At 39.3% G+C, this 144,179-nt stretch overlaps 1 protein-coding gene and 1 pseudogene across 3 annotated transcripts; one reads left to right on the forward strand and one right to left on the reverse strand.

The window, feature by feature from the left end:
* Positions 1–6,942: 6,942 nt before the first annotated feature.
* Positions 6,943–111,303, reverse strand: St18 (ST18 C2H2C-type zinc finger transcription factor). Of its 3 annotated transcripts, XM_074068531.1 has the most exons (21): positions 111,165–111,299; positions 103,647–103,701; positions 101,341–101,371; positions 67,021–67,211; positions 60,024–60,815; positions 55,497–55,631; positions 53,974–54,064; positions 52,867–52,971; positions 50,653–50,843; positions 48,132–48,343; positions 39,663–39,908; positions 33,121–33,236; positions 28,043–28,105; positions 27,242–27,310; positions 24,951–25,013; positions 24,764–24,844; positions 23,548–23,769; positions 20,635–20,723; positions 13,139–13,242; positions 11,510–11,653; positions 6,943–9,411 (listed from the first exon to the last, which is right to left on the reverse strand). In XM_074068531.1, exons 2-21 carry the CDS (start codon positions 103,699–103,701, stop codon positions 9,271–9,273), a joined length of 3,141 nt encoding a protein of 1,046 aa, XP_073924632.1. In that variant the 5' UTR covers positions 111,165–111,299; the 3' UTR covers positions 6,943–9,270. The 3 variants fall into 3 exon arrangements, with proteins under 3 accessions (XP_073924632.1, XP_073924631.1, XP_073924630.1); XM_074068530.1 differs by lacking the exon at positions 103,647–103,701 and having other exon boundaries at positions 60,024–60,812; positions 111,165–111,303; XM_074068529.1 differs by lacking the exon at positions 103,647–103,701 and having other exon boundaries at positions 111,165–111,303.
* LOC109703431 (small ribosomal subunit protein eS12-like) lies at positions 91,249–91,643 on the forward strand (annotated as a pseudogene).
* Positions 111,304–144,179: the final 32,876 nt, after the last annotated feature.

A 144,179-nucleotide genomic window follows, 5' to 3' on the forward strand; every position in this document is an offset into this window, starting at 1 on the left:
GGCTGGCTGTGGCTGCTTCCCACTCTTCAGAAGCCACAGATTAGATGATTAGCTAAGTTTCAGCATTTTTCTTCACCTGGACAAAAAGTCATGGACAGTGTCTTAGCTCATGAGAAGTTACAATTCTACTTCTTGAAATGTTTCGTTGAACTTGGCATCCTTCTTAATCTCAGTGCATCCCCTTTATCCAGGCCCCCATCTTGAGTCTTTGCAACATCCTCCTGATGATCTTCCCGACTTACTCTCCTCCTCACTTGGACTGCTACCGCCTGGGGATCCCTTATCTGAAGTGCTCCAGATCAGGAATGTTTTGGATTTTGCAATTTGGGGGATTTTGGAATGTTTGCATCTATGTAATATCTTGGGGATAAACCCCAAATCTATACACAAATTCTTTATGTTTCTTATACACTTTCTGCACAGAGCCTCCATGTAACTTTATGCAATATCTTTAATTTGTGAACAAAACAGTTTCGTGATTTGGAGTTCCACTGGCAGTTTTGGATTTTGGAGATTTTCAGCTTTTGGATTTTCAGATTTGCACACTGAACTTGTATTTTTCTCACTCAAGGATCAGACTCTGTAATGTGGTGGGAGAAGCATGATATCAGGTCTTAGACAGACCTGAGTTTGAATTCTAGCTGTTCCATTTGCAACCTTGGACAAGGCACTGACCTTGGCTGAGCCTCAAGGAAGGCCTAAATAAAATGAAAACAGGAATAATTGCCTCGTGGAGAAACTAAATTCACAGGCCTGCAGCACTTTGCCATACTTGGATTATGTGAGACATCGCTCCTTTGTCTCCCACAGTCCTCTGTGCGTTGACCTTGCAGTGCATATGTAGAGGCTGGACGGACAGATAATGGACTTACTCCTGTCACACCACGTCCCATGTCCAGGATCTCCTTCCTGCTGACTCTGGCTTACCTGGGCCTCACACCTTCCCCAAGGTGGTTCTCAGCCCTCAGAATTCTCAACTCAGCAGGAAAAGCTCTGCATATTTATCCCAGAGAGGGGAACCACCTCTCTACACAGCTGTCTAAGTTAGCATGACTTCACCATGCAGTGCATAATCCTCAGACTTTACTAGTCCAGCAAATTCTGCCCAGGAAGATAACAGGAGCTTCTCAAAAATCTACTTACATGCACATCATCAGCTACCAGTGAAGAGTGTCAAATAGCTGTTTACGTTTCAAGATGCCCTTAAAACGCACCTCATCCTGTGACAACCAATTGTAAACCATCTATCATGAACCTCAAGTAATTCTGCCATGGAAACACCTGTCCAAAACCAGAACCCCTGACTGAAGGTAAGCCATGCTTGTCTTCCCCTTCTAGAAGCTTCCAAGACTGGTAAGTTTGTGTGTTCCTTACTGTGGCAGCAATACACTCAGTTTCCTATCATTAAAATATTGCTGCTAGCCGGACACTGGTGGCTCACGCCTATAATCCTAGCTACTGAGGAGGCAGAGATCAGGAGGGTTGTGGTTAGAAGCCAGCCTTGGGCAAATAGTTCTTGTGACCCTATCTTGAAAATACTCATCACAAAAAGGGTTGGTGGAGTGGCTCAGGGTATAGACCCTGAGTTCAAGCACCAGTACCACAAAAAAGAAAAAAAAATTGCTGTTGTGGAGAAGTAACTCAAGTGGTAGAGTGACTGCCTAGAAAACATGAGGCTGAGTTCAAAACCCAGTACCACCACAAAAAAAAAAAAAGAGAAAAATTACTGCTGCTTAAAGAAAAAGGCTTCTCCTAGTATTGTTTTGCTTTTCTCCTTCCTTCCTTCCTTCCATTCCACTTATCCATCTACATAACCAAATTCTGGTCACTGTAATATTTGGAATAATTTTTTTAGTATCTAACTATATGCAATCCTGAATTAGAAGTTTAGAAAACCTAAACTTCTATAAGTATAGTATAAACATATACTAAAATGAGAAGATTTTCAGGTTGCACTGGCATGTTTGATACATTTGTGGATTTTATAGTGTGATTAGAAAGTTTGCCTTTTGATCTGAACATAAAGAAATTATCATCATTCCCAGATGACTGCTGTTTGAGAATTCCCTCTTCAAAAAAAAAAGAGAGAGACAGAAAGAGAAAGAGAGAGAGAGAGAGAGAGAGAGAGAGAGAGGAGAAAGAAAGCTTAATGACTTTCAAGCTGTAGAAAAGTAAAACATGGGATATGTTCCTGGTCATATGGCTTCTTGCTAAATGGTTAACAGCACAGTTCAACAGAAATTAAGTGAGAGACAAATAGAATTTTACATTTTCTAACAGTTGTACTGACTGCTAGAAATAAACAAAGAGAAAAGGAGAACTTCATTTTAAAGTGACAATGTATTCAACCCAATGTATCTGACATATTTTTATTTCAAACTGTGGTGCTAGATATAACTGAGTGACCCTGTTGGGACAGTGGGGAAGGCTAGAGTGGAGAGGACCAGACAAGGGTTCATTCTGATGGGAGGAGCGTTGGTGCAGAGTTGAGAAGAGAATCTGGTATCTTAGTTGTGCACAAGTTACACAGTCCATTTGAGAATCCTTTAAAAATATGTCATGATTATGATAATTCATAAATCACAGAATTGTTGCAGAATTAAGTAACATATGGAAAGCACTTGGGAAATTCCCGGTGAGCATAAAGGCATAATAAATATTATCACACACTTACTCACACACATGCCTTTAAAAAAAATTTCAGAGTCCTTTGTAGTACCTGTGGACACTTTGTTTTTTCCAGAGCCATGACTTAGAGTCTGACATTTCTCTTAAGGAATTTGTGTTTGTATTTACTTTGATTTTTTTTTTTTGGTGGTACTAGGGTTTGAACTCAGGGCCTTGCACTTGCTAGATAGGAGCTCTAACACTTGAGTCACTCCACTAACCTCGACTTGGTTTTCTTATGATACCAAGACCAATAACTTTTCCAATCTTTGTTTCTTCTCTTTCCCTTTCTCTCCTGCCTCCCTCTCTTCCTCCTAATTCTCTTGCTTATAGTTGTGCTAAGATCCAGGTGATTCTCTGGAGATGAAAAGGGAATGTACCATTTTTCTTTGGTACCAGAACTATTCAAGAACATTGCTGAAATCATTCACAGTTAAACTTTTGCTGATTTTGATGATTAAAAATGCAATGTGTAAGTACTTGTATATTGAAAGAATGTGCATATAAATTGGAGATATATTTAGGGGACAGTCTAAGCATTCCTTGGATCTCCTACAGAATACAACCAGAATAATCTGTTGGTAAAATAAAGCTGAGTTTACCTTGGCAGAGTTAATGGAAGCATCTTGGGTGGGGGCAATGTAGGATTTTTATGTGACTTGAAGGAGTTTGGTTCGAGCATGAGGGTGTAATTAGAATTTGGCAAGTTCATGACACAACAATTTAGGAGACAGGACCAGGGGTCTCCAGAGCAAATAATCAGTTGATGGCCTGTTGTTCTGGGAAAAGCCATTTATTGGAGACAATGTCAAGTAATTCTAGTTTTAGGTAGTCCAGATAAATGAATTGCTAGGGAGTTCCTGGAAAAAATAATGAAGATATTTTCAATTTTCCTTTCTGGGCAAGAATTTCCTGGAACAGTGAACTCATGTTAGCCGAGCCAATCTGGGGTCACACTTGTCCATGAAGACAGCAAACCAGAACCTGTGTGCACAGCCAGCTGTGGAGATAATGGATTTTCTGGTCTTTTCTGGTTTTCAGGTGGCTGATGAGGAGTAAAACTCAAAAGTTCTCTTTCATTTTTTTTTGGAATTCAAGTAATTTGGTTTTGGGATCAATATTTATAAACATTTTGATATTTAAAAGTGATTCTTTAAAAGCACTATTAGAATGGCATATCTCTAAAGTGCCATTTGTAGTTCAAAATAACTAGCTCATAAATCCCAAGGATTTCATTTAAAACTGAACAGATAAGGAAAATGACTACTTTATATACGATAATACATATCTGAGCAGAAAATTCTAGTAAAACATACAGCAGTTATTTCTTAAGAGCAGGGAACTTTACATTCTCTTTATGTTTTGAAATATTTAATAGCTGGTAAAGGTCAGTGCAAAGTGTTCTTTAATTTGTCAAGGACCAATCCAAAACTGTCAAGTATGCACAATGCAGCTAATGACAGAACAAAATAATCATGCTGTTTTGCTCTAGAATATAACAGAAAAATTAGTATTTACATTTTCTTTATTTTGTGACTGTTATTACAACCAGTATTAAGATTTTTCACTCCCAATTCATCAAGTAAATTATTAAGGCATCACATTTTTACAGTATGTCTTTATAAGAAAAATGCATCATAATCATGTGGTCTAAATGGAAATGATGCTTTTTTTTGAACAACATTTCCTGAAGTGGCAATCCTGACTGTCCCTTGCCCAGTGACTCCATGAACTGAGGCGGGTTGGGACACCGGCTAGGGGAGAAGGTCAGCTGCAGGCGGGTGTGAAGGCTGACAGAAGGACGGGGACTCATCTCCAGGTTAGGGTTAAGCTGAATCCTGACCCTGGCACTTGTCTCTGTGCAGTGGCTTTATTCTTTGCATCCCTTGGTTTCCTATCAGTACAGCACTGATCACAGTGATTCACTGTGGGATGGCTTTAGGATTAGGAGAGAGAATTCAGGGAGGCACTTGATGACAGTTGGTAGGTATACACCAACTTTGCTCTAGCAGGGTCTCAGCACAGATCTTCATCTTACCCAATTCTCACTTTCTTTCTTCCAGATGAGACAACATGTGGCAGAATCTAGACAGACCCCACTGGCGAGAGGAACTCAGCTAGAAATCTACTGTGGGCTCACTTATTTCTACAAGTTGTGGCCAGTGAGTCCTGCTATTGTCCTAATGACAGTAAAACTATGCATAATCATATCATTTTCTTAAAAACAGAGGAAAGAGGCTATGGTTTGCTTTTCAATCCAGTGCACCTAAAGCCGAATCCTTGGCTGTGCTTCTTCCTGGTTTTAGATCTTGGGCAAGTTTCTGAGTTTCCTGAACACCAGTTTCCTCGTCAGTTTCACTGTATATGGTGATGCTGCCTCCACAAACCGGAGGCTCCCTGAGATGAAATGCACAAAGCCTCACTGATCGTGTCTGACATTGTGGATAGTTATTAGCCAATTAAATCTGTTTCCTTTATAATTCTCGGCTGAATAATGAGAGAAAATAGCAGGGGACTGGTCCCAGATTACAGTAAAATGGATGTTTATATAGGAAGAGACAGAGAAAACATTAGTTTGCATGAACATTACTAAAATATTTATGTGCCAGGAAAGTCAATTCTAAAACTTTTTCTAATGGGGCAAATCAAAGAATCATTTACCCCTTTCTTTTCATTGAGAACTTTGGCTCCAGTAGGAGCATTTTAGTCTATGCTTCAGGATTTTTTGTGTGATGGTGTTAGATGCCTGAAAATGATGACAGAAAAGCTTGTTACTAATTTTCATTTCCTACAATAGCCCAAATGTACAGCTATGAACACAATTTTGTTACTGCAATTGTAAGAGCTATTAACTGTATCGCTGCAACAAATCTTGTCCAATGGAGATGTGATCCCGTTATTCTCTGATTTTTGTCCTTGCAGGGCAGTGCTGGGGATTGAACTTGGGGCCTAGGGCATGCAGGCAAGCACTGTGTTGCTGAGCTCCACCCTGTTCCTGAGTTTAACTTGTTCTTTGTCATATTAAAGTCTGCTAGTAGAAATTGGAACTCTGAAGCATGGCGGTTTGTACTGGGACCCCCTCTTCCACTTACCTGGGCTTTGCCCCTCTCTTCTCACTTCTCACCAATTTTTTGCTGTCTTAAAAATATTCAACTGGTTGCTTGATGATTTGTCTCACCAGCGTGCCTTTGTACACACAGTTCCTGCTGGCTTTTCTCAAGCTGTTCAAACTAATCTGGAGCTTGTACTTTTCCCAGGAAATTGAAGTTTGTTAGGCAATCGTCACTGATTCCAGAGGAGCCTGTGCACATCCCAGTCAATACCCTATCTCCCATTAGGCTGAACTTACACGAAATTAGGAAGAGGGCCTGGTGTCATTGTGTTTTGCGAAACATCAGTATGTGACTGGATGACTTCCTCATCCTGCCTTTCTTATTTGCAACAGGACTGATACCCTTAGGATAGGATGGTGACATTACTCACTGATACACTGTCCCCATCAGGGCAGGATGCAAAACACCCAGGAAAGGGGGAAGCTAAGATGTGATTCTCGTGCATGGTCCACTCATATCACATGAGCACCATGTGCCCATCAACATGAAAGCATATCATGCATTCACTGTTGCATGACAACCCCTGTTAGACAAAGGTCTGCCCAAGGTCAGCCCTGACCTTCATCCCTCTGGGGACCCAGACTTTCCTTCAGTCAATTTGACTTCATTACATGGATTACATGGATTGTACCGTATTACGTATAAGTGCCAGTGAGTCCTAGAAATGTGTAACTCTGTGAAGAAACTGGAAAATTCAATTAGGCTGACTACTTGACATTAGGTAAAAAACACAAGCTTAATAGGAATTGTCGAGAATTGGCTACTATTTTCCCTTAGAGTTCAAGTAGCTTGTATGAATACAGAGATGCATGGGACCTAAAACAGTTTGGGAATTGGGGGTGGGCCTCCTCTTGTGCTGCTCAGTAGATGAGGGTGAAGTTTCTTCCAGTGCTAGCAAAGGTGTTCCTTGTGTTAAGCAGACCCCGTTCTGGAGCTATATGCCACACCAAGGCAGGGACAAGTCATCAGTTAGCCAAGAGTCCTGTCCACGTGGGATGAAAAAATAACCCAAGCAGACCAGTTGTGGAAACAAAAACACACCAGAACTGCTTGCAAGCTCCAGGGTGGTCACTACCTCACCAGGGATGCTTCTGAAACCGTGTGTTTTGTGGGTTGGTGACACCAGACTCTTTATAGTAGCCTCAGAGATCCACAGCAAAACTCTTTATCAATTTTTATTTCCTACCATACACCAAAGGTACAGCACTGAACACAATTTTGTTGCTTTGATGTAAGAAATATTAATTGTTTGGAGAAACAGTATACAAACAAACTACTTCAAATTAAAAAATGCATACATCATTGCCTTTTTGTTTACAAAAGATCCAATTTACAGTATTGGTCATTAACATAGTTGAAAAGCAAAAAAATTCAGTGCACATTACAAAACACATCAAGTATAAAGGAGGCAAATAAATACAAACATAGTTCACAAAACATCCCACTCAAACTATGCAAACACAAATAAATTAACCCGAAGTCATAGTAAATTATAGTAATAAATACATAGCTTGGTAAGAGATTTCTTTTTAAATTAAATAAAATATATAACAAACTCGTTAAAATATTTAGCAAATTAAACTTTTGTCTTTATAATAAGTGAGCTCATTTGTATGTATCTGTGAAGTTCTGTATAGCAAAATGTTTTCAGGTACATAGCTTCAATAGAAAATTTTGTATGGTGTCCCATTTTTAGTAGACAGCACATATGGTAGCTTTTTTTCTTTTAAATTGATTTTTAAATAAACACCATTCCTACCTAAGAACAAACATCTCGTTTTCACTAAACTAAGATTCAAGAGTTCAAATGAACCCCAAGCCAAAGGTAAGCCCCACTGGGTGTATGATGATGGCCACAGTCTCATGGAGTGGAACACCGTTGAGTATTACTTGTGCGGTGACAGTGACAACAGTGGAACATATCAAGCCTGTGAGTGCCTTCACATTCAATCTACATACCCATGAGGCTAATCAAAAATAAACACTTTTGTTATAGCACAGAAAATTAAGCCCACACTAAGTTCATGTGTACATTTACACCGAGGCACGTCTGCACATGAAATGTGTGTGCACACCAAAAGGCAGTTTAGCTGGTTGTCTATACCTTTTCTTTAAAAAAAATAAATATAAAAAAACTTTTGAAACAATGCTTAACTACTTTACAATCCCTGAAATAGACATTGCCTTGACTACAGCAACTACTAAACTCTGATCCATTCAGAAATTCAAGGCTGGGGGCTCAATTTTATGTGTGGATGGGTGTGTGTGAGTGTGTGTATGTGCAAGTGTGCCTGTGTGTGCGAGTGCATGTGTATACTTTGTGCCACTTGCAGTTCAATAGCAAGATTTTTCTTTTATCAAATGGAATGTTGTCTTGTTTAAGGAGGGTGAGACCAGTGTCACCAGTATTCAAGTAATCACTCAGATTGCAGTAATTTTTTTTATGTCTTACTCTTTTTCCATTCCTTCCCAGTCAACCCATTAAGATAAATGCTATTTCAGGGGATATGGTATCTACAAAATTTCCTATTTGGATGTGTTTGTGTTCGCTAAGTACAAATCTACACCAATATTGTCACTTGTATATTGTACCAACATATGGCAGGAAAGCCTGGCTGGTCACATCAAGTCTTATTTCTCATCTTGGGATAAGAGTTGCCAACTATCTGATATGACTTGAAAAACAAACAGACAAATTTGCATCACTAAAAAAGCTTATGTTTCTTCAAAACATTTCAAATAAATAATTCATATTAACTAAAACCGTACAGCCAAGTTGAATACTTTGCTGATTGCTCTATTTAATTATTGCTAACAAATTCTGAGCAGGCTGTTTTCCAGCATCCTGTGCTTCTGTGAGTGTGGATTTCCCACTAGTGGGCGCCATTTATCTTTTTATTCCTTCCACGCAGCTCACCCTAACGCAAATTCATTTATAAATACAAAAACCAGTGGAAGAGGGGAAAGAGAAGTGTGCAATAAAACTCAAACGTGACCACAGTGCAGTCCTCGGACAAGGGTCTCCCTCACACTCTTGTTTGCTCAGTTAAACCCAGCAAGATAGGTGATTTGAGAATAGCATTTCTATTTAAATTCTATTAGAAAATAAATTAATAAACACACTTGTAAAAATATGGCAGACCTCAAAATGCAGTTAAAAGATAAAAAACTCTTTGATTAGTAATAAATAAAATATAAAAATGTCACATTTATTTTTACATATACTTTACAAAAGAAAGAGTGCAATGAAGAAATAAAAGAAAAACATATGAAAATAAATAAGATCTAATAATTGACTGCATTGCTTTTAATCCAAAGAGTCTATCATAGTTTTTCTTTTCTTTTTATGTCAGCTGGGGAAAAAAAAAATTAGTGCAACGTTGCATTTGTGAAAGCGGCACGGCAACTCCGCGCCTGAGCGTGCGCGAGCCCTGGCAGCCCCACCTGGAGCTGACTGCAGCTGGTAACCTGTGAGCCCGCAGCCGCGCCCCTACACATGGATCCCCTTCACTGCCTGTTTGATACTTTCCAGAAGAGCTTTGCATTCCGGGGAATAGTCTCGTTCCAGATTGCTGTACATGTCTGTGAGTGTATTTACATATGCTTCAAAATTCTGCTCACTGATAGGTCCCTAAATGAAGAGAAAACATAGTGAAACCGAGCACAGTGGTTCAGGCTGAGGCCAAAGGAGGATCAGGTGACCATGAAGAATGTCCCCGAGTCAGGAGTCTGGGAGGAAAGACTAGGAATTTAGAGAAATTTGAGTGGGTGTTGGGAGTCATCTGTTCTCATTTTAATTCATGGGGCTAGTGCAACTTGATTGTGCAGTACTGGAGTTCAATCTGGAGCCATATCAGGTGCACATCTGGCAGCTGAGCTGAACTTGTTCAAAACATATGCCTCTCTGTCTCTTAGGAGCCTTACTTACTTCACAAGGTGCCTGGAAGGAAGGACTTTACATAGGTCTAACTGCAGTTTGTGCACAGGATGTTATTGTCATTGCTGTTATTTAGAAGCCAGCTTTTATTTTATTTTATTTTTTTTTCATTTTTCTTTTATTATTCATATGTGCATACAAGGCTTGGTTTATTTCTCCCCCCTGCCCCCACCCCCTCCCTTACCACCCACTCCACCCCCTCCCGCTCCCCCCCTCAATACCCAGCAGAAACTATTTTGCCCTTATCTCTAATTTTGTTGTAGAGAGAGTATAAGCAATAATAGGAAGGAACAAGGGGTTTTGCTGGTTGAGATAAGGATAGCTATACAGGGCATTGACTCACATTGATTTCCTGTGCGTGGGTGTTACCTTCTAGGTTAATTCTTTTTGATCTAACCTTTTCTCTAGTTCCTGGTCCCCTTTTCCTATTGGCCTCAGTTGCTTTAAGGTATCTGCTTTAGTTTCTCTGCATTAAGGGCAACAAATGCTAGAGAAGCCAGCTTTTAAATCTGAAGTTTGGTTGTGCTCAGCAAAGTACTGAGCTGGGCAATTAGTATTGCCCATTGTCACAGTATTGTGACCTTCTGTTCCCTTTTAGTTTTTGCCTTTGCTGTGCTATGAGGTTCTTGGAGAATCATGTAACTGGACAAAGATCCAGGTGGCAGAGTGGATAAAGGCCACACCACGAAGCCAGGCCCACCCGACTCATGTTTGCATTGGAACTTTGATAAAGAGATGGAAGGTCTGCGCCACGACTCCTCCAACTAGAACAGGAATGGCCACGCTTGGTCTTTGGGGTTAATGTGAACATTTCATGTGATCAGTCCTAGGAGGCCCCACAGGTCTGCCTCAGAGAGTAAGCATCCAAGGTAAATGGTATCTTGTGTAGTGTCTATCTTTTTTATGGCACTGGTGAAGAAGAAAATATTAAGGAATATACATTGGAAGTAGGACTTAGACAAATGTTAATAAATAATATCATAATATCCAATAAGTAACTTAATGCTAGCCATATGTAATAATTTATTTTCCTTTGTGCTCATTATAATATTAGTGTTTTTTTTCTTGTCAAGAAACACAGTTGGAATTGGCTAAGATGAGGCTCCATGCTAAGAGGTTGGGTAAGTTGAGGAACTTATTGTTTTAAGCAAACCCAATTATGTTTTTTTTTTTAAATTGCATTTCTGCTTCCTTAAATAATTCTAAATATAAAACTGGCAACTTTATTCTAAGAATGTAGGCTCCAAGGAAAAACATTCAACAATGCAGCCTCTTCTCTAAAGATTTATTTATACTTATGAAAATGTAAAATAAACTAATATTTTATGATTTCTAAGTAGTTGCATACCTAAAACACTTGTTTAGATTTTGGAAATAAGGATGCCTTGTGCACGTTTGTTCTTTTTATTCTGTATGAAAATAATTCATTGGAAATTAAAGTTTTTATAGTTTTTGAATGGGGTGATACGGTAAGGACTAAGTTTCATATATTGTAAGCCATAGGATCTTCTACTTAGAAATATATTTTCAGTGAGAGTTTTGGACTCCAACTTTCATATTACACTATAAAATAAGCTTCAGATAAAACTATATCTTACATGACCTTGGCCTTTAAGGATATCCTTGGCCCAGCTGGGGAGATGGCTATGAGTGGGAATGTAATGAAACTGTGGTGACAAGGCTATTGACAGGTCCTTCACAGCTAGGTCCTGCTCCCTGGCAGTCCTGAGTATCTGCATGATGACAATGCAAACACTTGTGATGGGCACCATGGTTCTGGGCTTTGACTTACCATCTGTGGCAGCTGGATGTCAGCGAGGCTTGAAATGAGAGCTTGGCTCAGACCTGCCAGCTCTTTCAGCAGACTTTCATTGTTCTGCTCTATGAGTTTGTTCTCCTCTTCTATTGTCTTCAGGTTGCTCTCCATGGATGTGATCTAAAATGGAAATTACGAGGGAATATGAGTACAGTTTGAAGGCCTACAAAAAGCCTCTGTCTGGGGCAATGCATGGTCTGAGCATAAATGCCAAGGGATGCAGATCCACAATTTCTTCAACTCAAATTGCAGCCCCAGGGTATTGTTCTAAGTGCTGGAATCACATTGGCAGATCTGCATCTTGAGCTCACACTTCTCCAGGAACTGCAGGTCTAGCCTCTCCATGTGACTGTGTTGGCTATCTCAAATACAATGTGGCCCCACAGCAACTCTTTGACATTTCTTCCATTTGTTTGCCATCCAGAGACTGCTCCTTTCCAGCTGATGGCAACCTGAACATTACTCAGGCATCAAGGTGTGCCATGGCTCTCTCTCACACTCTAAATCTACTGGGCACTCCTTTAAAATAAACAGGATGGGACCCCTGCCTACCACCAGCATGACAGTGTCACCTTCTTATAGATGGCCCGGTGGCTACTTTTGCTGCATGTGGTCTCTTCCTGACCCTGCCTCATTGTGGCCACCAGAACGAGTCAAATGCGAGTCAGAATGTAAGTCACATCTAACTGTTTTCTCTTAGCTCTAATCCCTGCAATGGTTCTGGATTCGTTCAGAATAAAACCAACATGGTCTAGGCAGCCCCGTGTGAAAGGCCCTCTGCCACTTCTGGGACCCTTCCTCTGTGATGTGTCCCTGCCCCATTTGCTCATCTGCAGGCACACTCCCTCTTTCCCACTGCTCAGGACTGCTTAGAGAGCAGTGGGCTAAAGCCCTTCATTTTAGGAGAGGAGAAAAGGGAATGGAAGAAGATGGAAAGGAAGGGGAGGGGAGCAGAGGGATGGAAAGGAAGCAGAAGATGCTCTGCTTCATCTCAGTCTTTTCCTTCTAACTTGTTGCAATAGAATTTTTATGAGTGTTTTAAAAATCCTGGGCTGAACTTTTGATTTCCATTTGTATAAATTAAACCAGGGGATGGGCAGGCATTATGGAGAATGCAGAGTTGAGGGGTCACTTGGATGTTTTGGCTAAAAATATATACAAGATAATGTCCAATAAGATTTGTTTCTAACACAGACCGCAGACTGACACATACAGGAGTGTTCTAGAAATATTACATTAAAAAGTGATTTTTTTGAATTTTGAATAAAACTAAGCCCTCAATCTTCTTGGTATGACTCTTCCTAAAGCACCGTGTGCTTGGCAGGACTCTAACTGTAGAGCATCTGCTTTCTGTGTTCTTGAAGGCTTGCATGCAACCAGCACGGAAACGGGAGCAGCTCTACCTGTAGCTACCAAGTCAATAATGACCCGTGTGGTTCACACATTCAGGACTTTACAATAAGTGAGACTGAGAAATGTTTGGTGCACTCCCTTTTAAGATATCAGAATAACTTCATATGCAAGGTTTAGTAAGTTCAGGATTTTGTTTCCACTAAAGATTATGATTATTTCAGAGAGAAAGCCAATTAGTTTTCTCTTCTTTACCTGAGTCTGAAGTTTCATCATATCTGCTTCAATTTTAAGGTTGGATTCATTCAGTTCCTTTATTTCTTCATCCAAATGCCTAATTTCTTCATCACCTTCTATTCCTGTGAAGAATCAGACTGTCTTAGTTCAAATTGAAAATATCAGAAAGTGGCAACTGAGATTCATTTTGTTTTTAACTTGTGGCTTGACCATTGAAAATGAGAATTTAGTTTGAAGTGTTTTTACCTAAACCACACATTAGCAGGATTTTGAAAAAAGTGGGTAGTAAGAGTTATGACATTTAATTTTTTTGTAAGAAAGAAAGGAGGGAGTGGAAAAGTACCACTATTTAACATAGCTCAGTTACATCACCATAAAACTGCTGCACATGTCCCTAACTGTCCTCATTTCCAGCTCCTTGCACCCTGTGGGGCACGTCCTATTCCACCCTTTTATATATAAAAGCACTGGGCTTCAGACTGGTTAAATGAGACCTCAGGAATCACTGACAGAAATTAAATAACCTGTCTAACCCAAATCCAGAGACGGAGATAGATGAGGACATCCAAGCTGGTGCATTTGCTTGTGCACCTGCTGCAAAGACGGTATCTGTTCAGTTGAGCTGGACCTGTGACCTATTGCAGGAACAGCTGGCAGGTGAACTGGAGTTCAGAGACACACAGTAGAGTTCTCTTCGTGTATCAGGTGAGGAGCACATGTAATTTGGGGGAAAGAACATGGCTTTGAGACTTGTTTTTGTTTTTGAATTTGGGAACCTTACTGAGCTTCTTTGGGTTTCAGTTTCCTGTCTGCAAAACAAGCATAATATCTATGTTGTGACAATGAACAAAATAAAATGTAGAGTGCAGAGCACACAGTGAGGTTTCCATGAATGTTTGCTACTTCCCACTATTATTTTGTTGAAGGAGTATGAATGCATTTAAACATTTGAAGAAACTGGGAAAGGGAGTTAATATGAAAGCTACCACAAGCAGAATCAGAGGTAATCTCAAAAGTCCAGAAGAATGAATATAAACCAGAGTTGACAACAAAGAGAAATAAAGGCAGACTTCTGCAGATGGGTTTAATAAGGTCAAGTTCAAGAGTACAGATGGGGGAGATTTGAATTCACAATTTATTTGAAAAAGATCTAGGTGCTTATACTTTCCTGGGTTGACTTCCTTGGAATCTTTATGGCTTGAATGTGTCTCAAAAGTTCAAGTGTGGGAAATTTAATTTCCAACATCATATTTAATGGTGTTTGGAGGTGGGCTCTTCGGAAGGTAGTTTGAATTAAATGAGCTCTTAAAGATGGAGGCTCTCTGGTGGCTTGAGATGAGGTCATGAGGGTTGGGTGCCCATGATGGCATTTATAAACTTCATAAGAAGAGGAAGAGACCTGCCTGGCATGCTTGCTCTGTGTCACATGTGGTGTCCTCTGCCATGTCACGATGCAGCATGAGGCCCTCACCAGATGTTGAGCAGAGCAGGTCCCAACCTCCAGAACTGTGAGCCAAACTGACTTCTATTCTTTATAAATCACCCAGTCTCAGGTATTTTGTTATAGCAACAGAAAATGGAGTCAGATAACTACTGAAGGTGAATGATCACATACTCTATGACCCAGCAATTCTGTTCCTAAGTACTTGTGTAAGAAAGACAGGTGCATACATACAGCAGGATGTGTGTACAAGAGGTACATAGCAGCACTGTTCACAAAACCCCATCTGGAAACAAGCCACATGCCCCTCACCCAAACAGTGTGTATGATTCCTAACACTATAATATCAAGAGGGGAAAAGTAAGTCCTGAAAGTTCACATACAATGTGATAAAACAGGTGGATACTTTGTAGGTATTTAATGTTTTTTAAAAGTATCTACATGAAAGTGGGCCTTGTATGGACCAATGAAGAGAGTGTTTCTCAGGACTGAACTCATTCTGGGCTCTGAGATTTAATAAAAAAGGAAAACAAACCAACAACTAAGATGCAGGCACTTTAGTACTCAGCTATTAACAAGCGAGTAAACAGATAGATACCTGGGGCTACGCTAATGTCACTATAGTGTCTCAGACCCAGGGCTTCTTCTGTACAGGTCAGTTGTATTTAGAGAATGAGTGCATTTGTGATTACCGCAGCCTACTGGCTGTGTGCTGGGAGAACAGTCTTGTCTCAGGCAACCAGTAGGTAGAAGTTAGAGAAGAAAGGATTGAGACATTTCAAATACATAGGTATTCGGAGTGCTGTCATCCTTGAAATTTTTCTGATCTGAGTAAATGAAAGTTTCTATTGCTTTATTTCTTTGACATATTGTTTTCCTTTCTGTTTTTTGCAATAAAATTCTACTTCATGGATGGTACTTTCTTACATAGCATCTAGTGAGGCAGACAAAAATGAAGCAAAATAAAACAAGGAACACTTGTGAGTATGAAGATCTCTGAAGGAAACAGGTGGGGTGCCATGAGGACTGTCACGGGAGAAGACTCATGCACCTGAGACCATAAAGCTAAGAGAAAGGCAGGAGAAGGAGCAGCTAGCAAGCAGCCAGATGAGCATCCCAGGTGAGGGAAACAGAACAAGCTCAGGTGCGGGTGGGAATGAAGTAGGTGCTTCTGGAAAACATGAGGTGAGTGGGGGCAGGAGGCATGGGGAATTCATTCCTAGTGCAATGGAGCCAGGAAAGGAGTCTGTGTGATCTAGTTGACTTTCAAAGACTTAACTTGGAATTTGAGTAGAGAATGGATTAAGAGGAGACAAAGTAGACACTGGAAGCCAGTCAGGAGATTATCGCTGGAGTTCTGGCTAGGCTTTGCCTGGCCATGGAAGTGGGGGCAAGGAGGGAGCTGGACCAAGATATAATTTGTAGGAAGAGTTTGCAAGACTAGTGGTGGACTGGAGTAGGGAGGGGAGAAGGAAGGAGTCTAGGGTGGCTGCTTATTTTGCTGGAGTAGAGCTTTCTCTGGGATGCAGGCGATGGGGGTGGGGAGGCAGCAACTTGAAGTAGAAGAGCTAAAAGGAGATTATGAGACACCAGCCCATTCTTCTTTCTCTCTTTGCTTCTTGGCCACAGCACTCTATCATGCACTCCTCATAGTAGGTGCTACCTTGTGGAGAGTGGATTATGAGAAGCCTATGAGAACTGGACATAAGCAAGGCGAGATGCAGCTCAACAGCTTTTCCTAATTGTAGGCCAAGATTGACACAGCCCTCGTCACAGAAGAGGAAAATGCAGAACAGCTGCTTCTCCTAAGTTGTTTATGGTCAGAGAAGCAGGAACGCAGGAACTCTTGCTACAGTATCACGCCCCTCCCTCCCTGAGAACCGCTGCTCCCCCTGTTTACCACTGGGTATAAAAGACTCACTGAAGAAGGACGCAAGGCTTTTGCTTTTTGCTTTGGGGGCCTTTTGCTTTGGGGCTTTTGCTTGAGGCTTTTGAGCAAAAGCCCAAAACAGAAAAGACTTTAAAAATATGGTTTTAAGGAAAGACTTTAGAAGCAAGGTTTTAAAAAACTGTAAAGTAGTAAGGCCTTAAGAATAAAGATAGAGAAAAGAAGCAATGAGGGTTGGGTGTCTCCACCCGAGCACCCAACACACCTGATCCCACTTTCTGTCTGTCTATCCTGTGTCTTTTCTGAATCTTCAGTTGCCCCCAGTTAAGCCCAGTTAGGGTCGGTAATAACCAGGAATGAGAGAAAGCTCATTCCAACAAGGGAGCGAGAAAAAACTCGCTCCAAGAAGAGAGCAAGAAAAAGTTCACTCCACTGCCTCATGACAGGCCCACAGCAATGGGCCAACTGATCACGGACTGGAACCTCCAATACTGTGAGTCAAAATAAATCTATTTTCTTTATAAGTTGATTATCTCAGACATTTTGTTTAGTAATGGAAAGTTGACTGAGCAACCAAACCATTTAATCAAGACAGTGCTCCAAAACACAGATTCTTGGAGCTTATGGAGAAGGCAATGACCATGGGATAGGGCCTCATAGGACCTAGTATGTAATAGGCTCCCCATAAATTCTCAGTAAATTCATAAATGAGAGAACTAATGTTTTTATTATGATTTCTGAGGTTTGGGGAGATATTTTAGATATAGGATCATGTTTAGTAGTTTTTTTTCCTGTTAATACATCACCTTACCTTACTTCCAACAAGACACTCCTCCTCTCAATGTACACAATGTATAAAAGCCTTATTTCTATTTTAGTGGAGTGTTTTACCACTGAATGAAACTGAGGGAGACCCCAGATTTTGAATTCTACTCTGCAATTCCAAATAGTAACTTGTTTGACACATGAGGTGAAACCCTTATTACCTAATTTCTCAGACAGGAAACCAAGAACTGAGATTCAAACATAGGGTCTTTGGTCTCAAAATACTTTCCCTTAACCACCCTACAATGGCTCCTTATCCATGATTTTGCTTTGTATGACTTCAGTTACCTGTGGGCGACTGAGCTGCAGCCTGGACATAGCAAATAGTAACGTCGAGAAATAATTTTCAAATTTCAAAGAACTTTTATTAGAGTAGCTTGTATAATTGTTCTGGTTTATAATTATGTGTTCTTATTCTCTTACTAAGCCTAATTTATAAATAGGAGCCGACATGGTTTATATGGAGCCCAGTACTCTCTGCCATTTTAGATATCAACTAGGGCCCTGGAGACAAGGGGTACAGGGTGCCTGTAATTGACCTTCGTTCATGGATTCTTATGTGTTTTGGAAAGCCCAGAAAAGTGTGTGCTGATGTTCCTTTTCAGACATACTTGCAGGAGAATGCTAGGCTAGCTAGGTGTTGCTGCTGATCAAGGAAACCAGGCAAACATCCCTCTGTATATTTTTACTTAACCATCCAATGATGCTGGACTTTAAAAAAAAATAGATCCACATATTAAAAAGATAGAAACTATATTTTCTTTTCATTTAATAATTCTAATTTTTATTAATCTGTGCCTAATTTGTGCAACTAGTGGTGGTGTAGTTTATGATAACATTTTCTTTATGTTCCATACAATTATACAAGGGATTTCTACACCTGTATGTAGCAAGTGTTCCCAACTTATAAGTGGGTTTTAAGTGGTTGTCTTTTTCATAATATACAAACAAAATAATCCTATTATATTTCAAACAAATTTCGTTATATTTATTGAGTGAACATTTATCTTTATATTGGGTTTTCAGGCTAAAATTTTACTTTATTTAGGGGGAAGTAAATTAATGTAAATTTGATGACTTTTGTTACTAAAGGAGTGAGGAGGGTTAATATCCATAAAGAACTGATGAATTACAATATTTAGAACATGCTATTGCCACCTGAGAAAAGCTAGAAGGATCTACTAAACATGAGAGTATATACATAGATATAGATGCATCCTAATTTTTATTTGTTCCCACAAAGCACAGAATGACAGGGATTCTTTCTTCTGCAAATGGCCTAATGTTGTTATCACAGACTAACTGTAATCTTTAAGAAAATTAGTGTGGCAAGGACAGAGAACTGAGGACCAATTCTGATAAATGTAAACATTTTTTGGTACAGACCTTCCATATGGGAACTGGTTTGGAAGTAATAGCCCTGGAAACATTATTTAGCTCAACTAATTGTGAAAATGATTTGTACCTAGTTTAATTTAACATTGTAGACTAAGATCAAAGTCATATGCACTTTGTATTTTATTGCAATTTGATTTTTCTCTTCTGTTTTTATGGCTCCCTCATAATCTGTTTTGTTCTTATCATTGCTAGCAGCAGCCTTGTGATTTGTATTTAGATAATGGGTGTAGCTGGTGTTCTCCTGATGAGGTCACCTAGGCAGTATTCCTTCATGCACTCAGGTCATCAGAGGTGTGCTCTAATGTGCCCATGCTGTTGCTTCTTAACAAGCTGAGTCAGATATGAGATCCATGTTTACCCAGTGTCAAATGGCTTGGCTAGCACATATTTTGATATTCTTAAGTTTGTCCTATTTTGCTTTCTTATCTTTGGTTTTCCTTTGTCTCATTGTTTGAATTAACTTTTAAGTAGCTTTGCACTCTTTACCCTTTAGAGGCTGTTTGAATTAAGGTGATGTACAAATAAGTGCACATTAAATTGTCCCAGTTTTCCTGAAGAGTGGGGATTATTTCTGAGTCACAGCCAATGCCCTGAGGAGAGCTCTGAGTGTTGGAAAGAATGGAGGGGCAGACCCGTCATGTATTAATATCCAGGTATTCCACCCCTCCTGTGTGTGCTGACCTCCCACAGCAATTAGCAGTGATCACCTAGCAGCTGTAAGTAAAGCAGGTGAGGGTCACCCTCCTGGGATGGGATCTGGGGAGGCTGGACAGTGCTCTCCTCCTCAAACACTGCACACCACACCTCTTATTTTACAACTCATGCTCACATTAAAAGGAGAGAGCAAGGGGTTGCCAATGTGGCTCAAGTGGTAGAGTAATGCTTGCATAGCAAGTGCAAGGCCCTGAGTTCAACCCTTAGTACTGCCAAAAAAATAAAAATAAAATGAAGAGTGAGCAAAGCTTTCAGAGAAATAAAGTGACAACAGTTGAAAGTCCTCAGTTTGGACTGGGGTGTAGTTCAAGAGATGCAGTGTATGTGTCACATGCAAGAGGCCTTGGGTGCCAGCCCCAGAAACTCTTCCCCTTCAAAAAAGGAAAAAGACTCCAGCACAGCTCTAATCACATGCTGAAGACATCATCAAATAAAATCTCCAAAACACAAGATTTGCTTTGCCTTGTGTCCCTCAGCTGCGTTAGAAAGATATTCAATGGAAAACAAAGCAGGCCAGAGAGTGTGCTGATTAGAAATTTTAGAAAAGTACTCAAGAACCAAAGAAAAGCAGGAGGGTGGAAGTATAGAGTTCAGAACTACTATGTAACTTTGATAAAGGATTGACACTAGAAAATGTGTACAGAGATGTGGACAGAGATGCTAAAGTCAACCGCAAAAACATTCTTTGGATTATACAACACAACACTTAACAGTTCAGATATAGATGGCAGAAATTATGTTTCCTGGAATTTGATGGGAGATTTGTACTGGGAACACACCCACAGGAGAGGAACTGTCACTGTGAAGTCTGAAGGACACAATTTCTGCCTGTGTGTTTCAGTCATCTTTATGCCATTTCTTAGCTTTTTCTGCTTTGAAAATCCTTATTAAAAAGTAAGGGAGAAACCAAGAGACTGTTTCTCAGGTAAACTTACAGTTTTAGCTCAAATTTGAGGAAACTCTTCTTTTTTAAAGCTGTTGATCATTTTTTATTTTACTTTTTCCTTCTGGAAGTGAGAATTAATGAGTCAAAAGTATGGAAATTTTTTAAGGATACAAACTACTAATTGCTTTCCAGAAAACAGATATCAGACTTCAGTATGTGATGGCATACATTTCCCTACATTTTAAAAATAGTTTTATTATATGACACTCTTTTTAAAGATTAAGAGTTCCTTGTGTACAATGCATTCTGACATGCGGAATCCAGGGGCCACTGTCTGGACTTCACATCAGTTGTTGACTTACCCCCGGTCGCTTTGAGCTTGATGGTCATTAACTCCTCGGAAACCTTGCCCTTCCTGATAGCTTGTGCATTGAGAGGACATCCAGACAAGCTACAAAAATAGAATGTATAGTAATGTGTGAAGGACGTATCATTTCTTACAGAAATTGAAAAGTTTTATTCACTAATATTGATGGTTTTGCCTGCTCACAAATTTATCACACCCCCTAGTCTCTTTGTAGAAAATAACCAATAAATATCTATTAAAGCAAAATCAAAAGTCCTCAATGGAAATGTTTGTGGTTTTTTTTCTTAAACCAAAGTAAAATAGTCACTCTGTTACAGAATCACAGTTTACTTCATTTTGTTACAGTGCTTCTCATCAGCATTCGTGGTGGTGACTTTATTTCCCATAAACATGAAATTGTACATATAGGATATGAGTAAGGACTAACTAGTGAAAATTACATGAAAAATAAAACAGACTCTTGCCCTTCCTATTTTTATACAAAGTATGGTCTGAGCTTTAGAGAATGACTCAGGTTAATAAAAGCCAAGAACAGCTGGTGGAGTGGCTCAAGCAGTGAGTGCCTGCCCAGCAAGCATGAGGTCCTGGGTTCAAACCTCAGTGCTGCCAAAGAAAGAAAGAAAGAAAGAAAGAAAGAAATGTCAAAAACAATTCCCCACTCTTCCTATGGGAAATTCAGTCTGGTTATAGGAAAGTTTCTATTTTTCTCTTTCACTATTAAAACATTTTCTATTTAAAAAATATCTACCCTGAGAGAAGAATAAAAGGAGCGTGTGCAAGTGTATTTAGCCACAGTCAGGGTGAGGTGGTCTATTATCCTGTGGTGGTGTTTGTAACCCGGCCCATTGAACAGTTGCACTCTTCAGCGGGCTTCTTTGCTTTAATGTAATCTTCTTTATTTAAATTGTACCAATATGATAATGAAAACATTGAACAAAACCTGTTTTCCATTATTTTATGATCAGATAATTTTGTTGTTCCAAGCAGCCATTAATTCTTCTGCAGTTTTGTTGTATCTTTGTAAAAACATGTTTTAGATCAAAATAAAAACGATCATAATCAGCCATTTAAAATATTTTCCCCACAGAAATGTGGTTACAATTCATCTACAAAACAATCATTTCAACCTGAAGTTTGCAATGCTGTGTAAAGTAGAAGAAAATATTTCTGGAGCACAGTTTTTAATAAACAAATAAATGTGAATTATTGTATTTTTTAAGAATAGCAAATTATTCCACATTAAGGATCTATAACATATGAAAAGTAATAATACATAACCATAACACATAGCAATAGGTAATATTATGAAATGATAAGGTTGTGTGATTTGCTCAGATTTGATAAGCACTAGATTATTTTACACAGGAAAAAAAAAACAAGCTCAGAATCTGAGCTTTCTGTTTGGAAGTTTCTCACTGTCAATATGGCAGGTCTATAATTCCAGATACTTGGGAGGCATAGGAAGAAGAATTGCAGTCTGAGGTTGTTCCCAAACAAAAATGCAAGAGTATATCTGAAAAATAACTAAACTAAAAAAGGGCTGAGGATGTGGGCCAAATGGTACAGCATCTATCTAGCAAATGCAAAGCCCTGAGTTCAAAACCCAGTACTGTCAAAAAAAATCATTATCCACAATTACACGATTCTGAACCAAAGTATATCGTCAAGTTATGAAAGCGAGGCTTTGGTTTCACAAATGCCACTTCATATTCTTGTATCTTCTAATATAATTATATCTTCCAGGATGTAAAAAAAATCTTAAATTTTAAAAAGTATTTCAGAAGTCCTTTATGCTTTTGAAGATGGAGCTTGGCAGGCCTGTGGTAACCTTCAGGGTTTGGGCTTCATAAGGTAAAAAAAAAAGTGCCTTAAGTAGTTTCATTCAAATTTGCAATCCAACTAACACCTATCACAGCAATGTAAAGCTTTATTTTTATTTGTCTTCTTAAACAAAAGTGGCAGTGACACAATTTATGGCACACTTGATTCGTGACTGCTGTTCCCGAATATGAAATAATGATCCAAACACAGATTAAAACAGTGTGCTATAGTGGACGTGAGCCTACATTTGAAAGCCAACAAAAACTTGAAAAGTTCAAGTTTAAGCAATTCCTAGAAGGCTTCATTTTCTGATGCCATCAATCTATATCCATAGAACTGGACAATGTGTCCAAATGCTCTAACACTGCTTACTGTGCACCCTGCTTACAAACAGAGCACCCAGGGCTCCCTAAAGCTGTACTGGGTTTCAAATCAGCACCAATCCCATAGCCCATGAGGCTAGAAGACAACTCAACCATTGAAGAAATAGTTGGTGAAACTCGTAGCTCTTCTTTAGATAGAATATGAACCACAAGGCCCAATAAAGGATTTGGTTGAAATGCATGACACTTAGCGATAAAGGAATTATGTCAGTGTGAAACTATAAAAGGGTTTCCTAAATCTCCCTTCCTCCTGCTGTATCCTTAGCAGTTGCTGTGCTGTTTTCTTTCTGGCTGCTGAGGGTGAGTCATATCTTCCCAGTAGCAAGGAAGGGGGATGACACAAATATGTAATGTGAAGCTTTAAAATTGCATAATATAATAGAGTAGATATCACCACTTGGAACTGAAGTGAACCATTAAAAGACTGAACCATTTAAAAAGAGCATAAGCAATATTTGAGAATATAATAACCCAATGCACAGTTTCTAGAGCATTTGAAAACTGTGTAGTGAATTTTTGGAAATAAAGAAAATAACAGTTTTCATTCTTTAGAGTAATCAGATATCTTTTTAACAAGACTCAATGTTATGACATCTAAAGTGTTATAATTTATGACATTTAAGAGGGTTTACCCTCCTCCCCAAAGCAACCCAGGTGACAATCAATCACAACAACAAAACAAGAAGTCAGAGAACAAAAGTTACCTTCTGTGGGTGACAAAAACATTGTTTACGTGGCCCAGTCCATTGCAGCCTGGCAAGGGACAATGGGGTAGTTCTTGCTTGTTGAGTTTCCAGGTGAGAGGGGCCCCATTGAGAGGATTCTCTTTCTGTCTCTTGGCAGCCAAGGGACAGCCGGATGCTGTGCGATGTGATGTATATTTACCTGATATGTGACCTTGGCCATCACACCCTATTACAGGACATCTAGAGAGACACAGCTGACATTACTAGCTGGAGAAAAGGCAGTAACAGTTGCATACTACCCAGGAGGCAAAACATGGAATTATAATTTTAAAAGGTGAGTAGCAAGGCAACATTTGTGATCATAGTGGCCTGTGGGCTCTGCGATGAGCCATTTTCATCTCTTTTAACATTCACCGCAAACTCATCAGCTATCCCATTTTGAAGGTGGGGAAAATGAGGCTCACAACAAAAGCTTAGCTCACTCACCACCCATTTTACAGGGAGTAGCGCCAAAGAGCTGGCGCTGTGACTCAAGTGGTAGAGTGCCTGCCTAGCAAGCATGAGGCCCTGAGTTCCAACCCCGGTGCCACCAAAAAAAAAAAAGAAAAGAAAAAGGAAGTAGACTCACTGCATTCCCACACTTCATAGTTCGAGAGCCAACCTACCTAAGCACTAACTTATATTGTTTCTGGGAAAAATTCCAGGGTATAAAATGCTAACCACCTCGATTAATGCTACCATACCACATCACTCATGGTACTGGAATTTTGGTTTGCAAATATGTAACTACTGTATTTAGAAATGTTGAAGTGAAAACAATGTATATTTCTATCAAAACTGCACCGATCACTCCAGATTTGATGGCATAGTTCTTAGGGGAGGACATTCAGTTTAGATAGTTTCCCTGTGTAATATTGAAGTCTTGGAGGAAAAGGCTGCAGTATTTGTCATTCTGTAGCACTCCCACAATGCTGCTTTTCTTTGGGACACCTGACAAAATGACTAACCTCCCCTCTTTATTCATCTGCATTGTCAAAGAAATGTGAAAGCACAGCTATGAATGGAAATTTTCTAGAGCCTCTAGCCAAGCTGACTCCTGCTTCAGGAGTCCTGGTGCTCACTGGGGTACACCTTCTGGGAACTCAGTGGATGATTTACTGCATCCCAACTGAGGCTCCTCCCACTTAGCTAACAAAATACAAGCTGAGCTTGGATGCTCAACTGTTGCACTTACTTAAGTTCAGGGTCTTCTTTTTCTTCCTTGGTAGGGGTCATTTTGATGCCACCTTTCCTTGCACGAGGGCAGCCAGATAAACTAAATTGTGCAACCAACAAATAAAAAAAAAACCACAAAACCATGTGATCTCACTGGGTCTGCCTCTGACCCGCTGGGTCCCATGTCAGAAGCAGGATCAGCTTACCTTCTGTGGGAAGCATAGTTTCCAGTCACATGACCCGAACCATCACAACCTGGAGTCGGACACCTGGAAAACACAGGAGTTTGGTCCACTAAGTCAGGAGAGGCAGGGAATGATGGCATATTCAAATAGAGTTAAACAGAATGAGCTGCTTTGGGTGTGGTCCTTTTTGGTTAAGAATCCATTTTTATTTTTAAATTAAGATCAGTCCACAAGTGATTCTTGGTAGACAATATTTCAGTCATTATTTTTTATTCATTCATTTTTCTTCACTTTTAACCACACATTGGAAGGAACTTGAGAGTCAGCCTACAAGTTATTCCTGGGATTCCGTTTATGCCATGCAAAGCTCTTATTTTTCATGTAAGAAGAACAGTTTCCCATGTTGTTTTTATGAGTCATTTATTTTCTCTGATATGCTATCCAACCATGATAACCCATTAATTTCAGATATGTGAACTACAGAGTCTTGGGATATTAATATGATTATCAGAGAATTTGAATTATTTGTACTGGAGTGTCCTGCCTCATGACCTAAGTTTACAGATTTTTGGGAAAATCCACCAATAACTGTTATCAACAATCAATCATTAAATTTGGGATGACAAGGGTAAAAAAAGAAAGGGGAATCCATTTCTACATGTAATGCTGATTAGGAATAAGGTTCAAAATACTCTGAATACTAAAATGTATACAGATTTTCATCTTTTTGTTGCTTTAAAAAAACCAAAACAGATGGAAGTAGAGAGGCCATCACCAAAATATTTACATTATTGGAAGTTCTTTGCAGATTATCTTCATTTATTATTTCACATTTAGGCTACCCGTGGTTTGTGTCTCCACTCTGTATGAGTTCCATTTGAGAAAAGCAATAATCAAAAGAAAACTATTATTCCTTGTCTTAAACTTTATCCCAATGAACTTTTATGGAGTGTTGCTATGTCAAATCCTGAGACACAAAATAGGGAACATTCCTTTTTGCCCCAAATGAAATAAAATATCAGCACACATCTCTTCCAGTTAACTACAGAAACATGCATTAAACCTTTAATCAACTATTTAAAGGCATAAGTTTGCTCTGTAGTAAAAGAGGTTTGCATACTTCTCATTTTCTATTAACATTTCTTAGTGAACTAGTGTGTTACCAGAATCCTGCAACTATTGTGCCACATCACCTTTGCTGGAGATCCTCCTTGAATATCTAAGCAAGAGGTCCATGATATGTGTTTTCATTGGGTGGAAAAACTATATCACACATACATGGCTGCACAAAAACAAGTAAATATTGAATATTTCAGTAAAACCTCTCAATCTGTATGCTTTCAATGTATTATTGACTTTAAAAAATGTTTACACAAAGTACTTAAGAGAACTCAAAGCTCTAATTAAGATGTAACAATGTAGAAGTTTGTAGCAACTGAGCGAGAGATTCTGGCATGCCTTACTTCTCAATCTGCTAATCTCCTGTTAACATTCTTACATTTTGGTCTAGAAAAATGGCTGTAAAAAATGATTTCTAGAATCTATCCTGAAACAAAAAATTGTACTTAACACTTTAAATATGAAAAACATTGTATATTTCATAGTTCTCTTTACTAGTTTTGGTTCTTTCTTTCTTTCTTTCTTTTAACTCTGGACCTCCTGCTTGCTAGGCAGGCGCTCAACCACTTGAGCCACAGTTCCGGTCCCTAGTTCTTGTTCTAAAACTCCAAATTTTTATATTGGTTCATTATCAAAGTTATAATATGTATCAAATTAAAATTTTTTATTCTATATGTCATATAACAAGGTATGAAAATAAGCAAATGAGAAACTTGGAATAAAAGAAGAGTAGGAAAAAGAAAATCAATAAGTAAATGTCTCTATATATGTGACTTTGAGAATTTTATAAACAGGTAGAAATGAGCCAAAACTGATTAGTACCCAAGAGTGAAAGGCAGGTATGATTTCCAACCCACAAGGTAAACCATTATGTAATTTTCTTTAAAATTGGTGATGGAAGTGCTTTGCCACATCTTCATAAGGCCGATTTAGTAAATAAACTCTGAAATTAACAGCAGAAAATACTGTGTTCTACAATTACATAATCCCTTTAAAAATTATTATAAAATACAAGGCCCCCAAAGCAAGCAAATTAACTCAAGCAAATTATAGTGGTTCGGTTTCAGCTATTCCAAAATTTTTGGTGAAAGAATGCTGTTTTATCATTTAGTTAGGCATGATTCTCTTCTCCTTGCTTAAGGAGGGTTGCACCAGAGTGGATTAGGACATGGAGGTGGAGCCTCCACACTTACTTCAGCTCCTGAGAGTTGGCAGCCATGAGGGACTTAAGCGTCTTATCTGCTAAAGGACATCCAGAAACACTAAAGAGGGAGGAGAAAGAAAGACAAATACAACTCTGACATGGACACATTTCACTCAAATGAAGCCTGAGTTTTTGACATATATTAAATAACTGGTGACTAGGAACTGGGAAAAAGATAACTGGGTTTACCACTGACAAGTCTAGGCTGATAGGTACTTCAGTTATTTCTTGTAAACTCAGATTTGCTTCTTATCAAATGAAAGGCTTTGATCCAATGACACTCCCCAATTCTAGAATTCTGTAATAAAGTGGTTAATGACAGAGTCTGCTCCCACTGTAGCACTAGGTGATGAAGGCTTAAATGTTTAAACCAATGCCCAAAGGGAAAGCAAATCAAATTAGAAGACAGTAGACAGAAGACTCAACACAGCCCTTTGCACTGTTCAGTCTCACTAATGCCTCAACTTGTTATTTGCCCAGGACCAAAGATGTCACTTTCACTGGGTGAATGGTCCACTCCAGTCACACTGTTATCTTCAGTTAAGCTAGGTAGGACCACAGTCTGACAGGAACCTGTCTTTTGTCTGTAACCTGGACTAAGAAGACTGTTTTTGACCAGTAATCATGATTTCTATATGCTGTAGTTTTATTGCTGAAAAACACAACAAATCCCAAACCTAACTAACTCACTCTCCATTTCCTGGTCCAGGTGTCTTGCTAGAATGGGCACAGATAGGTTTTGACACAGCAAGGTGATGAAACCCTGACTGACAATGAGGTCACTAGGTACCTGCGGTGAGATGCATAGTTCCCTGTGACATGGCCACTTCCATCGCATCCTGGTGTTGGACAGCTGGGTCAATAGAAAATTACATCACTAGAGTCAAGCACATTTCACAGATTCATTTGTTTGATAGCTTACAAAGTAGCTACTCTTTTCAAGATAAGTTAACACTGTTAAGACATGCAGAAGCTAGTACATTAAGGATTACATAGGTTTTTTTATATAAAAACCAGTAGACTAGCTAAAAGTAAAGTAAGAAACATAAACATGCCAAATTACTTCCTTAGTTATCCTATCCAATTCTCTGATTCAAATGATGTAGGAAAGCGATACTAACATGTTTGTCCAAGTGGTGTTACCAGTCAACAACCAATGCTGCTCTATTTCTTTGAAAATATAAATTTATAAAATAAACATTGTAAATTCATGCTCTATTGTGATAGCAAATCTTAGCAATATTGGTACTAATATGTGATAGATTACAATAAAGAATTTCTCTAGATTTTTAAGACCAAGGCAACCTGATAACTTCATAATCATCTTAAAAACCATCAACAGAAAGAGAAGAAAATCTTTGACTGAAATATAAACTGTTATTTTAGGTGAAAAACTTGCTGACAGTACAGAAATAAGCAAGAAGTTTATTTAGTACAGTTCACATGCAATTTTACCCAAAGCTGGAACCCAACAAAGGCAACCCCTAACTCCCATTCAGCCTAAGAACAGACTCCCAGGCCATCTGTCAGAGGCGCTCGGCAGATCTGTATGTCCATACTTCATTTCACCTCAGAAACTTGTCAAGTCTGGGCCTCTTATGTGTGTTTTACAAATAATGCAAGAAGGTAGTAATCCTTGGAAGTTTTTCTTTCATGGTTAGAGATTCCTTGGTGTCAATCATTTAGTTTCCACTGATGTGATTGATAAGACACTCATTTGGAGTGAGCGGATTGGCCCCAGCCTGCTCAGTGCTATTTGTGTCAAGAGTCAAAGGGAAATCAGTTAGGTCATCCATAGTGCATCTGATTGTCCCTGACATCCTACCCAAAAGGAGGCCTTATCTACTTATGTAGAACACAGACTCTAACCTTGTCAAGGTTAAATTTTGGGATAGAGTAACAACATCCTGATATTTCTGAATTGTCACTTTCTAAAAATACTTTCTTTTCCACTTTCCAATTATTTTCCAGGAACGTAAAGAAAACCTAAGCATAGACCTCTCAAAGTGACGCTGATTTTCAGAGCTTGATCTAAACTGAGTCATCTAGTCCTTCCCCCATCCCTTTTCCTGGATGGAACATCAGAAATAAAGTATAGATGTTAAATATTTATAACAAAGTAAAGAAGGAATTAACAGTGATTACATTTGGCCTGAGTTACCTTGCTAGTGCCATTCACCCATTAAATAGAGAAAAATATTCTCTGAACATTATATAGCTGTAATATTGAGAGGTGAGAGGGCTGTTTCAATTGTGTGGGAATTGCCACCTTGAAAATACACCACCACCTGGTGTTCCAAAAAAGCAATGCATGCGTTTTATTTTATTTTCATTTTTGTTTTGTTTATTAGTTGGTACTGGGGTTTGAACTCAGGGCCTTAGGCTTGCTAGGCAGCTGCTCTACCTCTGGAGCCACTCCACCAGCTCTTTCTTTCCATTTTCAATCACTCTCACTAACATTGCCAAAAAAGGCAAAGAAGGTGTAATAATTTTTAAACAATTATCTGTAAATTGCCTATGAACTTTAATAACATATAAATCTAGTCAGGTGACAAATTTTAAGTTTGGTGGTATAGAAAGATCAAAAAATAAAGAAGGAATTAATGACAACGTTATTGTGAGAAAAGTTTCTAGTTAGGATTCTGATAGCTAGATTTAATTCCAAGTCTACAGAAAAAAAAAGTCTTACATAATAACATGTGCCAATACCAAGTGGGAGGTATATTTTGGGTAGGTTTACAGAGGAAAATGTCAAAATGAAAGGAAGGAAAGTAGCTGATTCCCTCAGCAAATGGCCCTTAAGCCCTATACAAACTATAGGGGAGTTGACAAAATTAAAAAATTCTCTTCTGATCAGTTTTTGGTAAGCAATTAATGTATAATTATCTGTTAGAAACACACTGTGAAATGTAATAAGGATGATAGGGACATTTGTACAAAATAGCTAACAAAGATACATATACATCAGTGATAGCCATCAAAACACTCATTCTGTCTGTGTCACGTGTGATCTGTAGAATCTCTCTGAGAGAGTTAACTTCCTAGGAAATCCTGATTACACAAAAACAAATTGTTCAAAGTCTTTGGGAACCTTTCTCTTTTTTATTTTATTTTATTCTCTTTATACTCATGAGCAGAGCTCACTACTCATTAAAATTATCACACTTCATTTTTCTGACCAAATATGGTGGATCGTCAATCTTTTAGTTTGCAATAGCTTTTGGCAATTTCCAACAATCTCCCTTCAAAAAGTTAAAAAGTGCCTTGAAGGTATTAAAAAATACTGAATGGAAAGGAAGTCCACACAAAGATGAGCAAGCTCCAGGGGCACATGGAAATAAGGGTATGGCAACACCTAAGTGGCCTCTTGGAAAGGAGCAGGGTTTAGGTAAGTCAAGTTTGGGTATGTTTGGTACCATTGTTGGTGTCCACCACCCCAGGTGAACACTGAACTCACACAGCTGTGTGATGACTGAGCAGGAATGTTTGAACTCTTCCATAGAGAATTCAAGTCCAAGCTTACTTAAAAGCCACTTGTTTGTTAATCCAACAAACTGTTGTTGAACTAGGAATTATTCTACTGAATGCCTAGACATATCATTCTGTGCAAGGTCCCATACTTGGCACCAGCATCTCAAATGTGGTCATTGTGCAGGTAGTTGGGGAAATAAGAAGCAGCACAGTGCATGTCATACACCAGTGGTGAGCAGGAAGTAGAGGACCAGAACTGAGGAAAGAGAGCACTTGTGTTCTCTGGGGCCTCATTCTCAGTGAAGGAGGCAGACAGTGGAGAACAGAGGGGAAGCCCACACCCGTGATAAACCCTGGTGAAGAAAAGACTTGGAAAGTGTGGTAGGAGTGTCAGGTCTGGGGATGAGGAACTGCAGGAGCAGGAAGGCATCTCTGGTAATTGACAATGGAGAGAGGAGCTTTGGGCAGAGAAAACAGCCAAGGGTGAGGCCCTGAGCAGGTGTGCTCCTGGTGTGCTTCAGAGGAAGCAATGGGAGGGAGAGAAGAGCAGGGAGTAAGGGAAAGGAGAACTCACTGCCTCCACGGGCTGCTGGAAGTGCCTGGAAGTCACAATTGGGGATGGCAGCCATAGTGCCTGCAGGTAGGAGGAGAGTTGAGAAGCCAGTCCCAGGACATTCCAGTCACTGAAGGGCTGGACCAGAGTCTAGGAAGGGTTTTACAGTGAGGCGGGAAAAGGCCCCCAGTGAGGAGGCCTAGGACCCAAGTGTGGATGGTGGATGGTAAACGAAGGGAAAGGGCATGATAGCTCTGTGGTATCTACTGCCCATAAAGCAGGAACCAGAGGATCAACATCCAGCATCCAGATCACAGGTGGTCACTGGAGAACTTAGCAGGTGACTGACAATGAAGGGTTCTCTGGGAAAGGAAGACTCAGGAGGGAAACTGATCCCATGCAAGTGACAACTTCCTCAAGTTTAAATGTAGTAAGAAATGGAGACAGAGCATCTATTTGGGAGCTAATTTAGGAGAGGCTTTAGTTTAATTTAGTTTAATTTTGCTGTACCTGAATGGAACCCAGGACACCCCCACCCCAGTATAACTAGGTAAGCGTGCTACCGCTTGAGTCATGCCCCAGTCCTTTTGTTTGTATTTTGCTTTTGAGACAAGGTCACACTAACTTCATCCTGTCTGGCCTCCACTTCTAGATCCTCCTGCCTCTGCCCCCAGCATAGCTGCGATTACAGATATGCATCACCACACCCAGCTAAATTTATTTTTAATGGGACAACATGTATTTTATGCAGAGGGATACAGAAGAGAGGGTGCAGGCACTGGTATCAAAGCAGAAAGGCTACTCTTTCCTGGAGACTCTCACCAACTGGCAGTTGTAAATGCATTTGTGTATGATTATATTTGATTAATATTTAATCATTTACACATGGAAAATAGTTTCCTGAATTTCATTCACTCACTCACTTACTCACTCATTTGTACATAACTAGTACTTACTGCCTTCAGGTATCCAGTTTATTATTTTTTAAGTTAACAGCTAGACATTGCTTATATTTAGTGAGCTACTGTGTTGTGGTTTGGATCTTAAATGTCCTCCAAAGGTCACGTGATGAAGGCTTGGTCACTAGCCCATGGTGCTATTGAGAAGAGGTGGACTCATTAGGAGGCAGATCCACTGGAGGTGTGCCCTTGGAGGAGATAGTGGGATCCCTGCCCCTCCTTTTTCTCTCCTTTGCTTCCTGAACATCAAGAGGTGAGCGTCTCCTCTGCCATTTGCTGCCCACCACGATGTGCTGCCTTTCTCGTACTCCAGCAGAGATCCAGAGGCAGCAAAGCCAAGTGACCATGGACTGACACCTCTGAAACCACGGGCCAGAACAAATCCTGCTTCCTATAAGCTGATTACCTCAGGTATTTCATGACTAATACAGAGGTACAATGAGATGCTTTGATACATGTATACATGGTATAGGGGTTAAATTGGTCAAAGGACCCCCCTGAGGATGTAATGAAAACCACTCCCTGCCTCACCGGAGTCACCGTTTACAGAGATTACAAGGTTAGTAGACTTCCCGAAGCTTTAGATTCCCTGGGCTTAGTGGATCTCAAGTTGAGAATTTTGGGTCCAAACATAAGCTTCTCTAATTGCACCATCTTATTTTGCTTTTTAATTAACTGATTTTCTGTCTCTTTGCCTAAGACATGCACATTTTTAAAAATGCATAGGTTTAAGTTTATGTTGAACATATAACTATTGACTAGTTGAAATTGTCCTAAAACAGCCCTAAAGTCAAGTGTATAAGCCAGGACATCATAACCCAAAATTGTGAACTTGAGTCCCTCCATTCTAGAATTTTAGTGGGCATGGCATTGGATATCACTTACGTGATTAGTTCTTTTTTGAGATCTCTTGCATGGAGCTTGGGTTTAGGACTTGGTATAGAGGCCTCTCCAGGAAACTTTTTTTCCTCTAAATTTTCTAGAGTGTTTACTGGGTCTTTCTGGAAAAACAAAATACACACACACACACACAGACAGAAACCATTAGGTAACCCTGAAAAGACAATTGGATTTCAAGTCAGTGGAGTCAACTTTGAGTTTCAGCTTAAAGATCTAGCTGTAATACCACAAAGGATTTGTATAAGAAACAAGTGAGCTAATTAATATAAAAGGTATGTCCTGATTGCTATGGATCTTTATCTTAAGTAAAGAATGAGGAATTATAACTGAGAGCAAACACCTTTAAAAGGGTCACATTTTAGCAAGTGAATTATAGAGACATTTCTTGAACTATGCAATTAGGTTAATATGTTAGTGTGTTTCCAGCTTTAAAATACAGTAAATACTTTCTAGATACCCAGAAACTTTACAAGTCCAGCAGTCACAACAGCTGAAAACCAAAGGAATACTGCAAAACTGAAATTAAACATAGTTGCAACAGAAGAGAAATAAATGTGTTGATTAACAGAAGGTTCATTCCAATAAATAATAATTAAAGTCTAAATTATTTATTTAAATATGTAATAGCTAAGGCCACTGTAGTAGACATTTAATTTCACTTTTCTGGATAATTGTTCTTATCATCACTTCTTGTTTTTCCTTTCTTTTTTGCTAAGTTGGTATCTTATACTGCTCTTATTCCTTGGATGGACTTTCTTATTGGATGTTAGTAACTTTCATGGTCTTTTAAGCTTAATATTGATTTTGGTCTCTTAAGGAAGACTGACTAATTTTTGCAAGTCAATTATTTACCAAGTGATATATTATCTCACAGAAGACTAATAATGGTTTCCCTCAATTGCATACTAAGCTTTCTTTCATCATTATGATTATATCCAGTAAATAAAATACTTTCTGGATTTAATATTAAAATCAAATGAATTAATATAGAAATCTGTATTCTAAATCATGAAAGTTCTGATCTGTTTAAGGTGAGTAAACTATTTTTAATTTTCCAAAATAAAACTCATTTAAATTAAATGGATATAGAAATGTCACAGCATAATAAGATTTTAATAATTCCAAGTCTGCATTCAAAAACAAGGTAGAAATCCTGAATTCTTTCAACCAAAGAAAAATCTTAAACAGCTATCCTGTTAATAAGGCAACTGTAATTTCTTTTATTCATTACATAGATAACAATTCAATTATTTTACATGAGTGTTTTGTAGTAACTGTATTGGTGAACTATCTCAAATGATTATTTTTACACCAAATGAGTAGAACCCGGTTTGGTATAATTTCCTTCTTCATATTGTTTTTGGTGCTAAATATTTCATGCTATTTTACTAGTAAATAAAATAGTAGCTGATAAAAATATGCCATTTGAAGGAAAGAGTAATAATAGTCCATCCTACATCAACATAGAGAGTAATCATCATCATAAGATGGAAAGAGAAGGGCTATTTTTATGCTGCTTCCATGGACTCTATAGCAAGACAGATGACTGAAGCTTATAGTTTTAAAGTTTTATAGTACAAATGGCTGAAGTAAAATAATTCCTAACTTTAAAGCCTTAAACCTGCTCGTTCCATCATCCACTCCAGTTTGGGACCATCTGGATTTGGGTAGTAATTTCCATTTGAATTTGGAAATGTCTTGGCTTTTTGAAAGAAGATGCAAAAGGTAAATCCAGTATCATCTCAGTGTGGATTAGTGATTGGGTATCTATTTAGATGCTAAATTTTTCACAAAATGGCATGAAGTAAAAAAGTCATTTCATTATTTTCCTTATGAGAAAGCTAAGAGTAAAGTCACTCTAAGGAGGAATGCATATTTAGAGAGGAACATTCCAAGTTTCCAGCTACTATTTGAGGGCTGAATCTCTCCATTATGGAAAGCAAATGGGGGATTTGAAAGAAATTATTGACTATGAAAGTTTAAATTATTATTTAACTAAAATGCATACCAAATAGTTCTGGCAGGATATATGGTATCTAATTTGGTATAATATGATGTAGTGATGTTTTAACAGCACTTTTTTGGTGATTCCCTTAGAGACTTGCAGAGAAGAGTGTATGTCTTAAAATAAAGGTGGCCATTGCTAAAGAATTCTTGGATTGGTTCTTTGACAAAAGCATTTTATATTGGATAAATTCCTAAATGGCATCCAGTGTAGAAAAACTCAATAGCATTTGTAAGAATTTTTTCCAACATTTAAAGTATCATTTTGGAAATAAAAATTTTAGCCTGTACATGATGTGTAAGAGAGAACGTGACATATATATGTGTGTTCAGGATGTCTATGTGTGCATTGAAATTCTTTAATGTACAGATGGAAGTTTATATCGATTTCAGTAAAGACCAGAACATAATGGTAACACGAATAACAGATAATAGCATCTGGCACTTTTAACATTTTAAGCCCTGAAATCTTTGGAGAACTGACAGTTGAATGAAGCTGACAGCCCTAGTTATTTTTCAGTACTTTCCTTTCGAGATAATTTGAGTTTTTTCCAGATTTGGGACTCTTTTTTTTAGGGGGCATCTGGACAGGCTATTTCACTGAGAGAGACAGACAATATTTTCTGAAAATTACCACCAAAATTAAGCAACTGTTGTGCATATGAGCTAGATAACAATGAATTAGAAATAATCACTTGATTTCTGGTGCTGGGAGTTCCATGTGTGGGGTGGGGGCAAAGGGCAGGACAGGCATGGGAACAGAACAGACCACGTTCAGGCATCTAAACACTCAAGTTATATTGCCAGGGCTACATGCAGAGATTACAGGACAGCTCACTAGAGGGTGACAAAAACAAGCCAGTCCTGTATCTGGTTTCTGTGGTCACATCGAGGAGAACTTCATGGACTTTGGTCCTGCATCCTTGCAGGCACCTGAGACAACAGTGCTTCCAACTCACCTTGCCACACACCAACCCTTCATTCTTCTTTATTCTTTCTAATTTTTCTTAATATTCCATAAGCCATCTCTATTTTTTCTTTTCCTTCTCTCCATGTTTCCCCCTTTCCTTTTTCTTTGTTTAAAGCAATTCCAGTCCCATTACTTAATTTCTATATGATAGGAACCAACAACTGAACCTCTCTGAGGATCAATATTCTCCTCTAAAAATATGATAGTCTTGTTGGGATACTGAGATGCTGTGCACAAAGATTCCTTCTTTTTTTAATACTTTGGTGTCCCTACCTTTTCAATGAGGACATTGAGTACAATGTAGTTTTTCAAAATAATACCCATTAAACTTACATTTGTCATATTCAAGATGCAGAACAAGATGTGCAAAATGCTCTCTGTTTATAGGTTACCATAGCACAGAAGAGGGAACAAAGCATGAGGGTAAGAAACTGCATCAGGGATTTGTAATGACTCAGATGCATTTTTGTGTGTCCCCACCAAACACAGCTTCCCCAAGCCATGAGTCACCCCGTGCAGATAGCCGTGACAATAAGCATTTACTTTTAAAAATATTTTGTCAACTCAAACTTAGGGCAAGCAGTTTGAGTCCAAAAACACACTTAACATTAAAGTCCGTGTTGTCCCTGTCAGTGGCACTGGATTCCAACGCAGCTTCTAAATTCCAGAGCTCAGAATACTCAGGTTGAAAAATCACAGAATTAACGACTGTCCTGTGAGACCCAAAGTAAGTCTAAAGCAGCCCTCTGCTCACGTGCATGTGTGCGTGCACATGCCTGTGGGTGCGTGAGTTTGCAGGGAAATAAAACACTGCCACAAATCTGTACGCATTAGGTAAAAATATACTCTGGTTGAATCTATAATGTTGCCAAGATGAATCAAGATTTTTTGGAAGTATGCAAAAAAAGAGACTGGAAAATAAAGGTAAAATTTTGCTATAAGAATTATTTTCTGACTTTCTTGATGATGGGAGTACCAGAATATAAAGGGGGCAATGTTGACATTGTGACTGAGGGCACAACAGTAAAATGAATGACAAGAAACACTAGTACCCAACAGGAAAAGGAAAACCCACCTGAGGCACGTTTGCTTCACTACTGCTCAGGATCGGATCCCTCTGTCTGACACTGGGTATGAGTACTGAAGATGATTTCTGGTGAATGCATTGATCAAGGTCCATTTACAACAGAGTCACATAGACGAGGACTGAAAGTGTAGCTGCCACTCAGCACGTGGCATTGAGATATTAGAACACATTGGAATTTTGACCCTGCATAATTCATGCAAGAAAGGGATGCAGTGACTATATGACTTTGTAAAGCACCGTCTTCTTTACTCAACTCAAATCTCACGTGCAGGGTGAAGTGTCTCTTTTGGGGAGAGGTGCCATGTGCCATGCTTAGACTGGCCATCCGCTGGCTGGAGATTAAACAGCTTTGAGAGTTGGAGGGTATCTCCCTTTTCTAAAGCCAGCTTGTGTGATGTGGGATTGAACCAACAATCCTGACCTCACTGTGATCGTGTCTCCCAGTGACCTACGTGCTTCCTAGCTTGCTTCATTTCAGACAAGAATGACCAAAGAATGTGAGTATTGATGAATTTCTAGATTGTACACATAGATGGAAGTCAGGTGCAACTCAGGTTCTTTTGCTTGAGCCTGTGATGTGTTGTGGTAGGCAGGAGATACACCTTTGTGGTCATTGCTTAGGTAAATGACCTTCCTGCACTTTGCAGATGCCAAACATGTATCATTTTAATAAACATTTCTTCTAAAATGCAGCTTGAGCAATCCTAATCTGAAAATCCAAAATGATCACCCTCAATTTTTTTGATTTTTATAGCATTTCAGGTTTCAGATTTTTGGATTAAAGGTGCTCAACCAGTAAAGTCTATGTAAATATTTCAAAATCTGAGAAACTCCAAAATCTGATGCACTTCTGGTTCCCAGCATTTCAGATAAGGGATACTCAACATGTTTGTATTATGATAGATCAATTAAAGTCACCTCTACATACTTTTGAGATGAAATTTTAGAATTTGAAAAAGCCAAGTAGAATATAGTGACTAAAGCCAGCAGGGTACAATCTAACCAAATGCTGCTGTAGTGTGACTCTCTTCATTCACTACCTGAAAGCATGGATGGTGGTGACACAAAGGTGGCCTTGAATCCTAGGGTTGGGGTTTCTCCTGGGCATCCATCCTGACTACCCCATGCAGAGTTATCCATTCCTTCCTCTGCACATTGAGTGCCTGCTTGTCCTCTCTCTCTCTCTCTCTCTTCATTTTTTTTTTTTTGAGACAGGGAATCACTATGTAGCTCTGGCTAACCTCAAACTCACAATCGTCCTGCCCCAGCCTCTCTAGTGCTGGGATTAGAGGCGTGTACCACCACACGTGGCTACATGCTCTCTCTTTACCTGCATTGTTTGGTTACAGGTGAGTCCCCCTGCCAGACTCTGAGCACATGTGAAGCTGAGGTGCATATACATGGTGGAAGCATGTCTTGTTTGTCACAGCATCTCAGGACCAACTCATTGCTTAAACTTGGAGAAAACAGAGAAGGTATGTGGAAGGAAGGGAGAAAAGAAGGAGGGGAGAAGGAAGGAGGGGCTTGGAAACAACCCAATCCTGTGCTCACTACGGTGTAAATCAACTCACACTCTGAGGTGTTAAAGCAAAAGCTCAAATTAGATCCCCCCAAGTATGTGAACTTGAAAAAGGTGAAAAAGATGGTGCAGATTTCTACAGAGAACTGACATTTCAGTCCTTTAAACATACTGACTTTTCTCATAAAGAGCAAGATAGGATCACTCACTGAAAAAATCAGGGTCACAGCTGCAGTTATGTAAAGATTAAACAGTGGGAATTCTAGCTCTGAAGTCTTTTAATGGACACTAAGTAATCTAACACTAATGACTAATCTAACACTAATCAGGTCAAGCCAGGTGGCTCGTGTATGGAGATGAAGGCTAGATGGGTAACTGCCCATCACAACAGCCTCCAAGAAAAGCAAAGCACAAATATGTCTCATTGACTTTGGGACCCATACAACTTAGATATCCAACATTCATGATCCAATACCTCAAACAACAATTCTATACATAGGTATGCCTACATAGCTCCTTCCCAAAATCAAAGACATGGATTTGACAGGATTCCAAGATTCTTACTTGTCCCTGATTGGATTTCATCTTCAAGCCTCTGGTTCAGACAGAATTAGGGAGCTGGCATTTCAGTGCTGGGAGATGCATCACCCCTTACAGGCTGCTGTGTGAAGGGACAGATAATAGAATCTCTCGCACAGTGCAGACAATTGCCACCATTGTGGGGACAAAATTCAGTATAATAATCTTAGGCAAGTGACAGGAAAAGGTGGGTTCATTTATAAATTGTCCAAAATTTAAGAGCATTGCTTTATCAAAATCTATAACAAGGTACAAGATTATGTATCATGGAAACAGGAATGCGAAATATAACTTAGGAGGAAAAAACTAGTTATACTGTGTAATCCCACTTCATTGTCAGCTTATTGACGGACACATTGAGACAATACCTCTTTTTCCTCCTCTGTCTTCCCATGGGTTTTGCTATAGTTGATAGGAGTGTCCCAGCCCTCTTGGTCACAGAGAGCCTGATAGAATGCTGCATTGACCAGAATGCTGCTTGTTTTGAATGGGGAAGAGGAAGGTGTTGGAATGGTAGTGTTAGAGGAAGTTAGGGGTGCAGACTTGTCCAGGATTCGAGTTTTTTTCATGCTTAAGTCCAATGTGCCATTTTCATCCACTTCTATCTCGGCTCCCTGGTATACAACAGGAAACAGAAAAACATTTAAGCAGTTTGAAATTATAGCCTAACCATGCAGGGCTTTTAAGGGATAATTTTAAATGTAAGCTTTTATGGAAGTATATCTGCTTTTAAATCTAGCCTTCTGATTTGCTTTGGGGAATATTCAATTCTTAGGCAGACTTTTAAGAACAAGCCCATTAGTGAGCATCATGTTTCTGGGTTTAAACAAAACAAGCTTAATATAAATAAGATGTTCTAAATACTAAATGTATTGGCTAAAATTGTTTTCCATATGCATATATTTTTAAAATTTACCTTTAAATCTTTTCTACTTTACAGAATTATCACTCAAAGTTCGTCATTTAAAACATTAACATTTGTGTTTATCAAAAAGGCACACATAATTTCCCAACCCCCCAAATCACAATAGTAATCTAACATGAGAAATATGCAAACACTACCAGTTGGAAGAGAATTTTTATTGGAATATTAGACTAATACAAAGCAACATTTCACCCTGGGTTACCTGCACTAGAGAAAGCTTTGTTCGATGGTGCAGGGTGAGCAGGAGTGAGGGCAGACAGTGCAAACCATACTCTACCCTGGGGGCCTTCAGGATAGCAGTGACAGACTAAGTGTTGGGGTTTAAGCTTTATAATGAAGACTTCAGAATAAAGATGTTATTTTCCAGATACACAGCATAAAACTAAAACTAATGCTATCTCTCAATCTTCCTCCTTGAGATACCTTTTGCCAAATTTTATAGATTATTTATTTTTAAATTTATTTATTTATTTATTTTGGAGACAAGGTTGTGTAGCCCAAACTGCCTAGAACCTGTGATCCTCTTGCCTCAGCCTCCTGAGTGCTGGAACCACAGGTATGCATTGCTACACTCGGTCCTATTGTTTATTTTTTAAGCATCTCATTCTATATTTGGCTCAATTTCTAATACACTGCTTGTGTGGTCTGGATATTGTTCAAGACTTGCACTGCAGAGTGACTCACAAAGAGTCCTGAACAGTAAGCATTGTCATGTCATGGCTTTCTGAAGCGGGAAGAACATGCCTGTCAAACAACATCTTTCTGGTGCTTTCATCACTATCCATCAATTCATAACTAACTTCTTGACAATTTCTTTACTGTTTTTCCTTTTGATTGGCAAAACAGAAGTCTTCTATAGTATATCAGAAGATCCCTAACTCCCATGGCAACTGGTGACTTCCTAGATGTATTTTAACTCCCTGTCCATATGTCCTTCCCTCTGCAGTCACCTCTGAGCCCTGGCCTGCACTGGCTGAACTTGCTGCTTGGATCTGATTGAAAAAAATAAAAGTATCTCTTCTATTCTCTTGTTTTACCTGCAGAGTTCACATTTTCAAGCTCTCAGCCTACCAGCTAGATATGCTGCATTGCATTCCTGGGGGGTAAATACACTTCTAATATGCTGTACTAAGACGCTTTGCCATATCTTTCTGTCCCCTTTTAGTAAATAGTTTAATCTCTTGTGATAGTTTTAAGCTCTGAATTTGACAGTACAGCTTATCTGGGATAATAACGTAGTAACCACAACATCTTATGCCATCTGTATAATATCAAATACATTTTTATACCAGCATTAATAAACCTTAGTTACAAAAATCCAAGATATTAACCATGTCAGTGCCACAGGCTCTCTTCATGATCTGACAATGTATTCTGCCAGTCATGCATCAAAGCAATTTTTGACTTTATAGCTGATATGTAACTATAGCAATGAAACAGAGCTACAGTAATCAAGTTTAATGGCCAACGTAAAGTAAAATGCTAAATATTGTAGTTGCTGACATTTTTTCATAAAAAAAAAAAAACTTGGGTTAAGACTGCACAACCAACATTCACATAAAATTCCAGACCTCTGTGACAGATGGCTTAGGAAAAAAAAGCCACGTGACTGGGCTGCAGAGTTTTATAGTGCAAAACCCATAAATAGCACAGATTCAAGCTCTATGAAAAATAGCAACTATTCCAAGACAACACTCATATATATTTTAATTTTTACAGAAAAAATCCAAACTGTAAATTAAGAAAATGAGAGAGTCTAGGGGTTGTTATGATTATACATCTTGAGTAATCAAGGCTTGATTGAAAAAAAAAATCACTGACAATGTTTGAAAGAAGCGCTTTTCTATCTCCTACCCAGCCGGCTGTGCTGAGCACCTGACTTCAACGGAGGGAGTGGGCTGCACGTTGGGGATGGAGTACAGATGGGCTTTAAGTCAGCACACAGATGCATTCAACAATTACACACAGTAACAGGGAAGAGGGCTTTCTCTTTCTGCCCGTGGATGGGGACCACGCATTTGAAGCACGGATGCTTATTTAGAACAGCACCAAGTAGATATCCCTTCTCCGTGACTCAGTCTGAGAATGGCTGCACAAAAATAAAGGGGGTGAGCCAGGTGCCAGTGGCTCATGCCTGTAATCTCAGCTTTTCAGGAGACAGTGATCAGGAGGAGGATGGAGGTTTGAAGCCAGCCTGAGCAAATAATCTGTGAGACTTTTTCTTGAAAATATCTAATTCAAAAAGGGCTGGTGGAGTGGCTCAAGTGGTACCGCACCTGCCTAGCAAGCATAAGGCCCTGAGTTCAAACCCCAATACCACCAAAAGAGGAAAGTGGTGGGAGAGGTCAGCGAGGGTCCTTGTCCAGAGTTGTAGCTGACTTGATGTGGCTCGTCCACTCTAATATTTTGATTTCTCAAAGTGCTATTTGCTATCTGTATTTGAAATATTTACATTCAAATTTTAAGTTTTCTTGGAGCTAGGCATAAGTCTAATCCTATTTGTGTACTTCCTAACCTAGGAGGCTTCTGGAAGGCTATCTGTTTCAGTTATCCATTGTAGGTGCCACAGCTGCACTCATTAAGCTGTTGAGAAAGCACTTGATATGCTCATGAAACTGTATCTTGGGGGAAAGAGAAATCGAAAAATAGTTTGTTCCTGCATTCAAGGAGCTTATTTTATGCACATAGATTTTTACTGAACAGTAATTTAATAAATACAATATAAATGACTTTTAAATTGAAAGTTGAAGGAAGTATTGATTGTAATTTTTATCTGTACTATAAAATAAGTAGTGATGTATTTGTCCAATGACAGAGAAATGATTAATGAAACTGTGGTATGTCTATTAAATGGAACATTATGTGGTCAGTGAAATGGGGTTCTGAGAACTGAGAAACAAGCAATATGGAAAATCCTTCATAACCTGAGACAGGAAGCAGCATGGCCTTCCTGCTGTGCTCACAAGTATGGAAAAGCACACAAATTTTTGCATTTAGAGAACACACTTATAGCTGTTTTCCTCCATTATCTTCCAGGAAAATAATAACTATTAATATAATTTAATATTATTAATTTAAATTAATTAGCAATCAAAAATTAAACATTCAAAGATGGTAATGATGTAAAAATTATACTTCTTCTTTAAATGTTATGACTATGAAAATGACCAGCTTTCACAGCAGTGATAAGATGTCACTGCCTTCCTTCCTCTGCAGGCTTCCTACTGATCCAGGACAGGATCAGCCAGCCTTCTCTTTACACTCTGCCCAGAGGCAGTGCAAACCATGTGTCCCTCCATCCGGGTGGCCATTATGATTTGCTCTGGGCTCCTCTCATAGAGCATGTTCCTTCATTTCTGCTTCCAGATTTTTGTTTAGAGACTATCTTTTCTGTTATGAAAACTATCTTAAATATGTTTTCAAAGTATGCAGGGTATTAATAAACAAATGGAATGAATATTTTATTCTTTCTCAATAGGAATTAAGTGTTACGACTTAAGATGGTAAACTTGTGGAATATAGTTTATAAACTAGAATGCAGGAGTACAGAGAAGAAATGACTAATATAAGGCATAAAATTCAAATGAAATTTAGAACTACTTTCCCCAAATCCTCAGGACTTGCAATCATGGTCTTTGGAGCACTTTGTGCTGATGGACTATGTGCTATGGGGTCTTTAAGAGAAGTCAAATGGTTGCAAGTTCAAATTTCAGTTCCAACAAGATAGCTGTGCCACTCAGAGAGAACCACTCACTATCTCTGTAGTACTGCTTCTTCCTCTGTCAAAAGGGGACTGTTACCTACATTGTAGAATGCCTAGAGGGATTAAGAAGGATTCCTGTGGGAGTGTTCCTGAGCAGTGGCTAAGAACGCCTGCATATCTAATTCCGTTACACGTAGGCAATCAGTTCCTCATGATCCCTGACTCCAGGCCCTCATCATGTCTTGCTTACAGTGTACAGCACAATGTGTCCTGCTGTTAAGGAGAAGACTGCTTTTGGGTTCTAACCATCCAGGGCCACCCGGCTGTTTCTGACAACAAGCGGCAAGAACGGCACTGCACCATCACGTGTTTCTAGGCCTTGTTCAAACACAAAACAGACTTTGAACTTTAAACATTTTAAGCAAGTGTCAATTTTTTGTTTTCTTTTAAGGCATACTGTGCATATGTCATTTTGTCTAAACAGGTGGGGAAAACACCAAAACAAACAGCAGAATGCTTGGCAAGCAGCAGTGATGAGGATAAAGATAGACTGAGAAGCACGCTCCTACCTCTGTCGATCAGGGCAGAAGGAAGGAGGAAAAATAGGGCGAGCCTCTGAATCGGACTGGCATAATATTCAAGGGGTGCTGGAGGAATGTGATCAGCACATCTGGGATGCCTGTCCCTGACCACGTGCACCTCGGCTGGGCTCTTGTCAGGAGCCAGTGGCTGGGCAAAAGGGCCTTGAGGTGTTTGGAGCTGGGGCCTGTTTCACAACTCCTATCAATCCCTGATAAAGTGGAGGACGTGATACACATCTTAGTACCAATGAAAGCACTCGAATCAAAAGAGAGCTAATATTTCAAACAAAATTATCCTTGATCACTATAATAGTAACTAAGATTTTAAAATACTAATTGTTTTCTCCTGGCTTGATTCCTTGAAGAGATACTTAAAACCTACACAGGGGGTTTTGGTGGTGTCATTGTGTCAGGCACAGGCCAGATGGTATTTTAACAAATAAATAATTCCTTTTAAAATCTACTTTCAGAATGTGATAGACTCTGGCTTGAGAAGTGACCAGCAGCGTTGGAAAAGCATGGCTATCCCTCATGGTCGTGAGCTGTGCACCTGGCGCTGGCTGTGTGAGCCCACAAGAGTGTGTGTGGCAGGATGAGCCTTCAGCACTGGGGCGAGGGGACATGGGAGTGGAGTCTGGCACATGGGGCTGAGAGCTTCATGAGAAGAATCTTCTAGAATATCCATAGGGCTTTTCCGTGTTCTTAGACTGATAGGAACGTGGTTTTCTTGATCTACTGAAACCACCTCAGCTTTGTGATCTTCCCTAAGAACAGTGACTTTGCAAATCACTAATTCAGATCTCCCACTGAACTTGGAGCCAGCTGTGTGCATGCAAATAGCAGGAAACAATCTGTATGAGCCCCAACAAATGGCTGTGGAAGCAATTCCAAGGTTAGGGTGGTTTAAGGTCAGGGTGGTTTTAGCTTGTGCCCATAGGTGACTGTATGGACTCTAATTCATTCTCCCATAGGGACATGTCCACATGAAAGGACTGGATGGGAGCAAAGGGAAAAGCAGGGATCAGTGGCTACCCATGCCTATCCTTAGAGCAGGCTCTGAGGCTGAGTCTAACCTGTGGTTGGGGCAGTTCAGCACTGAGAGACCATTTAGTTGGAAGAGCTCTGAGTCCATCTGCCAGGATATCCTATGATACATCAAGGGTGCTCAGCCACAGAAGTACTAAGTGCGGAAAAGCTGTGCTCCTATTCAGTTCTAATGAGAAGCTCAAGAGGTCTATGGATTTGGGCCATCTGAAATAAGCATAATGACAACACAACATGGAGAAAAAAGGGAATCTAGTGGGGAAAGGAAAGGGGCAACGTTTGGTGAAGTGAGGGGAGAAAAGGCACAAGGCGAAGCTGGCACTGGCACTGACTGCAGCAGAGCCTGAAACTGACCCCAGCACGACTGAAACAAGCTAACTAAAAACCCAAAATAAAAACAAACACAAAAAACCCCCAGGATCCAACCAGGACAGAGTCTTACAAAACTGTTACACTTGTGAGCAACTGTGTGACTGCATGTATGCGATGACAGAAGGATTCTGCATAGTGACTTGGTAGGGTCCCTTAGTTAGTCTGTCTGAACAACTATTGTGTGAAGACATTTCCACAGGACAATGGGTTTTCAGCTTCTTTCAGGAGTTGATCTGTACCCTTTCTATCTCCTCCATCCTCCTCATGGATTCTCTGGTTTGCCTTCTGCAGGGAAGGCTTGGTGGTGGTGGTGGTGGTGGTGGGGTGGGGGTGGGATGTGAGGATCTAGGGACTCAGAACACTTCCTGTTGCCCTGGCACACCAAGTCTGCTCTGGAGAGCTACATTGTCACAAGGAATGGATGAAAAATACCTTAGAAAGCAATTACTTGAATTTTTGAAATGTGCTGATCAAACAGTCATGGTATTTTTAAGAGAGAATATGTATTGATAAAGAAAAAGAAACCCTTCAAATTTTAGTCACTTTTCTTTATCACTTGCTTGACGTCAGCAATTTAATGGCACATGGAGAATCTTAAGGTGAAAGGCAGAATTCTGAGGATCAGAGAAACATCTGCCTGTGTAGATGGATGACACTTACTTTCTCCCCATTACAGTACTTTAAGTAGTAAGAGTAGCTATAATATTGGTACTTTTATTCCCACAGGACAGCCTAAATGATCAAATAATAAAGCACTAGGAAGGAAGATATTTTAGCATTTAGTAGCCCCATGCTTATTAGAATTTCCTTTAAAAAGGAGAAATTTATTCAGGTTTTAAAATATGAATTTAAAAATAAAGTTGCAAAAATAGACTAAAAAAAATAAAGTTGCATTTTAAAATTCACCGAATCATTCACCTGTGGCAATAATTTGTGACTGGGATTCCTTTGGTGTTTTATATACACATATATATTTAGAGGATGTGTTTTTCTTTGTCTAAGAAACTTACTTGTTTAAAAATTGTTTTTGAGTGTTTTTTGGCTACTAACTCTTCCTGGGGTTTTCTTGGCTCTGCTTTGTGCAGAAGCTAATTTTGATTCTTCTGTCAAATGCTCTGTGGCACTGTGTTACCTGCTCTCCTGAAGGCCTGGCACCGTGCAGGCGAGCAGCTGACCACACTGGGACAGGCTGTTCTTAAGGGGGAAAAAAGAGCCTGGGCTTTCTTTGCCTGGATTTAAGGGATCCAGTTTGACCTGGCACTGTTTCATTTGAAGGAAGGGTAAAATCTGCTATCAAATAAGTCTGGTCTCTCTACTTAGGCTGGCTTCAGTCCTCTACATAGGGAAATAATTTCTTTTAAATGAAGCCCTTTTAGTGAATAGGAGCTTCCAGCTCCTGGGGAGAAAAGGGCTGAGCCCTTACAGCCTCCTATGTGGACCACCAGGTCTCCAGCAGGACGGGCCCCTTGCTGGCAAAAGGGCAAGGTGTGGGGATGTTTGTGTGTGTTCATCAAGTCTCCACCACCGTGGACTGTACTTCTCGCAGGTGGAAAGGAGAGGCTACAGAAAACATGGCATTGATTTCATGGACTTAGGAAACCTACTGTGTTTATAAAGGTCATGGAATTTGATTTTGCACTTAAACACACCATGTCCTCAAAGCTCCCTGAACCATCAGTGGATTTGCTGTATCAGGGTTTTCCTATGTGTCCTAAAAACACTGTGGCCACTTATGCTATCTTAAATCACACACGGTACCATGAAGTATGTAAGTTCCTGGGTCAGCTTTGCAGATGCTTTGCCTGTCATCATTTAAGCAAACATTTATCATCTTTGATTTGCAGAATCAAAGCTTCCATGGTGGAGATATATTTTAACAGCAAGCTTCTTCTTTTTTTTTTTTTGTACACCAAACTCCCCATAACAAGACTAGCTTTGAAATCTATAAATTCACCTCCACCAGGCTCCCTAACTCACTGCTCCCCCAAACTCTGGCATACCACTTTAAGAAGTGGCATTGACCAAGATACACAAGCTTTCTTCTTGGGACCCTTGGAACTCATCTCTGCCTGTGTTCCTCTTCTGAGGACAGGGAGGGGCTGCTTCAGGGGTGGGGAGCCCAGTGGCTGTGAATGCAGTTAGGAACATGAAAGGCAGTTGATTCTCACGGTTCAGTCGCTGGCCCACCCTCCGGGCTCTTGGACGGACATACCTTGGCATGCAGGCTCTGTGGTTTGTTGGAGAGGATGTCTGCAGCTTCCCTGCAGCGGGTGGAAAGGTTCAGGATGGCAGCAGCTGCTGCTATGTGGGTGTCTTCCCTGCACTGACCGTAGCTATAGGAGCTGGCACGGCTTGGGCTCTGTGTGTGGGCGCCTGCACTAGGCAGTCGATTAGGAAATTTCACTGGGTTTGAAAAATGCTTTGCTGTTGAAAAGAGATTTGATTACCAATTGGGTGTATGTGGTTTTAGTCATTAAATAGATTTGTTTTTAAAGACATAACTTCTTGCATTAAAATATGTGAAGAATAAATTAGAGCACAAACCATTATCCATTGGTATGTTAAACACATGAAAGTTATTCAGATGGGTTTTCAGGGAGGTTCACAGATCAAATGATGTGACTGCTGGGAAAGAGTGTCTATTCCTTGAATAGTTTTTGTATTTACACTTCTTATGACAAAAACTCCAGAAATAGTGTTATGGGGGCAGGTGCACTGGCAACATTTGTGCAAAAATTGTAGATAAAATACGCACACACCATCAAAAGCCATCAGGGACCACAGGGAGCTTAGGGCAAGTGCATGGAAAAACTGCATGTGTGTAGGACTTGTAATCTTGGAACAGAAATAATGTGTCCTTTCCAGTGGTTGTTTTACAACCATTTATATGTAGACACAGAATTTATCCTTAGATACAGAACTGTATTTTTTATTACTTGATGTACAGGTTTGTTCTGTACTTAAAATCTTTGTTTTTCATCTAAACACATGGAACTAAGTGGACGGTGCATGGAACTAGTGAGCTAGCATTTGCATATTCTGGGAAGGGAGATAGCCAAGGCCAGTGAGGAAATGTTCTCAAGTGAACAGAAAAGTGGCTTAGTCACCAAAGTCCAGCTCGAGTTTTATGCTTCCGTTGTGGGCGCCAAGGCATTGCTGAGGGACAGAATTACAAATTTCTCTTCACAGTGCCATATTTGTAAGCATCACTCAAGGTTATGGGAGTAACTCCCAACGTTTAATGAGGCTGATATAAAAGCTCTTTAGCTATTTGTTTTGCATTAAATATTTATTTTAAATGTCTGACTATTTTTCATAAAACAAAACTAAGAATATTACTGAATAGTATTTCCATATTCATAATTATAAGAACATAAAATATCACTGAATGTTTTGCATTTTTAAATATCAATGTGCATGCTGTATGAATATATGGAATGCTCTTATTTACTGGCTCCACCTAAAACAAACATATGTACATGTCTATATAATAAAATTATGTATCTATACAAAATTGTATAAATAGACATTGTGTGTGCATGTAAATTTTTTTTCTGAATCAATCAAGTTGTTAGTGGTTATTTATATTGGCTGAGACCTATTTTGGCCAAAACCAGGTAGAATATCTTTTAAATGTAATATATTTCTCACTAATCCACAAACTCTTTTTTTTTTCAATCTTTTTGTTTGTTTGTTTATTTATTCACATGTGCATACATTGTTTGGGTCATTTCTCCACCCACAAACTCTTTTTAAGTCTGTTTTTTTTAGGGAGTGGGCAGTTGGTACTGAAGACAGAATCCAGGACTGAGCAAGTGCTCTATCACTGAGCTACATCCCCAGCCCTACTGCTGGGTTTTATGCAGTCTTCCAGTTCTCTGCAAGTGTGGATCAACATGACATAATGAAGCAAATATTTTGTGCTTATAAGAGTACTGAAACTAGTCAAAGGTATAAGAGATTTCATGGGTTTGTAAAGTCATAAAAAGTTCATGTCCACGGAGGACTCCAAGTAAGCGATTACTTAACTTGTTTCTTAACGGAAGGTAAGTTTCTGTAACACAGGCGTCATTCTCTGTGTTTGTTCTCAAAATCTGCTTTTTTACCTTTTCATTAGAATATTTATGTGTAAGCAGCTATTGTCTTCTGTCTGGATGTGTTAGAATTAGAGTATCAATTCATTATAAGTGTTTGTGTATTAACTTGTAAGTTTGTTAGTAAAAGTCTCACAGCCACACATATTTTTTTTTTCCCTAGTGAAATCCTGATTCCTGAGATGAATTACTCTTAAACATTTCATCTTTCTCCACCTTCAGCCTGAGGCTATTGCTGATTTAAGCAATATTTTAAATGGTATTTTGACATTTTATGTACTAGATTCTCATCACTTCAACATAAATAAAAATAATGTACAATAGCAATCACATTTTTTGATATGTTAATCCCAATCATAGCTAAATGTGAATTAAGTATTTCTTCAGAATTATTGTATTTAGATTCAACAATGGCACTATATTTGTGGAATAATTAATCTAATATCTACTATATCCAGTACAACGTCAGTATAAAATCAATAACCTTCATCAACTTATTTTATTTTATTTCACTGTACAATAGACATTTTCTCCTATCAGTGATAAGCACCATACTATCTGAGTACATCTCCCTCTACTCCCAACACACACAAGATGCACTTTTGGGAAGTAGTAGTGGAATTAGAATTTGAATCTTACATTCAGGAAACGGTGGTGTTTTTCGTCCTTGCCCTGTTTGTAGAGGACGTTTACCAAAGACTTGGGCATCAAAACTGGCATAATCAAATGGAACTTTTCCAAACTTCTCTTGTTCTTTTGACACGGTGGCTCTGGGAGAGGTGATGGCTTGCGATCGGAAATTGAATTCAATTTGCTTCACCAAACTTGTCCTGGAGAGAGGAGGAAAGTAGTTCAAAAAAAACACAATGAAAGTGCTGGTGAGTGATTAGTGTGGAATTTACAGTAGATAAAAGAGTCACTGCCTGTAGATACCCACAGAGACACCCTGAAATAACACATATGGAGTCACAGCACACAGAGCAGTCACTCTCAATCCAGAGTGAGAGATGGAGGGATGATGCTTTGGGCTCCGCTTGGTTATGATGTGCTGCAGATTCTGTGTCCTATTCTGCCATCAATAAATTAGGAATATGCAATCCAACATTTACCTCAAGAGGTGTGGCTCAAGCATAAAGTGCCTGCCTAGCAAGCCCAAGGCCTTGAGTTCAATCCTTAGTACCATCAGCATTCACCCTTTGCAGAGGCCATGAGGAGCAAGCATTTGATGTTTGTTTGCACTTTGGGTGGCACAGAAAAAAGTGCCATATAACTGTCAATAACTATCAGTTAAGTGTGCACACTCTGCTTATTAGAACGTTAAATAAATCTGTGGAGAGTAGTTGCTGCCCTGTCTGACGCCTACAGGGACAGTGCAACTGCCAGATGACTTTATTCCTGAACTGTGACTTTCTTCTTAGATTTTTCTTCATTTTTCCCACTTTCAGTCTGGATGTTTTTGTTGGTTTAAGAAGTATTTTGAATTAGCATTGCAATATTTTATTTATTAAACTGCAGTCACTTAAATATAAATCAAAATCACTGTTTGCTAATACCTATCGTATTTTTCAGTTTACTTATCCCACTGATAGTTAAATATGACTTAGATGTTCCTCTAGAATTACTGTATTTGGGTTAAACGAGTGCATCACATTTGTGTTGCGCCAGTCTTAGCCAAAGAATACATAATTTTTTTTTGCTGTGGTTTAATGGTAAAAGAACATGAACAAATATATCTTTCAGAACTCAGCAATATAGAAAAGTTTCTTCCTTTTTTAAAACAAAATGTGCTTATTGGAATGCCAAAATTTCAACGATATCTTTTGGACTAGATAAAAGACTCTTAGCTGCTACATAAAAATATTTGAGGACTAGTAGATATAACTTAGTTTGCAGTCCTAAAGTTACATAAATATTCTAATCTAAAACAACATTAAGTTTTTAAAAAATGAGGAAAATAAAATCTACTCTTATTTCTATATTTGATGAATAATTCACTTAGGGAGAAACTAGAGGCTATATAATAACACTAATCAAGAATCCCAATTTAAGACTTATAATAGCTACTTATCCAGTAATTTGTGATCTTCTCTTGACATGTTTTTTTATTCATGTGACTTGCATAACAATTTTGACTCTGTTAATTAAACATATAGAAGCAAAATATTAAGGGGAGCCATAGCCTAGAAATATTGACATGTCTAATAGTTGTTTTTGCATTTCTGAGATTCATAATAACAGTTATCTAATCACCTTTCTTAATCCTGAAATCACCTTCCCTACATATGCAATTTTTGCAGAACAGGCTTTTATCACCACATTAAACATGAACACTCATTCTTTATTACTTAGGCATAAGATCTTCCAAACTGCTGCACACCCTTTAAAGAATCTGGGAGCTGTCCATCATGAAATGTACATGTGAAACTGAGGAATGGACACATAACATCACAAACTCTGAATAGGAATGAGTGGATTGTGATGGCATTTTTCTCCAGGCAGAAAAGGTAAAGTCAATCCACAAAGCAAGGCTCAACTGATTGTAGGATGTGTTACATTAGCAACTCAGAATTTTGATTAATACACATTATTGCATGCTTTTTTCTTTTTCTGCTCACCCACATCCTGTTATCTTTGTAAAGAGATAAGCTTCAAGCAAAACTTCTGGAGGGCCCAGAGCTCTTTAGGCAAGTATCATTCACTAGACCAGCCTTTCCAAAGGACCATCCATACGGGCCTCCCGGTGGCCAAGGATGATAGTCAGAACAAAGTAAAGTGACACACAAGGAACCAGAGGTCCCTGTGGGTAGGATCCTGGCATGCACAGAGCATCAAAAGCTTCCTGGGAGTTCATACCTGTGGGCCTGGTCAGGGCACTGCCCGGTTTGGGAAGAATCAAGCTGATTTTTATCCTGGGACATTGCCAGTTTTTCAGCTGCAGCAATTGGACAACCAGAAAGACTGTTTCAAAAAGAAAAGTGGGAAGATGTGAGTTAAAATGATAATGTGATTTGTGATGGCACATGCCTCATGGCAAACTTGGCACACATTAAATGTTAAGTCATATTAATGGTTCACTTTGCACCATTCTCACACTAAAAGATCCCAAAGGGTTTTGCAGAGTGCAATGTCAACTCTTATCCACCAGCCCCATCTCAAAGGTGAAAGGCAACAAACCCATTTTTAAAGCTCAAAATATAAGTGAGAAATAACTAGTTCTCTGAAGCTCTTACTAGTTCCAAATACAACGAATCCACCTACAGAAGTCAGCACGGAAACTCCATGATTTACCTTAGGACTTTCAGCAAAATTTTAGGGACTGAATTTTATATCTTAGTTTAAATCAAAAGTATGGAATCTGAAGTTTTCTAGCAACATGTTTGTAAGTTATATCCACATTAGCTACTCATAATATAAAATGCACACATAAAAATCATCATTTTCACCCAAATATTGATACATACACCATACACTTGTGTATAAATGCACATCCCCATGCTTTGTTTTAGTTGCAATCTTAATGAAATGATGGCTACTCCCTGCCTGGTTTTGTCAAGCCACTGTGGAGTGAACCCTTTTGATACCTTTTTAATATCTATTGAAGGAACCAAGATAATCTATAGGCAACTCTTCCAATGTCCAACTACAATGGTGAGATTCCAGAGCAGAAGAGAGCACGCTGTATTTGTTTGACTCTATGAACCCAGAACCCCCGACATCTTCAAATACAGGTGTTTTGTTATTTGATTGCTGCTATAAAAATTTCTAGAAATGGTTTTTCTAGATGTGATTTTCCTTTCATTTTGACTCTTGCACAGGTTGAGAACATTTATCCATTTCCGGTGACAGTGATATTTGATAGTGATGCAATGATTTTCCATAACACGTAGCTCATTATTTGATTGGTGGAAAGTATCTCTCACATTTTCTAATGTAAAATAGTTAGCAAATCATCAGCTTTACCTTCTGTGCGTGTTGCGGTTGCTGTTCACATGTCCCCTTCCTGTGCATCCCGGGGTGGGACACTTGAGCACATTTTCATGCATGGCAAGAACTAAGCACAAAACACCACATGAAAGGGAAGAACAATTTACCATGAATTTCTAACGGACCAACAAATTTACTTCACAATTTTGCATTCAAATGACTTTAGCTTCCTAATCTGCCACACTCCCTCCCCGGATATATTTAAATCGAAAAAGAAATAGCACTAGAGAAGTTCAGAAATTAAATCCAGCAAGTTTGTTCACATTTTAACCCTAGATTTAGCAAGATAGTTCTGCTTATATTCAATTTAGGAGTCTTTTTTTTTTTTTTTGGTGCTACAGATCAAATCTGGAACTTTGCAAATATTAGGAAAGTGCTCTACCACTGAGCTACAGCCCTAGCCTTCTTATTTCACTTCAGCTGAAAAACTCATGGCCTTTCCTTCACATCCAGGTCCTTTTCCTTGGGGAGTGGGTGGAGACCATTATTTGTCACAGAGCTCTTCCTGTCTTTTCCCTGCATTTGAATTTCAGCATGTAGTCTTTATTCCCAAAGAGATTTATTTGGGTTCTGTGTCCCTCCACCTTCTGTTGCCAGGTGGCCATTGTCAGGAGTGTCAGAGACCCAGTCTGAGGAACTATTGACTTGGCACCTGGGAGTCTCCAGATTTTCCCAATCTCGACATGGAGAAGGGTGATGTGGAAGTGTTCCTGTTTCTGCCAGTTTGAAAGGTCTGAGAGGCGTCTCAGTAACTGGACTCCAAAGTCTAGTTACTAGTGCCCTCCTATGGTGGACAGAGGCTACAAATGACCATTGGCTTACAGAAGCCATGACTCAGGCTAAGGAAGGAAGGTGCAGTCACACCGTGTAATAACCATGTCTTATTGTCTATACACTGAAGCTTTGACACTTGAGTCCTTCCTGACCCTGGGGGGACTGTCCCTCCCAGAGTTAGCCAATTCCTGGAGACAGCACACAATTTGCCCACTAAGCATACTCTTAAAGTGTGAACCAACCACTCTGGAGCCCACACCACAACTGCTTCCTGATTTGGGAACACTCTGGGCTACTGTCCCTTACCCCAATTACCCTATCCAGGGATCAGAGACTCCCATAAGTCCCAGAGCCCACTGAACCAACCCACCCCAGCCTGCTTACCCTGCGTCGCCTGCTCCTTCACACAGAAACTATGCTAAGGAGTTTTGTCCACCATTCCCTAATCCTGCCCTTAATCCTGACCAACCCTGAAGATTCCCCCATGTGACACTTGTGGTGCGATGACACCCCCCCTCGTAGGAACTATGGAGAACAAGCTATCTTTTCAGTAGCAGTTGTCTTTTGATCTGTCTGTCCCTCAAATTTTCAATGAATATACTGTAGTTTAAAACACAGAAAACTTGTTGGAAATTGCTTGACACACAGAAGAGAAAGAGGATAGCATTATGTTATGTTGTTTGCATAAGAAAGCACCTTTGTCTTTAGAGATAAGCAGTACTCACTTTCCAGGGGCACTCGCACCTTATGGGGGCACCCTGAAAGGCTGCGGTGGTGGGGGTAGAGCCCTGTCACGTGCCCTGTGCCATCACACCCAGGGATGGGGCACTTGGTCTCTCTCTTTTCAGGCCTCGGTGAATCTACAGAGAAATTAAATCAAGACATTCATTTGCTTATTCCTTGTTCCCTTCCATTCAATAGAGTGGCCTTGCAGGCTGACATTGTCACTTTATCTAGTTTTACCATCATAAACATTCCTCTCATATTGCCTTGAATAAGACCCTCAACTAAGACCTGTAGAAACATAAAACATGTTTTCAATTTTCTTGGTTTGCTAAGCAAAGGCTGACACAGGGCAAGGGACTTTTAAAATGGAGATGGTTTTAAGTTGTCATGTCACATATTGTAGTTAAAGCCTCATTATGAAAAGTCACCCAGTGCTAGAGGTGAACAGGCTCCCCAAAAAGATAAAGAAAAAGTGAGAAACAAGAAAGAATTTATTTAAACTCAAACCATTTCTTATTGAAAGAGTCAAGAAAAAGCCAGATTTAAAATTACTAAACAAAAAACTTACCATATCTAGGAAGGGCCTCTTTGGCCTTGTCCCTGTGGGTCCCTGGCACCAGGTGGCCCTAGGGTTGGGGGTCAGTGCTCAGGGAGCAGCAGAGCTTGCTTCCTGCAGAGCAGCTGACTGGAGTCAAGACAGGACTGTTCCTGTCTAACCAAGGCCTGCAAAGTTCCAAGATTTGGAAGCCCCAGTGGGCTGTCACTTAGGATCAACTGCAATGACCGCAGGGAGGAGGCCATTGACATGACTGACTGCAGAGACTGAAAACAGGCAATGGGAAGAATCTTTGGAAAGGAAAGGTCCTTGTGGGGACCTTCCACAAAAGGGAAGTAGCGCGGAGACCACCTTTCCAGTCATCTGGTGAGCTGAGGACCTGGTGGAGTGGGGCCCACAGGTGCAGTAAGGCTGTTCTGGGACCAAAGCCTGGAGTGGGGAGGGCTGAAGACAAGCTCAAGAATTTCCTTCTGCTGGCACTAACAGAGTTGAGGGTTGGATAAATACATAACATAAGTGAATGTAAAACAGGAATATTAACGAGGTTAGAGCTAATGCAGATGCAGCCTTGGTTACAAATGTGCGTATTCCTGATTTAGAGGTAGAGAAACCTCAAACAGAAATGTGGTCTTATGGCCCACACTGCTCCCTGACTCATGCTCAGATGACACCAGCGGAAGGGCATTCTGCCTCCTGGTGTTTAGGGAAGTGAGTGGTACAACATAGGAGCAGGTGAGCTCTCTGAAAAGGGAGCAAGGTGGTTTTAATAAAGCTGGGAAGCAGCAGGAATAATGAGCTCTCCAGAGGCCAAGAGCAGACATAAATAATCATAAATAATCGACACACGATCCTGACCACAAAGCTGCCTACAGTGATGGAACAGAGGAAAGGGTCAGGACCAGACCCTTTCCTCCAAGATAGCACCTAGGGCAGGAGGCCCAAGCCATGTGGCAGGATGCGACAGGCATCACTGGGGCAGTACACTGCAAGAGCAGACTTGCCTCTGTGCTTATGTGTCACCCCAGTTGTTGGAGTACCAAAGGTCCAGGGCAGATGGGGCATAGCAGTTTGTGTGTAATGTAATTATATGGGAGCACAGTTTCAGGGAAAAGGGGAAGAGCCAGGCTCCTCCTAGTTGCACCCTGCACCAGCAGTCCAGGAGGGGCCAGGAAGCAGAAATCAGACAGTTACAAGTGAGCAGTGAACAGCCAGAGATAGGGATGCATCCAGTAGCAGGCATTCATGTTAACTAAGACAGAATTTAAATAAGATGATTGATGTTGAGACTATGCTCGCTGTACTTTGTAAGAGACAAAAAGGCATATTAAGAGTTTGTGATGTTCTATGAATTTGTGCATGTCTGTTTTATTTGATCAAACACAGTGCCAAGTTTCAAGCTATTTTAGGCATGCAAAATCTGAGCAGCACTGGTCAAGATCCTTGAAGTTTGACTGAAATGAGCTGAGAAGAGGTGACACTTTAACAGAGTGCTGCTCACAGGGAGAAGAGTGACAATGTGTATTTTGATGCCCTTCCTCTCCTGGATTGTGTCCAGGTGAGACCACATTTCTAAACCTTATTGAAAGGTTTGGCACAGAGCGCTTCCCCTCCTTGCCACTCTGTTTGTCTGCGGGAAGCCAGAGAGGGTGTTGGAGATAACGCTGGCTGGCACCTGCCCAGGTGAGCCCACTCACAGTCCACCATACACCTTTGTCTGCAAGGCTCTCCTGGGCTGGGCAAAACAAAGATGCCAATGAAGGGCTCTGGAGGGCAGAAACTGTGGGCATGATAAGAAACCAGAGCCCCGGCTCAGGGCAGCTCTCAAGCCTGGCTCTTCTTTTCTTTTCTTTGTTCAGTGTTGCACAATGAGGGTGACCTTATACTCTGGTGATGTTACATCCTAGCTTGCCTGGGACTGTCTTCTTTCACACCTGATAGACTCACCCTGCTGTTTGCATTGCTCCTTTTACATGACAAGTGTCCTGTGCTGGGCAACAAGCTAGATGGTACCTCTACTTCTCCTGCCACCTGAAGTCTCTGTATGCTCAGTAGCAGTCATACAGCCCAAGCATTGAAGCATTGCTAACTCACCTGCAGGCTTGGGTACAACCACAGACATTTTAAATCCTGATGGTCTCTCTCTAATAGCAGAGCTGCATGCCCAGGGTGTCAGCAAAGTTAGGACAAGGTTTGGAGAAGATGAAAAAAAATGAACATTCACTTAAGAACAGCATGTCAGAGAAGAAAGCTCCCTCTCACACCACTGGTCCCCATGCCAGGTACAAGGAATGAAAAAATAAATACTAAGTCCTCATCTCAGCTTCTGGTTCCCTGAAATAGGGGGTTTGCCTTCTTTGTCTGCTTTACTTGGGCCTGGTCCTGGTCTCCTCACGATGACCTGTGCCACAGGCTGTCCTACTGACACTTCCAGCCTCCCTGGAGTTCTCTAAGCTTCCAAGGGACCAGCATTTATAACACACATTCTATTGTCTTGCTGAGTTTGAAAACAAAAAGGTTTAAAAGTCTTGTGAAAAATAACCAGAGGATCATCAAGTGTTTTAAGCGTTGGTTCAAATAAAATGCCTACAAATACTGGATTCTCTTGGTTGTAAGACAATATCAATTGTAAGATGAACCATTTCACGTGTGATTAAGAAAGAAAAAATGTTATTGATGTCAGGGATATTAAAAAGGGAAAACTATGTTTTAGCACCAGTGAAATACAGTATATTAAAAATAGTCAAGTTGAGGAATTTGTACTATGTTTCATTTTTTTTCAGACATTGTAGTTCATTAAAAATAGGTAAATTCAACAAATTGCATATCAATGGGAGCACACACAGCCAAAGACAGCATCCTGTCCCCAAACCTGCACTAATCATTAACATTTGTCCTTACTCAACACTCACAGGATGTTTGCGTAGTGGTATTAGCAAATGCCTCACTACGTGACATCAGCTTAGCCTGTTCTTTTTCCTCAGGTCTGAGCTACAAGACATTATTTGTCAAGATTGCAGAGAAGTGCTAAAATGGCTCTACAATGACAACAGACAATTCATTTCCACATAAATCTTGATTAGAACTTCTAAATCATACTACTCTGTTAATACTTTTTTTTCTAACATTTTATTCTTGTAAGCCCTTTGGATCTACAACCTGGATTTTCTCTAAGATATTCTCCCTCAAACTCTGTGACTTTCAGGCTCCAAGGTGCACAAGAATCACCTGGGCAACAAGCAAAACGAAAGGAAAGGCAAACTCTGGAGCTCTGAGTCTGATTGGATCCTGGAAACGCCCACCTTAAATGGGCCTGCCAGGTACTTGCGGACTCCTGGGAACCTCGGGAGTCATTAGCAGCCCATCAGGTGCAAGACTGGTGGGAGAATGGGCAGAACACTCCATGGGGGCAAGGGACCCGTTTTTCTCCACGTGTGAGGACCAATATTAAGGTCAGTATTAAGTCTTCACTCTGTCAATTCATGCTTGACCCAGGTATTTGTGGGTCCTTAGTTGGAGAGCTGGTAAAAGTATAGGCGTATAAATATGTTAATACCCAGTTTTATCCCCAAAAGATCACAGCATCCTGTCTGACTTCAGCTTGTTAAAAGCAGCAGATGACCCTAGAACAAGGGTGGGAATGAAAGCTTAAGTTCCTAGAATTGATTGGGGTAATAAAATGATGTGAAACCCAACAAGTATTATTGTACTTTTAATAATGTCCACTAATGTACTTTTTAAAGAAATAGAAGTAATGAAAAATTTTCTTATGTGTACATATACTGCAAAACTGATTGAGACTGATCTGATATGAATCTAGAAAATAAGAAATTACTTATTCTTACTTATGAATTGAATTTTAAATTGCATTAAGTTGTAAAAAGCTATCTAGAAGGAACAATCAAACTTGACTTTTTTTTTCTAAGTCCTAAAGCAATTTTGTTCCTAAAATGAATACAAAACTCTGTCTTACGTTTGTTGTTAAAGATCTGTCTTCCCCCCATGTCGATAACTTTGGTTTGCCTCCTTTCCCCTGCCAAGTGGTCCAGGAGAAACCTGTCCAGCTCTTTGTAGGTGTTATGGAGAACGCAGCCTCGCTCGGCCTGCAGAGCTATCGCTTGCTCCAGCAAACTTAGGTTTCCCCTGGCTTTCTCCAGATCACCAGGCTCTTCGGTGGTGGTGGCCAGGCTCTCACTATCTTCTTCCTCAATCTCGGGGAAGGATGGCTGCGTTTTGCTGTCCGTGGGCCCCACATGGGCATTCTGTGGGTCTCTCTGATCTGTGTCAGAATCGCACCTGTTCTCACAAGGGACAAATTTGTCATCTTCAGTTTTTATTTCAGGGACTTCCAAGAGGTCATTTTTACTATCCACTAACATGTATTTTGGGGCTCTGTGAGGTTTAGCATCTTCTGACAAGCTGGAGCCACTGTCCCATCCATTCTCTGCACTTTCAGAGTTACTTTCACTGTCATCAGAGGAACAGAACGGTGGCTGGGAACTGTCCAGTTTGTCTCTTCCATCATCTGAACGAATCATCAAGCATTCGTTGACTTCATCACTCTCTGCTTTTAAAGACTGGATACCACTGTCAGTCAAGTGTTCACTTATGGTCTGAACAGACGCAGTTTTTTCAAATTTCCCCAAGTGCATTAAAGATTTGACCACAAGCTCTTGATAGCAAGTATATCGGTCTTCCTTCCGCTGGGAGTTTTCTTGGGCATTTGAGTGAAGGTAACCATCCGCTGGCTTTATCATGATTCCTTCTATGGAAAAAGAAAATCAATACTTGAAAAAATGAGAATAAAAAATATTTTAAGGTGGGCAGATATGGTGGTGCCCATAATCTCAGCACTCAGGAGGAGGAGGCTGCAAAACAAGTTCCAGGCCTGCCTGGAGGCAGTGAAAGCCTGCCTCAAACCAGAGCAACAACCCCCAAAACCAAAAAACAAAAAAAATCTTTTAGAGAAATCAGACTATTATAAATATATATGTACATGCACACACATACGCACATATACATATATAATACAGGTAATGTATGATGTCTATTAATTTTATAAACATTGATGGCAAAACTATATCTCTTAAAATAAGACAAACTTAGAGCTTAGTATTGTCACAACTATCTTTTAAGAAATGAGGTATTAGGTCGGGCATGGTGGATCAGACCTTATAATTCCAGCTTCAGGAAGCAGAGATCAGGAGGATCCCAGTCCAGGCAAATTTAGCACAAGACCCTATCTGAAAACCAAATAAAAAAAGTGAGAGGACCAGGGGTGTGGCTCAAGAGGGAGAGCACCTGCCTAGCAAGTGTAAGCTCCTGAGTTCAAATCTTAGTACCGGCAAAAGAAGGGAGCTAGTATAATTTTCAGCACATTAAGAGCTGCATACGTCTAAGGGTACCATCTAAGATAAGAAATTGTTACTTTAGCAATAATAGAGCACTGAGTGTAAAATTATTGCTATTGTAATTCCTGTATTTCTACACCTTAGCCAACCAGAAAGAAGTTGAATATACATTATAGTACACATTGAAAGTATTCATCAGATTTCTCTGTTAGGATGGCAAGGTACTTTCTAGGCTTATTTGATGCATCTTTTTGACTATGGGGTCTCAGACATATTCCCAGATTTTATGTAATGCTAAGATACAAAATACATCTTTGTAGAGATGATAATTAAAGGTATTCAAGAATCCCAGGTTACTTTTGTAATTGTCACACTACAACTTCATATTGAGGGGAACACAAATGAGATAGTTAGCATGATCAGATAGTAGCTTAAATAGTAACACACTTTCTGGTCTGATGTTTGCATGAATTTGTATAAGAAGGAAAGAAGGGCTGTGTGTGCTGGGGGATCATTGGAGGATGTTGAAGTGAACTAGTTGTGTTCAGGGCTCTTTTGGGGTCCTCAACATCAAAGTAACCTGTGACTGAGAACAGAACTCAAGTGTCAGTCTGTCCAGAACAGTCTGAAGGACAGCTGCCATCTCAGTATAGCTATCATTGTCACCCTTTCACTCAGTTGGGGTGACAGGTTGTACATATTATGTACGGTCAGTCTACTGAAGGCTTTCCCAGTTACAAACACACCAACTGAGAGTTTGGAATCTCTGGTGACACCAGCCTTGGCCCAAGCATGTGAGGTGGTACCCAGAACACACCAGGCTGTGAAAGGTACCAAACAACTCAGAGATGTCCTCTGACATCCACTAGGACAAAAACAAAACAAAACAAAATAAAAAGAAGGCCCATTTCTGTGTTTCAAAGGCAGGTTGGAGGATGGAAATCACAAAGCAATAAGCTCCCTTAAAGATCTTAAAGATCGCTAAAGACTCCAAATGAAGTGCAGTCTGTGTTAATAAGCGTCTTTGGAGGGAAGAAAGACTGCGAGAGAGGGTGTCTGCACTAAAGACAATGTGCCTTTTTTTGTCTCGTTTAATTTTTTATAAACATTGTCTCTGACAAGGACACTCAAAAATACATCTCCATCATCTTCTTTTCTGGTAATTATCTCCCCAAATCAACACTGGACTGCCAGGATCAAGTAAATATTGCCATAGTAACTAAAAGCATTTTTGGATGCAGGGAAGAATTCAGTCACAACACTAGCCTCTGTAAATATTGCTGATTATAGGGTGCAGTCTTTTGTTGGGATCTATTCAATGTAAACTGAAAAATTTAACATTTCAGTTGCTAGAAAAGAGCCTGGATAAACAAGCACATAATATTTGATAGGATGGGCCTATCCTCTCCTGAATTCATATCAGAGGAACTCCAGGTTTAAATAATATATTAAACATAGTCTAAAATGCAAATGAAGTTTTTCTCAATATCACGGCTGGCTATTAAGAGAGAGTGTAAAGGGTTATGATAATTTTAAAGTATTACGAACTACAGAAAACAAATAAAAAGCATTTTCAGTGAATATGCTCAATTCATTGAACTATTCTCTCACTCCACTTAACTACCCACATGTGTACAATAATGATTTATAGACATTATACCTAATTATGCATATTTGGGCTGTGTTAGAGTGCTAACAAAAGCTCTAGAAGGCAACAATTACCTCTGTTGCTTAGCTACATAGTTTAAAATATTCCTATTAAGTGCAGATCACCAGAGAGGCGGGAGTGACAAACTCGCACATGTGTGCGACAATGCACTTCACTGTGAGGCTGCCAACTGCTTGAATTTTGGGTCATTTCCAGTTTACATAATTGTTTGGTTCAACTGTTTGTTATATGCTAAAAGAAAATATTTATTAATTATTCTTCAGAAAAAGAGGAGCCCTGCAGACAGAGGTGCCTATGTGCGTCGCATGAGCTCGTTTCTAGGGATGTTCTGCAAACTGCAAACCAACTTTCCACATTCCCAATCCCCTCCCGAGCCCAGTGTGGGCAAAAGGAAAAAACCTCTAGCTTTTGAACCTGACAGATCTGTGACAAGCCACTGGGTTCTCCCAGCTCTGCAACCAGCTGCCCGCTTTCTTTATGCTGGAGTGTTTTTATTTTTCCTGCTGCCATGGGGGATATGTTCTGTGCCTTTGCCCCTGGAATAGCTAAACCCGGCAGAGCCAGAGGAGTCTAGACTTGGGGTCTGATGCTGGAGCTGCTCTCTGTGCTCACCTGACAGGGTGCTCAGCCCACTGAGCCTGTGGGTAACTGTACTGCCCTGTGTGCACATGGCAGAGGTCACAGGAATGCCCAACAGGTGTTTGGTAAAGGATGCCTTCCCAGATACTGTTGTCAAAGACAGTAATGGCAGGGGATCTTTAACATGAACGAGGTCATCCTGTCTTTCAATTACAGTAATGATAAGACTGACCCTCAAGGAAAGGCAGGGTGGTGGTTGATAACAAGGCTCTGCCAGCTCACTCTGCACACCTGTGCACGCTCTGGCACTGACCAGTAGCTGCCTTTGAGAATGGGGAACCAGTGCACAATGCACAGATCTCGGGTGTGAGGTCCAGAGACCAAGGTCGTGCTGCTGATCCAGCGCTGCCTGCCTGTATCACTTTGGTCAGGCTCCTGGGCTCTCATCTTCAAAATGAGGATGATCCAATGACCTATTGGGTGATCTGATGGCCCTTCCTGAGACAATAAACTCATGTTTCCTGGCATGGTGCTCCACTCTTTATTTCACAATACACAAAAAGATCCGTGCTGGTCCACTTTACAGAAGGGAAACTGCACTTCTAGGGAGCTAAGGCCTTGTTCAAGACATACAGCTATCCAATGGAGGACTGAGCCCCAGCTCCAGGGCCACACAGCAACAATTCTATGTCCCCGTCACATGCTACTCACATCCTCTGGCCTGAAGACTGAGACAGATTTCCCTGAATCCTGAGCGAATTGTCATGCTGCTGGGGACTCTGCCTGCTGGCTTGGCTAATCCCACTTCAGATGTACGCCCATGTCCCTGTCTGCACAGGAAAGCCCCAACTGACCTACCCTGGGAAGCGTTTTGCCAGCTCATCTTCCCAATGAAGATGGTGTCCACATTCTCTTCTCCCTGCTTGGTGCCCACCTGCGTCTCTTTGGAAGAGAGCCGGGGGAGGGTGTGGGGTGCAGTGTGTGTCATAACGTGGAATCAAAGTCATGCAGGGTTCAGGTGATGACCTGAGCTCTCATGAGCACTCTACACTTTCATCATCCCACCCAAAGTCACAATCGGGCACACGTCCAGCCAGGGAAGACCTGAGGGCACCTAGAGTAAGTGAGTAACTTGTTGAAAAGCACTTTTGCTGTATGGGCACTAGCATAGCTCTCTTTCCTTCTGGGGCCAGGGGTAAAATTCCTCAGAGGACCGAAGGCAACTTGGAATCTTTGCTCTGTTGACCATCTGAGATAGGAACATGTGGTGACCTGTCATTTCTGGAAATTGTGACTTCATGACTCGACCTTGTCTGTACTGTGAAGGTAGCCAGAGGGCAGAGAGACTTAGATCATGGCACACAGTTAGGCAGGAAATAATTGCTTTGCTTATTCTTCCAATTGTTTCCTAGTTGTCTTCCTTCCAACACCTATAAGCTGTGTTACATTTAGCATTAAATCTCCTTGGTCCTCAAATCACCTGTAACCTGAGACCAGTCATGTACACTGTGGCATTGCAGCATGGACTAAATGCTATAATTTCCATGTCTGGAATGTAGGAAGAATTAAAAATAACGATACTATTGATTCATGATCATCAGTAGCAGTCTAGTATTTAAGCAAAATAGTTAACTTCAGCAAATAGATGTCCACTAGCATTTATGACTGAATGTTTGACTGAGTACACTTGAACAATATATTCACTTGGCTAATACTAGGATCTATGATGATCAAAGAGCTACAATAGAAGGTGGGAAGTTTGCAAGCTAGATGCGGTGTTTTGCCTAATGGACCTCATAAAAAATGTGGAGACACAAATACATGTCTATTTTCTTAAATATTTGGCTAGATGAATTATATCCCAACTCTATCCACATGATGCAAGGACTTTTTTAAAGAATAGATGGAACCTACGGTTTCCATGACCAATAATTAAAACTGACCAATTCAAACAAATTTTAAAAAGTCAAAGATGATTATAATTTACAGATAAGACAGGAGACATTAAGCCATATGCTAATACAGAAAAGCTACAAAATTTACTTAACTATGTACAAATCCAAATACACCTTTTTTAAATGCTTTTTTTAAGTGGTTAGAATCTCTAACCACTTCTAAGCCAAGATTATTTGAGATAGGATTGAGTCTGATTGAGATTTGTGCACACTCGGTCAATATGCTTTTACATCTTCTCAGTTATTTACCTGGGTTATTCCTATGATTCTACTTATAATGTTTTTGTCTTTTGTTTGTGTAATAACTTCTTTTCAGATATTGAATTGTTTAGTGTATACTTGGATTCCTTAAAAAGTCACATGCAGAAAAAAGTGTGTATTTAACAGAACATGTGTACACCTAATTTTATTTTCTGGTAAGTCAAGCCTTAGATCTCAGTTATTTTTTTTCATAATGGTTTTGAGATTTTTTTTCATGATCCCGAGCTTCAGCCTCATGTATAAAGCAACCAGCGATATTCCAACTTCTAGAGGTAAGTAAGTAGCAGGGATAATTGGCAGTAACTGTGAACTGGGGAGGAACAAATCCTAAAGTTTCAAAAACAGTAATCTCAATTCCTTGGTGTATGAAGGGTGTCTGATGAGCAAGTGAAGAAATGAATTAATGAATTATGATGTGTATCTAAAGGTAAACGTAAATACTTTATTCTAGAAATAATGGACCAGTGAAACACATTCTATATCATTTTCCTACTGAAGGAGCTTCTATGATTATAACTTTTGATTGCTTCTATATTCCATTGCTTTAAAAATATGAAAAATATTAAGGTCACGATCACCTGCATTAGTCCATGTTATTATTACTGATTTATATACTGGGGTTAAATAACATTATATATGTCTATAGCTAAAGGAAATATAAATGTTTTAGCTGTATATATAGATACAGACACATATATACACATATGTGTTATATACATATAGACCATAACTGTTAACGAACACTACTCAGAACTCAATCATTGTAAAGGTATCATAAAACTTAAATACGCCTGTAATTTGAAAGGTTCTTTCAGAAATTAGACATCCATCTGATCTGTACTTCAGCTTTAAAGCTTAGTATCTTTTACTATCTTCAAAAAGAGGCACAGCCTAATCCTGTGCTTTAAAAAACAAACTCAAGTTAAAAATGAACTCAGGACAAGAATGCCTTGTCAATCTATGGAGCCTGCACAGGTACTGATAAAAAAAAATGGGTCCTCAATAAATGAACATTGAGTAGAATAAAAGTTCTGTTTTGCTTCCAAATTACAAACATACTTTTACAACCATACCAACCATAGGCTCTCCATAAGTTAAGACTGAGTCTGTGGTGCCGGGATACATAGAGCTTGGACCACTCCTCCTCCTTGCTACCTGCAGTAGAGCGGTTGCTTGTATCCAAGAGGCTGTTGTCCTCCATCCTGTCATCACAATCTCTTTTGCAGTCCACGTCTGGGCTGTAGTGCCGGGGTTTCATTAGCAGGGATTTCCTTTTGTTGACTGGGACACCCAAAGCCTGCTCTTCTGCTCTTCTCTTCTTCGCCATGGAGCAATCGTAGGCAACACTGCATAAGCAGGGCAGATTGAGGACATGGTAAAACAGCATTCACTGCTATTTGGCATTTGACTTTCACGAAACATAACTCAAAGCCTTTGGAAACTTGGGACTAGAGGTTTAGGGTTAGTCATTGGTATTAACAAAAACAGTCCATCCACAGACTCCATCAAAGTGTGCAGATTCTATTTTACTATCTATCACAAGAGTTTTTGAAAAATCATCCTTAATCCCGAGTAAGCATATGTTAATCTGTGCTTTGCTTGGTGCTACACTAAATACCCGGGGAGGATGAAATGAGCTTTGCACTGGCTTGTTAATCCTAAGAAACAGCTAATGTGAAAAATATACCACCAGATACACATACATTTCCAGGATGGGCAAATCACAAGGTTTCTCAAATAGTTGTTTGCCACTGAAACTGCTTATCTCTGTCACAATTGTGCCTCCAACTTGAGATGTGGCATATCTCGGGCTTTAACTTAAATGAAAGGCCACTGAACGAGGGGCAAGCTATGAACATTCAATCAACCCATCTCCAGGCACAGACACAGAAAAAAAGTGAAAAGATGCTCGCTATGTGGCATTCTGCCTTTGGATTCTTACCCAATTGGCACACAGAACAAACAAATAAAAGGAGAAGAAATAAGATAAGATTTCACAAAAAAAATGGACAGCAGTTTATCCTTATTCCCGTTCTCACATGGTTTTACTTGGAAATGCTCCTAGGAGGTCCTTTCAACACAGATTTCCTACATGTACCTCACTCAGAATTAATGCAGCTCACTCTACGTGTGAAGTTAGCACAAACATTCTCCTGGAAAGATCCATGAAGACCAGAGAATTTCGCCAACAGAGAGCCTATGAGAGGTATTTATTAAACGCTCTGTAGAAAAGTGAGGGAGATTTAGATGAAAAAGTCCTGAGGAGAGAATCCTGGACTCACAGTTACTAACTCCATCTCTAAAAGATGATTGAATTCTCAGTAATATTATTGATCAGACAAGTGCCTTAAACTGTTCTTGAACAGACATCAATGCAAAGATGGTGGTCTAGTCATGAAAACAATTTGATTATAGTCATACATAAATTCTTGAATATAGAATAGTATATGCAAAAACTTCCAAGGGAATGAAAACTGTCATTTCTTCTTGGGGGAAAAATGATTCTGGCAAGAAAGATAATTCAGGAGGTAGCTATCTCTCAAAAGAGATGAAAAATTACAGAATTAAAAATTGTGCTGATGGGAAAGTTTCACTGAGTGAGGTTTGTAAATAATGTTCTATGATGAGCCCAAATTGAAAGTGACTGTCTGCAGAAGGTAGAGTAAAAGAGAGCACAACCAGATGACAATGAGAGACTACAGAAGGTGGATCCCTGTGTGGACTGAGTCTGTTGGCTTGTGAGGGAAAGTCCAGGCCCTCAGTTCTGATGTGATGGGAGGGGCACAGGCAAGCAGAATTATGCCCACACTTGCCCTCCCAGATAAAAGAGACTCATTGTTGAGTGGGAAAGGGATGGAAGAGCATATCAACACTGTGGAGATAACATGAGGTAAGATATCATACCGTAGGGATAAAGTTCACAGGCATGTAAAGAAAGTTTAAGGAGTTCTCTAAACTTCAAAATCAAATAAATTTCCACCAAAATACACAAGTAAGGCCACTAAGCCATTATCAGGATTGTAGAAAATAGGAGAGGCTCATATGTTGTTCAGATTTTAAAAGCAGGACATCAAGTAGGTTTTAGGAAGTGTAGTGATGTAAGCCTGAAATTCATAGCATCGAAGAGTGAAATAGTGATTGCTAGGGCTGGAGAGGGGGAAATAGGAAGTTACTTATCAACAGGCATAAAATTTCAGTGAAAGAAGATGAACACACACTTAAAATGTGCTAAGAGGATAGATCTCATACCAAATGTCCTCACTACAATAAAACTTAAGAAAAAAGTGAAGAAGGAGGATGAGAAGGAGAAGGTGGCAGGAGAAGAGAGAGAGGAGAGTTTTTGGCAGAGCTTCCTGGATGCTTTTCCATTCATGAGACCAGGGGTAGTGGGGATGGCTAAGAAGGACTAGTTCATCAGAAAATGTTATTTCTTTCTTTGATGACTGGGGCATACATACTACCTGATCCTTACAAACTTTATCTTGTTAATATTATCATCCAAGAATACTTATAAAGACAAATAACATTCCCCAAACAGGATAACTAGTAAACGGTGGAGCTGATATCTGAGTCTAAGTCTACTGAATTCCAAAACTCATGCTCTCTCCTCTGTGCTGCCAGACCAGAATGACACATTTGGATAAATTCTGTATGCTTTTGACAATTTGTTGACATAGAAACTGGATAAAACAGTACCTGGCTAGTTGGAAGGAGGGTGTCTGCCCCAGGGCTTTGCCCACGATTTGGGTGCAGAGGTACATAATAGTTATTCTCCCTGAAGAGGGTACTGAGTTGTGGCAATGAAAAGCATGTTGCAAAATGTAAGAAATCCCAAATTCCCCTAGACTGGAGCAGTACAGTTACCTTTAAGAGATGCCTTTTAATAGTAACTAAAAAAATCAAATTCAATATTTGGGTCTAAATAATGACTGTGCAAGTGCAGGATAAGAGGATGGGTAAGGTTTTATCAAGAGTACAAATTTAACTTAAAATAAATCATCATATCATTCTCAGTGTATGTGAAACAACTTCAGGAATTCTTGCTATATAATTTGCCGCAAATAGTTGGGTCTTTCAGAGCATTGAGTTTCTCATCCAGCAAATGGAAATGATAAGAATTTCCATAGCACATTTTGAGGATGAAAGCAGTAGCATCTGTGCTGACAGTGACAAAAATAGGTAAAGACAGAACTACTGATTCTAACTCAGGGTTCCTTGGGCTCCATCAGCACTGGGGACGCTGTCCCTTTGTAGTGCCACCAACTCTCTCCCTGGCACACCGTGCAGAGAATGCTGCACACATGTCCATAAGTGCATTCTACTCTTTTAACTTATTATTTGTATTTACATAAATTACATTTACACATAACATTTGCTTGAAATCTCACATTCTGTGCATTTCTCCATTGTAAAGTACCCACAGCCCAGGCAGCATTTGGAGCTAAAATGAAAGGCTTTATAATAAATATTACCCTTTGTGTGTGCATGGAAAATGGTCTCTTTTCCTAGTTTTCCCTGAGGGCACACTATTTTGGCTTTATTGTGACACTTCAGTGTGACACTGCAATGAGGGAAAGCCATGCTTTCCATGTCACGGAGAGAAATGCCACAAAATGCTAACATATCTTCTCAAGGTTGCCAGAAATAATTTCCACTGGGTTGTGTTTTCCCATCTGCGGAGCTCTGAAATGTTAAGGAAATAAATGAGCTCTATTATCTATATTTTTCTAGTAGATGAGAAGGAGACAGAAAAAAAGACACTCAGCCCTGCATTTATTGTTCTATTCAATCAAACTGTTGCTTTAAACAGCCAGAGCTCCACAGGGAACTTTATCAATGCACCATGCACTTTCAACATCATATTTCAGGTTTTGATTTTATTAAAATATCTTCAAAGGATCTGTATTTACTTGAGAGAAACTTTTGGATTACATATTTGAGAAAAGCTCCCATTTAGAAATGTGAATTTTAATTTGAAATACTATTTCCTTTGATGCAAAATACAACTGAAAATTAAAAAATCACTGAGGCAAACAATAGTTAGATAACATTCATGATAAATTCAGTGCTGGAAGTATGTTTGTAGGTCAGTTTCATTAAAATTTCAGGTTTCGGAAAAGGTACAACAAATTGAGATACCCTCAATTCTCCAAATCTGTAAATAACCACTGAGGTCAGCTTATCTTCTATAGAAACCAAAAAATATGGGTCCAGAAATTGATGTATTGTGAGAAGCACCAAAATGAATAAAATAGAAATATAAATGGACATTATGAAATCCTGCATCCAACAAAGCCTTTTATGTGCTCCAACATTTCATGGAAAATTCATCGTAGGAATTGCTACTGATTTCTTCTAATTGGGCAAAACACCACAGACTCATTGAAAGAGGCCAAGAAGTATGAATTTGAATTAAGACTCAGAAGACTGACAGGAAAAAACAAAGGTGTGATGATTGAAAGGGAAAAAAGTATTATTTGCAGAGACATGATTATATTTGAGGAAAATACAAAAGAATCTATGGATAAAATTTTAAAATAGGAAGTAAACCTAGTGAGGTTGCTTTTCAAAAAATTAATTGTACATCTATAAACCAGTAATAAACAATTAGAAAGTAAAAATAACCATTTATAACAGCATAGAAATATGAAATACTTGGGAATAAATCTAACAAAATATGTGCAAAACCTATTCAAAACAAAGAACACATGGAAAATTAAAGACCTAAATAAATTGAGAGACATAAAATGTTCATAGAATAAAAGACTCGATATAGCAAGATTTCAACTCTCCCCAAATTTATTGGATACAATGCATACCCTACCAAAACCCCAAAAGAATTTTTAGAAAGAATTCAACAAGTTAATTTGACAATTTCTATGGAAATGAAAAGAACCGTGAGCAGCCCACCATCTTGAAGAAGAACAAAAGCAAGGTTTGAAGACAGATAATCTTGGTTGTAAAAGCTTATCACAAGCCTATATTACTTGATACAGGGTGTTACTGGTGCAAGCTTGACAGACTGATGGATAGGACAGAGTGGATGTCTTACCCACAGATAGATGGTATCACTGGAGAAAGTGTCACTTCTTCAGTGAATGGTGTAGGTCAACTGGATATCTATCTGAAGAAAAGGTCTTGACTTGTAACTCATATATATGTAGTTATCCTTCATTATTCCTGCTTTTATTTCCTGCTGTTTGTTACCCCACAGTCAACTGTAGCAGGATAAAACCTGGCACCTTTCTGCTCTATCCTGCCTAGGATGTGAGTCATCCTTGTTCAGTGTCTGACACTGTCTAAGTCACACATCCATTGGACATTGGATAGTCATCAAAGTGATCAGATCAACTGTCACAGTATGACAGTGATTGTGCTCAAGACTTAATAGAGGCCCCAAAGCACAAACAGCAGTGATGTTGGCAAGACGGACATGCCAGAAAGACTATAGAGCACTTTTTTAAGTGAAAAGGTACAAGTTCTTGACTGAGGAAAAACCATGGTATGTGTAGTGTTTTATGCTATCCAAGGTTGCAGGCATCCTCTGAGAGCCTCTTAAATATGAAGGTAGACTGCTGAACAACAAACAGTTTCTGGAAGACTATGGATTTAAAACTGAAACTGTAAAAAAAAAAAGAAAAGAAAAGAAAAAAGAAAACACATGTGGCCATACTTTCATGACCTTAGGAAAGGCAGAGATTTGTCAAGCAGTTTGCAGAAAGCACTAATTTAAATGACTGGTAAGTTACATCACGTTAAAATTGAAAACTTTTTGGCTTGAGGCATGACTCAAGTTGCAGAGTGCTTTCCTAGCAAGTTCAAGGCCCTAAGTTCAAACTCCAGTACCATGAAAGAAATTTAAACATTTATATCTCCAAAGGTATCAACCAGTATGGGGAGTTTCCCATCATATTCCATATCTCGATCAGTTTACACAGCATGGTCAGGTTGGGAAAGCTTACTGAGCTCTGTTCTTTCCATATGTACACCCACCTACATGCACGTTACACTCTTCAAAACAGCTTTTGAAAGATCTTTAGGTAAAAGCACAAGCCACAGAACAGGAGAAGGCATTTGTAATGCATGAAAAAAAAAGAATGTATATTCCACCAGAATATATAATGAATTCTTCCCAATATGTCAAAAGATCATGGATTTTTTAAATAGGCCAAAGACTTAAGCAGTCATTTCACAAAAGAGCACATTGCCTTCACAAAAGGTACACAAATTAAAGGTGCTCCATCTCTGTCATCTCTAGGGAAACTGAGGAACCCACAATTTGGTACCATTCCTGCCCATCAGGATTGATAGCGCACAGACCAACACCACCAGATGTCCATGAGGACCTGCAGGAACGTCAGTGCGCATTCACCACTGGCCTTGGTGAGCTGCTGTGGTTACTCTGGAAACTGCTCGTAAATATCTAATTCCTGATTGTGAATGAAAATCTAACCAGTAATCCAGAAATTCCACTCTCTCGCATACACCTGATAAAAATGCTCTTACATGCACCAAAAAGTGTGTTTCTTATGTTCACAGCAGGACACTGTCCAAAAAAGGGAAGCAGCAGTCCTTTGACTGCAGAATGAGTAAAATATGGTGAAACATTCACACACCTGTATAAACACTCCCCAGCCATGAGGAAAAGGTAATTATTGCTACAAATAATACAGATAAATTCCATAAACATACTGTTGAATGAAAGAAAGCTGACAACAAAATTGTACATGCATGAAGTCCCAAACCAGAACACCAGAACAATTAATTTCTGTGGGGAGCCAGAAGGGAGGTTCCTTTTGTGAGGGTTGTGATTCCGGGTACCATGAAGGGGACCCCTAGAATGCTGCTAAAGTTCTCTTTCCTTGTTTTGGGTAGTGATTCCATGGATATATTCATCTAGTAAAAATTCATATGGTTATACATATGTAATTTGTGCATTTTTCTGTAGGTGGGTTATACTTCAACAAAATGATACTTAAATAGTAAATGAGGTCAATTTGAAGCATGGTATGTTTTGTCAGTGTGAGTGGCAATTTCTCTGACTGACAGAGGCATTTATAGACTCCAAGCCATAGGTCTGGACCTCAAATGTAAGACTGTAAGCCAGGGGAGCTTAATGCTAAAACGTGTAAGATTTAGTGAGCATAGTTGCCCAAAGGCATTCAAATCCATTTATTAGAGAAAGTGGTATAATACTTGTATATTACCTACCCACATCCTCCTGGAGACTTTTAATCATCTCTAGATGAATTATAACACAGAATACAATGTAGATATTGTGTAAATAGTTGCTAGACTGTATTGGCTTATGGAACAATGAAAAGAAAAGTAGTGTGTATGTCTATGTACAGATGGATTTTTTCTGAATATTTTTAGTCCTCGGTTGGTTGACTCTTCTAATGTGGAGCTCAGGTACAGAGAGCTGGCTATATTTACAGTGTGCCAGGTAGGGTTCTAAACTATTTGAAAGTGTTAGCTCATTGAATTCTCCTAACACTTTAAGGGCTGGCTCCATTATACGCTAAACCTGAGAGAAGCTATGTTGTCAGTTATCAAACAGCCATTAGTGAAGGAGTCCAGATTTGAACCCAGTGGGCTGGGGCCTAAATTCTAGCCTATTATTATTTGATACTGTCCTTCAAACTGATATAAGGCATCACACTATTCAGTTATAAGACTTAATCCAGTGAATGAGCACGACTGTGGAAGGCTGTGGAGAGTTTTCCAAATGCTCACTCTTGCTTTGTATAGGCCAGAAATGAAGCCAATTGGTGAAATGAATCTGATTTAGAATTACAGCCCCCAACTTTTTTGTTAAAGGATTATGGTGAGATACTGGTGGGGAAGTTTTTTGTGACCTAGGAAAGGAAAGATCTTCCATGCACGAAGTATAGGACAAAGGTAGACTAAAGAGAAGTGATTCTTTTTGGCTGAGTATTTGTTTTGCAGATGTCCTGAAATGCTATCCACGTGTACATTGAGCACAATTACTCAAATATATAAATTATCTTAAGTAAGGAACCATGCCTGAACCATTTGCATGCCATACCATTATTCTACACATAGAATAATAATTATTAATTAGTGCGATTGACTTTGACTTTTTTTTTTTCTTTTACTGCTTTGGAATACTTTTTGGTAAAACAAACCAAATAATTACTAGAAAAATCAATGCATATGGCCAGTATTATATTTCCAGTTTATATACCTATGGAAATAAATTTGTATTTAGTGCCAAATAAAGTGGAAAAAAACCCTCATTTCCTTGAGTTTTTATTATAAAGAGAAGAGACAGAAAATTTGAAACTGAGTGAAGTACATAGTATGTTTGAAGATAGGTATTTCGGAAAAATAAAGAAGAAAAGGGGATAGGAGAAGCATGATAACCAGGGAACAAAGTTTCTGATAGTATTAGTCAACTTCACATCCCTGTAACAAAATTTTCTGAGATAGTGAACTTAAAAAAAGGAAAGAGTTATTTTGGCTCATAGTTTTGGAGGTTTCAGTCTGTGATTAGTGGCCCTGCTGCTTGTGGGCCTGTAGCGTGGTAGAACCTCATGGCAAAGTGTTTACCTCATGGCCAGATGGGAAAGAGAAAGAGAGAAGGAAGAAGGAAGGGGTCGTCTCACAATCCCCCCCTAAGGCCTCCCACCAGCCCTGCCTCCTAAAGGTTCCACCACCTCCCCACAGCACTCAGTTGAGCATCAAGACTTCAACATATGGGGTTTGGGGGACATTCCAGATCCAAACCATAGCAGACAGGGTGGTAAGGAAAAGCCCCACTGATAAGACTAAACTTTAGTAACGATCTGAAGGGGATAAGAGGAAAACATGATGAAAAATGCAGGGACAGAATTTTAGGCAGCAGGAATAGTAAGTACAAAGGTCCTGAGGCCACCCTGTGTGTGGCATGTTTGAAGACAAGCACAGAGGCTCAAGCATAATGGTGGGAGTACAATAGAGAGATCAGCAAAATAATGGATCCAGATGGTGCTCAGAACTGCAGATGATTTTAGGGACTTCTGACTCTTAGTGGGATGTGAAGACTTTGTAGTGCTTTGACAGAGTGGCATGTACTGATTTTCATGTTCACAGGATTACCCCAGCTCTGGGTTGAGAATAGGTAATAGGTCACAAGACCAGGAACAAACAGAGTGCTTAGAGGGTTACTGAAGTAGTCCAGATAAGAGATGAAGTGAAATTTATACCATGGTGGTACCACTGGGGTGGTGGGAAGTGGCCAGATTTTGAATGTATTTGGAAGAAGAAGCAAAGTGGAGTTATTGAGATAGTAGATATGGGATATAAAAGAAATGAAGAGTCAAGGATGATTGAAACGTTTTTGATTTAAGAACTAGAACTGTGCCATTATCATTGATGAGATGAGCGAACTCGAAGCAAGATTTGGGAGGGCTGGAGATCAAGAGTTAATTCTGGAACTCGTTAACTTTGACATTCTCACTGCTTACAGACAGGACGGGGACATTTTGGTTGATGCACTGAAAGTTCCCTGGACTCTCTGAGCCCCAGAAAGAATCTCTTTCTCCTTGCACTACATTGAAGATGATGCAGAGGTTTCTATTTTTCAAGAGAGTACATGTTTTCATCTTCCCTTCCTGCCTCCAAGGGAATAAAATCCAAGGTCAACACACAACATCATCTGGCTTGCTAAGGGTGGAGAGGGTCCATATGCCAAGGGAGCTGCAGGATCAAGCTAATAGTCATGGCAGGAGCTGGAGGAGTACAGATGGGCTGGATCCCAGGGGTGCTGGATCACAGGCATGGAACATCAAGCTGGATAAGAGAAAGTCAGTGTGGAAGCCATCTCTCATGTTACAGGATTTAACACTCTGTCAAGGACCCTAGGAGATGGTACTAGCATGCTGCTATATTGGCTCTTGAAAACCTAGAAAAGCAATGGTTCACTCTCATTTAGAAATTCCAGAACTGGCCAGGTGCCAGTGGCTCATGCCTATAATCCTAGCTTCTCAGGAAGTAGAGATCAGGAGGATCATGGTTCGAAGCCAGCCTGGGCAAATAGTTCTCAAGACCCTATCTTGAAAATACCTAACACAAAAAGGACTGGTGGAGTGGCTCAAGGTGTAGGCCCTGAGTTCAAGTCCCAGTACTGCACAAAAAAAGAAGGAAACTCCAGAACTGCTATTGAAAATGATAAGGTAGGAACTGGGCAGAAAAGTGGTCATTCTTGGAATGGATATCTTATATAAGTCATGAAACCCATACAATAAAAAGTCATGATCTATGAGCTGGAGGTGTGGTTTAAGAGGTAGAGCACCTGCTTTGTGAGTGCAAAAGCCCTGAGTTCAAACCCCGGTATCACCACCACCAAAAAAAAAGGTAATGATCCCTTTGCCAAATTTTTTGGGTTAAGGCAGTTCTCAAACTCAGAACCCAATAACTAAAGAAGAAGCAAGTTCCCCTCACGGGAAGTCTCTATACGTCAAGTCTATATGGCAGTTCCCCTCCCCCCACCCCCCAGAGTTTTCCCATAAGGACCTATGGTTACGTCCCGTCCTTGGAGAATGATTTCCCAAGGGAGGAAAGACTGCAGAAGCATTTCAGGCACTGTTGGACAGTGTCTGAGTTGATACCTAGGGACTGAACTGCTTCGTGGCCCTTGTTAAAACAGGAGATGGTGTAGGTCATCAACGGAGCCCTGTCAACAGGGTGTTCTGGCTTCATAAATCTGTCTCTTGGTTATATGCCTGGTCTTTGCATGTATAATTGGAACAGACATATATGTAGGTTTCTTGGCTAATGGGATAAGAGCTAATAAAGTGGGAATGTGGGTAGAATCCTCTAAAACTTCTCCTTTCCTATCACAAAGTAGTAGATCCAAAGCACAATACTGTGGAGGGAACTCTGAAAACTTAGAGGATGCATGGTTGGTGGTCCCTTATCATTTTCTACTTAATTCATCAATGCGGACCCTAAAAGACTGACTCAGAAAGTTGACATAGACAGTGACTAATTACCCCAAATCCTAACAAGTAACAGTTCTTACAGCAGTTACTATTCCAAATATAGGATGATTGTCTAAGCAGATTAACGAAGTCTGATGCTCAACCTTCCATTAAAAGGAACGAATGTTGATCCTCCCTCCCATACCTTGTGTAGCTGGGATCACAGGTGTGCACCATCATATTTGGCTGATTTGTTGCTATCAGATCTTATTAACCTTTTTCCTGGAGCAGCCTCAAACCATGATTGTCCCAATCTCTGCCTCCCAAGTAGCTAGGATTACAGGCATGAGCCATTGTGCCTGACTTGGCACAATTTCTTGAAGAAACCAACCAGTCACTGGACTTATACTACCTTTGAATGGAATCTACATAATCTGGGTATGAGTTTGCTTCTCCTACCTTCAGAATCACAACCACTTCCATTGAACAAAGACATACAGCATGTTTGCTCTACCAACAAGAAGTTCTCATACAACACATTACACTAAAGAGACAAAATCTTGAGATTCACTGATGCCACCATGTACCACAAAGTCCCAAACTGCTACCCTACTGGAGAGATAGAATAGCCTTGTGAAGACATAGCTGAGTTGCTGCTGGCTTGGAGGTGATATCTTGTCAAGATCAGGTGCCTTCCTGTGGGACAATATGCACTCCAACTAAAAGACGAATTTGAATTGTCTTGGTTTACCATGACTCCCAGTGACCAACCTCTGTATATTTCTGACCCCCAAATCTAGGTTCTGTGAGTCTAAATATCCAGGTTCCCAAAGGGAAAAGACTTCCACCAGGGTAACAGTATGAATCCTCTCAAAATACGAGCTCTGACTACCTCTCACATGGACTCCTCAGGCTTAGAGATCAGCAGACAAGGAAAAGTGCCACCATTCCCAGCAGAAACCCGACTCTGATCAATGGAGTTATCAGCACTGCTGTTAGATTCTGGGGGCAGGGAAGGACATAGTTGGTACCTAAATGGTTCATTGAGGGGTCTCCTGGCTGTTTCTGGCCCAAATTTGACAGGGGACTAGTAAGTTAGAAGCCAGAGGATCAGAAGATAAAGGCTCAAATCATGCCACTAGGTAAGCCATCAAGAACAGCAGAAGTACTTGGCAAGGATGATGGGAATGAGTGGAAGAATAGGCAGACAATGAACATAATGCATAAAGCTGTGAAGATACAGACTGCAGTGCTTGTTATGGTCTGTCACTCCCCTCTCCTCTTGTCAACACTAAGGTACTCACTTCCTCCACCTGCTGAGTGTTGGGAGATGATAGACCTTGGCCAAATCCATTTCTGGGAATTGCACTTAGCCAGAGAGACATTTAACCCCAAGTCATATCCCATGGGACAGTTTGCCTTAGGGCAAGATCAACTCTAAAGAGCAAACCAGCTGTACAGCTTTCACCAGGATGGGCTGCACCTTCTGTTGCAAGTGTACTGCAATTCACCTGCATTCCTACTCAACTTCTCCCTCTGCCTGATTCTGCCTCCCTTACACCTACAAGGTACGGATACATGGTCTTGGCTGAAGTATGTGAGTTTGCTCTTGACCATGTTTGAATAAAGACAGTGAGTTCATGATGATCCATTTAGAAAGCCAACAGACATTGATGCTTCCTGGTGAAAGATATGCTAACTTATGTGACAATAGTGGATTCCTTTGACATATGGTTGTCACATTGCTCCACTAGGATATCCATTCATGGTGAGTTTTTAGTTTTTATGTTCAATTTTAAAATCTAAAAACAATCAGATTTCAGTGACTCATTATTAGGTCAGTATAATAAAAACATACCAGTTTGAGACATTATCTATTTTTCAAGAACTCATAATCTAAGGAGACAGAAAGGAAATGCATGAGACAACAGTAACTGACAAGAGAACATGCAATTACGTTTGAAACAAGTGAGACAAGCAATAAATGACAGAGCAGGTAGAAGATGAGGGGGACACTGGACACTTCCTTCCTTTTCTAACAGATAAGCAAGCTTACTTATAATGTCTAAGATGCCATGCATGGAAATCCGTGAACATCACTTACTTAAAGAAAATGTAATCTTAGCATTATGCCTTAGAAAGATGAGTTTTTGACATTTTTCCACTGTATGTCTCATAGGATGGACAGATTATCCAAAATGCCTGAATCATTTCTGCTAGAAATTTAGAAAAATACATGGTCATTATTCTTCAAATGTCACATTTGATACTATTTTTTTTTAATTTGAGGGAAGGGTCACTTCCTATGGCACAGGCACACCGTGTTGTAGGATGCAAAAACAATCTGCATGTATCTAGTCGGACTTCACTTTTAGGACATCAGGAGACAGGACCTTGGGGAAAGTGCATACATTTGAAATAGGTCTCATAATTCCTAAGAGAACTCAAAGGCTACCAAAAATGACAACTTTGCTTTTATGCGGTAAAGACTACAGAGCTATCGTTCATTCATCCAGGATAATCCCTGAAGTTCTCGGGATTTTTTTCTTGGAAACTCTGTGACCACACTCATGTTTACAGGACTGTGTCATGCAATAGTGTGTCTAACAGTAAACCTGTAATTTCAGCTTCTCCTACTGCTCCTGTCATAAATTCAGCAACTAATAAGTTGTTGGTGTTTATTGATGGTTCGTTTGCTGTCATGGAACACTGATTCCATTGGCAAGGTTATTTGATAATATCAGGTTTGTAAGAGGGGAGATTTTTTTCCATAAGGCCAGGGCTAATAGATAATTTTTTCCTTCTTTAATTAGGATTAAGTTTTATGCTCGATAAATTAATTGCAAAGCATCCATAACAGAGTTCTTAAAACAGTAAAGCCATTAAAAACCACATTGTAATAAAAATAAGAAGGGGAACAATAGGAAACTTCCTCTGAATTGTGAGTTAACAGTTATGTGGCCTTAAGGAGTCTCCAAACAGACCTCCAGCTGTCCTTCTGTACTGGGTGAATATCCACTTTTATGATGTCATTCTAGCCACATCGTCACAACACATTGTTCTTATGCCAACATAGCACTTGACATTCACTTTGATGATAAAACTTATCTCTTTGGATTAAAGTCATTTCACTTAGTAACCTGGAAATGTGGACAAGAGAACAGAGACTATTTCTTGTCCATTTTTAAAGTTTCCTGTGCATAAGACCTGTAGGTCTTAGTAACATGCTCAGTACATGTTCATCAGTGTTGAGTCCATCAGTCAGCATATAGAAGTGGCCATCAGAGCAAGTAAGAACCCAGGGAATTGCCTTTATCCAACAGATGCATGAGAAAGCCACCCATTCAATGTATGGATATTGGGACTGGCCCACCTTCCTTGGGACAAGACTTTACTGATCTGTATTTCTAAGTCCAGCTCCCCTTGTCACTGAGGTGCTTTTGCAGGACAGCCAAAAAAGAGACAGGAAGTAAGTTAGAAGTAGCCTGTGATCCAAGAAATCCTAACTGGTCCCTACAAAGACTGGCCAAGTGACCAGGTCATGAACTGATTGGTTTTGAACGCTACTCCCCAAGAATGCAGAAACCTTGTAGTTCTAAAGATAATTAAACCTCACAAGACCCAAAGTTTTCTTTTGTAAGGGGTTGAACTGACCAAAGTAAAGTATCCTCACAGTGGAGATACATTGAGAAACCCCTTTGAACACTGACTTTGGAATTAATAATGAAAACCAGGACTGTAAAAAAATAGGTAGAGTGGGGAATACTTATAGGAGGGAGGAGGGTGAATGGAGGAGATGAAGGTGAGGGAATATGGTTGATGGACTTCATAAACCTATATGCAATAGAATGATGAAACCTCTTGCAAGTGCTTTAAGTGGGGCAGGGAAGTGGTTATGAGGGAGATGGTGGGGACCATTCAACTGATGTACAATGTAAGCCTATTTGAAATTGTCACAATGAAGCCCCCCTGTACAATGAATATATCCTAATCAAAAAGAACAAATTTTCAAATCCACAAGTCAGAGAAAAGGAAACAGCCATTTAATTATTATCTAAAACAAAATTATGTACCAAAAATTGGAAATATATAAAACATAAATTTTATCCAACTTATATCCAGAGATAAACAACGTATCTTACTTAAATAAAGTGATACTACAAACTCTGTTTAATTGCATGTAGATTGCCTGAACTATTCAGTTGATGTTCAGCCTCAGCTTAGCCAGACAAAATATAAATAGTTCTCTGGTGGATCACGGAGGGATTTCCCCAAGGACTGGAAGCTGAATGTATTTTGGTAAAGTTAGAGAACACGGGACAGTGTGAGTCTAAGGACTGAGACTTTAAGAGTTATGCTAATGTATAACGGCTGCTGTTGTTTGACTGCAAGTCTGAGCACTGAGACTTTAAGAAAGCTAAAGAGAGAACACGGACAGTGTGAGTCTGAGTTCCAAGACTTTAAGAGAGATCAAAGAAAACATGGGACAGGGCAATTATAAGGAAAGAGACTTAAAAGAATAGAAAAAAGAAGCAGAGTAAAAGAAGAGTTATTAGAGAAAAGAAGCAACGAGGTTGCTTTGTGTCTCCATCCGAGCGCTCAGCACACCTAATCCTAGCTTTCTGCATGTCTGTCTTCTATCATTTGTCCTTTCTGCATCTCCAGTTGCCCCCAGTTAGGTCAGGCAGAAACAAGAGCATGAGAAAGCTCTCTATCTACAAAAAGATATTTTAAGTAATCATACTTTAAAATAAATGCTAAAGATTATTGCATCGATTTAGTTAGTCTTTGATAGGGATTTTATGGATAGGATACAATATGGATTGTGTCTGTTAAAAATTAATGTGAATAAATAACAGACATTTTGACAATTTAAGTTAAATGAATTTATACAATATATTTCAAAGGGTTGCTTTCTTAAAGTAGTAAATTACTAACTACTAAGTCAATAATCTCAATTATCTTTTTTATTTGAGGTTTGAGTTCAAGAAGAATAAAATAAAATAAAATAGTAAAGATGAGAGCTGTGAAATTCCACAACAATGTGACTAAAACTATCATATTTTATTTTTCTATATAGGACCACACACATTCAATGTTTTGTACATTCACAAACACTTAGAATAAATAGTGTTCCCTCCTTTAATTTTCCTAGCACCTATTTTATCTATTTTGAAATAACAATCACTCTACCAGGAGATTTCAGTTAGCAGAATATACTTGCAAAAAGTGGCTAATTAGAAAAGTAAATGACTTAGGAACTGCTTAAGTACAGAAGCTGAGGAAGGGGGTAGAGGGAAGAAGGTAAGGTTGAGAGGTGCCCTCGCTCCCCTCCCCACCTCTTAACCTGCCTGGTTGAGTTTGGGAGACTGCAGTTCCCAGTGGAGGAAACAACCATGCTATCTCAATATGTTCTCTGGGGGAAAATGCTATAAGCCCAGCCTCAAACATGAACGAAAAACTTTAAATGCAAGTATTTTCATGTTACTGGCAGCTCCGAACTATGAAGGTTTAACTTAATTGTCTTTTGACTTTATGATGGTGGAAAAGTGATATCCATTCAGTACAAACCATACTTTTTTTGATTTCGCATCCTTTCCTGGGCTGGTGCCATGTGGTGTGATCCCCTCTCACATGCTAGGCAGTAGCTAAGGCTCCCAGTCAGCCACATGACACCAACGATGAGCAAACAATGCTCTCCAGTGATGCTAAATTAGGTGATTTGGTAGATTAGGTATATGAAATGCATTTTAAATGTATGATATTTTTAATTTATGATGGGTAACTGGGATGTAACCCTATAATAAGTCAAAGCACATCTGTGTTTCCAAGTTCCTCCCATGAATGATGCAGAAAGCTTCATTCATACTGCACTTAATTACCAGCCTAGTTTATTTTATTTGGTGAATGTCTGCACTAATCTTATGAGAACTGACATCCTAGGTATCTTCCACCTGTCCTTAAGCCTCAGGTGTATCACAGTGCCTGCGACTTTCCAGAGGTCACAAACTATCTTGCATATTCCTGGGCTCTGTCCAGCACTCTTCACAGTTTGGGGAGAAAGAGAATGCTTGCATGCACATTTCTAAGAAAAAGAGAAGCAGATAACTTTGTTACACATATCAGACTTCAAAGTGAGCTGCAGTTATTTTATAAACAAAACAAGAACTTTACATTTTGTATACCCAGCATCCAGCCACTGGCAAACTTCCACCTGCATTTTCAGTTCACATTTTTTTGAATGGAAACATCAGGTTGGAATAAGTGACAGTGACTGGGAAGTGTACTTTTAAAAAGTCTGCTCTCAAGTTACTCTTGAACAAAAACAACAAAGATAATTAATATTTCATGCATGTGCCAAAGGCTCATGAGAATTAGCCAGATAACTCAGGGGAGAAGAAAGACTATAGTGAAAAACTCAAAAAAAAATCTCTATTATGCACCATGTCCAATCCTATCACAAACTAAGTTCCAACTTGTGTTTGGGAGGCAGGTACTTCCTTACAAATGAAAATTATCTCAGTTATTCATAAAGTAAAAATGATGAACTGATGATGAGTTTGGAGCCTCTTTGTTTCTGTGGGTCAGTCACCCCCATGAGCACTCAAACCAGGACCATGTAAGCAAAATGGAGTTAATTCAGGAGAGTGTAAGTGAAGAAGAGGAAGCACAGAGGTCTAATTAGTACTGAGACAATAAGGTACAGATGTCCTTCTGTTCTCTAGTATGAAAGCTTACACCAGAAATTTGGAGAAGGAAAGAGAAAATGCAAAGAAGGAAAGGTGGAATAGAGACTGTGAGATGAAGGAAAAAGAAGGAATGAAAGCAGGGAGGCCAGAAAGAAGGAAGAAAACAAAGTGTGGCTGTGTGTGTCACAGTCAAACACTAGCAATGCTAAAGACACGTGGTAAGCCTAAGAGAGAATGACTAGAAGGCAGAGACAGGAATGTGAGGTACAGACCCACTGAGAGAAAACAAAACAGACACACATGCAAAGTCAGCACTTTCAGAGTAACTTAGTAATTTTTTGGCTTTGTAAGTAACTAAGACTTTTTAAAGACCATGTGACTACTTAAAACTAGTATCATAGGAAAAGGGGACCAGGAACTACAGAAAAGGTTAGATCAAAAGAATTAACCTAGAAGGTAACACACATGGACAGAAAAGTAATGTGAGTCAACTCCCTGTATAGCTATCCTTATCTCAACCAGCAAAAACCCTTGTTTCTTCCTATTATTGCTTATACTCTCTCTACAACAAAATTAGAGATAAGGGCAAAATAGTTTCTGCTGGGTATTGAGGGGGGGAGCGGGAGGGGGCAGAGTGGGTGGTAAGGGAGGGGGTGGGGGCAGGGGGAGAAATGACCCAAACACTGTATGCACATATGAATAATAAAATAATAAAAATTTAAAAATAAATAAAACTAGTATCATAAATGTCAACTTCATTTGTTGATGTTTACTTGACTGCTGTGACTATCTGATCCATAAATCTGGGATCCTTTCTTAGTTTCTGAACTACACAGCTAGACACCTACAGATGCACACAAGTGGTTGCTAAGTATAAGGGAGAGTTGTCTGTCTTTGGGACACTCCTATTTATCCTTCTCAACTTCATCAAAACACATCACTAGCATCCAGGAGTAACATTTCAAGGGAGGACCATATGCTGAAATAGTCAAATAAGTACTGAATTAGTCGGGATGACCTATTTTGATGCATTATTATAAGTATGTGTATGTGTAATCATCTCTATATGTGTGTGAGCATGTATGGGCATACATATATACACATGCAAATCAGTGTGCTTTAGCAGCCAAGTGTCCTACTGAATCAGAAATAACTTTATTTTAAAGACTGTCTGGTTTAGAAGCACTCAACTAAAAGTGAAACCTGTGTATTCCTCATGTCACTTCCTATAACCCTACCCCTTCTGGGTGTATCTGTGTCTTCCTTAACATTCCTCACTGGAGCTGCTAGGGCAGATCTTCCCTGACCATCTCCTTTCTCCTCTGGAAGTCTGCCACTTCCCAGCCAGGCTGGCCACCTCCCAGGCCTCACTAGTACTTACAGGGTACCAATATTTCCTTTCACCAGTGGGGGTAGAAAGAACCATTTTGCCAGTGTCTACACCCTCCATTTATACTCCAATACACAGCCAGGCACAGCGGCTCACACCTGTAATCTTAGCTACTTGGGAGGTGGAGATCATGAAGATCTAGGTTCAAGACTGTCCAGGCAAAAAGTTGGAAAGACCTCACCTCAACCAATTAAAATCTGGGCATGGTGGTACATGCCTGTCATCTCAGCCAGGTGGAAGCATAAATAGGAGCATCCAGGCCAGGCCAGTAGGGGAAAAATATAAAAACTTGTCTTAAAAATAAGAAAAGCAAGATGAAGTAGAGGCATGGCTCAAGTGGTAGAGCACTTTCTTAGCAAGTGCAAAGCCCTGAGTTCAAACCCCAGTACTGCCAAATATATATATATATATCAAGTATGTACACATGTATTTGATATATATGTATATTCCATCATATATAACCTCTTTTTTTAACAGTTCATATTCTTAATCAGGTTATTATACAAGTGTTCATCCCTGTTATATTTTGAAACCTCCAAAAGTAAAATTTAATTGGCACTGTAAAATGTTGAGAGGTGAGGCCTTTGAGTGGTGATTAAGTCATGGGGGCCATGGTCCTAGGAATGGGTCAGTTACAAAAGGTGAGGATTTCTCTCTCTCTCTCTCTCTCTCTTTCTCTCTCTGATGCCTTCTGCCACGGTATGACACAGCACAAGGCCCTCACTCACATGACTTCTCAGCCTCCAGAACTGTGAACCATATGAACTTCTGTTTTATGTAATGTACTCAGTCTTTGGTGTTCTGTTACAGCAGCCGACATGAACTAAGATGATCCCAGGGAATGTAGCAGTTGACAACACAGTTCTGAGCCAATGTTCATTTCTATAGCACCCACTTCCTGGTGCTGGGCTCCAGTGAGACAGTATGCAGAGGTGCTGGCACAGCTCCTGAGGCATCGGTAGCACTGCAGGACAGTGCTCACTGTATCATGTGAGCCACACACTGGTTGAGTAGAATTTTAAAAGCAATTCTGAAAATCATTCCTTATAAAACTGTTCCCACAATAAATAAGGATCATGAGGTTATAACCTATTTTCAGACTTGCTCTACTATGTGATCAAGAAATTACCCTTGCTCTAAAACTACAAATGATCTAGACCAAGGGCTAACTATAGTAACCTCTGAGAAGGGCTCCTCCTCCTTGAACACAAGGACTGCTGGTTACAGTCTCCAAAAGATCCCAACTGCCCCCATTGACCAAGAGCAAGGACAAGAGATTCCTGACCTAGGCTTATGCTCCACGCCAGCAGGAAGTAACCTAACACTGATTTCTGACTTCCCATTTCCTAAAAAATTTTGGTGTCTCCAGTCCTTGTGTGGGGAATGTTGGTTAGCAGTTAGCCAGGAGTGATGGGGATATGCTCTTTTGGAACCTAAAATAGAGGATTCCTCAAGGTTGCCTAGAGAAAATTACTTAACAGCCCCCTGTCAGGATCAAAACAGTCCATAGAGGTCATAGGATGTCACAAGATGTTTCTGAGTCACCATCCTAAGTTGGGTCAACATCATTTCCTGAAACAATAGACAAAATAAACACCTAGGGCTGTAAACTATATCATAGCAGTTAGATGGACCTAATAATCCCTTGTACTTTGTAAATCTGTAGGCCTACCCTAACCTTGTGACTTTAACCTGACCTCAGCCTCATGTCCTGGTCCCAGGGAGAGACTTAATGCCCAAGACCCTTTTACTTCAATAAAAATTGGTGACGGCAAAAAAAAATGTCATTCTCAGGCACTAGAGATGACTTGTTTTCAGTCTATTGAAAGTATATTCCTTTCCTAATAAACTTTTCTATCACTTTCACTATAAGAAAGAAAGAAAAGGAAGGAAGGAATGAAGGAAGGAAGTAAGGAAGGAGGGAAGGAAAGAAGGAAGGAAGGAAAGAAAGGAAGGGAAGGCAAGGGAAGGGAGGGAGGGAGGAAGGAAGAAAGGAAGGAAGGAAAGAAAGGAAGGGAAAGGAAGGGGAAGGGAGGGAGGGAGGGAGGAAGAAAGAAACTGTCCTGGGCTAGGGGAGTGACTCAGTGGTAGTGTGCTTGCCTAGCATGTGTGAGGACCTGGGTGCCATCCCCAGTACTGAAAAAAAAAAAATAGAAATTTCCCTACATCTGTTTTAGCTATGGCAATAAGCTGAGCATCAAGACTTAAGTCATTAAAGCACAAAAACTATCAAAAGTGAAGGCATTTGGCTCTTAAGAGATATGCTTTCTCTCAATATGTCATTTTCTATTGCTTTTAAAAACCTGGGGATACCTTGTTCAAGATGGGCAAGTAGAAATGGTTCAGAATCATGGAAAGAACTGTGCTTCATATGGACTCGAGGAACAATCTCTGCTCTTACCTATCTTTCCTCTTTTAATCTCCCTCCAGTGACCCAAGTCCACAGCAAGAACCAGGCTGCTGGGAGAGTTTGCCACTCAGTCTAATTTAACTCAGCTCTTCAGGGTGCCTGCTGTGTGACAGTGGGAGGATATATTCTCATTCTGCAAACTCAGGACAAAGCCCCAGCCAGAATGAGTTGCCTATCCCACTGTGTCCCGTAGGAAATCTGTTTTATAGGAAACATCGCAATGTGTTTTCGTGATTCTCAGGCTCCTGTGTCTCTTTTCAGTTCCTTCTAGAACACTCAGAAAACATTTAATCAGTTTTCTTCATTGGCACTTAATATGTGTCAGGCATATTCTAGCTGCTGTGGATACTATCAATGAGATAAGAGATAATACTTTCTGTTCTCACAAAATACACTGTTGTGAAAGCAGACAGAAACAAGATAAATACAAGATTAGACTGCCTGTCAGAATGTGATGAGTTTTTTTTCCACAAAAAAAAAGGAATAGTGAAAGCTGAGGGGTGAAGGTTTGCAGAGTTAAAGGCTGACACTGGGGAAGGCCTTGCTGACAAAGAGTCATTTGACTTAGAACTTGAAGTAATACATGCATCTGTGTGGGAAACAGGGCCAGAGTAGTAGAATACAAAGGCCAAGGCAGTCTGGTGGATTCAGGAGCCCAGGAAAACCAGGGCAATTTGAGAGCAGAGACAAAAGGTCAGAGCAGATTTCATCTTTTCCTTTGAAAACAGGAGCCCCATTGGAGGGTTTCTAGCTGCTTTGTGGAGTGGCCACGAGGAAGAACAGAACAGGGAAATTAGTGAAGAGCTAATTGCAGTAATTCAGGTAAGCAACCTCAGCTTGGGGGCCTGGTGGGAAAAATCAGATTGACGATTTATTTTGAAATTTGAGGCATCACTGCCTTTGGGTGAATTGAATAGCATATGGACAGAGGAGTCAGGAAGATCCCAAGGCTTCAGTACTTCCCCTTTTACTAGCACAAGGAAGGTGGGGGGGTGCATGCAGGTCATGGTGGAAGAGTTCAGTTTCAAGATTGGATGTACAAGTGTGGAGTGTGAGATACTCTGGGAACCCACTTGGAGATGACTACACAGTCTGAATTTCAAAGAAGAAAGAAGCCCTAGGAGATGCAAGTTTACTTACATGCAAATGTACTGAAAGCCTGAATTAGATCACCAGGGGATTTTCAGTAAAGAGGATCACAGAGGTAACTTGGGGACTCCAGTGTTTGCAGACTGGAGATTTGAAGAGGAACCAGCAAGAGAAACAAGAAGGTACAGCCTAAGAAGTAGACATAGGAGAAAATCAAGGAGGCTATAGTGGGGAGCTCATTTTCTTTGGAAAATGGTTAGAGAGAGAGAGAGAGAGAGAGAGAGAAAGAGAGAGAGAAAACCTTCTAGCCCTTCCTTAAAGCTTAATGATCCTTCAGGACAAATTGCAGGCTTTGTGTTGGCTTCCACACAACGACTCAGGGTCCTCTGTAGCAGTTACTGTGAGCACTTTGAGGAATCTAGGAGTCTACATTCACAATTCTTACAGGAGCCACCTGAAAAAACAGTCTTCCTTGTGATTTCCACACTAGGGGAAGGCAGGAAGTAGGTCCCCAGGGACTCCCCTGAAGCAGGAGAACAGGGAAGTACAGGTGAGTCAAGAGGGAATGAACACTGACCAGATAAAATGTCACAAAAGTATCACTGAGGACATGCCCCAAGTCTTGCCTAGGTCATGCTCTCTACAGGTACATCTGTTTGGGAACCTCCTTGGAACTCCCTTTTTGTAGTTAACTCAATAGCCGCTGCAGCATGAGAAAAGTCCTAGAGTTAGTGGATGTGCTGAGGGCTGGAGAACCTGTCCTTAGATAAGCTTTTGAGACACTCCCTACTTAAAGCTTCATACATATGGACTAAATCTTATGCATGTCATTTTAACAGAGTGCATTGTGGGTAGGAATGTGTGCAAAAATAAGTTATGTAACATCCTCCTATCAAGCAAAGCTACCAATCAAAGGGATGCCCCTCTCCGCCCCTTCCAGGAGCTCCCTCAGTCCCAGCTTCACCCTTAAATTACAACCCTGACAGCAATTCGGGGCCTTGAGGTTTTTTTGCTCAGGTCTACTCCCATCTGTGGGAGTGTGTTCCACTTTCAATAATCTACGCTTTGCACACTACTTCTATGTGTTTTGTCCAAATCTTTGTTCAATTCTCCAAGAACCTGAAACACTCACAACTGAGAGGTATGTAGACCTTGCCTCCACCCCTGCCCTTGGATTTGCAGTGAGTCCCTGGAGACAGTCCCCACCCCACCTTTGAGAGTCATCCACATCAATCTTCCCCAGTGGTGGTGTGTCCCTGTGCCTCCTGCTGAGACCCTTAAAGAACACCAAAATCATGTTCTTTGGCATCTCCACTATTGTTTCTAGCTGCTCCAGCCTTCAACTTCTAGGTGTTCACAAGTCCTGGTGGTATCTTTGGTCTGTGCCCTTGTGACACAAGGTCATTTCTGCCCACAGTTTCACTCAGCTGATTCCTTCATGTAAGCCATTCAGGAACGGGCAGTGTGCATTTCTCTTTCACTTTGGTTTTCCCTTCTTGACAGAACATGAACAAATGAGACCAAGGGAGATGTTAACTGAATTAAGAGCTCCTCACTTTTACATCTGAAGCTTTGATAAAATATCTTGACAGAGGAAGATTCTTGTTGATTGAAAAGTGAATCAGAAACCAGTAAACACAGTAGCAGGCTAATTTGTCACTGAGGCCAGTGAAAGCTTTGCTGTCTCTAAAGGGGCAGAGATGACTGCTAAGATGGCACATGTCATTTAAGTTTTCTTAAAAATAAGAAAAGGATCAGGGTAAGGACAGAACCTGTGAATTTGGAAGGAAAGAAGTCACAGGCAGCTGTTTCTCTGCTGCTGCCATGTCACACAGAGGCCAAGATGCATTGAAGATTTTGGTCACCTTCCAATCTACCATCATGGCAGAGGAATACATTGCTGCTGGAGGTGTAATGGACATTAATACAGTGATGATTGCTCTCATTCGTGATGGCCTAGCACATGGAACTCCTGAAGCTGCCAAAGCCTTAAACAAGCACCAAGCCCATCTTGGTGTGCTCGCATCCAACTATGATGAGCTAAGTTGGTGGAGGCCCTTTGTGCTGAGCACCAATCAACCTCACTAAAGTTGATGACAACCAGAAACTAGGAGAATGGGTACTGATCAAGAAGGAAGACCCCAGAAAATGGGGTGGTTAAGGACTATGGCAAAGAATGTCAGGCTAAGGATGTCATCAAAGTGTACTTCAAATGCAAGACATGGACAAATGAAAAATTGGCTTTTTCCAAAGAAGAGTTGTGGGCACTTTTCTGACAGTTGTAGAAAAACAGCAGGTTACAGAGAAATGCCGTTACAATGATTTACTAACGTTATTCATTCTCAAAATGAACAGAAGGAGATGATATAAACGAAAGTATTTCTCAGTAACACCATGTACGAGGACAAGTAGATGGTGCAGAAAAGAGGCAGAATTATAGATGATCAATTAAAGTTTTATATTATTTGCTCCTTTGTAAATTGTCTCTCCAACCAAACTGAAAATTCAAAGGTAAAAGATCTGCTTCCTTCTGAATGGGTGGCCAGATGGATGAATGAACAGCAAAAGAGCAAAAAAGTAATCAGTGCTTTAAAAGAGACAAGTAGAGAAGTACTTTGGAAGTACAATGGGAAAGCTATTAGTCAGCCTGGGAGCTGTAAAGGACTTCCTAAAGGAGATGACATACATTCTGAGCCTTAAATCACAACACAACCACATAGGAAGAATCAGGAGGATTTTGCTGGCACAGCCTGTAACAGAGTTGAGATGGACCGTGTTTACAGTGTGAAAATAAGAAGTAGTCTAAGGCCTAGGATTCCCTTGTAAAATAGTATGGGACTGAACTGGAATAACAAAAAATTGAGGGGGGCAGGAGCCTGAAAAAGTGTATTTTTTATAGGGAGGATAAAGATCATGCAAGGAAAAAAAAAAAAAAAACTCAAGGGAAAAGGCGGCCAAGGAGCAGCTGAAAGGCAAAGACATGGCTGACTGAGGTCAGAGGTGGAAGAGATGGATCCAGAGACCAGGACCACAAAGGCCATGTAGAAAAATGTTTCCTTTGTCAAGAGAGCAGCAAACCTGGACCTTTAAACATGTCTGTAAGTCCTACAGCTGGTCAGTGGCAGCCCCGAGAGCCCTAGGCAGCTATTAACTCAGTGTTCTTTTCACACGAACCATTCACCATCTAGTGACCATCTGCACTAGAGTTAGAAGCCACCCAATGTGACACTTGGGTTGTAGGGAGTCCATTGTGAACATTGGCACTTATTTATTTCAATTCAAACTTTAAGCAGGAAAATAACTACAAGGTGTCACAAGCGTTCTGTCTGCTATAATGTAATTGAAATGGGACCTCATGTAAGAATCGTTTACTTAAAAGTAGCAGCAAGAAATGATCATTAAAGTTAGTGCACTCCTTCAGGAGGACTGAGGAGAAAGGAGAAATGGTGTTAAATAATTTCATGTTATGCTAGGATGCTCAGGAGCACATCTGGGTGAGAAGATGAGGGCCAAACAGAGCAAACTGAGATGCCTGAGCACATCCACATAGCCTTAGCGTTGCCTGTCACCCACACTGAAGGTGAAAGGCAGTTGTGTGACAAAGAAGTTAACCAAGACCTAAGGACAACAAAATGCTCTGCAAACACAATCTGGATGGGCATAGAGTCATCTATGGGGACGTAAAATGGTGCTTAAAAAATGTCCTCACCTAAACTTTCTTTCTAATGACATGTGAAGAATATTGAAGGAAGATCTGTCAGATTTCAGATACTTCCAAGAGGTCAAAATAAAGTATCACCAAAGACCAGAGCATATGCTTTTTGCTACGCTACTGTCAAAATAATTTGTTCTCTATTCTGCTCCTCTTCATCACAAAACAGCTGCAAACAATCATTTACACTCCCCAATAATTCACAGATTCCTTCCTTCCTTCCTTCCTTCCGTCCTTCCTTCCTTCCTTCTTTCCTGTACCAAGGATTGAACTCAAGACCTTGTTCTTTCAAAATAGGCACTCTACCACTTTAATCACACCCCCAGGTCTTTTAGCTTTAGTTTATTTTTCACATAGGGTCTTGTGTTATCTTTGCCTGGGGTCAACCTCAGACCACAATCCTCCTACCTCTGCTTCCCATGTAGCTTGGATTATAGGCATGCTCCACCACACCCAGCTTATTTTTTTTGAGATAGGGTCTTGCTAACTGTTTTTGCCCAGGCTGCTCTTAAATCACAATTCTCCTATCTCTACCTCCCAAGTAGCTAGGATTATAGGCATGTACCAACATACCTGGCTTGAAGATAATTTCAGACACCCAGACTTAACATTTTTACCAACCTCCACCTCTGAACAACAGCAGTGAAGAAAAGAGCTTTGCCAAGTGAGTGCAGTAGCCTAACTTATGGTCCCTGAGGCAAACTTTTAACATGCACATCAGTTTCTTACAGATCTTGCTAAAAGGTAGGTGCATAGGTCTGCAGTGGAACCTGAGAGTCTACATTTCTAATAATTTCCCAGGTATCTGCTGCTGCTTGCTACTCTGAGACACAGCTCAAAGGTCACCTTTGAGCCCCAAGTTGGAAATGACTTCTTTCCCTGTGCCACCGCCTGTATGACTTCTAGGGATGCTGTTCCACAGTTCTCTGGCATTACCACTGGCACCATTAATTATGTGTCCACTGCAATAGTAACCACTATGCTAGTGCAGAAGGAGCACTGACTGGGTAAATATTGAAACTTACATGCATTCCTTGGTCAGGAGTGGCAAAATCTGCCATGTAAAAAATTTATAAGAAAGATGAAAGCTAAGTGGATGAAAACATTGTCTCTGGAGGAAAGCTCTTAAAATCTCAAAGCACAGTGCAAATAGGTCTTCAGGGAGCAAGTAAGTGCATCCTGCAGATGTGTCATCTCTCTGTGGTCCTGAGCTCCAGAGTGTAGTGCCTTCCGCTCTCATCTTCTACAACTCGTTGCTTGACAGAGGCCACCAACATCCTTATACTAATATTTGAGCATGGAGGATAAAAAGGTAAAGAAAATAAAGTATGACTGTAGTGGCTGATGCCTGTAATACAAGCCACTTGGGAGGCAGAAATGGAGAGGATGGTGGTTCTAGGACAACCTGGGCTAAAAGTCAGTGAGACCTCATCTCAATCAATAAACTGGATGTGATGGTGCACACCTGTGGTCCCAGCTATAAGGGCAGGACCCTAGTAGGAATCCTTAGGTAGGAATATCGAGGTCCAAGGCCAGCCCTGGGAGAAAGTGCAAGATCCTGTCCAGAAAATAACTAAAGGGAAAAGGGCTGGGGCTGTGGTTCAGCTGGTAAAGCACTTGCCTGGAAAGCACTTGCCTGGAAAGTGCCTGGTAAAGAAAAGGCATACTTTCTTCTTCTGTTTTTTTTTTAACATTTTCCTTTTCTTTTTTTTATTCATATATTCATACGTGCATACATTGTTTGGACCATTTCTCCCCCTGCCCCTGCTCCCTCCTTCTCCTCCCTACCACTCTCACTTCCAGGCAGAACCTGTTCTGCCCTTTTCTCCAATTTTGTTGAGGAGTAGACATAAGCAATTGTAAGAAAGGCAAAGTGTTTTTGCTAGTTGAGATAAGGATAGCTGTACAGGCACATTTTCTTGTTCTTATTTTGTTTGGGAGTCTCTTAACTCTATGGGCATTTACTTATTAGCCCCATAGTATTTTCTGGAAATAGAAATGTTATGATTTGAAGTAGAACATATAAAGTTAAGCTGGGTAATTCCCATGTAATCACAAGACCCCTTTCAGGTACCCAAATCTGATGCTGAGGTCCCTTATATAAAATGATAGAGAATTTTACATGGAACCTATGTACCTCCTCCTGTATAATTAAATATGTAGACTATGTCTATATAAACAGTTGTTGGATTGAATAGGGAATAATGACAAGCAAACAGAGTCTGTACATGTTTGGTACAGATAGAATCTCTAGAAAAAAAATTCCATCCACAGTTGGCTGAATAGAGGATCTGGAACCCATGGACACTGAAAACCAATGTATACCTGTGTGTGCAAAGCAGATAAAACAAGGCCACTCAGTCTTCTGAGTTCAGGGTGCTAGAAGGACCAGGATTCCACAGTTAGCTATGACCCTTAGTGGAGTTAAGAGACTCTCTCACCCATGCTGCAAAATCAGAAATACAAAGCCCTTGAGAACTCGTCACCTGGGAGAGGTGCTTTAGAGGAAACAAATGAGTAATGAAAGGGACAGATATTTTGTCCTTTCTGGGTATTTTCACATAGGCTTGAAATCACATAGTTAAGTTATGGAAAATAAGTTAGATGGTGGCCACTCTATAATTGACAGCACATGGAATAAAGGAAACGTAGTAGAGCTGGGTGTTGGGACACACATGTGTAACTCCAACTATGGAAGGTGGAGGTAGAGAACCATGAGCCTGAGGCCAACCTGGGCAAAGTTAGTGATACCCTATCTTGAAAGTAAAAACTACAAACCAAAGGGCTGGGGTGTGGCTCAAGTGGTGGAGTTCTTGCCTAGCAAGCTTGAAGCTCTGGGGTCAATGCCCAGTCCCCATCTCGTCACACCCTCAAAAAGAAAAGAACATGGATGTAGGTCAGGTATGTTTCAACTTGACTTGAAAAATTTATTGACAATGTTAAAATGAATATGCCCCCAAAATGTGAACAATTACATGGAATACTGAGCCCTCAGTGAGAGTGGACAGCATGGCATGGATGCAGGAGATGAAGCAGGGGTGGGACACACAGTGGTCCATGTCCTGCCTCGGGCTCCCTTGATTCTCAGTCAGACCATGCATAAAGCATGTCACTTTCCAGGACTCAGCTCACCTGCTAGAGGCAGCTGTCCTTTGTCCTGACTGCCTTACAAGCTTGTTGTGTGGATCCAATTAGACATATGCACATCGTTCCAGCAACTCAAGCAACACCTACCTACAGAGGGAGGGTCCACTCAACAGCACATGTGATGTTAAATGCCACAGAGGCCAGGCAGGCACATAAATACACGACAGCATCTCATACTCATTGATCTTTCTTGTAGAAAACATCACTGATCGATTTTAAGATGCTTTTCTTTCCTGGTAAGTACAACAGTGTAAGCACAACACAACTTCCCTGGAATGTTTCAGTTGGTGTCAGGACTCCATGTCAAATGCTGACCCCAAGCCTCACTGTTACCCAAGTTGTGGACAAGGAGGTGGGCTGAAAACCCAGGTTTCCTAAAAGCCACCTTGAGGAGGAAGTGAAAATGACAATCAAAGAAGCTGATGACACAGTTGTAATTTAGAAGAGCGGCATTCATGGTTGGTCAGCCTGTGACCCTGGGTAACAGTGAGGCTTGAAGAGGCATGTGACTTGGAGTCCTGACACCAACTGAAGCTTTCCAGGGAAGTTGTGTCATGCTTACTCTCTGTGCTTATCAGGGTAGAAGCATCTTAAAATCAATGAGTGAAGTGTTCTATAAGAAAGGAAATAATATGTGGACATTAGATCAAGGGCAAACACAACAAGGGGATTGGACTATGAGCACATGATAAAAGCAAGAGCACACAAGGGAGGGGTGAGGATAGGTAAGACACCTAAAAAGCTAGCTAGCATTTGTTGTCCTTAATGCAGAGAAACTAAAGCAGATTCCTTAAAGCAACTGAGGCCAATAGGAAAAGGGGACCAGGAACTAGAGAAAAGGTGAGATCAAAAAGAATTAACCTAGAAGGTAACACCCACGCACAGGAAATCAATGTGAGTCAATGCCCTGTATAGCTATCCTTATCTCAACCAGCAAAACCCCTTGTTCCTTCCTATTATTGCTTATACTCTCTCTACAACAAAATTAGAGATAAGGGCAAAATAGTTTCTGCTGGGTATTGAGGTGGGGGGAGTGGGAGGGGGTGGAGTGGGTGGTAAGGGAGGGGGTGGGGGCAGGGGGGAGAAATGAACCAAGCCTTGTATGCACATATGAATAATAAAAGAAAAAAAAATAAAAAAATAAAAAAAAAAGAAAGGAAATAAAAAGGAGGTTTTTTTAAAGGGTGGGTTTCTTGGGTTCTAATTTATACATTGGCCATATTAAGAAAGATATATTGCTAACATTGATATAGTAGATACGCCAATAAATATCCAAAGTGTGCACTGAGCCCTGTATATGTGAGTGAGAGTAACAGAAGGAAATAGTTCCCCCGTTCTTTTACCCAAATTTGTGATTAAATTGTTGATTTAATAAGCCTGAATAATGTATTGATGGAATATTCACTATTAGAAAAAAGTTTCTGTTCATTTTTCTTTAGTTATCTCCAGAAATCTTTGTGCAATCAATTCCAATAAAATCATATAGAGGGAACATTAGTCCCTAAAAAGGAAATTCCAATAAACTATTAAGAATTAAAAGAAGCCAGGTGCTGGTGGCTCACAACTATAATCCTGGCTATTCAGGCAGCAGAGATCAGGAGGATTGTGGTTCGAACACAACCCCGGGCAAATAGTTCACAAGACCTTATCTTGAAAAACACCCTTCACAAAAAAGGGCTGGTGGGCTGGCTCAAGGTATAGGCCCTGAGTTCAAGCCCCAGTACCACACACACAAAAATAAATAAATAAATAAAAAGAATTAAAAGAAAATATTTAACTGATAAAAATACCAGAGTATGAAATATGATAGAAGAAAACAGAGAAAGTCATCAAAATCCATAAATCTCACAATTTCCACATACCAATGAAACATGATCATTATATCTAAAACTTATTGATTAGAGAACTCATAAATACTTAGCAGCTAAAAACTTATAAGAAAATGCAAAATGGTGGGCTTTTAAATGAACTAAAAGATGAAATGAAATAGAGACAACAAAATTTAAATTTTCATTGCAAAAGTTAAGCCAACAAAATTTGGTAAGGAGCAGTAAACCACAAAGGATTGTGGGGTTTGACTGTAATATACTTCAAAGCTTTGAATCAATTTTTCTCTGTAAGGAATCACATAGGCCAGCTATTTCAGAAGCGAGAATTTATTTTCCTAATTAGAGGAAGGAGGCTAGACTGGTGTAAAACACTTTACCAATGCACGGGCCAATTACCAATATTAGTAGATGAAATAGTCTGAGGCTCAGATTAAGGATAACAGTAATAGAAGAGCAGGGCAGAGATAATGCAATGACTGTGATTTAGAAAGACGCAGAGAGCTTTCCCAACTCCACCTGTAACCTGGACGTGTGACAGAAAGACTGGATATGCTAATAAGGAATGTGATGAAAGGTGGGCCTGTGGTTATAAATTGCTTTTTTAATGGTGATGATAGTAGCTGACATAGAGTATAATAAGAAGATGAGAATGTCAGTATCAATTTTTATTAGTGCCATGAACGATATACAATATATTTAAATTAGCTTCATTTGTATTGGTATTTTTGTAAGTAGTCTCTCTGGAAGCAATAACATGTCCAATGCATTCTAAAAAGAAGGACTAAATAAGGTTGCCAATATTCTCCACAAAATAGTTATAACTTTTACCCTGGGAAAAATATGCCACATTTCCTTGGGATACCAGAATTCAGGCACCTGGCTATAATTCTGAATCAACAAACCAGGGGAGTAAATTGGAAGAGCAAGGGTAGGGAATGGGATAAAGCTACACAAAAGTTGTCCCCAAATTAAAAAAACATTAAAAATATAAATCATTTCTTTCTTCCCAAGATGTATAAGAATGAGAAACAGGGTGTATGTCTGGGTTAACTTAAGCCACTTAAGAACAGCTTGACACCTATGAAGCCAAAGCATTAAATTAATAGTGATCATCACAAATAAACAAGTAATTATAAAATTTACAATGATCAGTTATAATTTCTATAAGCTGGATCTTATTAAAGAAAACAGGAGAATTTGTAGGCTATCCTAGTCATTATTACCTTCTTTCTGAGTTACTTTAACAAATTAGCGAAAATGGAATGTTCCACAAAAATGATTTTTAGAGAATTAGGAGAATAAGAAATATTATAATTTAAAAATAAGATTTAGCCTCTGTTTAAGCTTTAGAAAATGAGGCTGTTGAAAGATAAATCAGAAGGGCTAAAATGTGGAACTTTGGAAATCTGGCTGCTTGAGGGTGTAGACCAGGAATGATTTCCATCCACACAGTGCTAACTATGGGTGAGAGAAGAGACTGAGGAGAATCTGCCTTGGGAGCCAGAAGTTTGGATTACTTAGTAGTTGCACAGCCTCATATGTGCTCACTTTATTTCTCTGGAAATTGGACAGTCATAGATTCTACCTCATTGTGAGGATTAAGGGGGAAGCAATTGAATGCTATAGGAAAACTTGACTATCTGGCACAGAAGACCTCAACAAATCACTATAATGATTACTGCTAATAATATGATTAAATAGTAATTTCTTTTTCTTCACAAAGTTGGATTAAACATTCTCCCCACAAATTTGCTTCTTTTTGTTAATTCCTTCTTCTCTCCAAATTATATATTTCTCCTTAGGTCAATGCACACACATTAATTCCTTAAAAGTTCTCTGTTCTTTCCAAGTTATTCTTCAAGACACTTCACTAAAATGCTCTCTTTTCTCCTCTGAATGCTCTGACTTCCTGAGAAGATTGGTGGTTACTTCCACAGGTGAGCTGGCCATGTGATCACAGGCAGTTTCTAGAGTAGACCACCAGGTACCCACCCCAAACTACTGCAAACATCTATGTACTTTGGGCGCACAATCATTTCGAACTTCTCTTGACCCTTCTAACCACAGGCCAAAAAAGGACAGGAATTTTAAATAAGAGCAGACTTAAAAGGTAAGAATTTAAATGAACGAAGCAGTTCAAAACTTCATTCCTGCCCAGTGTACGGGTGTACTATATCAAAGTAGTTTAAACACCAATATTCTGAATGATGACCTCGAGAACCCATGCAGGCTGTAGAATCACTAGCAGTAAACTTCCACAGAGAAGAGCATCAGCAAGAATTCTAACAGACAGGTGTCCACTAAATGGGTGGGCAACGCAGGGACAGAATGAATCATATGCAACAAGACAGCTCATGCTTGGAAACTCACCTAGCACAGGTGTCTGGAAAAAGAGCTAAGTAAATTGTTAGCGCTTTGTTAGTGCTAAGTAAATTGTTACTGCAAGTGGGTCAGACTCCGTTACACACCCTCCATTTTTAAACCTTTCCCTGAGAACACATATAGACTGTTGCTGCTTTTTGAAAGGCAGACTAAATGGTGAATTTGCATTTGGAAAATGGGTAAGGGGAACAACTGGTTCCTGACAGATAATGTATCATCAGCCTGTGATTCTTTTCTTTCTTTTTTTTTTCTAAGTATTTTTGTTTTCTTGTTTTTCTTTTTAAAAATTATACCTTGGTAAAAAAAAACTCCATGAAAGAAAATCGATTTGAAATTATTCTGCCAAATCTAATAAAGTAGGACTTTCAAAAATATTGTCTGAGGTGTTAGTGTACAGAGTCTAAGGTAGAAGTATGGGCTGGCTCAAAAAACCTATTTGTCACCTTATCTTCTAATGTGCAAGTTAAAAAATAATGTGGGTATGTGATGGACTTATCAAATTATTTAAAGCAAAAAGTGGATAGCTTAGGATCTGGGTTATCCACTAATCAGTACACAGATGATAGTTCAGTTCATGGACCCCCAGTGCAAAATCCTACCACGCAAGAAGTGTGGAAAGAGGATGCCCACTGTCCACAAAGAAAAGTGGGAAATTACTCATATTATGGCAAAATGTTGTTGGGTTTTGTTATGAGAATATTATATCAAATTGTTCTGTGGCTCCATTATCAGTACAGTTGTTCCCTTTCTCTGCCTCCATGGTGTTCAGAGACAGAGATGAGGTGAAATCACCCTTTGGCTTATTCCTCATTCTGAAACAAGGATTCTGAGACTGAAAAGACCAACCATTCTAATGATGAAGCCCAATCAATATGAGGAAGAGTCATGCAGAGCACATCTTACCTGAGCTCCTGGATTAGAGAATCCATTGGCCCTGTTCACAAAAACAGAGGAAAAAGGCCCAGTCAGCTGATGATTTTCCAAAGGATAGATTGAAACTTTTTCCCACTTAGAGATAATACCCATGAGCAGTTAATAGACCCCACGTGGCTTCTCACTGGGTAGATTGATCTTTTCTTCTTGCAGTGGTACTTTGAAGATAAAAGGACAGATGGACAGGGCCTAGACCAGACTCGCTTTGGGTTTAGTGACTTGGATGGTCCTGAGCCATGTGGTCATGGATTGGGCTTTCTGAGTACCTGAATTTACAGGTCCATTGAAAAATTACAGGAATAAAAAGGACTTAAATAAGATTTGTTTTTAATAGAAAATTATTCAAAAGAATTCCATTACTTTTTGTTGTTGTTTATAGTGCTGGAGATCAAACCCAGAGCTCTTAGCATGCTAGACAAGTGCTCCACCACTGAGCTACACCTCCAACCCCAAGATTACATATTCAATAATATTAAGCAAGCATTGAAATAAGACCAGTAAGGCTTTACTAAATGGTAGGTGCCAAAATTTTATTGTAGGCAGTTCCTACATATAAGAGAGGAATAAACTTCAGATAGGTTAATATCAACAACCTTCGAAAGATGAGAAAATTACCAGAAAAAAAAAAAAGCTTTGATTTTTCTGACTGTAATGCTGGGAATTAAAGGATCCCGTGTTTTTAAGTACCTGACTATACAGAGGACATGCAGCGTGTGGAGGGAGACAACAGGTGACTTCGAAATCACTCACGATTCACAAGAATCACTTCTTGTCTAGAGAACACTTGAGCTCTGTTTAAGGCTACATATGAACATGCCAAAAGAATTCAAAGTTCAAAAAGAATTGCAAGGTAAAAGACCCACATTTAAAAAGTATGATAGTGTGCTTTGAGATATCAAAATATAAGATTCCAACAATATCTCTAGAATCCCAATATTTATGGCAAGTGTGAGTCTATCCTAAATAATGAAACAAACTCCTTTTTCTTAAATTTGTAGCTGGTGAGAAGTTTGCTGCACAAAAATTCAGGGTTCAGAAATATAAATATGAGAATATAGAGTGTCGTTACTCTCAAAGTAATTTAAACTAAAACTAGAAAATAATGCATGGTAAAACTTTCATTTGGGTAAAGAAAAATCCCATATTGTGTATAGCATTCTTCTGTATTTTGGGTACCATGGTGAGTGATAACCATTGTTCACATTTCAAATTTTAAAAAAAAGCAAAAAATCAGCCAGAACCTGGAGTGGTGGTACACACTTGTAATCCCAGCACTCAGGAGGCAGAGAGAGGAGGATTGTGAGTTTGAGGCTAGCCTGGACTACGTGAGACCCTGTCTCAAAAAAAATTATCCTTATCTATGTTAAAAATTGTGGAATTCTGGACTTCGATTAAAGAGAAATTATCTACCCTGATTACATATATAAACGTATAGTGAACACAACTGTTTCACTTGATCAGCTTTGTCAACCCCAAACCCTTCCAGACTAGTGCAGAGTGGCAGCCTGGCTCAGCAATCCCCAACAAGGAGGACACTGAGGAGGGTGGAGTGGGGACCCACCCAGAGCATTTTCAGAGCCATGGTAAATCTACAGTTTTCCATTCAGAATTAAGGGTCACAAAAATATAGCTAATTATAATAAAAGTTATTTTCCTTAAGGGGTGTTATTGCCAATCAATCCTGTTTTCCAGCTGTTTATATCATCAAGGGCCTGTTTATATTTCAATATTACATTACCATCTGTTGGTTACAAAAAGAGGGATAACCGGTAAGTTAAACCTTCCAAACATTACTTTGCAGAGCTGCTGGAAACTCCCAGCAGGGATAGTCAAAAAACAAACATCATCATTTTACTTGAACTAAGTAGAGATTGGGAGCCACTAAACTGAATAACATAAAAATCAAAACCAGCTTTGGCAATAAACTGACAATCGGGTCTTTTCCCTTGGTCACTAGAGGTCACTGTCATAATCGGAAGGTCTCCGTGAAGCACTCCTCCCTGGCTGAACCTTGTTTCACATCGTGCTCAAATCTACTCATGATTGCATCTGTAAAAGTGAGCATCATACACATTTGGCCTTTTCTGAGTCCTTCAACTCCTGATTCATGATATTTTGCCTCTCAATGCCAAGAGCCAGTGTCCTGGCTTGATTTGAATAAAAGAAGGCCCGAGGAAGTTGTAATCATCCTGACTACACGCTAGGGACCAGGACTGACACTTCCATCTTTCATGGTGTGATGGGCACGGTGTCAGGGAACCTGCTTTCTAACTCACCCTCTATTCCTTTAGCACGTGTACATAGCATTTTATCTTCAGCCTCTGCATCCATCTGTAACATGAACACAAGGTCCTGGGGTCATTCGTTGGCATTGATTAAAACATGAAAGCATGAAGTTGTAAAGGTCGTTATGAAAACAGAGTAGTAGCCTTGCACACTCTAGAATCTTATTCTGGCCCTACAGGGACCTAAAGGTGACTGTCCTCAAATACCACTAGTTTTAGAGCCACATCTAGAGATGTTGGAACCCTGAGAGAACAGTGACACGAGGGTAAATGTCCTTTGCAGAAGTGCTGCTTCTGGCGTTACAAAGATACAAACAGGAGTGTATTTGTCCCTTTCACCAACAGTGGTGGTGAAAGGGACAAAATCTCAAAGCTAAGCCAAAAGACTTCAGACTGATTTGCTAAAACTTAACTCCTTTACATTTCTAGATCACTTCTAAGTTAGGAAAAATAATTGCCGGGGTAAAAAAGCAACATGAGGGCAAACCCTTGTAAGGCCACCACAAAATATCATTGGAAATTTTGACTGTCAGCAATGACCTACCTCTACTCCCAGAACCCAGAAAAACTACTGATTATAATTACCCACATGCATAAAGAAGGTGAAATATGTCAGTATCAAATTCCCATTATTACTGAATATTGTCAGTGTAACCAAATAATTATCAAAGGGATGCAAAGATTTTCAAAGCTTTCTGTTTGCAGAGACTATAACCTGATGACATCCATTCATTTCTTTAGAATCCTCTAATCATCTCTTAGTTTAGTTCACTTCTACACATTGTCCAAAGGAATTCTTAAATATAAATAAGTTGTTTTGCTTGTTGAAAATCAGAGGCAGGCAGAAGGTGTACTCCGTGGCTCCCATCCTTAAATCCTGACAAGAGCTGAGGCAGTGTGACTGCCATGGTAATGGAGCCGTGTCTCTGCTCTCTGAGGCTAGGTTGTGATTGAAGGCACTGACCTGCCATAGACTTATAATAGGGGAGCAGGTGTGGCAATGATGGACTTTAATTTCCTTTAATAAACCTTTTATGTGCCACACTTTTACTGCCATTTGACGCTCTCCAAGGTCCTGCACATAATAGGTTCATTACTTTTGATTACTATAGTCTATTGAGACAAACAACTCCAGAACACACTATATATTATCTTCAGTTAAACCAATGTAGACTATTTATCCATTGTGCATTTTTTTCACCTGCAACACTACAGACGAAATTAACGACAGCTCTCCTGAGCTAAAACTATTAAAACCACCAGAACTCTTTTGTCATTGTTTCATAATAAACACCATACCAATCATGGAGCTGCTTTTTAAATTAGCAAACAAAAAGTGTTCACCACTTTGGCTGAACAGCAGTTGCTTTAGTCTAAATAAAATGGTTCATTGTTATGAATTTTTTAAAACTACACAATAAGAGAAAACAACAATAAAACAGAGGTGATTTTTTTTTCCTGTCGATTTTCCTTCTTTTAAAACCACATGAGTTTATGACAGATGTGACACTGGCTAAGATTAAAATGGCTTGGTTTACTCAGGATGGTGCACGCTGCATTGTGAAATCCCCTCCTCCCGGGAGGATCCCTGTTGCATATAAAGTGGTTCAACTCATGCAAGCGGCCTCCATGTGCCACACAAATAACTAGATTAAGAGAGATCGGTAGCATGTGAGGGTAAAAATGATGAAACCCATCAGACATTTCTGAGGAAGCGTCTCCCACGGGACATAGCCCGCACGACATCAGTCTATTATCCTCCACGCGGGTGCTTTAAACTCTCCTCAGCCACACTGAAAAATCTCACAAAAGGCAAGGGAAGGTTGAACTTCCTGAGTTTCTTTACCAAAACTGAAACACATTCTGCCAAGAGTGCCAGCAGGCGCACATAAAAGTTTCAGAAACATACTTAAATACAACCCTCTTTCTAACAGCTTGAAGCTGAGTTCTATTGTGCAAATCAGCTATCCAAGGGTCTGGGTGTTGTGGCCCCCCCCATGCAGTCATCTCCCCATTAAGGCGTGGAAGGAATGCATAAATATTCATGGACTTCCCCTTGACTGTGCTTGGAATGCTGGTCTCATAATTGCATTTTGTTGAGCTATTGTTCTCTTGTTGGTGTAGCATATACAACTTAAGTAAGCGTTTTAAAAACTGGTAACTTAGTTGCAATATTGTTTTCCAACTTAACCTGTGGGCCAAGGTAAGGTAGTGAAATGGACCAAGGCTGTAATGTGTAAGACATCTATTGCATCTTCCTTCTGCCCTTCCCCCGGAAGAGCAATACTTATTAAGTTCAGTGTCTTGTGGCTCCTTGGGAATAAAAAATATTGGAAACCTAAAGCATGTGTGTTTTTCTTTCCGGGGTGGAGAGTTCATGGGATGGTTCTCTCTCTTCACTCATTTCAATTCAGAAACAAGGTCTTTGTGGCCTGGGGATGTAGCTCAGGGGTGGAGCACTTGACCAGCACATAGGAGGCCCTGAGTTCCATCCCCAGCACAACAAACAAGCAAACAAACAGGTTTTTGTTTTCTACAGCCTTGTGCATGGAAACAGAAATTTCTAAGTATTCTTCATTTGAATTATTCCCAGGTTGCCCAGGGACCTTAATAAGTTACCAACTGATAGACTTAATTTTCATAAAATAAGACCTCATATTGAAATGGGTACCTTGTTCAGGTCATGGGTCATCGAAAGTGCAGTGATTTCTACCTCCGAGTGTATCTTGAGAACTGGGGTAGGGCTAGATTGTCACAGTTTCTAATTCCTCCAGATATAGCAGGGGCACATGATTATGGTATGATTCAGAAAAATGACCTAAATAATATGCAATGCAGCTTTTAAAATTCTACTTCTTGTTGTTTTAACTTTATATTTTCCCCCACTGAAAAAGGACATTTGATTACTTTTAGTGCTTAGGCCCTTAATACTACTGAAGAGACTGCAGTTAACTTTGTAAAACCTAAGGAGTTATTTCTTTTCTCAAAACATTTTTTTAGAAATCTGTTCTCCAGATTTCTTAGGATTTGTGTATACCTCATTCTCTAGTTTATGGATGAGAACCACAGAAGATGTTCTTTGAGATTCCTCGAGTGGATTCTTGCTGGTTTTGACAATCCACTTCTCAACAGAATAATAAAGATAAACTTTGCCACTTTTATTTTTCCTGATCTGAAACTACTTGAAGAAGGGTTCAATGTGTAATATTTATATTGAGAAGAGAGACAAAAGTTTTTGTTCACTATCTAATTCATAATAAAGCCACAAGGAAACTTTTAAAAAGACTTAATGCTCCAATTCTCTGTGGAAAGGAAAAATAGGAGAAATGTCAAGAGGAAAAAGCAATTTATGAAATAAAGAATGTCAAGAAGCAATACTTGGAGGAAGGACTGCAAGAATCAGAAATGGAAATATGACCATAGAATAAACCTAACTATTTAGTTGAGTTTAGAAAGCTCCTATTTAACATCTCTGTACACCAACACAGCCATATAGAGGCATACAAAGTGACTTCCTCATTTCTTGAACTTTACCACCTTTTCTTACTGGAGCTTGTACCAGGGGCAAAAGCAGACCTCTTCTATGTCACTCCAGTGCACCTGTTTTGGGGCTAAACAGGCAGAGTCAGAATTGTTTTTCTGGGTAAGGAAGACATAAAAGGAGCAAGACAGAGAACTCATGAATTCAACTTTGCTTTCATTCACTCAGACCACTTTCTGGTATGTGGGAAGATTTAGGTCCCTTTGACTTTATTTTTAACTCAAAATTGTATTTCAACCCTAAGGCATAAAAAAATTAAAAATTTTAAAAACTCAACTCTTCATTGAATATATAATCACTTCTTAAAAATCAGGTAAAATTGGTAATGTTGAAATTTTGTTTTTCCTTTCAACAGAGCTCTGTACAACAACCTTAGACTATATTTTATTTGTAGAAAAAGTCGGGGTGATCACGTTTTGAGGGCATTCTTTGAAAATCCTTACACAATGCCTGGTTAGGTATCTCCTCCAGGGACTTCTAATTTGAGAAGTCCTTCACACACACTCTACTTGCAATAACCTTTTTTCTTAACCGGGTTCATTGTACTCCTCTCCTGGCATGTTTGGACTGGCAAGGTGACTATCTGTGTTCTGTCACATTACTCTTGTGAGATGTCCCTTCAATACTGAGGAATTCACATAAACAGCGAGAGAATGTTCTGTGGCTGGAGAGAAAAGCTGCTGGGGTCCTCTCCATGAGGAATGCTTTATCCTCAGTGGACTCTTTCTTTTCACAAATGAATTAAAAACAATGAAAAGAAACCTAGGAAGGTGGACAAGGCTAAGTCCAGAAAATGAGACAACTAGATGATGGCAGTATATTGGAATGATATTTGTCCAGAGAGGTCCTGAGGACCATACACTGAGTCCCCATCCTTTTATGATGCTGCCTCTGTTCGTTCTAAACATAACTTTGGATCGGCCCAAGTTACACCATGTTTTACCTGACACACAAGCAAAATTTATGGGGAAATGAGCTGCAATAATAAAGGAGGCTGGTGGAGTGGATCAAGTGCTGGAACACCTGCCTAGCAAGCATGAGGCCCTGAGTTCAAACCCCAGTACCACCAAAAAAAAGAAAAAGAAAAGAAGAAAAAAAAAACCTGAAATAAAGGAGAATGTCGGCTTACAGAGAGTAATGACAAGCTAGAACATTCAGGTATGTTTTCTTTCCTTATACACTTTTTACTTTTCTAATTTTCTTTTTATAGATTTATTGATTTCTCAGAAAGCATAGGAATACATGCAAAAAGAAAACTTCTTAAGAAATATAAGCTCTTAACAAAAATGTTTTTCTTATACTACCTAGCTGACTTGCTTATAATTTTCCAAACTTTTCGCCCTCTATTTGGGGCACAACTAGTCCTGATTTTAACTCTCTGCTCCTGTATGTCTCTTATTATATTGTCTTTGATTATGCATAGAAAGCTAAGACATGAATTTATGGTTTAGGATAGCTCTCCTAATCTGTCCTATTCCCTGTAAATATCAAATCTGGAGGCAGAGGCAAATTCAGGCCACAATCAGAATAAGTAGAGTTCTCTGAGGGTCACAGATACGTACACCACCCACAGGCGAGATGGTTTTCAAAGGGAATTTTCTGGAGTCACTGGGAAATGCACAGCCAGAGAAGAAATCTTAGACCTAAGACAAGCTTAGGTAGTGATATACAGAGGATGCTTTATTTTGATTCTCCTTTTTGATTTCTGAGCTGTCACTGTTGTTTGAGACTTCCTCCTGTAACTTTGTACAACTGGCAGTGCTGAATATAAACCAAAGCCATATGTTTGTGTCCTTTTGCCAAATGACTCCAGCAAATAGTTCTATTATTCCCTTAGGTGGCCAGCGTGTGCCAAGGATTTCTATTAGTTGCCGTACCATGGCCTCAGAGTCACAGCTTTGTAACATTAGGGGGCAATTGCCAGTTTTATGTTTCAGGGGATCTTTTTGTGTGCATTTTTTTAATATACCCTGTTTAAAGATAACTTAGGGCAAGTAACACATAAAAGGGCCTTGGAATGTTTTTTCTTGCTCATATTTTCAGATGCATCTGTTGCAGAATATGTAGCTGTTAGAAAATAAGCTTCTTCATATACACATACATTATTTCAAACAGATTTGTCCCAAGGACAACCCCATTCCTTACTTTTCAGGGTTTGAAGGAAGGAATTAACTCTAGAAGTCATTGGAAATGCTTCTAAAATCATGCTTTTAAAATGTCTTACTTATTTTCTCCTAATCCTTAAGCAAACTAATTTCCAATACAAATGAATTCAAATTGGATTTTTAAAAATATTTCAACAACGAATCTTTCTTTAAGGGCAAACATATGTGACCAAACACCACACACCAATCAATATGCAAAAAAGGTTTGTAGCCTCAAAGGACTTCACCTGTTTAGTAGTTTAAAATATTAAATTGACTGGGTTCCTGACAAAAATCACAATTCTAAATTCAGTACAAACAATAAATTTCAAAGTAAATCCTCAGAGAGAGAGAGCACTGCTGCAAAGGAGAGCCTTTATACAAATTCTTTGATTGAATCCATTTTCTTCCAGTATACTCTACATTTTAATAAATAGGAAACATGGCCATACCACTCCCTTTTTCCAGGTAACTTGTGTGACAACTCAGTTTGCCCTGCTCAGTCAGAGTGGCTAAATGTCTCTGTTCAATTTAGTGAAAAATCCTGAAAGTCATTCTGTTAAGAGGAAAATTAAAATAAGGACAGCATACCAGGATAGACAATAAGTAGAAGAGGAATAATAAACACTGTGGTGAGCAATAATCCTTATGTTGACACTTTTTACCTTTAATTTGGTTGGACTACACTACAAAAAGAATAAAAAATATATCAAGCATCATTGGCTAAAAGGTTTTTACATTTTAAAGACAAGCCAAATTCATTTTCATCTTTAGTGCCAAACTCTATGTAGATAATACACTATTATTAGTGTATTACGTTGCTGGGGACTCAACTCAGGTCTACCATTGAGTGATATTCCCAAACCTATGATTATTTTTGTTATTATTTACTATTTTTTATGGTGCTGGGGATCGAACCCTGGCCCTCATGCATGCTAGGTAAGTGCTCAACTGCTGAGTTAAATTTCTAGCAAATTATTGCTATTTTTTTTTTTTTTTGGTGTTACTGGGGTTTGAACTCAGGGTCTCATGTTTGCTAGAAAGGCACTCTATCACTTGAGCCACTCTGCCAGCCCCCTGCTGTTATTTTTACTTTTAGTCACCAAAAGAAAAAGTTAAGACAAGATTTGCGATGTACTATATTCAGGAAGCCACAAATAACAAAATATATCCTTTTGTTACTTGGAGTTCTTTTCAATAAGGTCATCATAAAATGCGATGATAGTTGGATGTGGTGGCACCCACCTGCAATCCAGTTGCTCAGAAGGCAAAGATCAGGAACACTGTGGTTCAAGGCCAGCCTTGGCAAAAAGTTAGTACAACTCCAGTTCAGTCAAGAAGCTGGGATTGCATGATGGAGCATTTCTGCAATCCCAGCTACTCCAGAGCCTTAGGGAGAAGGCCCACCCTGAGCAAAAATGTGAGACTCTATCCAAAAAATAACAAGGGAAAAAAGGGTTGGGAGCCTGGCTCAAGTAGTAGAGTGCCTGCCTAGAAAGGAGGAGGCCCCAAGTTCAAACCCCAGCACGGTGAAAAAGAAAAGTGCTCCTAATCTTTTGGCCAATGGTTTAACTTTTTTCCCCAAGGAAACAATTTGTCCTTGATTTGCTTCCCCACCAGCTACGACACACAGAGCTGCATCCCCTCTATTTGGCCCCAGGGATGGAAACAGAGTCTGTTTCATGAGTTCATTTGGCTCTTGAGAGAAAACTTTGAAATTCAGTGTAGTGCACCCAACAAACCAGAGAGGGCCTATTTATACCAACGCCGTTGGAGAACGTTGACAGCTGGCGGTTCTGGCACTTTAAAACACAAGCCACCAACCTTCCTTGCAGATTTGTTGGCCTGGCCTTTCCTCCTCTGCGGTGCAGTGAAGCGCTGGCCTCTGAACCATAGATGCCTGTGTCCCTTGGAGGCTGTGACCAGACATGAAGCAGATGCTTCCTCAGCTCCAGGCAGCCACCTTAGCTCCTGGGGAGAGACGGAAACACGGTCACAGGACACAAGATGGGAGAGGGGAGCACAGGAGCTTGGGAATGCTTAGTTCATGTTTGATTGCAACTTAAAAGAAAAAACGTTTTCCTCTACAAATGTTTTTGGCCCATTGTACCACACCCTTGGTTCAGAAAGAGTTCTGGAGCTTTCCACCTGCCTATTCCCCTTTGTTTGCCATAACTAACCTAAAACAAAAGATCCCGGGAAGCAGTCACTGGTGAACAAAGCTCTTTCTAAATCCTCAAAGTAGCGCCTTTTGTCTAAGTGCCTATCACGTTATGTATTTATTAGCAATATATTTTCCATTTATTTTCTCAAAGATTGCCAATAAAAAGCTGAATCACATGAGGGAGTAGCAGGAGCCTCTGAGTTCTCTGACGTTGGACTCATTAGCATCCCAATACGCACACAGCAGCCCATCCTGGGCACAATTGCAATTTTTTACTACTTTTAATAGGGTTCTCAGAGGGCTCATTTTCAACTTTCTTCAGTGGTTAGTTGGATCTCCAGGGAAAAGGAGCTTCCTGACATTCACAACTTCCACTCCACAGCCCGGCCGTTTGCTGTCAGATGCATCAGCTCTCTGCCCTAACCCCCATCTGCTGTGGTTCCCCCCTCCCTGGGGACAGAGTGGAGGCAGCACAGCTGAGATCAGCCTGGATAAGTGCAGCAGAGGGCGCCGAGAAAAGAGAAGTTTAGGAATATGATTTGACACAGGGGCTCCATGACGTGGAAGCACAGGAAAATACAAATGGGACCCAGGAGGCCTCCAGGCGGGCTCTTCCAGGGTCTGCCGTTAACAGCCCCACCCACCTGCTCTTTGGAAGCTGGAAATTGGTTCCCAGTCTCCCCTGCATGTGCACTATTATATTAAGAGGATAACTTTTAAATTCTACTTTTAGTAATTGTCACTCTTTAGTCAGTTTTTGCTGATGATCTTCAATCATCTTATAAAACTTAATAAAATATCCATGGGGAAGGCACATTGTTAAGACAGTTAACCTAAGACTTGGAAACTTGACCAAGCTCCCAGGACTTGCACAGAGTTAGTCTGGCTCCACCTGCTGGGATGTCCACGTTTGCATTGGGACCATATTCTTCTGGAACGGTGATCTCAAAAGAGAAAACCATATGGCAACCAAGGTGTCAGGAACCCAATGTGCTGCGTGTCTGAGTCCAGACATGGCTTTGCTGGCTCCATGAAGTCATCACAGAGTATTCCATCCATCTGCCTCCCTTCTGCAATGATTAGATATTCTCAGTTCTTTATAGCTGCTTCATGTATGAGTACCTACTTCTGAAAAAGACAGCTTCCTAAACCTATCATACAATGTCATGAATCTGCTGTGCTATTTAAAGGAAAGCCTGAAATATATCAGATTATCTTATTCTTGTGAGATGAGTGGCCTAAACTGATATGATAGTCACCACAATTGTACCCCCCAAATGGAGAATCATAAACAGACTTACATTTCCAAACCAAACTCAAAGTGAAAAATTTGGTGAAATGGCAAATGAATTTGAAATGAAATATACAGAGCAATTATGGCTTATAATAGAACTAACTAATATGGTCACCCCCACCACCAATGTCCTTTAGGGGTTTGCCTGCCAATGAAGCCAGACCCTCTGTCTCAGTCAGGAAGAGCATCTTAGAACTTTGGAATGTCAATGTGGTCTCTAAGGACCACTCTTAGATTTGGCTCAACTTGTAAACAGAAGAACACCAGCATATTTATGTTAGTTTGTGTATTTTTGAGGTTCTGTCTCTATATATCTTCCAACAGGTCTAATCTCTTCATCACTATTCTAACTTTAATATATTCACTGATTGTTCATTTGGGAGAATGATGAAAAGGCAGTTTTCTTCATCTGTTTTATTTTTTTGAAGGATAAGGCAAATTTTTAATAGTTCTAATATTCCAGATTTATTTTTATATTAATCAATATGATAATTTAAATTATAGGCAAATTTTGTGTAACAATATGCTATTATACATACATACTAATATGCACAATATACTATGCTATTATTTATATATATATATCCTAAAATATGCACTTGTAATCTTGATGATTAATTGGAAACACAATTAACTGAAATTCTTCAATTTCAAAAATCTTACTTTGGAATTTCTAATCAATGAGCTACAGCCTGAGTTTTCCCATCATAGCAAGAGATTCTATTTTTAGAAGTTTGATGCACCAACTTTTGTGAGCCTGTTGCCACATAATATTTGTATTGTAGAAATGACTCCTACTTACTCCCTAGCTAATATTGGGAAATGTGCTTCATTGGCTGGAGCCAATGAAGATAAGTATTCAGTTTCATTTAAAATGTTTTAGGTGAAGAAAAATACTGTTTATTGGCCAAAAGCTTTACTTTTATCACTAGCCTGTAATTAGATGCCAGGTCACAGCAGGAGTAGAAGAAAGGGCTTCTGATAAAACTGGAGGTACTCTGTAGGAAAACCAGCTCCCATCACAGAGCAGGTCAGTGGGATCACTTAATCTTAGGAAGGATGCTTTAGACTTCAACTCATTACATATTCAATAAGGCGAGTTCTTTGATATTAGTGATCAAATTGCTTGTCATCATCTACCTTTAACATTTTTTGCTACCTTAGTGATGACTGAAGTTTAAATCTAAGCAAAACTTCTTATGATGCAGAACAGCTGGCCATTTATGAAGAAAAATAAAGTAAAACTTGCCAAACAACATATTAAATCTCCATTGATGGATTTAGTTGGTTTTTACTGGCTTATCTAGGTTTTTTTTTTTTTTTTTAAATCTTTGCCTATAGAATCTATCAAGGATTTTTAAGTACATGGAGTGTTAGAGCAACTCTGATTTGTTCCCAGAATGGGCAGTTTTTGCTTTGCAGATTGCTGAAGTCACGTAGAGCCTCAAAATAACTTCTGGTTTCCACTAAGACAGGCAGAAAATAATTGTATTTGCACAAGTAGGCATTACAATATTTGTATTTGTTCCAATTGCTGTGAAATAAAACACAGATCTCTTCTCTTTAAACTCTGAAGCAATTCCAATAACTTATGCAAGACCTATATTTCTCCCTGCAAAATGATTTAACTTTCACCTGATTTAAGTAACAAAATAGCCCTCAAAGATACTTAAAGCCTTGCTGCAATTAACATAACTGCATTTAGATGCTATTCATGACTGATAATTCCAACACCTTGTGGGAAAAAAAAAGTTGCATGCTGTAAACATTATAAACATATTCAAATAAGCTTAACACAATCTGCCATGCTTATTTCTGCCTAGATCATGGACCAGCGAAATGGTTAATGCAAATGGATTTATAATTTGCTTTGGGGGGCCAGTTTCTTCTCCTTATTTATTAGCCCAGCTGATGGGGCAGATTTGATGAGGCACTTCTGGAATAATTGAGTCATCACACAAAGAAGGCTGCTAGCATTCAGAGTGGTTTTATCAGCAGCAAGCAGGCCTGATTACTGACAATTACACTCTGATCCGGTGATGGAGGAGAAAGAGCCAACGAGTGGGAAATGTCCGTGTTTCTATCCAGGAATAATTTCTACATTCATTTTACATGCTAAGTGTTTCCTATCTCTGCATAATAAACTGTAAACAGGAATAGATGGCACAATGTCCCTTAATATTTCCTGGTAATGAAGACACAAATGTACAGTGAGTGCTGATAAATATAGATGAAACATAAGCTATTCTCCCAGTCGGTATTGTTACCTTTAAAACAAATGCATTTTTGTGGTAAAAGCATAATCATAGCTAATGCAAAAAAATGACAGAAGATTGAAACTGTCCTTGTAACTACATAGAAACTTTGTAAAAGTCCTGTTAATCACAGCTGCTTTAAAGGCTAGCGAGCTGAAGGCAGATTGTAGAAACCACATCTTTTTGCTTCTCAACAGTCAACTGTAAAGAACTCCTTGGGTTGGATGCAGCAGAGGACAGTGTGACAGTGACCTCCATTAATACTCAGAGAGAGTACATCTCAATGCTAAACTGAGAAAACAATGACACTGGCACAGGAAGACTTCTTCATGGCATGGATTTCAATCTCCTCCCATCAGGCATGGCAACGAAACACTGATGGTGACTAATAATGTTCGAACAAGATGCCAGGATCTGCCATGTACAGCTATACCCTACTGTCCGTAGGGTGGTGGTTTTAACCACTTGTTTACAGCATGGCTTATTAACAAAGCACTTTGGCAAAAATACATCTCACAGAGATGTCTTGCTAAACTGGTTTTTCCTCAGAATCTGCATTGAAATGCCCTGAGAATTGGGAAGATTCAGACTTCTTAATGTGCTGCCGTAGATTTTAGTGGAAACACTTTAATTTCCTGTAACACCAAGAGTTTCTTCTTTTAAAAAGCCAATCAGGTGTGAAGCCACCCATAATGAACCTGCCTGGGTCTGTTTGCTTAATCTTTTCTTTAAAGCCCCTTCCTGGCTTCCAAAGAAACAAAAGTTATTCTCTGTTCTCCTGTGGTAACTATGGAAACTCTGTTTTATTAAACTAACCACTTAACTTCAAGGCTTATGTTGCAACTAAATGTGCTATTTTCAGTAAATCTATACTAAACAACCTTATAATGTCAAAACACTTTTAATAGAGTTCAAAGAGTACTTGTTGATTCCAAAATGAGGCTTTTCATTATGGAAAGGGAATTTTTTTTTCTATTTAAGCTATTTTATTATATAGATTGTCATACGTTGTCATTGATATCCTTGGATATTTTCCATTTTCTCTATCCATTTTTAAGAGGTTCTTTAGAATTTTTTCAGGTTTTTCTCAACAATAACTATTTGGTTTTTATTAACATCTTCACCACATTCTGTAAATATGAATTAAGGTAAAAAGAATACAGTGATTTACCTTCATTATCTGACTACAAAATACAGAATGGGAGAATTGACTGAAAATTACAAAGACAATGACATGATTCTAGATTGTTGAGGCCAGGGGGAATGGGATTTTGGCAGAATGACTCTTGGATTTTATTTTCACTATATTCAATATAGCTTCTTTTAATGCAAATATCTTTCTCCTGAAAATTTACTAATTATTGTTTCAATCTATACATCGCCCATGTTAGACAGTGAGCATAAAATATGTATATAAAACACAACTCTTGTCTTCAATAGTATAAGCTACCAAGTTGTGGATTCTTATCCAATGTGGAAAGGGTTAGGACAGAGCAGGCAGAAGAAATGAAGAAACAGTGGGAGCACAGATTTAGAGTAGCCTGGAAAAGCTTCCAGAAGAAACACTCATCTCTAGAGAGATTCAGAGAACTTTGAGTAAAGTAAATAAATGTCCCCAAAGACCAACTGATGGGACACTAGTAGTCAGATTGGCTTGGCTAAACAATGCATTAAAGCCATGGTTTTATATAGTTATATGAGGGTCAAGAATACTGGAGGGTCAAATTAGATAGCTAAAATTAAATGGTTCGAATTTGCTGATTTCATTTGTAACTTTCCAAGGAACTTCTCCCTTCAGGGTCAGAACTGCATGATCTGCTTGTTGAAATGTGATTTGTCACTCCTGTTGTAGATGACCGCATCTTCCAGAGTGCTGTTTTCCAAAAGTGTTTTGATGGCACATTCACTCCACCGGATATCTACTCAAGCATGTATGTTATATCTTTCCTAGGCTGGTGTAGGCCCAACGAAGGGAGAATTTGTCTTGTGATCTTTCAGTGCCACGTAATTTTATGGCTGTGGTAGGTGCTCTGTGCATTGTTGAACTGAATCGAAGTAAACCAAACATCCTTTTCGGATATTTAAGATTATAATTTATTAATTGGATTTTAATAAAAAACTCTTCAGACATCCAGCATCTGGGACGCCTATAGATTTTGTTGGTTTGGTTTCTATGACAGCTAAGGAGAATTTGCAGGTTTCTCTCACTTTTTTTTTTCTTTTTTGATACAGGGTCTTGCCATGTAGCCCAGGCCAGCCTCAAATTCACCATCTTTCTGCCTCAGCCTCCAGAATTCTGGGATTACAGGCATACAACATCCTGCCCAGCAATTTCTTTCCCTATGATGAAAATATCAGTTTCCAAAATGCAAAGAAGACCAAGTATGAAGTGTGATACATCTTGTGTCAGATTTCCTCCAAAGTGTATTTTTACCTCATCTACATGAAAAAAATGCAGCAATGTACATTAATCCTTTTATGGGTAATAAAACCAAATGTAAACTAGAAATACAGTTAGTCTTGTTTTTCCAGATTTGGAAAGAAGACTATCTAGGAAGGCCTCTGACTCATTTCACCCCTATGCTGTCCCTACTTCTTACGCCTCCCTTTTCCACTCAAATTTTGCCAGAATGTCCTGACTGTTGGGCATCTACATTTTACTTTAAAGAACCCATAGCCATTACTCCAAACTGACAACTTTGGTATTTAGAAAGAAAAATGGTGCTAGCCATGAGGAAAGACAAAACTAACCCATTCTTTTCATCAACAATGAAGTGACGTAGTATTTTCTAAATAAATACTCCACTCACTCCTTTTTTGAGATGTTTCTTCAATATTGCTTCACCATCACAGGTATGCCTGTGGGAGGGACTGTCAATTTTACCCAGAAAGAAAGGAAAGCTATAGCTGGGTGTGGTGGTGAAAGCTTGTTATCCTAGCTACTTAGGAGGCAGAGATGTGAGGACTGCAGTTCCAGGGCCAGATAAAAGTTAGCAAGATCCTATCTCAAAAACAAGTCAGGCATACTGGTGCATACCTGTCATTCTATCAATTCAGGAAGGAGAGGTAGGAAGACCTAGGTCTGATGCCAGCCTTGGAAAAAGCATGAGATCCTATCTGAAAAACAAATTAAAAATAAAAGGACTGGGGGTGGGCCTAAGTGGTACAAGACCCTGAGTTCAATCCTCAATACTGAAGGAAGAAGGGAGGGACGGAGGGAAGGAGGAAGGAAGGAAAGTTAAGTGAGATCACTACCTTATCCTGTGTCACACAGGTAGCAAGAGGCAGCACTAGGATTTACAAGGCAGCCATCTGCTTTCAAGTACTGGGTTCCATCTCTGCTGCAAATGGCCCGAACGCTTCCTTCTTCCTTCCTCTCACCTATGCTCAGTTACACACAGATTCACCGCAGAATTTAACAAAACAAAATATGCACTCATTTGTACCTCCCATGACACAGCCACTATGCTTACACAAAGAATATGTGAGGAATTTCTGGCAGGAAGAAGTGTCACAAAGTAGAAGATAGAAATCTCTGTTTGGTAACAACCATCATTCGAATCCACAAAATAAACATCTCAATTCCTATAGACTGTCAATTTTGGCCTCTCAAGAAATTTTACTTTTCATTCAAACACAGGATATTTTTCATAGTATTTATATTGTCAGCTATATATGTACACATATATGTGTGTGTTTACACTGTTATAGCTATATATGTATGTATATATGTATATGTAGTTATATTGTCAAATGTGTGTATGTTGACTTACTCTTCATAGTTCCTATTGCTGCTGTACCAAATTTAGTTACTTCAAATAGCACAACCTTGTTATCTCACAATTCTGGAGGTCCAAGGTGTGGTATGGTCACACCATGATAAAATTGGGTCAGGGCCTTTTTGGAGGCTCCAGGGGAAAATTCATTCCTCACTCATTTGGGTTGGCAGAATCCAGTTCCTTTCCCATTTAGGACTGAGCTCCCTGTTGTTGCTGTCTGTAAACTGAGAACTATTCCAGCCTCTAGAGGCCGCTGCTTTCCTTGGCTATGGCCAGTTTCAAAGCTGGCAATGGTGGGTTGGGTTGAGTCCTTACCACATGGAATCTCCCTGACTCATTCTTCTGCCTTTCTGTTAAGGACCATTGGCTCAGATAGGCCCTCCTCTGAATAAATCAGGGTATTCTTTTCCATTTCAAAGGCATTGCTTTGCCATGCAAGAAAAATTCACACATTTCAGGGATTAGTATGTGGCCATCCTAATGTCCCCAGGGGTGGGGACAGTGGCAGGAGGACATTATCCTGCCCACCACATTCTTTCGTCACCTGTGGGAATTCTAAATGCTTTAATACTCCTCATTATCGACATGTTAAGTCAGGAATCAAAATGAGGGTCGTCGCTCCTATATCTCTGTCTCTGTCTCTCTCTATCTCTGTCTCTCTAATCCATCTATCTGTCTGTCTATCTATCTATCTATCCATCCCAAGTTACCATGAAAACACCAACATGAACAAACTCAAGCATTTTTGCTAGTCCTCTAAAATCAAGTTCCTTAACAGGTTTTTGAAGGACATTGATTAAAAGCTAGAGATTGAAGAAAAGAGAGAAAAAAAGGAAGGATGGAGATTACTTTTCATTGGAGGGAAAGTTTATTTTTAAATAGGTTTCACTTACCTCCCTTAACAGCTATTGCATTTGAACTGGAGTGTTCCCATTGCTACAGAGGTGAAGCATCATTGGAGAAAACATGCAAAGAAAAAAAAAAAGAGAAAACTTAATCAAATGGCAATTATCCACAGCTTATTAACTGTACAAAGCAATCCTTTCAAGTAACTCACAAACTCTCAGAATATGGGTTGGGGTAGTACCATCTTCAATAGTCAGACCTAATATTATTTGAAAGAACTCTCTCTCAACAAGAAAAACATGTGTCTACTATTATCAGAAGATGCTTTTTAGATTTGAGCCCTTTTGTATATAAGTACATTTGAGAACCTTTTTAGGGACACACCTGAGAGGGAAAGTGAATTATCAATGACAGTCTTTAAATAAAAAAAAAAAAAAGAATCAGTGGTTTAACACTAATTTCTAATCAGATCCTACAGAAAGGAACAGCCCGCACGGCAGCTGTACTTTCCCAGGGTTAATTACCTTTCACTGCTCTCTACTAATGAGTCAGCTGTCCCTGTCACCACACACTACACTGGTTCATCTGGAGCTCTAGCTGTGGACAAACACAGGAGTGACAGTTCTATTTACATATGGGGGGGGTTGTGCAAAGATTTCAAAAGGACTTTTTCAATCCTTTAAAGCACATGCTAAAAATATTTTTGACAAATAAATTTTACTTGGTCAATTATTGTTTTTCTGCAGGTCATGGGGTTCACTACCATGAGATGTAAAACAATGGTGAGGCCTTGGAAAGAGGTGAACTTCATCACTTCCACAAAAAGCTTTGTCTCACTGGTCCTCAGCACTGTGACAATCATGGCATCAGGATGAAAGACAGAGAGCCTCAGAAGTTTTCAGCTTCCTTCACTGACAAAAAGACTTCCTTAAGCATTCATAGTGCAAAAAATTAAATTCACAGGTAGAAAGCAACCCAAGATATAAAGACCCTAAAAAGGCTTGTTGGTATATAAAAAGTGAATTTGACAATTAAGAGATTTTTTTTAAAAAAATTAGACTTGAAAACTACACCCCTTACCTGTGTCTAGGTCATTGCTGGATAGTGTGTGTGTGTGTGTGTGTGTGTGTGTGTGTGTGTGTGTGTCTGTGTGCATTTATACATGTGCCTGTAGATGATTTATTAGACATTATTAGAGAATAGCTCTTTTACCCAAATAATGACTTCCTTCCCACCATGTGATGTGGACATGGAGTGCCTTTATGCATTTTGGACATCTCAGCTAAGTGGTTTACACAGCTCTTCCCCTTTCTTTACTCCTGAGGTCACTGGGGGGGGGGGTTACGCAAATCAGAAAGCAGCCATGCAGTTCCACTTTGAGAGTCTCAAAATGCCGTGAGTAAAGGATTCTGTCCCACTGGAAAAGTCCCAGCTCAAAATCTTAAAATCTTACCTCCATGCTCTCAGGTCTTAATGTACATGGAGATCACCTGGGAGTCTTTCTAATAGGCAGGTTTGATGCTGACACTCCGAGGTGCAGCTCAACACCATGCATTTCTCCTACGGGACTAATGGTTGGTCCATGGGCCACACTGAATGGTGAGGTGATGGAGCTTGGCTCTCAAGCATTAGCTTGCAGCTGAGTCACCTGGAGGGTGTGTCACAGTCCAAGTGACTGATGCCCTATTCTAAAACAGGGCCCAAGAATCTGCACTTCTGACATGTTCCCAGATGATGTGGATGCTGATGGGGCAGGGACCACACTTTAAGAACCATTGCCTTAACTATTCAGTGTTAAATACATTGAGGAATCCCAACCTCAAAGGCTCACTACTCTCCATCTAATGGAACAGAAGCTTATCCACCAGTTTTCTAGAGATATTTATTTGCTTTGGCTTGAACAGTTTCTAATAGAAAAGAGAAGATAAAAAGTGAATGTTCTGGCCCATCATTGAAGTACATTCTGAGAACCACTTTATAGCTTATTGAACTTGATCTTCCGTTCAGATGAAGCCATTCATGTCAAGAAAGAAACAGCAATTATGTACTTCATTACAGGTGTCATTATAAAATGTAAGCTCACAAATTACAAATCTAAGACTTCGCACAATATTTAAACTTGCCAAAAGCAAATAAAATATGGGAATGAATTAATTACAAATTATATTACAAAAACAAATTTAAATATCAAACAATGATGCAAATTTCCTTGAGACATTCAATGTTTAACCAGCCCCAGTGAATTCTGACTTTTTTTTCAGATGGTAAAACATGTTTTTCATGTACGCTGACATATGAAGTGTCCTGTGTTGATCATTGCTGTTCTGAAGAACACATTATCATGGAAAGCTCTTAGAGGATGGAAAAACCTTTTAGTCTAATACTGAAAATATATTTGCATTGCATTTATGTAAATATCTGTATGCTACTGCTCTCACAAGGGCATTTTGCAACATTTTCCTTAGCTAGAATATATATTTTAGAAAGAGGATTGATAAGAGAATTATAGAATGAAACATCTGCTGACTGTGTTTTAATAAAGAAACAGAGAGTGGTTCCCAAACAACAAGTTACTTTTTGAGCAGAAGTTAGGTGCTTTAGCCTAGATCTACTCAGGCCAGATAAGATTATTTTGTGTGCTGAAACATGAACTCACTTACCAGGACTCCATAAAGCTGGAATAATAAGGCTCCATGCTCAAAATATCAGTAAGTATACAAAAGACTTTAAAGGAGTCAGTGTCCCCTCTGAATTATTTGGCTTTGCTGCCCTGCAAGCTATTTTAAATATATCAATCTCATTTAAATACAAGAGGATAATAATATCACAAACAAGGAAATTGATTAATACCAGTATAACCACCACTCTTGGTATAGAACAGTATTATTTAGTGAATTTATGAACTATGTCCTCAAGTCTTCATTCACACCTGTCTGCTGGAGAATAAGGGAAGAATGCAAACAGGCTGACTAGAAGGGTATGCTACTCTAACAGGGGAGATACTTCTGTTGGACAAATCAAAGAGGTGGTAAAATTAAAACCCTCAAGGAAATGTGGGCCTTGAATTTATTTCCTTATGACTTAGAAGAACAATCTGATGATTGTGTGGTAAAAACCCTGCCCTGCAAGTGTAATTGTCAGAGTGCTTAGTTTGAGTGAAGAATGGGCACCCCTGCAAATGTAGAATGGAGATACAAATGCCTGGTCCTTCCCCTTAGATGGCTCAAAGTTGTAATAAATCTCACTAAATAAGTCTGGTCCTTTGAATATTCCGGTTTGTTGTCTCAGGTGGCCAATCAGAGATCAGAATAGTTTGTCTTCTGCTTATCCAATCACAGTCTGTTACTTTCATCAGCCAACTGGCCCCTCTGTATGTCACAGTGTCTGAGCTCTGGAAGATTACTGAGGCAAGCTGATCTTCTTGGTTTTCTTTTTAATAAATTATATTAAAATTTAAAATTTATTTGTATTAAATATTGACAAATTATAGTTTATATTTGTGGAATACAAAGTGATGCTATGGTAAATGTATACAGGGTGCATTTACTGAATCAAGCTAATTAGCATATCCATCATCTCCAAATACTTATCATTTCTCCCTCTTGTCTACCTGAAACATGTACCCTTTGACCAACATCTCCTCCTTTCTGCACCCACTCCCCAACTTCTGGTAGTCACCATTCTATTCTCTGCTCTTTTTTTTTTTTTTTCTGTCAGCGGTAACAGATTATATATTTGGGGGTATGTTGCATTTTTCTGAAAAAGTGTGTGCAGGAATAAAATTCCTCAGCAGATCCACAGAATCACTGCCTTTAAAGATCTAATTTACACAATGTGTTCTCAGAGTGAATGATAAGAATCCTCACGAAAAGCAGGCCAGTCTCCAGAGAGAGCTGGATGGGCTTTTTTTCACTTTGGTAACACCTCCTGCCCAGCCTAGGCTCTTCTTACCCTATTCCAGCACCTAGACCCATGGGTGGTTCCCATGTCCAGCATTCTGGCTCCTGTGGGGAAGGACGGCCTCTGTGCTTCCAGAGTGCTGCCCGTCTTTTGAGTGAGGACCAGCGAACTCAAATCAAGGAAAACAGAAACTAGGATGAGGCTACTGCCTCAGAGACATGCAATTTAGAAAAACAATGGACCAAATGAAATGTAAATATCCACAGCACATAACAAAAAAAGAAAACCAGTTTAGATTCGCTTCTAAGACTAATAAATGCAATGCTTAAAGTAGATATTATTGTATTACTGGTGTTATACCCAAAAACTAGCAAAGTAGAATAGAATACTACAAACAGTTTACTTATAAACTGAGATTCATGAAGAAAAAACAAGTGGACTTTTGTCCATAATCCTACTAGATCTTTAGCACACAACTATAAACTTGGATATGCGGGGACGGAATGTCACTGTCAGGTCAATTGGATGTTAAAATTGGAAAAGTGACTGTCATATCAAGAATGCCTAAAAAATCCTAAACTGAACTTTTCTGAAAAAAATAGGGAGCAAAATAAAAAGATAATAGAAAATATATAACACTATTTACGCAAACATAAGTGAATATACTGAGGGGAATAATGATTTCACTAGATATGGTGGCCTCAGTAATTGGATGTTGATGTTGACTCAGGCTCTGAACTAGGCAACTTACAGTTCCACCTTCCTCAAACCTCACAGTAATCTAAGGAGCCACTATTATTACTCAGTTTCAGGTGAGAGAACTCAAGTTATCCTGTTAGTAAGAACTCATGCTCAAAAACCACAACTGGTGACAAACTACATCTTGCTACATAGTTCTGACTGAAAGGCCTGTGGGAAGTGAGATGCATGCATGTCTTTCTTTGAGCAAATCACAGAAAGACCCAGAGTCGGGTCACTCAGGGAAGGACTGGATGTGGACAGGACAGAACACTGGAAAATCAGTAATAAGTGTTACATGAATGGAAACACTGAAACACTTTAAAAGTCCTAACACTGGTATGTTGAGGAAGATAGTAGTGATAAGTGACCTGAGAAATGCTGTGTGGGTGACAGGTGACCATAAGCCCTGGGCCAGGCAGCAGAGTTAGGGTGAGGACACTCTGTCTCTAATGGATCCTAACTCTTGACACTTCGTGCTCTGTGATCTCAGAACTGCATTTAATCTCCTAATTTTCAGGTTCCTTGTCTGGTAAAACGGACAATGACAGAACCTCCCTCTGGAGCTGTAAGGATTGGATGGGAGATGTGGTGCATGAAAAGTATGGCATGCTAGAGACACCCAGTAAAATTGTAGGATCAAAAAGAGATCTGCCCTCAGGCAAAGCCCACAGGTATCTGTTCCGTACAGAACACTCCTGAGTAGCAACAGTGAGGATGTGTGTTGTTGAGAGTGGTTAAATCTTTGAGATGTTAAGAGAGCATGATGCTAATAAGAAAACTCACTGGTACTTGAAAATATTTGATTGTTTTTAAAACTATTATGTCTTTCTTAGAGCCTGTTATAAATGCTTCATGTATATTATCGATATGCATAACTATGTTAATCAGAGACTATTAATTATTCCCATCTCTAAAATGAAGAGTTTGAAAATGGAGCACCCAAGTCCTTGCCCAGGGTCTCACAGCTGCTGGGCGCTGCCTCTTGCTTCAAGGCCCACATACTACATCTCGGCAATCTAGCACCATCACAGGATGGGTGACAGAGAGGCAGAGATGGACAGCACAGAAATTATGTTGCCACCGGAGCCACACCAAAAGCAAGCATTCAATAAATGTTCAAGAACCATGTGTCCGATTGTGAACAGTGGGAGCCCATATACCTCGAACGTACAGCAAATGATTACAACTTGACAACAAAAACCAATCCACTGAGAAACAGGCAAAGGAGGACAAGAGAGAGCAGAAGGGAGGCGGAATGATCAAAGTACAGTACATGCATGTCTGGAAAGTCACAGTGAAACCTGTTAGCTTGTACAATTAATACAGTAATGATTATAATTTAAAATAAATAAGGGGGGAGAAATGAACCAAGCCTTGTATGCACATATGAATAATAAAAGAAAAATGAAAAATAAAATAAAATAAATAAAACATCACCAAATTTATAAAAAATGAGCAAAGATGTTTCTCCAAAGAAGTTGTTCAAATGACCAGTAAGAACATAAAGATATGCTCACCAGCACGGCTATCTAAGGAAATGCAAATCAAGTCTACAAGATATCACCACACAGCCAGTCGAATGGAAAAGATCAAAGACAGATCATAACAAGTGTTGGCGAGGGTGTGACAAATTCAGACTTTCAAGCATGCTGGTAGGAATGTAAAATGGTTCAGTTGCATCAGAAAGTAGCCAGCATTTCTCAAATATTAAACACACAGGTAGCACACAATCCAGCAGTTTGACTGCTAAGTACATGCCCAGAAGATGTGAAAAGTTACCCCCACACAAGAAATTGAATAGAGATGTTAATAAATAGAAGTATTTTTTTTATAGTAGCTAAAAAGTAAAAACAAGTCATTTGTCTTTCCGCCAATGAATGGGGAAAGAAGATGTCCTATAGCTAACCAATGGAACACTAGTTAGCAACAAAAATGTATGAAGAACTGATACTTGCCAAAACACAGATAAGCCTTGAAAACCTGAAAAAATGAGAGCTCAGTCACAAAGATATATTGCATGGTTGCAATTATATGAAATGTTCAAAAGAAGCATGAAGCAGACTAATGGCTGCATAGAGCTGGGAGGAGGAATTGGGCAGAATGGTGAGTAAGAGATGCAGCGGACTTGGGAAGGATGAAAATGTTCTGAACTGATGGTTGGTGATGGACCCACAGCTCTGAATGTACTAAAAACCACTGAACTTTAAATGAGGAAACTGTATAGCATGTGAGTATCTCCACAGGCTGATAAAAAACAGGTTGGGCCATACAACAATGAACTAGAAGTTTCCATTTTATTTTAAGTATGATAGGAAGCTCCTGGACAGCTCTGAACCAATGTGGGGAACAGGGAAACCAATTACTAGACTAGAAGCTAATAGATGATGGGCCTAGACTGGGGAGGAGGTGGTACGCAGAGAGAGAGCTAGCAGATGAAGTTCTATCCAGTATGAAAAGAGAAAACACAAAAAGGAATGAAATGAAGAGCAGAAACATATCTGCTGTCAGCATTTATCTAGACTCATTACTCCCTGCTCTGCATCCTGCATGGGGCATGGGTCCTCTGTGGAGAAAAGCCGCCCTTTCCCTCTCTTGCTCTTCCTCCAGATGGCTTTGGATGGAAGAACAGCCACCACTTCTCCTTTCACCCTCCCATTGCTGGGCTTCGAGCTCAGGGTCTTGTGCTTGCTAGGCATGTGCTCTACCACTTCAGCTATTCCCCTAGATCTTTTTTTTTTTTTTCTCATTAGTTGTTTTTAGATAGGGTCTCATGTTTTTTGCCCAGGACGAGCATGGAACCTCAATTGCCCTACCTATGTCTCCAACATAGCTGGGGTAACAGGTATTACACCACTGCACCTGCCTTGTTCTTTAAAGTAGGATTTTGCTAACTTTTGTTCCCCAGGCTGGCCTTGAACTGTGATCCTGCTATCTCCATCTCCCAAGTAGCTAGACTTACAGGCGTGCCCCATCACACCTAGCCTGCCTGCATCTTCTAAGCCGTTCACATCCAGGAAGACTATTCCTAGCTCTTCCGGTCCTCTCTTGTACTCTTCTGAATTCCTATGCCAATAGCAATTGTAAATAAAATGTTAGAGTTAGGGAGAATCTTTACTTTTTTAATAATATGCTGAAAATTTAATAGTTAATAAAAACTAACATGTTTAAAGGGACTTCCAGTTTAAATCCATTTCCCACCAAGTCAAAATAGAGTTTTGCAGAAAATTTTGAGGTGATCAACTCTGAATTGTCTTGATCCTTACACTTACAAACACATCTGCTCCTCTCCGTTGAGGCTAGAGGAGGAGTACCTCCTCTTTTAGTGCTCTCCTTCCATTTTCTTCCTGCTTTCTCTACTTTTCCTTCTTTCCATGTTTTCAGACTTTTCAAATCCTTGTCTCTCCTGTCTCTGTCTTCACAGCACATATGTATCTCTTCCTTCTATATAGCTACCTTTGTTCCTCAGAGTCAAACTTCTTAAAATTCCCAGAGACGTTTTGTTTTTTCTTACCTTGCTTCTCCCACACAACTCCTGTTTTTCCGTGATTCAGGTTTCCACAACTCAGGGTTTCCAAGCCCTGATTCCACTGATGTTCCTCTGGCTAAGGCCACCAGTGCTCTCCTCTGTGATATCTAATGGGGTATTATGTCATTTTTTGAGCAGTTAACACTATTGCCAAGTCTTTTGTTGAGAAAGTATTGCTTATGTTGATATCTCTGTTTTCCTGGCTATTCTTGTCTTTCTTTAGCCTTTGCTAGCTTCTTTGTTTGGTGACTCCCATCCCATCTCTCTATCCCAGGTCTCTTGATTTTCATATACTCAACATCTTCAGCACATATTCTAACACACAATATGTTTAAAAGAGTCCAACATGTTTTCCTCTAAACAAAATCTTCTTTCTGAATCTCCTACCTACCTTCTCTCCTAAGCTAGACGGCTATCATTTTTGACATTGTGTGTGTGTGTGTATGTGTGTGTGTGTATGTCATTGTGGTACTAGGGATCAAACCGAGGGCTTTGTACATACCAGGCAAGCTCTCTATCACTGAGCTATGCCCCCATTTATGACTTGATTTTTAATTCTATGTCCTGGGCTCACCTCTAGAGTAGCATTGGTCCCAATGTATTGTGACAGCCTCTGCTTTGTGTTGTCTGCTCTCTGAGTACTCATGTCTTATCCTCACTGCCTAACAGAATTGTGGGAACACTAGACTCAGTGAGTTGTTGATAGACTCGGGACTCTGCCCATGTCTCTTCTATGAGTCCTTCCCTTAGGCTATCTCTAAGCAAAGGTGGAACCTCTGCTCAAACACCTGTTCTTTAGGCCACAAGTTCATTTTTTAGAGGAAAAATAGAATCGGCTAGCATGGTGAGATGCTCTGGGCCCATAGACTTTAAGGAAAAGAAGCACAGTGGACTTGTATGTAGCCTTGGCCTGCCTCAACTTTACCCAGGCAGGTGTTGTACAAGCCTAGTGTCCTGTGAACAATGACCACAACAGGGTGGGAGCCTCGCCTACATCACTCTGCCTCTTGCTGACTCATCGGTCCTTAAGGCAGCCCAGTGTCCACTCTCTACACTGCACAAACCCACCAGGCACATGACTGTTTCTTACTCAGGAACCTAAAAAACCTGTTCACTATTTCCTAGCTCTGGTATTTACATTTTTTACTTCACTTTCCTGAAAACCGTAGTGCATAAAAACATAAATGACATTTTAAATCATATCAGGATGGAATAAAATATTTTAGCCTCTTATAAACTTGATAGAGCATCTTCTTAGAATTATAGTATTGTGACCGAAACACTTTATTTTTAAATTCTTCCTTTTCTTAACAACACTTAAGCACTTCTCAAGTTCAAAGTTTCTACTAAGTATTGAGAATAAAATTATTTTAAATCAGTTTCTCTTCTAAAGGACTTTTATCAAACTTCATTAACACGACTCTTTACTTATTGTTACATTTTCAACACGGTATTTGCAAAAGATTAAAAAGTGCCCTCAGGTTAATCTTTTCTAATAATTTAAGGAAACTATATGGGTATTATAATAGTGACTGTGCAATTGACATCTAAAATACAAACACAAATACTACAATGTGCCCAAGCATGTTGTAGCCTGTAGTCTATGAATTCAAACATTTATTTAAAGCAATAGAGTCTTCTTTTCAAGGGAAATCTTAATGACAAGCTCATGGAGAAAAGGCACAGAAACAGAAGCAGAATGGAAGAGGGGTTACACTCCCTCTCCCAAGGCCACTGTGCCTGGCCTGAGTTCGTGCTCTGCCCCTCAGCCATGGAGTCCCACAGGTGCATGCAGGTGTGCGGGCCTCTACACCCAGCTTTCTTAAGCAGAGGATGAGAACAGATCTTGTTCTACAGGCTATTATGATAGTGGAGGTTGTGAGGATTAGATGAATTTATAGATATAAAATACTTAGAAGAGTGGTTGACTCTCAGTGTTATATTACTATACTACTATATATTATATAGTAATAACTGACATAGAGAAAAAAATGGTTTCTGCTTGACACTAAAATATTCAGAGGAAGAATTCAATTATCAGATGTTTCTAAGTATCTATGTTTATACTCAGAGAGCTAAAATTTCTGGCTATTTGACCAAATATTTAACTCTTGCTCTGATATTTAGCATCAGAGCTAAAGCTCACACAGTTCTTTGAACAGGCAACTTCTGATATCAAGGTTAATGAGTGTGTTAAATATGTATGTCTTGAAGAGGTATAATGAGTGCTTAGGCTGTTTTGAATTATGCTTCAAATTCATAGGATGTTTTCATTATAAAAAGTTCATAGTTAATAGAATTTGGGGGATGAAAAGGACTCCAGAGGTCACCCTTTATGTGACAGATGTTACTGATAAGGAAAACAAAGCAACGTGTCAAGTCACTTCATCAAGACCATTCAACTTGTTAATGATATTTAACTGTGGTAGAACCCAGATGTACCTGGGATCTAGCATCATTTGACAACTATGCTGCTGACACTGGCTTTTTACCTATGCTCTGCTCCCGAGACCGTGTAACATAGGGAGAGATTAAGAGCATGGGTTTGAGGGGCAGTCAGATTTGGGCCCAAGTCTCCATCCTACTGGAAACAGAGCAAACACATCCTAATGATTCCCAGTCTCAGCTGCTTCCTCTGTAAAAGTAGGATATGATTATTAGGAGTATTAAATGACATAATCCATGCAAAGAACTTAACAGATCTGACACAGGGTAAATATCAAGGACTATTACATACATTTAGCCATGTATCTCATCATTGTTATGAAAAAATCACGGGTACCAATTCTTTTTCTCATTTGCCAAATTCTAGGAAATAATTCTTTGGTTGATAAGTTCACAGGTGTGTGTGTGTGAGAGAGAGAGAGAGAGAGAGAGAGAAAGAGAGAGAGAGAGAAAGAGAGAGAGAGAGAGAGAGAGAGAGAGAGAGAGAGAACTGTGTATGTGCATGTTCCCATCATCTGACGAAACCAAGTCCTGATTCTGTGACTTCGCCAATTTTCCTTTTGTCATATTTCCTATATACTAACCCTAATCTTCTGCAAAGTCTGACCCTTGGAGTGCTATTATTGAGAAGGTTTGATTATGGAAGAGACATTCCCAAGGAGGTGAATCACGCAGGAAACTTCACCAAAGTTCAAATATTTGTGATAGCAAAGAAGGGCCACATGACGACAACCTGCCATGGGGAGTCCGATCAGGGTATGATTCCATACAAAAATAATAATGCTTGGAAATCTGACTTTTACATCAAAAGGTCTGTATCAAAACATGCAAGCTGTCTTACAGTATGAACTCTAAAGCTGAAAGGTTATTCTTCCGAATATATTTCAGAAAAACAAAACAGGTGGAATATTCCATAGTTCAGAAAGCCAAGGTGAAATATACAGAATTTACCTGTAAAAACCAATGTAAACAATGTCTGCAAAGGATTTTGTGTGTGTTCATTTGGTTAAATTTGGAGCCTGCCTTTTGGGAATACAGTGACAGTGCTTGAATTCCTAGGAAAAAATTTCCAATACATCATAGAAACTAAGATAATCTATCATGAAGTCAGAGCAAAAAAAGAAAGAGAAGAAAAAAGGAAAAATAACTTCCTCTACCACTGAAAATAACCACCACAGCAACTCCGATACCCATTCTTTCATTTCCCCAGGTCTGACATTCTGCAGATGACCGTCCTTATTTGTCCCTACATGTTTTCCAAAATATAAAAGTGAAATAGAGTCCCAAGGGCACTGTACTTGAAAGGTTATGAGAGTTAGAGAATTTTAACCATGCCTGCCAAATCAGCAGATGGCTTGTGATTATAATTATATGCATCAATAAAACGAATAATCTTTACAAAATTTGAATTTCTACTAAAGTAAGGGATTTAGTAAGCAGATGCAACAGAATGCATTTTCTTTAACCCTTTTGGTAGACACTGGTATCTTTCCCACAAAAAAAGATCCAGGGTTCTGTGGATAATAGGTTGTATACTCTAATTTTTGCCCTCTTTCTGGAGTAGTCAGTCAGCCTCAATCTTTTCCTGATTTCATTTTCTTCATGAGCATATTTTATCCTCACCTCATTTTCACCCTTCAGAATGGAAATGTTAAAACTAATTCCCTACCATTGTTTGATATTTGAAAGAGGAAAATTTAAAAGAGGTAAATACCTCCATTCTAATTCACACCAAATATACCATAGAAACAAAAAAGCAAGCAGTGGATGCATCTTTCTAGCTGATGGCATTCTTTTACAAATTAGGTTTTCAATAGCAAAATTTTTCTTTCTTTTTTTTTGTTTTCATATTCTCTTTAATTTACACCCCATGAATGAAAATACTGTTTATACTGTTTAAACAATTAACCACTTCATTTTGGTCTGGTTGTGCATGCTGTTATAAGCAATAGGAGCTAAGTTTTGCTCAGGCTAGGGATGAATTCAGTCACATCCAAACTGGACACACATATGGTACATGTAAAAAAATTAAAGGACAAAGTCAAGTCATACACACTGGCCTTCAGCCTGCTTCCCGCAGGAGGAAAATCTCAAAATTTAGGATATTAAGTTAGACTGTAACTTTTAAATTTTGGAAGAGGTCAAAAAAATGTACCACAAAAAGCTATCATACTTTTTTTGTGAAATAGTATTGTAAATGTTTTTCATGGAATTACCAAGTATAACTCTTCATTAGAATAATATCAGTTAATACATATTTCACTCCAGCAAATCAAAAACATAATATTTAAGAATGTTTAGAAAACATGTATTTAGTATAACTACCTCTAGCAACTTCGCATTTACACTTTACAAATAAAATAGATTAAACTGCTCTCATCTAAAAACCTATTATACTACTGTAGTTAATTCTACTTAATAGTGTAAATAGGTTACTAATAAAAGTTTTAAGGCATTGGTATTTTTGTAGTCAACGAAATTTTCCTGCAGGCACAGGATATATGAGATTAGAGTTTTTCTTAGCAACAGCAATCTCCCAAGCTTCCAACGTGAAGGTGTAGGTCAAGGCCTATCAGAACAATCAATCCAAAGAAGAGAAGCCAAATAGTTAAACTAAAAGGTAATAAATTTTTGCCTGAAAACTTACGAATTTGGTGCAACATTTAACACAACAATATTCATATACTTAAAGAGAAAACTAGATATCTCTTAGAGTTCTCTGGAATTGAATTTTGTAATAACTTGTTCCAAGTTTCTTACTATAAGTAATTAAATAAATAAAATAGTCCCAATAATAATTTCTTTGAAGAGGGAAAATTTATATTTAATTCAAAGTTTCAATGAAAAGAAATACTGAAAGTCAAAAACTTATGAAATAAATCACAAAGGAGAAGATAAAAATTATTAATAAAAATTAGGAATAAACTCAATAATCTCAGTAGTTGAAGAATTTTGTTATAATTATTTAAATTACAGATGTTTCATTTATTTAAATGACACTAAACATTTCTTCTCACAGAAAGTTTAGAATTTAAATATGGTCTTTTGATAGTGAATAAAAACTATGTATAATAGTCAATTTAACCATGTACACTTAATATACATTTAGGATTTTTAGCATGTTACCTGAGACTTGATATGACAGCACAGCCACATAAAATGCAATTGACACAGTCCTTTGAGAAATCTCACAGAATTTGGAGCTCTGAAAGTGAAAACAGGAGAAGGAGTTCTCTACTGGTGCAAGAGAATGCTGCAGAAGTGTGTTACCCAACATTAGCAAGATCCCTTACTGTCTCGAACTCCGAGTGCAAGTTTAAAACTCCAAACATGATATACCAGGGACTTTTCACACTTTACCTTATTTCATTTTCATATAAGTTAAAAATCAAAATTTATTTTCCACTACCAACATTGGCTCCACCAAACAGACCAGGAAACCAAGGCCCAGAAAGGCTAAAGAACTTATCCAGTCACAGAGCAAGTGAAAAAATATGTAGTGCAGATTCTTGTGTGACTTTGTGTCCCTTATATATCACTTATAATAACCGCCTCATTCTCTGGGAAATTTTTCATCACTTCTTAGATGGAGGATTCTTGACTGCAGGAAATATCTCTTGCCTTGTCCACAGGACCTACTAAAATCCTTTGAACCAAGCAGTTTAATACTCATTTGTTGAATAAGTGAACTGAGATCAAAGTTCAGTAACAGAAAGTTTCCTTCTGTCACCAGAAACCAAGTTTTTCAAATTTCTCTAAAGAAAGAAGCTAAATAACAGGTAATGGTATTTTCTTAGTTAAATTTAAAAAAAAAATCCTTCAAATGCAAGACCAATATTGGTGGAAATAAGTTTGCATAAACCAAAAGTAATGCCCTGTGCCCTCTAATCTTAATGACAACATGGCCCTATTTTGAAGAATGGCAGTCACTTTTCTCTGAAAGTAAGTCACTCAGTTTCATCCACAGAGATGCAATTTGCAGACTTCAGTCAAGTTTGCCTACCCTTTGCTGTACCGGTAAAGATGGGAGTAAAATATTTACAAGGATCCAAAAGGATTGTGTGTTTTCTGAAACATTCATTCCTGCTTTAACAGGATGAACATTAGCAACCTTGGAAAAATAAACTATAACGATTCAAATGAGAAACGTTCAGTGCAGGAAGATAACCCAGCACACTCGTGATACCTGAGTGAGAGAACCAGTTGCACAACTCTGCTCTAAACTAAAACTGTTAGGAGCAACTGTAGCCATTTTCCCATGGCTTGCTTTTTCCATCATTGCTGCCACATGAAAGCTATACTGATGGGATTAGATCCACTTAGTAAAATCAAAACATATCTTCCCTGCACATATTTTACTTGAAATTACCAAGACACTACTAAACTACTTTCTTCAGAAAATTTATTTCCTTTTAAATTCTGTCTACTATGAAAAGAAGACTTAGAGTTTGAAATATATAACATACACTATATACCATTCAAATACACAAATTCTGTAAATAAAATGAATGCTGGGAACACGTTTGAAAGAGGTAAAATATTTCGTGGCAAAAATGATAAAGAAGTTTGCTACTTCTGATCACCCAGACCATATTGTAACCCTATGTTATGAAACTCTCATGAATATTAATAAGCTATTATTCTGTATCAAAGTATTTCTATACCTTTGTAGAAAATTAAAAATACAGAAAATGTAGAAAGCATTAACAATTTTTCAGATTAAGGAATGCAAGTTACCAAAACAATTGCTATATTATATAGCTTAAACTCATAAGCATATATGATATGCCACTGTAATATTAAATGACATATTTAATCTTTAAAGATTGAATCTTGACACGGATGTCATGAATACATCTATTTTTAAAAGATCACACTTAAGTAAAAATACTTTTAAAATGTTTTCAATGAGATTATTAAGAGTTTATTACATCATAGACAATCCATTTAGCTGACAGTTCTTATAATAAAATATTTAATTTACCTGAATGTCTTGTAACAAAATCATCCTTTCTTGAATTAAACATCCTCTGAATACACACATGTAAGGCAGACAGACATTTCAGCAAGGCAAATAAGACTTTCTGGCAACTTCCTGCTGCCATATTTCTCTAAGAGGATCCTGCAATGTTACACTTCAATACTGCAAATGCATTTTTTCCAAGGGAAACAGTAAGCCAATGCTGCTTCAGTGTCAGATAGCCTGGATTTCCCCCCAAATACAGCAAGCAAATAAAAACCACTAATCCTATTCAATAGTACAGACTCACAGCAGTGATTTTATTTCTAGAGTTGAGAGAACTGAAAAACACGAGGAAGACAGGAGCTTTTATTTTCTTGTTTTGCTGTTTGATTGATTGATTTTTAAGATACTGATCAAGGAAATGGCTTTCCTACACGATATCACATGTATTCTCGGGGCTGGGACAATTTCACAGTGTCGAGAATAAACTTCCTTGTGCACATAATTACCCCGCGTTTCCATTATGTCTTACAAGCAGCAGAACAAACTAAAATTAAAGTTACCTTATGCATTTGAAAGTTTTCAAACCTGGACACACACCTGAATGGTAGTTATGTGTGATAGCATCCTTTCTCCAAAAAATAGCCTACTTCTCAAATTCGTCTTCACTTGCCTTTTGGGATTCACATGACTTTTGAAATTTACAAACTTTTGTGAAATGGTAAAACAAAACAACAATAACAACAAAAACAGAGCATTGATCACTGAAGCAATATTTCCAGAAGTGATAGCAAAATCCCTTCATCCTGACCTATTTGTCGAGAAACGTACTTTCGGCCCCACGGTTAGGCTAAGATTTGTTCCACTTTCTCCCTGGGGCTTAATTGCCAGACTGACTTACCGGTGCCTCCTAGCCTTTGTTCTGCCTCTCACGCTGACATCAGGGAAGCAGTGATGTAGAATAAAGCAGGGTGGGCTAGGTTAGTCCAGTGTTTGTGTCGTTGTGTGGTGTGCAGGGACACTCTGTGATACTCTAGTGAGCTGTAAGCTTTTTTTGTAGGCTTTGTGTCATTTACTTAACGACCAATCTCATTAGCTGGCAGGGTACAATGGGCTGATGCATTTTCTATGTACATACTCCACACAGTGACCCTCAAGGTTGCCGAAGGTCTATTTAATCAGTCAAATGCTGAATATATTTGCAGTAAATCACTAAAAAAAATATAAAAAAATATGGGACTACCAAGGTACCTTCCAGGCTTCAAATTTACTCATGGTTATTCGCAGGTAATAAAACGCGTGCATATTTAAGCAAAACGAGAGTAGAGCAGGTGGAAGTGGAATGTCTACTTTGCACTGATGACCTTAATTTTAGGAAACTTTCAGAATCAAAGATATTTTCTCCTCACAAGAAACCCGGGTTTGAAATTTAATTTCTGTCCTAGTTTGAATCATACAACATAAAGAAATGGCTTTCCTGAGCAGTTTCTCGTTGCTCTTAGCTCACCCCCACCTCCGTCCTACCCCAGGCCCAAACAGTCTCAGGACTGGCAAAGTTGCGTTTCTGCTTCCTTTAGTTCCAAGGTAAAAACCCTTTTAACTCGTATGAAAAATGAAATGCTGAGAGCACTTTGAATGACGACAGCTGTCCGTAAGTATCAGGGAGAGTCTCATTGTCCAGCTTGTCCCTGGGTAAAATGAATACTTTACAGCAGAGGCTGTTCAGCTTGGCTGAAGAGTGTGGGGAGAAGGGGAGGAGGTCACTGGAGATTTCGCACACTAATTTAATCTGGGAAAAGGACAGGCTCTGCATCTCCCCTGAACAGACTGGCAGCAATCTGGGCCCCCACAGAACTATCTCCTTTTGCCTGTGCTCTATTTATTCCTTATCTCTGTTTACCAACCGCTAGGTCCCTTTCATTCCCACCATGAGGCCGTTTTCCTACTATCAGTCAGCAGCTGACACTGTGGAAGAGCCTCAAAGGCAAAAAAAAAAAAAAAAAAGAAAAAGAAAAAGAAAAAAAAAGATCAAAACTAAACCAAAGCTGTGTAAACAATGCAACTGTACAAGTAAATGCATAAACCCTGATTCCTAACCCAACCCCACAGGGCGCACACAAAACCTTTATAGTGCATCCAACATGCTCACCACAGTGAGCTGTGGGCCACAGAGACAGAAGTCAGAACACCATTCATGAAATCACCATCCAAGAAGGAGGACTAATGTGTGCACTGGCTACTGAAGCAGCCTTGCTCTTAGAGATGCTCTTATCTCTATCACAGATCAATTAACTGGCAACCAGGGAACATTTTCCTTGCCAGAAAAGGTGAGCTGTAGGTTCTAAGGAAAACCTTGTGCTCATTAAAATGCTATCACTTCAAAAAGCCCACCAACATGATTACACATAAGGGCTGCGACATCAACTTTCTAATACCTGGTCATGTTGATTGAATGCAAGTGACATCAAATCTCCATTGGACTTATATAAAGATACTTAAAAGTCCTGTACAATCTATCCAATTAAATCTTCTCCCCATGTTATGGGTTTTTCCTCCTTATGCCAAAATGATTAACGTGGCAGAGAAGTTGGGAAAAGATTACTTCAGGTACAACTTTTCAGTCTTTTGAAGCACTCTGCAGGGTTTAACCAAAAACAGAGACTGGGCAAAGAATGAACAGTGCAGAAAGACGACAAAACAAAACCAGTGTTATTTAACTTTATTCAAGTATTGGCTTAAGTAAATATGAATTATGAATCTAATGTATGTTTTTTTGTATTAATGCTAAATGCTAAGTAATTTTGAGGATTTCAACTAATGGAAGGATGCCTGCCTTATACAAATACACAATATTTGTAATAAATATATAATAAATACATAATAACCACATATATGCATATGAACATACCATAAGCATACTTTTACATAGGACCTCCCATATATACATAAGCAAGATGAGATACTGCATAATTTCTAATGCCTATATTTATCTAAATTAAAAACTGAGACTTTAAATTTCCCTGAGTTTTTCCATCATTGAAATGATTGGCTATTGTCATAAAAATCAACACCGTATTGACTTAATCACTAAGAACTTTACCAAAAAAGGGAAGACAATATAGCTCATTATCTAGGATGATCAATTAGACCAGATTTCAGTTTGTGTTTTCACCTATATGCATTATGAGCAATGAAGTCTTTACTACTTGGATCCTTTTTTCCAAATGAATTAATGAATTAAATTTATCCTTTCACCAGCTGCTAGGCAGCAGATGGAACCATTTCTGAAGCCTTGTTGAATTCAATCCATAAAACTCATTTCCTAGGATTAGCAGTCCAAAGTTTCTTTTAATGTTTATATACCGCTTGGGATTTTGAATTTCATGATGTTAAACTTTCAATTTAACTATTCTTTTTGCATTTCATATCAAACAATTATGATCTTTTGGATTTCTATAGCAGACATGACAGGTCACATAAGGACAAGAATTAATTTCAAGAGCAATAAAGTCGTGCAAGTTACAATTTTTCGATATGTTTGTTCCCATTGCTCTACTGCCATAGAGACCATTTGCACTGTGTTTTCATATTAATGTCAACCTAAGGAGTTATATATTGGATAGTCATGCTTTTTATTTATTTACACATAAATAGTTGAAAGCTGCAATCAGGAGCACTCATTAACATCATCAAGTTTAAATTTTTGTTGGGTTTTGCAAGTTAGTTATAAGAGCATGATCCCTGTATTATCTGGAAATAACTGCTGTATCTACCAGGTTAATTTATCTAATAAGAATTTAATGCTGACCTGTAAAAATGGTGACTAAACCAATTACACAGAGTATAAAGATATGCATTTTGTAACAGTTAACTTTTAAGGAGCAAGCTACCATGGACAGCTCCAAACATTTCTATTTTTTTCCTGGTCAATTGCAGTTGTTACTGTAAGGAGAAACATAAAACTTTAAATCTTGCTAGTTGATGTTATAACAGAATAGTAACAGCCACTCTAAAAAAGTCTCTTTTAAACATAACTAAATTAGAACCTCATAAAAGTTCCAGTGTACTTTAAAATGCTTTAAATACATCCACCCGTGCTCTCCAAGGTACAGTATATCCAAATTTAAAATATAAAAGCTTTTAAGCTTAAAATGATGCTCCTGCTGTAACATAAATATGACTAAAAAAGAGTGAATCACTCTTATGTGCAACAGTGATTTCCGCTAATTTGGCACAAGAAATCTATATTAATCTAATATTGTAGTAAGCCAAGAAGGCCACATAATAATCACCACTGAGTAATTGAATATTTAGAAGAAGGAAAAAAGAGAACACTGGTAATCTTAGGTTACAAGCATAAAAGTAGGATACTATGCAGATGATTTTTGCAAGGAAAAAAAAAACAAAGTTAGGAAACTCTAATTTCAGTTCTATTTGATTATTCCCTGAAACTTACTTATTATTCCTTCACTATAAACAGACTGCATACGATTGTATCCATCATTTCTTTCTTTTTAGTTTATTGGATTTTGTAGCACTAGTTAGTGTATAAATGAGTTGATGCAACTTTTCGTGACAATATCTACTATTCTTACAATAAATCAAGATTGAAAAGTTTTATTACATACTTGGCCTATTAGCTGCTTTGTTTTTTTGAAATTGAAAAGAGATCATTACCTCTCTCTCTCTGAAACTTTATTTATTCCCAAGTATATCAGAACAAGCATCTGACAAAAGGGATATGAGGCAAAATACTCTTTATTAAGGTATTTGACATTTTTCTCTGTCCCTAAGTAATATTCACTGAACTCATCCTTCTGCAAGATTTTGTTCAAGATTGGGTGGTCTTCCTCATTCTCCGGCCTTTTCTAAAATTCCTCCTCGACTTTGTGAAGTCTTCTCACATCCCCATCTATCAAAGCTGAACTGTATCATTTTTTTAAGAAGACTGCTTTTATTTAATCCTCTAAATATTTAAATATAAGATTATATAAACTCACTTATCAATTTAAATATATTGGGGACTGCCCATAAACACTTTCCCTATGTATAGCTATTACCATCATTCTGACTTTTTAAAAAGTATACAAAATAAAGGTTATTCGTGGAAAATTGTAATATCCTCCCACCCCTGCAAAGATCTTAATTCCAGAGAGATATCAGACTTGGGATTTCACTGGTAATTTTAGTGATCTCAGAAATAAGTTCTACTGTACTTTCTTGCAGAGGAAAAAATGTGTACTAAGTCTCATCACATATTAAATATTCTGTTGCAAATTTGCACATTTCAAAAATGTATAAGAACAAAGGCGTTAACTGATGTAGTATAAATGCAATTGATCCATGACATTTGATTCTGAATTCCTCAAAACACATACAATAACCATTTTTTCTAAGAGGTGGGGGAGAGGAGAGAGAAGGAGAGACAGAGAGACAGAGACAGAGAGAAAGCGAAACAAGACATAGCATTTAAAATAATGTCAAGTATATATCACAGCAGAAACCAAAAGCAGGAGTTCCAAACAAACATCAGAAAAACCATCAACACACTTCTGAACTTCAACCTTTGGTACCCCCACCCCACCCCAAGCTGCACTCCGCCAGAAACAAAAGTAACTGTTCCCACTTAAGACATGAAAACTTGCTCACAGTCTGAGCGACTTAACCATCAGGATGAACAGTTATGTGGTTTAAAAAAGTTTTAAACTTACTTTTGTGTGTGTTTCCCAAACTTATATTTCTCTCCTCCCTTGTGTGCTGAAAGGAAACACTAAAGCTGTTTCTTTGAAAGGTAGTTCCCATGATGTGACATCCAGTGCCTTTGACTGCTTAGAGATAAGCACCTGCGTGTGGAGCCCTCCTTACGTCACACCTCCCTATTCAGACCTTCTCAATATGATTCACATTTGCACATCAACAGCCCCAAGCGCATACACAGATTTTTTTCGGCTCTGGGCCCAAAACTTTCACTTTAATTTCCATCACATGATTGCTGTGGCATATGTCCTTCCAAACCGCCCATATATCAGTCATCATGCAAATGAGATGGAATATCACTCCTCTGCAGCAGATGGCCAGGGATGATAACAATGGCTCAACAGAGGAGATTCAGTGTCCCTGACTTTATCGCCACGGCAACAACAACCTAAAATATATGTAATGGAAGTGGTGCTTATTAATTTTGCAGGCTCGAGTGTTCTGATTTTGTGAGTGAATGGGCTGAGTTAAAAAGGGGGCTGTGTCCTCCTGCCTCGAGAAGACTATCTATAAAAGCCAGGGACCTGGAAATTATTTTCAGTGACTAAGAAGGCAACAGCCTAGCAATTATTTGAGTAATTAGGTGTAATTCCTCCCTGTAGGCCTTGTACCCTCCTGTGCTTGCTTCACAGAAGCTCACGAATTAGACAGGCACAGATACTGAAAAGAAAAGTGCCTCAAGATACAGCGGGAGAGCTTGCAGGAGCCCTGTCACTTGGCCTCCACCAGGCTTGGTAAACACAAGCCCCAAGCTATAAGTAAATAGAGCCCCACTTCACAAACACAGGCCAATTAAAATGACAAAGGCAACCACACTTCGGGGTGGAGCTTTGCTGAGCTTTATTCTGTGCCATGTGAGTGGCACACAGAATGGTCTCTGGGCTCAGGGCACCATTTCCATGGCTAGCTGTCGCCCCTGGAAGGGAGCACACATATCCATCCCTCTGCAGGTTGTGCCATACTCACCCCGGATTTTTTTTTTTTTCTTTCTCCTCCACGGGGTTACTTTTATCACCAACTCTAAATGAATAGTTCATAGGCTTGCCACTACTAATAGCGTTTTTAAAAATTAAATAATGGAAAACAGTCAAGCCTTTAAAATCTGCAACAAGCTTGTTTACATTTTAAGGGAGTGGCTAGTCAATCGCCAGAGCCAGTGGAAGCCGTTATGAAACATGCAAGAATGAAAAATAGAGTGAAAAATCTGGTCTCCAAATATTTTCCTGGAAACTCTTAAAAACAACCTTTGCAACATTTTCGCACTAACCTATAAAGAATCTTTTTTTTTTTTTCCTGGTAGTGCTGAACCACATATTAACATTTTTAAAAGTTTGATCCTACTTACTTTTCACTGCCTGTAAGAAAAACCACTATGGAAATCTCATTTTGTTTGAGCAAACTAGACACTGAATCCATAATTTTTAAAAAGTAGACATTAATCAGAACTTATCGCCTTAGAAAAAACTAGCTATAAAAAAATTAAAGCTTCTCATCTTTTCAAAATTCGGCAAGCCTCAGACACTATGCTAGGCTCTCTGTACAGATGAAGAATGTGAGATAAAAGATCTTATTTTCTCTTTCAGCAGGTCCCAAACCCATTTTAAGGCCCTCCTACCCCCATCAATTATCTTACAGTGTTCTGTTTTTTGAGAGACGTCTGCTCTTTTCTGGCTGGCCACTGCCTGTCTTTTCTGTAGTGAAAGAAAAATATTTTTCAAATATTGGCTTTATTGAGATATAAATGACATAATACTATTTATCAATTTAATTTTACTTAAGTGTACGATTTGCTATTTTCTAATGTATTCATAGAGTTTTGCAACCATCACTACAGTCATTCCCTCCTAGGTACACCCAAGCACATGTAAGACCCATAGCCTAGAGCACTTGGAATCTTCTGGATCTGTATTAATCAAGACAAAGTCAGCCTACTGCCTAAACCATGCACAACAATATTAGATGCTTTGCAACCAGACTTTATTTAACAATCGTTCCACTTCCCCTGTGAGGGAGAACATACACACTGAGATTCACTTTCCTTCTTAACATGTGAGTTGATCAATGCATCAATGTTTTGCATTTAGCATCATAAATAGTAAATTGCCTAGTGCAAAATTTCACTGTGCTGTTTAAAGGTAACACTCCAGTGCGAGGACAAATTAGAAGTAGCAAATGTCCGATGTGAATTCCTATACCAGGAGCGTCCAGAGAACATAAACTCTGCTCTAAGGAATCCTTAGCCTGAGCGCTCCTGACGCCAATAGCAACGGTACCAAAGATACAGATAGTATTGCCCTGAGCACAGCATTGCAAGAATGATTTCTAGATGATACCTGATCAAACTCAGCCACTTTAATGGACACTATTACTACCAAAATATGGTCACTTAGTACCAGGAATTTTAAAAAAATGGCTTTATTGAGATATAATTGACATAATACTATTTACCAATTTGATTTCATCAATTTTATTTTATTTAAGTGTATGATTTGATGTTTTCTAATGTATTCATAGAGTTCTGCAATCATCACTACAATTTTAGAACATTTTCATCACTCCAAAAAGAAATGCCATACCTTTTAGCAGTTACTTTTGAAAATCCACAATTCCCTTCCCTAGATCCAGGCAACCACTAATCTACTTCCTGTCTATAAATCTACCTATTTTGGAGATTATACAACAATGGAATCATGCATCATTTTGTCCTTTATTATTAGCCAATTTCACCATAGTTTTTTCAAGGTCTATATGCTTATTTCATTTATTAATATTTCATTAATTTTTATTACTGAATATTTTATTGTTTGATATACCAATTACATTTATCCATTTATCAGTTGATAGACATTTACAAATAATATTGCTATAAATTTTCATGTCCAAATGGATATATGTTTTTATTTTTCTTGCTTATCTACCTGGGAGTAGAATTGCTGGGTTGTTTTGTAATTCCCATATTTAACTGTTTGAAGAATTGCCAAATTGTCTTTAAAGCATCTGCACAACTTGCATTCCCACCATCAGTCTATGAGAGTTCCAGTTCCTCCACATCCTCACTCACACGTGTTATTATCTGTCATTTTTATAATGGCTATCTTTCTGGGTAAGAAGTGGTAGCTCATCGTGGTCTTGATTAACACTTCCCTAATGACTAATGATACTTGACATC

Source organism: Castor canadensis, chromosome 3 (genome assembly GCF_047511655.1).
Source record: "Castor canadensis chromosome 3, mCasCan1.hap1v2, whole genome shotgun sequence".
NCBI lineage: Eukaryota > Metazoa > Chordata > Mammalia > Rodentia > Castoridae > Castor > Castor canadensis.

Coding starts and splice junctions, on each gene's coding strand:
- St18 (XM_074068529.1), bottom strand. CDS start 111,270: ATGTCTGGTCACAGCCTCCAAGGGACACAGGCATCTATGGTTCAGAGG. Junction 27,311..28,042: donor AACTATGCATCTCACCGCAG/GTACCTAGTGAC, acceptor CTCCCTCTTTAG/TGTTTCTGGATGTCCTTTAG. Junction 20,724..23,547: donor GTTTTTGTCACCCACAGAAG/GTAACTTTTGTT, acceptor CTATTTTTGTAG/CTTGTCTGGATGTCCTCTCA.